The 144,179-nt window shown below is 36.2% G+C and overlaps 5 protein-coding genes and 2 long non-coding RNA genes across 20 annotated transcripts; 3 read left to right on the forward strand and 4 right to left on the reverse strand.

The window, feature by feature from the left end:
- The first annotated feature begins 219 nt into the window (after positions 1 to 219).
- LOC147837195 (uncharacterized) lies at positions 220 to 5,324 on the forward strand. The gene is made up of 2 exons (XR_015478837.1): positions 220 to 3,716; positions 4,233 to 5,324. It is a non-coding gene; the product is annotated as an uncharacterized LOC147837195 (long non-coding RNA).
- On the reverse strand, positions 5,167 to 95,180 carry epha4a (eph receptor A4a). 11 transcript variants are annotated; one of them, XM_087239985.1, is made up of 20 exons: positions 95,033 to 95,180; positions 75,098 to 75,218; positions 71,161 to 71,304; positions 68,606 to 68,673; positions 65,667 to 66,330; positions 37,769 to 37,924; positions 31,879 to 32,214; positions 28,162 to 28,286; positions 26,944 to 27,103; positions 26,416 to 26,527; positions 23,414 to 23,472; positions 23,048 to 23,161; positions 22,700 to 22,885; positions 13,797 to 13,858; positions 12,086 to 12,295; positions 11,674 to 11,850; positions 11,392 to 11,585; positions 9,097 to 9,255; positions 6,575 to 7,426; positions 5,167 to 6,220 (listed from the first exon to the last, which is right to left on the reverse strand). In XM_087239985.1, exons 2-19 carry the CDS (start codon positions 75,150 to 75,152, stop codon positions 7,312 to 7,314), a joined length of 3,096 nt encoding a protein of 1,031 aa, XP_087096111.1. In that variant the 5' UTR covers positions 75,153 to 75,218; positions 95,033 to 95,180; the 3' UTR covers positions 5,167 to 6,220; positions 6,575 to 7,311.
- Positions 81,945 to 90,695, forward strand: LOC147846444 (uncharacterized). Of its 2 annotated transcripts, XR_015478814.1 has the most exons (6): positions 81,945 to 82,357; positions 82,602 to 82,745; positions 83,463 to 83,579; positions 83,672 to 83,713; positions 84,035 to 84,121; positions 89,767 to 90,695. It is a non-coding gene; the product is annotated as an uncharacterized LOC147846444 (long non-coding RNA). The 2 variants fall into 2 exon arrangements; XR_015478813.1 differs by lacking the exons at positions 81,945 to 82,357; positions 84,035 to 84,121; positions 89,767 to 90,695 and having other exon boundaries at positions 82,693 to 82,745; positions 83,672 to 83,735.
- Positions 95,181 to 125,955: 30,775 nt separating the features above from the next.
- Positions 125,956 to 128,196, forward strand: ccl20l (C-C motif chemokine ligand 20-like). The gene is made up of 4 exons (XM_087241233.1): positions 125,956 to 126,096; positions 126,246 to 126,363; positions 127,700 to 127,777; positions 127,961 to 128,196. The coding sequence occupies exons 1-4, from the start codon at positions 126,027 to 126,029 to the stop codon at positions 128,055 to 128,057; spliced, it is 363 nt and encodes a 120-aa protein (XP_087097359.1). The 5' UTR covers positions 125,956 to 126,026; the 3' UTR covers positions 128,058 to 128,196.
- Positions 127,660 to 136,683, reverse strand: si:ch211-122l24.6. Of its 3 annotated transcripts, XM_087239520.1 has the most exons (6): positions 136,221 to 136,683; positions 135,257 to 135,820; positions 134,847 to 134,939; positions 134,463 to 134,604; positions 132,057 to 132,171; positions 127,660 to 128,542 (listed from the first exon to the last, which is right to left on the reverse strand). In XM_087239520.1, exons 2-6 carry the CDS (start codon positions 135,330 to 135,332, stop codon positions 128,405 to 128,407), a joined length of 564 nt encoding a protein of 187 aa, XP_087095646.1. In that variant the 5' UTR covers positions 135,333 to 135,820; positions 136,221 to 136,683; the 3' UTR covers positions 127,660 to 128,404.
- A 2,035-nt stretch (positions 136,684 to 138,718) lies between these two features.
- ccl34a.3 (chemokine (C-C motif) ligand 34a, duplicate 3) lies at positions 138,719 to 140,817 on the reverse strand. The gene is given in 4 exon segments (NM_001115069.1): positions 138,719 to 138,790; positions 140,333 to 140,419; positions 140,526 to 140,640; positions 140,720 to 140,817. Coding segments are annotated over 4 exon segments (336 nt in total). The 5' UTR covers positions 140,796 to 140,817; the 3' UTR covers positions 138,719 to 138,732.
- A 2,440-nt stretch (positions 140,818 to 143,257) lies between these two features.
- ccl34a.4 (chemokine (C-C motif) ligand 34a, duplicate 4) lies at positions 143,258 to 144,036 on the reverse strand. The gene is made up of 4 exons (NM_001130655.1): positions 143,939 to 144,036; positions 143,744 to 143,858; positions 143,585 to 143,665; positions 143,258 to 143,493 (listed from the first exon to the last, which is right to left on the reverse strand). Exons 1-4 carry the CDS (start codon positions 144,012 to 144,014, stop codon positions 143,349 to 143,351), a joined length of 417 nt encoding a protein of 138 aa, NP_001124127.1. The 5' UTR covers positions 144,015 to 144,036; the 3' UTR covers positions 143,258 to 143,348.
- Between the last annotated feature and the right edge of the window lie 143 nt (positions 144,037 to 144,179).

Raw genomic sequence — 144,179 nt, forward strand, 5'->3', positions numbered from 1 at the left:
GACAAAACTCTTCACACACACACACACACACACACACACACAGAGACACAGGCCAGGACGACTGTTTGTACAGGGATTATTAGACCAGAGGTCTCGTACAGCTTAAGGCTGATTATGGAAATGAAGAATGCAGAAGTTCCCACCAAACATTTGTCAAGACCTGAAAGGATCTGTTTTGATCACTTGTTTAATATTCAGGCTGTGCTTTTTTTTTTTTTTAAATCAAAATTTTGGTCAGTTTGGTTTGGCAATGGACTCTTGTCACAAGACTTTTATGATGCCTTTAACATCATAATCTTAAATACTTGAAAGTTTTTAATATTTAGATTTAAAAAACAAAAACATGAACGTTTCTATACATTTATGAATGTATTATATTATCTTTATGTTAAATTACAAAAAACAAACTTCCACTTATGCGAGGTGTTTCTAATGGAGAGTCTATGGTGCGGATAATAAATTTGACATTATTCTCTCCTGGCTGCCATCTTCAGTTTCACATTTTTTTTTTCTTATTTCTGAAAGTCTTGATAACACCATTGTGGAGCTTTTCTTTTATTATTATTTCGGCAAATAGGATTGTGAAAAAATACTTCTTGTTTACCCAAGTTTACCCCACTAAGACAACTTCTGCTGGGAAAAATGTGAAAAATGCGTCTCTAGAAATATGAACTCAGACTAATGAGTCTTTTTATCTGTCTCATAATTCAGAGAACTCAAACATACTGTGAGGAAAAAGTGTCAATCACTTCCAGTCTTGAACACTGACAAAATATTAATTAATACTATTGCCATACTACTATAATATACTGTACTATTACAATCAATAATCAGGTTCACTTCACGAACTGGTCACTCCTGTTTTCACTTTCGAGTTGAGGGCAGCGTGATTGTTGTCTGACTAGAGTGCCAGTTCAGCTTGCTCCGGCCCTATTCATAATACTAATATTAATCAATACATCTTTAAATTTTAGATTTAGTAAAATAAACACTGGATTCTAAAGTTTGACTTATCAAAAATAAAAAGCAACTCTTAGTGACATCCTTGTTAACGGCGACTTCAGTAATTTTCCATTCTCGTCTGGAGCAGTAAACGAAAGTGAAGGTTTGAATTCATTTACTGCTGTCGCTTCAGATTTTCGATTGTTATTCTTTTCCTTCAACTTTTTTTCCTTCTATATATATTTTTTCTAAGTCCATGTGCTGGAAGTCACTGGAAAGAACATATAAAGTGGATACTGAAAAAAATGACTGATACGTAGCAGATAAAAGACGTCAGTCCTGCAACACAAAGATCTGCTCAGAGGACACTCGATTCTTATAAATATAAGACCTGGCTTATTTGTCCTGAAGGTTCAGACCGTGCTGTTCCAGGGCTTACAGATTAAAACATGGATTCGGGGGTTTTATGGCGGTATACCTTCTCAAGCCATTTCTTGGTCCTCAGACACACTCTGTCCTTCAGCACTCTCTTAAAATCCATAAGTCCTGGTCCACACTGTTCCTGTTAAACCTCATCCAGAGCTATCAAAACACTCTAGTTCCTGTTCTCTCTGCTCTCATCCTGCAGGAATGCCGTTTCTCTTCCTCATTACATATCAACCAATTCAGGCTGGTGAGTCTTTCCTGAGCAAAGTAGACATTTTTCTTTTGCGCTCCATCCTTGCTTCTTTTTTTTTTCCAGGGTGACGGGCGTCTAAATACATGCATAATGAATGCATCTCTCATTAGAATGATTGTCAGAGGAAAAACATTGCTTGGCTCACGGCAGGGTTTTCTGGGATTCTAAAATTACGTTTTCTCCTCGTTTTTTCTCTCTCTCCTCCCTCCTTTATTTATCAAAGGCTTTCCACAATCAGCCCTCATCGCGACTGGGACGGCTGTGGGAAACAGATGTTTACTGATTAAGCAGGCGTACCGTGCCAAAGCGGCTGTATTACGGCCCATTCAAAGTGCAGAAAGGACAGGAAAAAAAAAACGTTTAAAGAGAAAAAAAAGCAAGGGGGGGAAAAAAGAAAACCTGACGAAACGCAGGCGCTCACGGGCAGCCCCCTCTTCTGCCGCCGCTTCAACCATAATACGGTTTGATTGTTGAAATTGTTCTTCGGGGGAGAATTTTCTCATTTCTCTCTCTCTTATTTTTGATACGCTTTTAATGTGTTGGTTCACCCTGCCAAGTTTCTTTTACTCACAATCAGCGTTTACACAAACACTCACTTCAAGCTCGGGCTGAAAGAGACGAGGAGTGGAATGATGGGTGAAAAGGAGAGGGGAAAACTCAAAATAATCTGAATGCCACTGGCAAGAGCGACTAACCTGTTTATACCAGCACATTCAACGACTCCGTTTCAACTGCAGCCAAAATGTAATGGAAATATGTGACCAGCATTGGAGCCAACTGTGCTGTTGTACCCTCGGCTGCAGGGTCAGGATTTTACAGGGCACAATGGCCCATAAAATCAAAATAAGGGGCAAAAAATGCCCTTTTACAATTAGCTAAACAAAATTAATAAAACTCACAATTAAAGTATAACACGAAAATGAATTGCTGCTTGGTAATGGGTGCTCAGTGGCTACAATAAATATCATGCTACACATCATAATTTATATACTCAGGAGGAATGGTGTAAATACAAATACAATAAATTCAGAAATTGTAATTTACCAAGTAGTTTTAAAAACATGTACTATTACTTTTGCTTGAGGACTTTTACTCCTCTACTGCCCTTCAACCTGCAGTCACTACTTTATTTTTTCTTGTCTATGAAAATGAGAAAAATCAGTCCTGTGACTCCTGTCCAATCAAATCTCACATAGAAGGTAAATCGCATCATACTGTACTACCTTAAGAAATGGGCGATTTATAATTGTAGCAAACCCTTTGGAAGCATATAAAGTGTTCATAAAGATGTCCAAAATCTTTACACTTATTAACCCAGAGACTGTTTAGATGCATGTCACTGATGAGAAGATGACGGATGTTTATTGCATGATGACCGAAATGGCCTTAAACACAGGACGTCAACATCATGTCAGATTGATGTTGTAGCCCAACGTCGTGGGGATGTCAGTGTCCAACGTCCAACCTAAAATTAACCAAACATCAACGTCTAATGATGTTACAGCTCGACGCTTTGTGGACGTTACCAATATGACATCTATGAGATGTTGGAGTTTGGTTGGAGTTTTGGTCACTTTCTAACACAACCTAAAATCAACCGAATATCAACATCATTTGATGTTGTTGGACATCAAAATGAAGTTGTCCTTAGACGCTGGCTAGACATTGAATTTTGTTCACCACAACCCAAATCTAACATAATATTAACGTTTTATGATGTTGTGTGTCTGCTTGGCAATAACTAAATTAAATTGCACACATCTCTAAATGACATGTACATCAGGGTTTTACTGCGTAATACTTACTACTCTTGAGTACTTTTGAAAGTCTTTTTACTGAATATCAAAATTGATTCAAAAATAGTGGGCCACTTTTACACAAAATGCACAGGCCCCATGTGATTGCAGAAAATCTTGCAAAATGTTCATGGTTTCTGTCTATTCTCAGCAGGCACATGTCATAAGACATTATTATTAGGTTAGATTTAGGTCATGATGTCGAGTGACCAAAATTCAGTGTTGTGTTGGAAAGTGACCAAAATCCAACGTTAAGCAAACATCTTAAATCAACATCAATGCTGACATTTACAGTTGAAGTCAGAATTATTAGCCCCCCTGAATTGTTAGACCCCCGGTTTATTTTACCCCCCATTTTCTGTTTAATGGAGAGAAGATTTTTTTAACACATTTCTAAACATATTAGCTTTAATAACTCATTTCTAATAACTGATTTATTTTATCTTTTTCAAGACACTCCTATACAGATTAAAATAACATTTAAAGGCTAGATTAACTAGATTAACAAGGCAAGTTAGGGTAATTAGGCAAGTTATATGTATAATGATTGTTTGTTCTGTAGACTATCCAAAAGAAAAATAGCTTAAAGAGGTTTAATAATTTTTACCTTAAAATGCTTTTATTATTATTTTTAAAAACTGTTTTTATTGTAGTAGAAATAAAACAAATATTACTTTATCCTGAAGAATAAATGTTATCAGACATACAGTGAAAATTTCCTTACTCTGTTAAACATAATTTGGGAAATATTTAAAAAATAAAAATAAAATCAAAGGGGGGCTTATAATTCTGACTTCAACTGTGTTCAACTAAAGTCTAATAGACGTCATAGTGGTAACGTCCACACAACGTCAAGCTGTAACATCATTAAATGTTGATATTTGGTTGTTTTAGGTTGTGTTGGAAAGTGATTAAAATCCAACTTCTGTCTGATGTAAGACACTGACGTCCGTCTGACGTCACCCTGATTATCGTTTCCACCCAAAATCTGACATCATGTTGATGTCCTGTGCCTGCTGGGTAGGTGAGGCTGTCTTTCTACGGAAATTTACCGTTACTGATTAAAATATTATTGTTAATCACTAATTTAAGTAGTTAGAGACTTTCTAATTGATAAATGAACCCATGAATGAACCCATGTTAAAAAGCTTAAACCCCAGTCACTGCTGCTTGCAGCTAGGCCTATGTCTATTATTGTTTTTTGCTCAAAGCTCAATGTAAGCCATCCTAAAAAAGTTTTTGTGTTAGATTTACACTTTAAACCAACATTCAGTTTGGTCCATGTAGCCAGATTATAATGTGCCATTTCTCCAAACACAAACATGTTTTTATATGCATCTATTATCTGACATTAATAGACATTATTCCAATATAATAAACAGAGATTGTGATTCATATGTAACAATATTGAATTCCTATTTTGATTTCTGACCCTGATCTGCACTATAAAAATATGATCAATAAACCATAACAGCATGGTTTTGAAATCTTACTTTAAATTATTAAAAAAGCTAATCATGTTTTATTTAATTTAATATTTAAGTCAGTGTAATGTAATGTAAATTGAAATGACTTGTAGGTTAATTTGATTCAGCTTGATTTCAGGCAGCAACTTTTTTTTTTTTTTTTTTTACAGCTAATACCTCTTTCTGTGAATATAAACACAGGATCTGTTTTGTTCTCATCAGATGCGTGATCCAAAACCCTATCCAACCATTAGTTTGTACAGAATTATCCACATAAATCATGTTCAACATTAATTACAATGCACTTGGCAATCATTTATTTCTCTCATAGCTCTATTTTACAATTTACAAACTAGATAAAAAATACCATAAATAAATGACATGTTTCATGTACCTAAATTCATCAAATAAAAATGGAAGAGAGGCAAAAAAAAAACATAATTATGCACAACGTTAAGCTTAATAAAAATGCCTAGATCAGCTCGAGGGGTGGGGGGGATGCCATTTGTTAGAGTTCCTCCAGTATAATCTACATTAGGAGACTTGGCACAGTACATTCTACTGAAATTCTCTCCTCTCACATTCATTGCATATTCCAACAGGTCCTAAAACAGGTGAGGAGGGAATACTGAGAGATGAAGCAGGAGGAAAGCAAAGTTAAATATGAGAAGGCGTCACATTAAGTCTCTCAGATGGGACGGATGGATGGATGAACTTGACACAGAGCACACTTGAAATGTTAAAAGTTTGCCCATGTTCTAAACATTCCTGTAATAAGTTTATTTTAGGTACAAATAGCGTGCCTCTTCTTGCAGTCTGCATTCAAATTAGCGTTGAAATCATCCCAGTTCGAGTCAAACGACTCAAAGAAATGTGGTTTGTTTTTTAGCTACAATCTCCAGCCTTGATAAGAAGCAAAAAAAACAGCAGTGGCTTAGCACATATAGCAAACAACTCCAGTACGTTGGTCTCCAGAGAGCAGCCACAAAAGTTCTGCAGTCTTAGCACACATCATGCGCTTTTGTCCTTAGTGTATGCTCCTCAAAACAAACCGTCATCCTTCAAAGGAAACGGCAACACGCTGCAGCGAGTTTTTCCTGTCAAGAGCGAGACCAAATGAAAATGTTCATTATATCTCTCATCAAATCTCAAAGGAGAAAACCAAAGGGCCCTCGACTGCTCCTCGGGTTGTTTGTCATGTTTTCTTTCTCCTGCGCTGGAAGCAGGGAATCATGGGAATCGAAGTCCTTTGTCCTGATGTCAAGTAAATGTAGTTAGTGAAACTGCAGCGGATGCGAGACAGGATATCGCTGCAGAACAGATGTGTGAAGGTGACTCTATGGATCGAAAACAGAGAGAGAGAGAGAGAAAGAGAGAGAAAAGATAATGATTATGATTCTGGGATTCAAAGCGTGTCTTGTAAACAGAGCGGGACACACAAACGCGGCATTAATTGTTGTAATCCATGGAGTATGGAAAATAAAATTGCTCTGTTGTCGGGGAGCATGGGAAAAACACATTTTTTGGCTCTGTTTCCGTTTCGAGCTCGTCCCATCAAACGCAGCCGATATATTTGCCTTGTATTCATCAGAACGGCTTGTAATCCCAACTAATGAGTGGATAAATAACTGCAGGGGATGAAGAGGAAGTAGAGCAGATCCCATAAACACTGGGTCCGACTTTGTGCTTACCTTAGTTCAGCTCTGATGGAACTTCCAGTAAGGGAGACATGTGTTGATTTCACGGCCTGCCGAAGGTCTCCGGAGACACAGAGAGAGAGAGGGAAAACCGTAGAGACTGAGGTGGAGAGAGAAAGATGTAAACTGAGGGCCCATTTTTCTATTCCAGGCCAGGCCGAGTGGAGCGAATTGCGAAGTGGAGACAGATATTCCATTCTGAGGGTGGGGAGACCTGGAGACCTTCCAGAAGTGGTCTTCCATTGTGGCTGCTGGGAAGATGAATGCCTCTCCGAAATCCCCGGAACAAAAGCGTTAAGAGTGCATAAAATCTTTATCTCCGTCGCCTCCAATTCGAGCGTAAAAATTCCACCAGGTGCCGCTCACTCAAGCAACCGTGAAATGGCAAGAGCGGACGGAAAAAAAAGTAAAAATCCAGTACTATTTATACATTTACTTACAGGCACATACATATAAAAAATCAAATAAACAAACTCCTTCGTAGTTTCGGTGAAATGAAAAGCTTCCTACAATCCCATCCAGAGCGTCAGTACAGCGCTAAACGATCCTCTTGACTCGATGGCGTTATTAAAAGAAAAGTGCTGTATCGTTCCTCTGAAATATTTTCCTTTTTTCCCCCACAAAAAAATTGAATTTAAAGTGCATGGATGAGGTAAATGGATTTTCTTAGAACCAAAATAAAAAAAGGAAGTCCAAAGTGTGTGTGAATGTGTTTTCTGATCCCGTGGGGTTCAGACAGGAACCATCCTGTCCTGCATTTGCTGCATCTGGGACAACATTCCCTGCGCGCTGTTGAGGATCTTATCCTGGTGTGCAGCGGTGGAGATCCCTATCCTCGTCATGTCCCTGTTACAAACACAAGATACAATTAAAACAGTATTTTTGCTGGTTGTTCAAACTACTTATTTAAAATGAGCTGCACAATCAACACAATAAAATATTTTTTTGTTTGAGGGGGAGAACTTTATTCATTTATGTTTGATCCACATACTGTAAATTTGCAAAAATAAGTTAAAGTTGCCCTATAATGAACATCTGGGTATACCAAGACATAGTAGAATAATAAAAGCTCAGTATATGAAAATGGGCTGCCTCATTCACCATTGTTACCTTGTTTTTGTGTAAATTCCATAAGTGTGAAGCTGCGATCACACTAGACTTTTCTCCCCATAGACTTCCATTCACGCGAATGTGTCTTTTTGTGCGTCAAGTTAAGCTTGGTGAACTCTGACCTGTGAAATCTTGTCACTTGACTGTGTGAGACTAATCGAGGATCAAAACATGACCTCTCTGGACAGGAATTTAAAATATGGACCAATCGCTCGCTTGTTTAAATGTCTAATCATCTTGTTTAATCCCGCCACTTTTCACAGCACCGTTTGACAGAATTTCACGAGCTTAAACTCTAGTGTGCCTAGGGCATGAAACCTCTGTGGATAACAGGCCAATCAGAAGACAAAACAAACTGTGACAGGACTCACAGGCCATGCCCTCCACATTTGCATGTATGCCTACTTTAGGATATTCATCCAGACCTGACGAACAGCCATGTCATCAAGTTCTGAGATCATAAAAAAGCTCTAAGATAATTAATATGCATGCCTCATGCTGTGTTTGATAAGCAACAACGTTTTCTAGGGAGACAACAACGATAACTGTCCTCCCTTATTTTAGACATATAATTCAACAAACACATGAAGACTGCTTAATTGTGTCAGATTACTCTGTTCATACAGAGGTTGATATTAATTTCTGGCCATGTTTTCTTTCACCATAGCTTCAAAAAACAACACCATACATCCCTATCAATGTCTATAGTCAAGTTCAATTATAGTTTAGCCTTTATCCACAACAGATCCGGTGAGCAAAACAGGTCATCGTTACTGTGATTGGGTTTTTATTTATCCGTGCCCAGTGTACATCGTGCTGTCAGTGTGTGTGTCTGTTAAGAGTGGCAGGTCAGAGCGGAGCTCATTAATATTCATGACCCTAACCATATATGGTCAATCATGGACCTTCTGATTCTGTAGGTATTATGTGTAGTATTAATTGAGCTTAAAAAACTATTTCTTTTATTTTTTTTATTTACCGAAGCCATAATACTACTATGTAGATAATAGAGAACAATTTAACTTATTAAACTAATGCAGTATATGGCACCTTATGGACAACATGCAGGAATTGTGTGGAACCAAGCATTTTTTTTACAGTGTAGAGGTGATGAGAACATGTAGAATTTGCTTTCGCCAAACTCATTTGCTTTTAACATGTAATCTAAGAACTGAACATTTGAATGCCAAAGCAGAATTCTCAACGCTTCACTGGCATCTGCAGGGGTTTTGCACGGAAATGTGACTACTGAAACCATACGTCAGGAACGTGTCTCCCTGAGCGCTGATTTAAGAGCTGCGTTTCGTTCTCTTGCATTAGTCAAACGTTCGCTCCAGGCCAACATACACACATCGCATGTCTAGTAACACCTTAAGAGTGGCCAGATTTTAGGTCACGTGACTTACTCTTGTGTCATATGGACCACAGCTTCTGGAGTGGTATAGCCAGCAGCGGTGAAGTTGTCTCTGTAACGTTCCATGTTGATGGCCTGCAGCCAGTCGGCAACTGATCCCAGGGTAGACGTGAATTCTGGGCTGCTAGGCTCCAGGAGGGTGGTGTTGGGTCTAGAAAAAAAACGAGAAAAGGCTTAGTTAGAAGCCCCAAGAGCTTGGGCTGGCTCTGTGCTGCCCACTTTGAACAACTCTATGTAGGATCTATAAAAGATTTTATAGCTGTGAGCATCACTTTGTTGGAACATGTTTATATAACACTGGCAGTCATGCATGTAACCCGCACTTGTGTGGCACAGCTGAGAACACATTTACTGCAATTTAATCATTGGATCATTAAAAAAAAAAAAAGTTTTTGGGCTGGACTAAAAAAGATAAACCCACTGTAAGCATTGTGAGCCAAGGAGGAAAGTTTTTTTAGCTACGTAGATTTTGAAGTAATGCAACTCCAAAAATGTAATCAATTAATTTAAAATTCTTCAAAACATTTTATGTTCATTGGGAAACATTAATTACACACACACACACACACACACACACACACACACACACACACACACACACACATATATATATATATATATATATATATAGTTCATCGAAAAATTAAACTTCTGTCATCATTTACTCACCCCTTACTTAAAAAATCCATTGCACTTTCTTTCTTTTATTAAAAAACAAACTAATATATTTTGAAGAATGCTGAAAACTGCTGTAACCATTGACTTCAATAGTATTTTTTTTCCCTAGTATATATGTTGACTGCTTCTGGTTTCCATCATTCCTAAAAATTATCTTCTTTCGTGTTCAACAAAGAAAAGAAACTTTTCTTTGAAAAGGTTTGAAACCATCTAATGGTGAGTAAATAGTGAGTAAATGTGCATTTGTGTGATGTCATATATACAGCTGAAGTCAGAATTATTAGCCCCCTTTTAATTTTTTTTTTTTTTTTAATATTTCCCAAATGATGTTTAACAGAGCAAGGAAATTTTCACTGTATGTCTGATAACATTTTTTCTTCTGGAGGAAGTCTTATTTGTTTTATTTCGGCTAGAATAAAAGCAGTTTTAATTTTTTTAAAAACCAATTTTGGGACAAAATTATTATCCCTTTTAAGCTATTTTTTTTCTCGATACTCTACAGAACAAACCATCATTACACAATTACTTGCCTAATTACCCTAACCTGCCTAGTTCACCTTATTAACCTAGTTAAGCCTTTAAATGTCACTTTAAACTGTACAGAAGTGTCTTAAAAAATATCAAGTAAAATATTATTTACTGTCATCATGGCAACGATAAAATAAATCGGTTATTAGAAATAGTTTTCTAAAACTATTATGCTTAGAAATGTGCTGAAACAATCTTCCCTCCATTAAATAGAAATTTGGGGAAAAAATAAACAGTGGCGCTAATAAGTCAGGGGGGCTTATAATTCTGACTTCAACTGTATATAAATATAGGTCAGTGCTTTCAATGAGAGTGTATGGGTGTTTTTTAAGTTATGGGTTGCAACTGGAAGGGCATCTCTTGCGTAAAACATTTGCTGGATAAGTTGGCAGTTCATTCCACTGTGGCAACCCCTGATTAATGGGGACTTAAAGGGACTAAGCCAAAAAAAAAAAAAAATCTTTTCCTGCCCAACACATTTCGTTCTGCTCATTGTATGTGAGCGAGAACTGTCAACAACACTTACTCAGACAGTCTCACATGGTCTGCAGAGACCCAAAGAGATGTGCCTTTTTGCGGCCTAAAATTACGTCTGGCCGGTGTTTCTAAATCTTCTAAAATGTCCGGGGGTCAACTTTTGCTTTCTAAAGTTGTTGGGTTTTTGTATTACTCTTTTATTGAAGACTAATTTCTGCTTGGATTCACAGCCACAGAGACAAAGTAAATAATAGATTCTTTAATCTAAAAAGATTTTAAAAATTTGATTTAAAAAAACATGGAGAGGATGAAATGATATTTTAAATTGGCTGCAAAATGTATGTACATCATTAGAAAGGGTCAATCAACTCATTTGACTTATTTATATAATATACACTTTTTATTCTAATTATTCATAAATATGCATTTTAGATATATTGTCTGCTTTATTAATTTTGTTGTCATTTATTTCTCATTTGCTGTATATTTTACTCATTTGATGATGTTGATATTACATATTTAATACATATCTGAAATGCTTTGGCAATACTGTCCTAAATATCATACTAATAAAGCAACTTGAACTTGAGATTGAATTTATTACCTGGCTATTTCTCCTCCTGTCCTTTTCAGGCTGTTAGGGTTGCGGATGAGTTTGTCCAGCATGTTGACAATTTGACTGAACTTTGGCCTTTCTGCGCGCTCTTTCTGCCAGCAATCCAACATCAACTGGTGCAAAGAAACTGGACAGTCCATGGGAGGAGGCAGCCTGTAGCCTTCCTCAATGGCCTTTATCACCTGAAACAGAAAAACAACCAAACCAAAACATTTAACACAACACTTTAAACACAAATCAACCTTGTCTGTTCCTTAAAAAAACACTTACATCCTGGTTGCTCATGTCCCAATATGGCCGCTCTCCATATGACATCACTTCCCACATGACGATGCCATAGCTCCAGACGTCAGATGCGGAGGTGAACTTCCTGTAAGTAATGGCTTCAGGAGCCGTCCAGCGAATAGGTATCTTGCCTCCCTGTGATTGATAGGTTCCTGTTATTTCCTTTCAAAAGAGATAGCAAACACATGCATGGGGGTTAATCACACACACGCATGCACACACTCGCAAACGCACACTCAGCGTTCCATACTGGGAGTTAGTTTGATTGAAAAATTTTGATTCTAATTGGAAAAGATACTGGCAGTTTCATAAGCACATGCGGGTTAAATGCTGGGAATGATTGGGTTAGAGAGCTTGTGTTATGGTTGCAAACACAAGTACAAAGCGTCAAACTTACTCTGGTGGTATAAGCAGCATCTGGGTCTTCCTCCAAAACTCGAGACATGCCAAAGTCGGACACTTTGCACACCAGGTTGCTGTTGACCAGAATGTTGCGAGCCGCCAAGTCACGATGGACATAGCTCATATCGGAGAGATATTTCATTCCTGAAGCAATGCCTCGCAGGATGCCCACCAGCTGAATCACTGTAAACCGTCCATCATTCTTCTGTGGAGAGGTTAAAAGACATTTAATATAATGAATTAAGTTAATACAGTACAAGAGAGTACCAAAGGCCTCATTTAAAATTGGTATAAAGATGTGTGTTTGTTACAGATCTGTTCACAAGTTGATAGTGGATTTATAGTATTCATAGTAATGGGCTTTTGCTGTTATTGCTTCAAAATGCTTGAATAATGGCCCATTTCCACTGAGTGGTATACAGTACGGTACGATACAGGTCACCTTTATCAGGCTTGCGTTTCCACTGCTAAAAGGGTACCAATGGTACTCTTTTGGTGGGCGTGGTTTATGACAAAAAGTTTCAGTCAATGTCATTCTCGCTTGAGGAAATGTCAAAGTAAAGCTTACTGTAATGTCTGCAATAAAATAAAATAAATAAATAAATGCAACATATATGAACACTCACAGCCCCTTACAGTCTCCAATATGTTACCAATTACAGAAAAACTACACACAGCATACATTTAGTCCTTATTTGGATTCAAAAACAACACGCAACATATAGTCCACGGTCAGTGCAGTCCTCTCATCTGTATCTTTAATCTTCACCAGCACATGTAACCTCTGCTAGAGAGTAATTCCGTCATTCTGAGTTCATAATAGTCTAAAAGGTGATGATAATAGTTAGGAGTCAAGATGATGACAAGATTTGTTTGAGCTCGGGTAGACCATGGCTCGTTATTATCTGTATATATTATTGCGATGTATTGTCTCGGCTGTGCATTTAAAACATGGCGCTTCGATTGTTTTCATTCTAGCTTGTTGCACGAGTAAGTGACATATCTCTGTAAACCAAAAGCGTTCAGCTGCGCATCTTGCTCCGCCTTTTGGTACCCTTTTGTTGTGCTAAGTATCCTTTGCAAAGGGTCCCCAAAAAGTGGAACAGTACGGTTTGCTTTTAGGCACCTTTTGACAGTGGATTCGGCCATAAAAGCATACGGAACTGAACCGTACCATAACGTAACACTCAGTGAAAATGGGCCATGTGATTGGCCATGAAGGTCATCAGTTCATCAAACTCACCGCTGTTTACTGAGTGTAACCACACATACAGGGACACTGGGGCATTTCAAAAGTCACGTCAATCAGCTGGTTTGTCTATGACAGCTGACATACAAGCAATGCGCTGATAAATCATGGATTTAAAACGATCCAGTGTGCCTGTATGTGTAGTAACACGCAGTAAACAAGGGGTGATGAGTTCGATGAACCGATGACTACATTCGATCACAGTCAGTCCTGTTGAGTCCTGTTGAACACAATGGAAAATCAGTGCTGTTTAAGAACACGCTTGAAAGTGCTCAAACGTTAGCGGGAAATTGACGTTTTAAAAATTTTAGTATTGATTGGTACCAAGTTCCAGTATCGTGACAACCCTACTAATATAAAGTATAGAGTATACTTTATAGAGTATAAATGCTCTTAAATGTAAAATACCATATGGTCAAAAGAATATGCATGGAAAAAAATAAAAAATAAAACATACCCTAAGAAAAGCATCAAGTGATCCGTTCTCCATGTACTCTGTGATGATCATAACTGGCTTACCTGTGCAGAGAAATAAAAATGAGAGAATTTGAATACATTTAAGTCAAATGTGACAATTATGTAACATCATTAAATGACATCATTTAATACAATCAATTGACTCTTGTTCTAAATATGCCTGATGGCTTGTAATAGTTTATAAATCACTTTTCAAAATGTATCTTTCTATACTTTCATTGAGCTGAATGCAATATTAAAGCCAGCTGCAAATACATAGTTGCATAATAGTGTCTGATTGGCTGCAGTCTGTCCTTCGAACCAATCAGTGTTTGTAAATCGGTGTACTGAGCCAATTATCTGCTTCAATCATTCGCCTTCAGTAGCAAACATTTGATATGTGTTTTACATCTTCACACATCAGCACATCCGCTTGTTAAGTCTGATGTTGCACATCACACTTTCAGAGTCCAAACAAGCTATCAGATTCTACAAGCGAACAATATATGGTAGTAATAAATGTACTAAAGATCTATTTAAACACTAGAATCGCCAGGGTTGATGTGTTCCTAAAACTGCCAGAGGGTCAAATTTACCCATGACTACGGTTTTGTTATAACTGAAAACCACTGGCTATAGTCACAAAGAAGTGAAGTGAATTTTAGTCATCAACTAGGATGCTGAGTCGACCCATGATGCTTCACTTTCCCATGACATCAACCTACCACCATACTCACCATCACTCATGGTATTTAGTACCTCTTACACCTGTTTGACAACCAAACATCGCTGTCTTTTATTTAATTTAAATAAAACCAATTACCGCTGTTTCAATGGGTTTCAGTCATTGCCTAGCAACTTAGAACGGTAAAACATAAGAGTTGTGAAAATTACTGTGTGGAATTAAAGGCATTACTTTACAGATTTTTGGTAAAATAAAATGACTTAAAGACTTTCGGTGCATCTAAAATCCCACATTTCCCTAATACATAGTCAAAAACAATATCCAGTTCAGTGGCATGTTCGAATTCCTAGTATTCGAGGAAACAGTAGGACGAGAAGTACCCTGATGACCTACTAATTCCAGCTAAATTCTGACAATAAGCATTCGATGAACCGATTATCGATAACCGATGAATTCGATTATCCCATGAGTTTACACATGAGAATTATGAATGAGAGTAAAGCAACACAAATGATGCAAGTAGTAGACGCAAGTAATAATGACAATGAGATAAATTGATTAAACAGTTGTGTTTTACCATTTTTTAAAATATATTCAGCTGATCTTCTGATTCCTTGATTATTATGCCAGAATGGGAGTATAGTTCCTAGCCATATTGGCCTAGATAATTAAAAACATTTCTGTCTGTCTTAGTACACGATGCAACTACATAGGAATCAAGCTTTGAAAAGGAACATTTTTGAAACTCTTTGGTCATTTTTTAGCAAAATGCTAATGGTCTAGTGTGATTCAATGATTTATGCTAAGCTAAGCTAAGCTAAAAGTGCTCCCGCCAGACCAGTAGACCGGCTAAATTTCTTAAAAAAATGGTAAAACACAACTGTTTAACTGTTGGGTAGTTGTAAAATCAATCTATTTTCAAGAAGAATTGCTTTAATGTGTGATATGACTAAACAGTGGTCAAAAATGGCTATTAAGATGGCTGTTTCTCAATTCAAATGAGTAAAGGCTTGAACCCAGAAACATTATTCCATACAGTACGTCACAAATTAACAAGCAGACTTGAATGACACTTCCTAATCAAGGCCTGAAGTGTCCGTCCACAAGCCCCTTCACTTTTCTCACACTCCCCCTTCTCTCTTCCTCTGCGCTCTTGTTTGCGAGTGGGATTTCTGTGTGGGTTTATTTACTGAATGTGGCCATTGCTGGAGGCTATCAGGGCTGGATGCCCACATTACCTGCCAGTCAGTACCGAGACAAGGCGATGCTATGGCAACACAAGCCCCTCTCACGGAGCCCAAAGCAAGGCGCGCAGGGGCTTCACAATAGAGGACAATGGCAAACGCGCACACACACCTACACACTTCACCTCAGAGGAATCATTTCAGTGTTCTAGCGGTGCCTTCATTATGCAAATACAATCTTGCATTTAATGCCAGCGTATAAAAGACTGCGCCCACCAAGCCCGTCTGTGAATGCTTTTCTGCAGAGACGGCTGGCATCCTGTTTCTCTTTCGTTCTCCAAGGCTTAGGGGCATTTCGTCTTTATTTATTTAGGACAATTTCTACATCATTAGTAATTTATTTAACAGGTTTAATTGGCCCGGTTGGAGGCGTAGGCTATGAGAGAGGGCTGCCATTGTGTGTTTGCAAGAACAGTTATCCTGAAGATACTACTTCTGCTGTGCAATGCTGAGGATTATGGGAGAAGGGCTGCTAATAATAAACAGCAGCAGTCTAACGCTTCATACAAAGCTGGTTCAATAGCATTCATGGTATAAAGGGGAAAATAATCATGATCATATTTGGGATCAAGCATTTTTATTGTCACTTACAATAAACAAAATAAAAAATAATAATTTATAAAATAAATTAAATAAAAATTGTACAGTATATGCCACTGCAATAGAATTAAATAAAATAAGTGAAAATAAAAAATAAAATAAAACTACAAAAATCTTAATTATTAATTTTAATGATATTAAGTAAGGATACAATGATATTAAGTAAATAAAGTAAAAGTAAAGTAATAAAGTAAATTAAATTAATATGAAATTGTATTAAATACTGTATTAAAACAACAAATAATAGTCTATGCTTAACAATGAAAAAAAAACATTCCAGATCAAATAAAACAAACTAAACTATACTGATTTAAAATAAAATAAGGTTTTTTTTTTTTTTTTTAATATTGGCATGAAGTGTATGCTAAATAATGTAAAAAAAAAAAAATTCACAATCGTAACCCCTTCGTCTGGAACTAAGCTGAATGAAAGAGAGTAAAAATAATAATAATAATAATAAAATCAGTAAATAAAAATTAATATTATAAAAAAAATAAAAATAATAATATTAAAATAAAATAAAAGACAGTTTGCCACAGCGGCAATCCCTGCAACTCTTTCGGCAGGAACTAAGCCGAAAGAAAGTGAGTAAAAATAAAACAAAATTTAATAAAATAACATAAAATAAAATAAATTAAAATTAAATATATATATAAAATAATTTTCTAAATAAAATAAAAAATAAATAAAAGCCAGTTTATCTCGCAGTGACAACACCTTCGGCAAGAACTAAGCAAAAGGAAAATGATTAAAAATGATAAATTAAATTACAATTTATTTTTATTTTTTTAATTTTAAAAAATAAAAAACAAAGGATTGAATAAAATGTATATTAATAATAATAATAATAATAATAATAATAATAATAATAATAATAATAAAATATAAGATAAAATAAAATAAAAAAGGCATTTTATTTCGCAGTGGCAACCCCTTCGGCAGAAACTAGTTAGTGAGTAAAAACAAAATAAATAACTAAAATAAAATGAAAATAAATAAAAGGTAGTTTATTCTGCAGTGGCAATCCCTACAACCCCTTCGACAGGAACTAAGCCGAAGGAAAGTGAGTAAAAATAAAATAAAATAAGTCAAATGGATGTGTATGTGCAGTAAACAAATTCAATAGCGACCAGCTCCTTCAAATTAAAAGTGTAATTTAATATAGTATTCCAAAAGTCACCAAAGTAAGTGTAACTGTTCCTCTTATTTCTTTTTCCATAAGTCATCTCTTTCTCTCTTGCTCTTTATGTCTCTGTCTTTGCTCTCTGTTTTACTCCTGTTCCCTTTCTTTCTCTGTAACCCATCTGTTGGCATTGTCTTCACTAATGCATCAGAGAGGATGGGGGGATTTGCCAGGGCTGTCTGGAGAAAAGATGTGACTCAGTGGGATTGTGGGATTGTAACATGTCTGCAGAAGCCCCTGCATATGAATGCAGATCTCTCCCATGCAGTCTACCAAAACAAACTAAAACACACACACACACACACACACACACACACACACACACACACACACACACACACACACACACACACATCTTCATCTTTGTGTTTCTGCAGAGCTCCAGAGCTGCCAGACAGTACAAGAGCCATCAGCGTGAGAAGACACTAAGGGTGTTCTTCAGTCCAGCTGTCAAATGCAAAGTCATCTAATGCAAATCACACACACACACACACACACACACACACACACACACACACACACACACACACACACACACACACACACACACACACACACACACACACACACACACACACACACACACACACACACACACACACACACACACACACACACACACACACCAGGTATCCTGCATATTTGTTATGCATGGCGAGGGACCGCCACAACTACACTCTGGAGGTTTTTTGAAACACACACGAGGGAGAGTCAACTTTCAATCAATAGCGAGTTATTAAAAGGTTTGATTTCACGTCTGCCAGCCAGCCAAGATTCCATTCTGGTACAGGGAAGGGTGCGTTATAAAAGACAGGGTTGATTTTCATCAAATTAGGGAACAAGGAGTGCGTCATTTTTTTCAGAGAGATCCAAAAGATTTTTTGAGACGCAAACAGAAGGGAGGGTTCGACAGTAAAAATGTCAACCAAAGAATTATTAGGCTTATTATGGATAAAAGGTAAAGAAATGAAAGCCATCAGCTCTACAGCAGAGCTTCAATGGGTGGCAAAATAAGCAGAGCAAACAACAATTTTCCTAATAAGTATTTTATGTTCAAGTCAACTATGTAGACATGTTTTTTGGTGATTGTCAAAAATAAATAAATAAATAAAGTTATGTTAGAAGATGTTTACACTTTATTTTACACTTTATTATAGTTTTTTTTAAACTCTTTCCTTGCTTTTCTTTTTTTTTTTTTTTAAAGTTTCCAGTCATTGTATGCAATTTAGAGCTTTTTTTTTAACCTAAATCTGACAGTCCTAAGTATATTTGGCCATGCTCGGATTGTATGACTATATAATGAGTCAAAATGAAAGACCATGCCTCTCTTTTTAAACAAAAATAAAGAATTTTCATTTATCCAAAGTAGAGTTGTTCAATTCTTCATTTTTAAATACAATCTGACCTACACCTACATTTACATCATCTTATCTTTTGCACCCAGGAGACCCAGATGTCCAGTAACTCAGTGGTCCCCAACCACCAGTGTGCGGACCGATACTGGTCTATGGATCAATTGGTAGCAGGCTGCACAAGAAATCATTAATTATTTGCATTTTATTATTTATCTGAGTCTGAACGATCTTTAATTTTGAAAAAATGATTGTATTCTCTCAGCTCCATCTCGGTCGCTTGAGTACCAAAATGTAACTCACAAGCAAAATGAGTAAAAAAAAAAAAACAAATGTCTTTGGAAAGTTTCTTTGCGAAGAGGAAAACACAATGTGAAAGACCCATGAACTGCCAAGGAATGTATCCGCAACCTGCTTGTCAACAAATCAGGTGAATCCAGCATGTCTGTGCAAGAAGATCAACTGCTGGAGATCGCAAATGACGGCAACTGTTAACATATCACGTCTTTTCTATGCAAGTTATTCCAATGGAGGCACCTAGTTGAGGCACAGCAAGTCATGTGACAAGAGGAATCATACTTGTCAAACCTCCTGTTTTCCCGGGATTCTCCCATGTTTTATAATTCTATCCCGCTATCATCTCCTAAAGGTATTTCTCTTGTATTTTCAACCAAAGGGTGGCAATAAACATTAAAGAGCCAATCCCACCTATGCATAACCCATACCTCCAAACCACCTAGGGATGCCCCTTGCTTTCATTTTATTTAGGCTTAAAGGGTCACGAAACACCAAAACACATTTTTTGAGCTGTTGACAGTCGTATATGTGTCCCACACTGCTAAAAACACTATTAGGACACCTATATTTCACTAAAAAGTGTAAATTGGTTGTTTTTGCGTTATTTCAAGCAAATTCGTACTTCCTGTTTGAAACAGATTTTTGAAGCTGCGTCACGGTCATGACATAATAGCGTGTATTCCAGCGTGCAGACTGGGCGTCTGTGCCAGAGTGAGTCTTATTACGTCTTACAGTGTGTTGCATTAATGCATGAGTAAGGCTTGGTTCAAACCAATCAGCGCGCTCTATTGTGCAACTTCATTAATATTCATTACTGTCACAGTGTAGACGGCAAAGACGCCATGTTGTGTTGGCAAAACAAGCGTGAAGTGTTGCTTTTATAGTTTGCTGCAGTTAAGTTTCGTTTTCATTTTCTCTCTGTGAGAGGGCAGACTCACGCGTGGATTAACAGTGTACGCGACGCGCGACAACAATAACTTACGTGTCTAAGGAGGATTATTGTTTACCTGAGAGCTGTTCTTATCTGCAAACGCTGAGATCCAGTTTGTAGTCTCCTCTAAATAAAGACGCGGCTCTAGTTGCTGGTGATTGTCCTGTCTCTACAGATTTGGTAAGTGAGCGACCAGTGCTCTTTGTTTATTCAGTTCGTATCAAACAAACTATTGAACCGAGTGCAATAGTTAGCACTAACAGTTACAACCAAACAATAACCTCGTGTTGGATTTTGTGACCGGAATAACACACGCGGCTTTCTGACACAACCTGCCGTGTGTATCTAAGTTTCCGGGAAATGCTGAGTTTTTTTTTTCTCTCATTCGCCGTGCGGTATCAAACATTGCATGAAAAATACACGCTTAGAGCAGCGCCTCGTTTGTCGGGAGGGACATTAATGAATTTTCTGAATGAAAGAGCCAAACTGCAGTTAAAGTCCACCATTTAATAATTTGGCAAATAATTCGACTACAGATGTCCATGTAAACACAGTCACATTGTCCGCTGTGGGTGTGTGTTTTGACTCTGAAATTCAGCGCGCCCAAATAGACACTCCCATACCAAGCCGCTTTTCTTCCTCCGACACTCCCCCCTAAACAGAGCTGGACACGCCCACTTTTCTGACTTTTTTCAAAGTAGAGGTGTGAAAACACCCTGCTGAAACGAGGGGGTTTCATGGCCCTTTAAGAACAATTTGAAATAAATATAATAATGGCAGGATTCCCTTCCTTTCCATTACAAGCACCGCTCCTATGCAATCCTCAAAACAGTTTTTGTAAGCAGTGATTGGCTGTCGGACATATTAATGGGTTTTCTTTTAAACACAACAAATTTAGTCTAAAATGAGCATAAACAGTTAGAAAAGCAACTGAATGATTTAATTATAGAACTGTGCATTTTTTACGTGACACCTCTCTTATTTCATGTAATTAAATGAAAAATCTAAATGAGAGATTTGTTCGGTGCTCTTTAATCATTCATTCATTTTCCTTTCGGCTTAGTCCCTTTATTAATCCGGGGTCGCCCACAGCGGAATGAACCGCCAACTTATCCGGCACTTGTTTTACGTAGCGGATGCCCTTCCAGCTGCAACCCATCTCTGGGAAACATCCATCCACACTCATACACTAAGAACAATTTAACTAACCCAATTCACCTGTACCGCAAGTCTTTGGACTGTGGGAGAAACCGGAGCACCCGGAGGAAACCCATGTGAACGCGGGGAGAACATGCAAACTCCACACAGAAACGCCAACTGACCCAGCCGAGGCTTGAACCAGCGACCTTCTTGCTGTAAGGCAACAGCACTACCTATTGCGTAACTGCATCACCGCTCTTTAATCAGAATGTTTAAATTATACAGTGAAGAAAAGATTAATGAGATTTGATAACTTGATTCAATTTCTTTACAATAGCTATTAATTTTAATAGGATAAATTGTTTAATTTATTTGCAGCTTTTTCTAATGTATACTATTTATTATATCCTTTGTTGATAAAAATAATACAATATATTACTGATCGTTTCAACTATTCATTTACAATGAAACGGCTCCAGATGAGCATATTTAGTAATTTGGGGATTCTTGGGGGGAGGGGGGCAGAGGGTGGTGGCGATTATCCCTTATTTTCATATCCCAATGTTGACAGGTATGACAAGAACTGATCAGTCAGCTTCATATTTTAAATGGAATATATACATTTCAGTAGACCAGTGGTCACCAAACTTGTTCCTGGAGAGCCGGTGTCCAGCAGATTTTAGCTCTAACCCTAATCAAACACACCTGAACAAGCTAATCAAGGTCTAACTAGGTATACTTGAAACATCCAGGCAGGTATGTTGAGGCAAGATGGAGCTAAACCCTGCAGGGACACCGGCCCTCCAGGACCAGGATTGTTGACCCCTGCAGTAGACTAATTATCTCAGACAAACACAGAACACACAAACACTGCACTGCATTTTTTAATTTTGTCCATAAGTAAAAGTTGTCTCAAAGTATTGTCAGCTTTCATACTCTGAAAAAAAATAAAAATAAATCGATGGTCGCCTAGCGAGTCACGGTAAAATAATATGCAAGCGCTGACCGCTCCACAGTGATAAAAAGTTTAGGGGCCACTGCCGTAACTCACTTAGGACATGTGCTAGGGATTCCATTACCATAATATACCTAAAACATGGACTTACTTAAAAACTCAATGGCAATGTATATGTTGTCTCTTAATTGACCAGTTATTTTGTCACTGCAAAAGAGTTAATTTTCAACAATAAATATAACAAATTCAAAAATCATTGAGGGCACATAAAGAAAAAAAAAAGATTAGTTATAACCAATAAAGCTTAGAATTTACTTTTAAAACAGGTTCAGATATTTCAATTGAACAAGTGGAAGTGATTTTTCATGATAGATGGCTGGAGCACACAGCTTGAACTGTAAGACTGACAAGGTCACATTTTGCAAAAGATATGCAAAACCAGAACAAATCAGTTTGAGGGGATGTAGTTAGAGTAAAGGAGTAGCTCGCTCACATTCAACACACTCGAAGGACTCACATTTAGTGACAACTCCCTCCAATCGGATGATGTTAGGGTGGTCAAACTGGCCCATGATGCTGGCCTCGCTCAGAAAATCCCGCCTTTGCTTGTCGGTGTATCCTGCCTTTAGGGTTTTTATGGCCACACAGATCTCACGCTTTCCAGGCATCTTGAGACGGCCACTGCACACCTCTCCGAATTCTCCTTTAAACGGAAAAACCAGGCTCAAATCAGAAATGTCTGTGGTACATAATGACCCGTGAGATATCGCTGGAACGGTGGGCTAACATTTCACCGCTACAGATGTGGTCGAGCAACACTCAGTCTGAGACCCACGGAAAGGAAAACAGCAGGTCGTTTGCTCACCAATGCCGATGACCTTTTCGATCTTGATGCAGGAGGCGTCGATTTCTTTAGCGAATTCACGGACTGCTTGGTTGGGGTCCTCGTATGTGAAGGGGTCCACATAGATCCGGACTCCTGCGGAGAGATGGAGAGAGGTGCCCACATGTTAGAAGGTTGAGAGAAGAGGAGGGGTGTATAGCTGGCAGACAGACAACATGATGAATATACAACATCTGTTTTCCATTCTCCACCCTCGCTTTTTGGCTTCTGTCTGTCCTCCACCACACTCAGAACATAAACTTCTCTTCTCTTTTACAACTTTTTCTTTGATTTCTTTGATACATATGTATGAAATGTATGTGTGTGAGTGTGTGGTCATTGAATTACCTGGGTGTAAATGCCTCTCCTCATCAGAATCCTGCTTGGCTTTGCTGTATTTGCTTCTCCTATTAACACAGAGATAACAGAAGATTTTAATTTAATCAAAGATACTAATACAATATTTGATGTTTTGTTTGTATCAATTATATCTGAATATACTTATACAGTTTTATGCAAAGGTTTGGTCACCCCTGATATTTTTATAATTGTAAGCCATAGCCTGTTGACCTTTCAAACCAGCGATTTCATTTGGATATATTTTATACCCTAGGGATTTATTAAATCAACAGATGCAATGCAATACAAGTCATAACAAAAACAAACAAGTGCAAAAATTTGGGCACCCCAACAGAACATCTTTTGTACAGCCACCTTTTGCTGAAATGACAGCCTGTAGATGCTTCTTATAGCCAGGGATACTGTATGTCCCTGAGTTCATGCTGAAGGCATTTTGGACCATTCTTTCTTGCAAAATTTCTCCAGTTCAGTCAGGTTTGATAGTTGCACAGTGTGAAAGGTCCTTTTCTGGGGGACTGGGGACTGGGATGGCCATTCTAGAACATTGTATTGTGTCTGAGCATGAATTATTTGGTAGATCTGGGACTGTACTTTGGGTCATTGTCCTGCTGAAACATCCAACCCTGACTGATTTGACTGATTCCTGTGCATTATTTTTTAGAATATGCTGATACTGGGTGGAATCCATGCAACCTTTAACTCTTCCAGTACCTGTACTTGCCACATATCCGCTCTGCATGATTCACCCTCCACCATATTTTTCAGTAGGGAGCATGATCTTATTCCAGAATTTTTTTTTGGAAATCCACACAAAAGAGAGGATATCCAAACTTTTGCAAAGCCTATTTTTCAATTTCAGTTTCACACATCTCAATACTGCTACACTACGTATTTCGGTCTGAAAAACAGAGCATTATCTAGCTTTCTCTGAATGGTATTTCACTGTGATTTTCTCTTATAAAGAAAGAGCACATAATTATGCAGCCACAGTGGGGTGCCCAAACTTTTGCATAAAACTGTATATGTATGCATATCTGAAAATGATGGTTAGAAACATGAATGAACACACCAATTAATCTCCTGAGATTTTAAAGTCACTTTTGAAAAACTAAAGAAAAATACTCAAGCAAATCAGATTTCTACAAAACATACTGTACATGTACTAACTAGCACATTTGAAAAGCATGGTGGGCCAGCTCAGTCATTGTTGCAGATGAAAAAATGAATAACCCTTTAACTTTCTATATGAAAATAGGCCCTTAAAAGTCTGTTCTGTAAAGTTAATAAAGCTGCAGAGAGCAAGAACACCATCAAAGCAGAAAGAAGGACAGTTCATGAACCAAATCCCTTGGCCTTTTGTTTAAAATCATTTAGAGATTGACAGATAAAGAACAAACAGGAATAAGGAAAGGGCATGACAGATGAGTAAACACAAACTCATCAAGTGACCAAAACGGCAACAAAAACCCATTTGAAGCCACCCCACCTCTACCCCTCCCTTAAAAAACATCACTCTCCGCCTGTTCACAATGACACAGAGGAACTAGTATGCACTGCTCTCATAGTTCCCATTTTACCCAATCCCCTGCTGACCCCTTAGGGCCCAACCACTGACCTTTCGGTGTGGGGGCAGGTGACAGAGGAGAAGCAATGGAATGGATAACAACACCACAGAGGACATTGCCTTAACCCAAGACTCCCTGCTGAGGATGGGGTCACCTGCCTGCATATAGAGAAGGGGGCTCCGTCAGGAATGCACAACTGTTGTTATTGTTTTTCTAGTGCGTTCTGGTGTTGACAAAGGCCTTAAAGGTTCGGGGCTAGTGAAGGAAGATAGGGCAAGAAGGAGGGAGAGGGGCATATCCACAGGTAGAACAGGAGGAAAGGGCCAGGCTTTAACGCCTGAATGCTCTCTAGAAGCTGGAAATAGCTCTGCCTGCAGGGGGCCATGCCTCCGTGGGAGGAGGCCTTGCCATCAGCCTGAGCGGCCGGTGCACGTTTATTTTTAGGAACAAGAAGATTATCAGGTGTGCTATCCAAGTACCAAAGCATGGAACCCACAGCTTTGTGCAGGACTGTAGCCCCCCTGCTTGTCTCCACAATTGAGAGGTTGGTGTCCCCTCAGGGTAGAGAGGAGCGGACCAAAGGTGAGAGCTACTCAGAGGTATAGTCTTGTCTTCCATTAAAGGACTCTACTGAGGAAGTACTTAATGGTTCCCTGGCCAAAACAAAAGCCCTATTCATTAGCCTGGGTTGTTATTTGCAGTCTGGAAGAGGGTGATGCCTCTATTCGGGAACTTTGAGGATGCAGAGATGATTATCTTTGTTGATAATGATACAATGTCAACCACAGCAGGAATAGACACTCTCACCTAAGTCTTGGGAAACTATGATGGGACACAAAAGAGGGCCTTCAGAAAGGGAAACATAGCTAATGACAACCGTGGTAGAATAAAAGTGCAGTTGGTTGAGAGTTTGGCAAGAAAAGTTGTTTGATTAAGGTAAAGGAACCATGACATCTTGCCCGTGGGAGTATGACAGCTGCTCTGATTAAGTACGGTACACAGACGTACATGTATGCGTACATATGGTGTCCTGCCGTGTATCTTGCCTCCCCGGGGAACATTACGTGCTCCTTGCGGATTTCGACACACACGGCACAGAGACCCATAGCAGCACAGCGGAGACTAATCAGGCAGAGCTGCCAACGGTCTGTCACAATACCACTAGCTACACCACAGGAAAAAAAAGAGAGTGAGAGAGTGGGAAAGAAAAGGAGGAAGAGCCGTGAGAACCAGACTGATGGACAGGTAGAGAGAGAGGAAGACAGCAGGAGCACAACAGATAGACAGACTGATACAGGATGACAGACGGGGTGAGGGAGAGGTGACGGAGACACCCACAGGGACAGAGGGAGAGATGGAGGAATTCTTCCTATTTCAGACAGTATCTGTGAGACGACTGACACCCAGTTGGGCCAGGTGGCTTACCTGCGGCTGATGATGAAGACGCCGATGAAGATGAGCAACAAAATCACACTGCCGATCACAGACACCAAGAGCACGGTGGAGTTAGCTCCGTCCCCGATGATGGGAGAAGGAACTGAGAGAAAAAACAACATTAAAGTTCAGATCAAATGTATAATTTTCATGTAAAGTGTCAGATCAAACTTGTCAGCCATTTTAAATTCTTATTGAAGAGCTTAGCTTCATCAGTCAGGAACAAATTCTGTTTCTTTCAAGGTTCTGAACCAACTTAGAATCAAAGCTCTAAAACATTCCACTCTTTACAGAGTTTGCTTTAAACTGCTTTTTAAAAATACCAGCGACTTTGTAGTGAGCAAACAAAGAAACTATCGTAAAGAAAAAGAAAACATACACAAAAGCTATAATTATGTTACTTTAGAGAAATAGTTTCCGGATGAATGGGTGATCCACCCTAAAACTCAACACAGGTCTCTAATTGTGGGAACAAAGACCTGCCATTGTTGGTTCTGTAACACGCACAAGGAAACCTACCTGAGTTGGTCATGAACTCAAAAGGGGCACTGAATTCTCCGTAGCCAGCAGCGGTGCGGGCACGCACATGAAACACGTAGGAGGTGAGTGGGCTCAGGCCTTTGATCTCAGCGCTTCGGGACGAAGTCTTCATTATGCGATAACTGCGCTCGTTTTGATCCTGATTGGATAAGCAAAACAGGAAATGTTGAACCAGTGTGTTAGATTTGTTATTAGGATTGTTTTATTTGGAAACAACCTCTCATAAAATAAAAGGCAAAAGAATTTGTTTAGCATCTGACACTGAAAACTCAGCCAGGCTTTTGTAGGGAAAACCGCAGCCTTGTTGTACAAAAACAAGTATGCCATCTTTGTTTTCACTTGCTCCCTAGAGTGTAACCTGAATTTGCTTGTTCAAAATTCCCGTTTCATCACTACATCCAAACCACTTAAATGATGTTGAGTTTGAACCAAAACAAGCAAAGGAACGAAAGTTTAATTGTTTTTTCGATATCCCCTAATGTTTGGCTTGTAATTGTTGGATCACAAAAGAGGAACCTTTGTGACTTTTGTGTGTGTGTCAGAATGTGTTTGCAATGGAAAACCTCAGTGTGTAAGGGATAGGAATCCGACCACGGCTGCAATCTGTAATCAGTCAGCCAGAGGAAGACACAGCAGGAGCAGAGAGAGGAGAACGCTGTTATCCTCTCTCTATCCCAACGGCCTACATGCTCCACCCCAGATCTGTCCATCCACCCCATGCTGTTCTGACCCGCCAGTTCACCAGACTCCTACTGCGAGTGTGAGTGAGTCTGGTCTGCCTATGAACTAAAATGCAGTTCTCTGGTTTTGATGTGCCTGACATCATACAGCCCATGTTAAGGACTTAAGTGAAGGCTTTACGTTGATTGCAACAACTTAAAATGTTCAAAGAATATCTCTCCCATTTCTTAGGCCTGACAAAAAAAGTCATGTCACTATGTCTGAATTACATTAACCAAAAGTAAATCCTTATCCTCAGGCTGTGAGAATGAGGAACCTGTCTAAAAGAGTTCTTAAACAGGACAGATTGCCTAACTAAATAGCTCAAGTATCACAATCTTTCTGGTGAAGATGGTTGACCACGTTTCTGGTTAAGAAGCCTCATGGGGCTTTAGGCCAACATCAAAGACACAACATATGCCGGCCTATTCCTCAAAGCAGAAGTTTTGCACACTTCTTTCCCATGAATCATCTCACCTTCTCATAGTATTTGACCTCGTACTCAAGAATGACTCCATTGGGTCTCTCGGGCTGTTGCCATGCCAAAGACACAGCATGTCTTGTGATGTCCTTGGCCTGGATGGTGGTAACTGGAGAGGGAGCTGGAACCGGAGAAAAACACAAAGAGAAAACTCTTAGTGTTGCTAAGAGAACATCAACCACCAGCTGTTTCAGAGAAACACAAATATGCTATTGCAATAAAGCAATGATGAGGTATGAGATATATATGTTGTCAAACTGAGAAAACTTAAAACAACAACAACTACTACAAAACGCTGGAAGCAATGCACGTCTGAAAATATAGTAACTACAGTTTTATAACTTCCAGAAAAAAAGCAGAATCGTCAAAGTGCACATATTATATCATCCACTATAAGAATCAGACAAAAGCTTCTGATTCTTTCCCTCCTCTCATAATTCCACTTTGCTACTACAGAAGGTCCATTGATGCAGTCATCTAGGGTGCACATGCTTATCTGTAATCTTTAGGGTTTTATCAGTGACACTCTACAGTTGCCAAGGGGAATTTAAGCCAGACCCTGGGATGATTCTGGCTCAACTCTTCAGCACAGATAAAAAAATATATATATAATTAGAAACAGATCAGTGTTTAATACTTATCCCATATTAACTTGATTTGAACATTTCCTGGTGAAAATAAGAAAAACATGTCGCTATGCAGCTGCAAAGCTTTTCTGAGTGTCGGCAACAGCAATGATTGCTGGTTACTAGACTGCTTAGAACAAGTTGCTATACAGTTTAAGGGGTATTTTGAGTGTGTGGAGATTACTGTTAGGCGGTAGCTAACAATACAAACAATAGTGTAGATTAAGCTCAGTTGCTATGGTAGTAGTAGTTGCTAGAGCAATGTGAAGTGGTAACCACTCAAACTTACATAGTTCCTAGAGAAATGTTGGGTATTTACAACAGTGTTAAAACCATGTTGCTATGCAGTTGCTAAGAAATTCTGAGTGGCTGTAAGGGGTGTTTTACTGAATGAGCACTGCGCTATGTCTGACAGATCACACGATTATGTCTTTCTGTTTTATTTATTCTTTTAAAGCACATTTTAATACTTTTTAATCTGTTTTAAAATAATTTTTATTCTTTGTTTTTTATTTCTTATACTTTTAATTTCTTAGCACTTTTAATAATAATAATAATAATAATTTGTTACATTTATATAGCGCTTTTCTGGGCACTCAAAGCACTTTACACAATGGGGGGGGGGGGGGGGATCTCCTCATCCACCACCACTTTTAATTACCATTGTGTACGAAATGTGCTATATATACAAACTTGTCTTGCCTATTTGGCTACTAGTATATTACAGATTTTTACAGAAATTCTCAAAAACGACTCAAGCAAAGCAATGCAAGAAAACCTTAGTTTTACTACCATATTACCAACATCATACCTGAATCCAATAGCTATCCTACCTAATTAGCCAATCAACAATGTGAGAATTAGGGCTGGGCCGATAAACAATATAGTATCGAATCGCAATAAACTTTATGACAATAACAATGACAAACTCTGCACTTTTTTACTCTATACAAATCTAAGAGCCAATCACACAGCAGAAATTTGCAACAATGGCAATCTAATCTCATTGTTGGGATACTTTTTTTAAATCTGGAAGCATTTACAGCTAATATCGAAATATACAGCTGAAGTCAGAATTATTAGCCCCCCTTTGAATTTATTTTTTCTTTTTAAAATAATTCCCAAATGATGTTTAACAGAGCAAGAAAATTTTCACAATATGTCTGATAATATTTTTTTCTTCTGGAGAAAGTCTTTTTTTTTATTACGGCTAAAATAAAAGCAGTTTTTAATAAAAAAATAAAAATTAAGGTCAAAATTATTAGCCCCTTTAAGCTATTTTTTTCCGATTGTCTACAGAACAAACCATCATTATACAATTAGTTGCCTAATTACCCTAACCTGCCTAGTCTGTTATCTTTTTTCCGTTAAACAGAAAATGGGGGTAAAATAAACAGGTGGACTAATAATTCAGGGGGGCTAACAATTCTGACTTCAAATGTATATCGTTATTGTTCAATATGGAAAAGAATTAATCAAGATAGCAGTTGTTGCCATATCGCCCACCCCTAGTGAGAAAAACACAATGTGTACACAAAAAGAAAGAAAAACAAAATTTAAAAAGTCTATAAATTAGGCCCTAACCTAAAACAAGTTATCTAAGTTATTGAGAGGTGATCAATGTTCAGAGCATTTAAATAATCCCTTTTCAGGCACACTATAGATGTCAGATTTTTAGTCACCCTTACTTAAAGTAAAAGTTTAAAATTTAAGACATTTCTGAATTATTTCTTGTAACACTAAAATGTAACCAATATTATCAAATGTTCTTGTGGTTTGGCATGTATTGGTAAAACAGAGTGGTGTTTAAAATGTGTATTGATTACAGAAATAGCATACTGTATGATTGAATGACCAACAGACTCATATTGCTGTTCATTTTAATCAGCTTATACATAACTTAAATACTTTACGTTCTTATACTTTATCTCAGCTCTGAACAAGTGAAAGTATCTAGAAGTGAGTAGTGATATTGGTCAAATTTTATTACAGAATGAAGCATTTTTTATTTACACTTTAAATACTTTGTCACCTAAAGATTTAAGTTCTTGTAAAGTTTTTTTTATTTATTTTTATTTTTTTGTATATATTCTTTTTCTAACATTATTTATTAATTGTTGATCGGCTGAACATGATAGCTATTGGTTTCGGGTGTGATGTGGTTAAAATGATAAAGCTTTTTTGTATTTCTTTCTTGGTTCTCTTGTATTGCTTGTTTGAGCTGATGAAGACCAAGTAGGTCAAAACATTTTCTTAACTAACATTTTTTTTTTCTGAGAGCAATAGTGGCAGTGTGGCAATTTCTGTTTAGTACTAGGATATTCCAACCACTGAATACATGTTCTTACAAAGTTGTTATGGTCTTTGCGCTTGCAAAGTGTTACTACAGCATGTAGATTCTGGGATGTTCTGGCTAGAAACAGAAAAAAATACTGATATGAAAGCACAAGTAGAGGATTGCATATTTGGCTTGAATGCTGTAGAGCAATACCTGCTCAAAGCCCCAATATAGGGGGCCATAAATGCTAGGAACAGACAGTGAGGAGTGAAGGTCTGTTTGAAGAGTGTAGCGACAGGTGTGATGGCTATTACAACCAGCGCACACCAAAACGACGATGGTGAGAAAGACTCTTGGAAGACCCCGCTCCTAGAGGCCCTACACACACAGTCCCCAAAGCCAGACAAAAAGGCACTTCCTGTCTCACGCTTTCTCAAGAACCCGAAATTAAACACCTTGTAAAAGTTAACAGTCCACCCAGCGCAAACAAATGCGAACGGCCAACAAATGTACGTATGCGCAATTTGACCCGACACGCGGTTTAATGTCATAAAAATCCATTCTGACAGACACAGACGAGAAGTAATTAGAAATTTCTCTGTGGTGATATAAGACAGAGAACTTTCACAGAAGGGAAAGCTGATTGCTGAGTTGATGACTATGTTCGGGATCGGAGTGTGGTGAGAAATTCAACACATCACCACCCTACGACCAGATCACATGATGATATTACTCTGGTATTTAATGAAGTCATGACAGAGGAAATATCATGTTCAACAATAATTTGTGAACATAAGCCACACACTTACCCGCTTGGTTGGTGGTAACAGTCACAGAGACTGCTTGTTCGGGTCCAGGACTCTGTTTGGACACCCCGTTGACTGCCCAGATCTCGAAGGTGTAGTTGGTGTGAGCCTGCAGGTCATTTATGGACACCCGGGTAGTGCGTAGACCCAGCTGCTGAGGGGAAAAATGGATGCCATTGCCGCAGGGCTGACAGCGTTGACCGTCCGAGCTGCACCGCTTGCATATAACGTTATAGGCAAGGTCCTGTCTGCCACCAGAGGATGCTGGAGCCGTCCACTCCAGATTTACCGAAGTCTCGTTCACATTGGAAATGAGGTGCTGAGGAGCAGATGGGGGCTCTGCGAAAAGACAATTTTGGAAAAAAATGCACACTGTCAGAGAAACTAAGCCAAAATAGGCGCATGATTTATGCTTCATTTCCGTTACAGTGATGTCTGAAAGTTCTGGAACAAACAAAACAGGATTATGACTGTGGCAGAGATTGATCTCAAAATACACCCTTGGCAAGGGAATCTTCAATGGCAAACAAATACACACCCCTTTTATTGCCACTGCAGGCAGATGATGTTAGAGGCTATGACAGATAGGAGTCTGTTTGTGTGCTTTTGTGTATTTGTGTATATTTGCGTTGTTTTTCTCTGCGGTGTATTCGTTAACCAGGCGCTGCTGAATTTAAAGATAATTACATTTATGACAAACCAGCACCACAGGCGACGCAGTGCTAGCTGTGCAAAAAGGAAATACACTCAGAGAGGGAAAGAGAGAGAGAGAGAGAGAGAAAGAAAGAGAGAGAGAATGATTACATCTCCATAATTGAGCAACTTGCTGATAGGGATCTCATAAATGCTAATTTGGTCGCCCTCGCTTGCCATCTTTGGTGTAGCAATGACGTTCTCATCATGAATATGGTTTTCTAAATCAGCAGTCCCAGGTTGATTTTCTCACAAAGTCTACCCAAGGAACTTTTTATTGCTCAGTGGCTGCACTTTTATTGCTCAGGAGACTTAATTGAGTTCACACTTATGTTATACTCCAGTATAAACTTCGATTAAGAAGTTTCTCCTAAAGTTTTTGAAGATAAACTCTGGCTGTTATAGATCAGATCATTCATTTAAGAGAAACCTACACTGTAAAAAAAATATATATATATATATTGTATTTGCAACCTATATATTAACTTAACTTGTATATTGTCATTGCAACTTTTAAACTAAGTTTATTATGTTTTAACTTCATTTTTCATAAGTTGCACAAGTTGTTTTAAGCCAAATGAACTCATATGATTCATTTGATTCAGCTTAATTTAAGCCAACCAGGATTTTTTTTTACAGTGTAGATGTGTTTGAGTTTGGCATTTAAACGACTTCTTTTTTAAATCCTTAGAATATAAACATCTCTAGCACCATTTTTAATTAATAATAATTCCTTACATTTATATAGCGATTTTCTAGACACTTAAAGCACTATTGACAATAGGGGAATCTCCTCATCCACCACCAGTGTGCATAATCCACTTGGATGATGTGATAGCAGCCATATTGCGTCAGACCGCACACCACACACCAGTTGATTGGTGGAGAAGAGACAGAGTTATGAAGCCGATTATAATATAGGGATGGTTAGGAGGCCATGATGGACAGAGGCCAGTGAGCAAATTTGCCCACGATGCTGGGGTTAAACCCCCTACTCTCTTTCGAAAGACATCCTAGAATTTTTAACGACCACAGAGAGTCGAGACCTCAGTTAACATCTCATCTGAAAGACTGCGTTCACTGAGCAGTATAGAGTCCTCGTCACTATACTAAGGCGTTAGGACCCACACAGACTGCAGGTTGAGCGCCCCCTGTTGGCCTCACTAACACCACTTCTGGCAGCAACCTAGTTTTTCCATTGGGTCTCCAATCATGGTACTGACCGGGTGCAGCCCTGTTAGCTTCAGTGGGGGACCATGTGGGAGTTGCAGAGAGCTATCTGCTAGCTTTCTCAGACAAACGAGTAGTCCCGCATCCAAAATTGCACCAATGGTTAATATTGGCACATTACTGGACAAACAAATTTGTTGATGGTTTTAATGGCCACACATCCAACACCAAACCAAAAGAAGCGTGCAAAGAGGACAAACATTCAAACAGGATGCGTCTCATTATCCCTCCTCCAAATCTCCCCATATGGCAAAGCCGTTTTGAAATATCTCCATATCCTCTGAATCATTTAAACACTTCAAACACATATCTGACCCAGGTCTGGATTAGATTGAATTCCTCCTGACTGAGCCTTAAGTGTAAATGGTCTTTAAACTCTGTTTAACCTGTATTAAGTATGTGGCTGCCATCCCCACCCAGAAGACTGAGGTGAAGTGAGCATGCTCCCACGGTGGCTTGGTGCCACACGCTCTGTGATTGACAGGAGCTGATTAAGTCGACTGGCTTCACTGCAATTTAATACGATAAGGTGAGAGAGAGAGACTCGACTCAGCAAGCGTAATGGGGTCGTTCCTCTCGTGCCTCTTTGCTGTCTGTCTCCCCGCTTTCTCGCATTTCGCTTTTTCCTTCCCTTGCTACCTAGCGCCTTTTTATCTCATTCGTTGCGTGAGCCTTTAGCGCATTGACTGTTGAGTATGTGACGGGTGCTTCTAGGTGAACGACAGACGGCATTATGAAAGAGAGCTCCAATTAAAGAGGCTGGAGAAAGCTGGAAAGACAATCTGATACGTAAAATGGACGCCCGATAGGTGGATGAGAGCCCTTCCCCTGCCCAACCTGTCACCCCTGATCATTCAGATCTAGAAAAGCCCAATACATCTGACACCATGAACACATCTGTCCTGAATGCCAGTGCCACCCATTTCACAGAAATCTTTAATAGATTTATCAAGTAACACTTTTTTAAATCCGCCCTAGGCTTGAGTCTGCAAACTTCTGAGTGTGAGAAAGCGTGCGTCATGAATGACTGAACGTGTGTGTTCGGTTTTTACGATTAACCCTGTCGTCTCGGCTCAGAGCTGTGGCGCGCCGGCAGTCGAAGCTCTGGTGCAGGTCTCTATTTAACAAGCAGAACACTGTTATCAAGTCTATGACTCACCTCAGGGTCTGACACACATATCTATCTTTACTCATCATGACAGGACTCCTCCCAACTCAATACTACACGCACACACATTTTCAACCAGTCATGAAACTTTTTGATTAGGCAATGCAGAAATAAAAGGCACAAAATAACATCCGCTGCAATTAAACAACCAATAATTTGTCACTGTCAAGCACATTTGAATTATTTTGGTCCCCAAGTTTGATAAGTAGCCTTTAGGAAAACAGCTTCACTGGTGTGTGAAGTAAACAGCTGCGGTTTGATACAAGTCCAGGCGCTGCTGGTTTTCCAGATTGATACGTGCTTCCTCGGTTCAAAATCCCTGACCTGTTCTAATGATTACTCATGTTTGTTTACGTCTGTGTTTTTAGTCTCACCAAAGCCAGACGTTTGACTTCAAGCATAATCTAGTCCACATTTTAACTTCAGCTAGCCAAGAACGTCACACTTAGATAGGAGGAATTGATAAGGCTGACATTTAAAATCAACTTAACTTTGAAACTGAGTGTAGTTATTTAAAACTTCCCCTAGACATTTTGCATTAGGCATCTTTAATTACTATGTACTTTGGTCAAAAACATGTAATTGCTGGGTATGGTGCACTTACTGCGTTAATGTTGTGCTGCAAAATACTTTTGTTGCTATTAAGGTGGGATATGGTTGATGGATTGTTCCCAAAAATAAAATGTTTATGATATTATTTCTTCTGTTGAACACAAAACAATTCATTATGAAGAATGTAGTAGTAGTAGTAGTAGTAGTAGTGTGGAAGTCATTGGCTGGTTGTTTCTAACATTCCTCAGTATATTAGTCCTAAGTATATTCCTCATTCCTTCGTTTGTGTTTAACAGAAGAAAGAAACTAAAACAGGTTTAGAAAAAAAGGGGAGGATGAGTACATAAGTTTAAGTTTAGGGACATGTTTAGTGGCATGTGTAGGTTTAAAGTCAACAGTAGCGATGTTTCTATCCAAAAATGTGAATTAACATTATGTGCAAAACTGGATGAGAAAGACATGCAAATAAAACTGCGTTTCCATCCAACGAGTCAAAGAGAACAAAATTGTCATTTCCTGATTATCTGGCACCAAATATCAACAGTAAAAACAGAATTTGCTGTGGTAGGAGAAGCTGCGTGAATCTTTTCTTTCTTTTATAATAAATATCTTGCACCTCAGATGGCAATTCTGACACGTAGTGAATACGGGGTGGCATTTAAAGGCATAAGACACAAAGCACAGATGCTCTTGATTCTGTAGGTCATTAATAATGTAATAACACTAGATGGTTAGCCATTTTAGATTGACTAAAACAACATTTCAGATATTTTACAAGGTGCTCAGCCTGCTGGTTTGTCCATTCACACACATTTTTTCATCACAAGATCTAATTTAACAACATCACATGACTTTTTTAAATGCACATACTGGAATTTGTGCTGTAAAAATGTTTCAATCGCAATTTATGTTCATCTTTTCTTATCGAATAAAAAGTTTACTCTACTCAGTTATGTGTATTTGTTTTTTATGCACATTTTCAAAACTCATCCACATCTTGACATATCCATTAACCAATTTTTTATGCGCATATTCCAAAATATAGTATGTATACCTGAATAAGTACATTCAGGTATTTTTATATAGTAATACAATGCTAAAATATTAATTATTAAAAATATTAATAAATAAGAGTATTATTAATATAAAGTAAGTCTATTTTTTATCCGGACACTTTTATTTGGGTATACAAATTTTTGCACCACTATCTTACATGAGTTTGTTAGAACAGTTCCAGTTTTGCCTTTGGTGTGGACTGATCTAATGCAAAACCAATAAAACAAATTTGCACTTATCCTCGCATAGAAAGCATCAATTCAAAAGTGAGATGGATGTTTTTCTTATGCACCAAATCAGCATATTCGATTGATTTATAAATGATTATGAGACACTAAATAGTGCTGTAATTATGCTAAAGATTCTCCACTGCCATCACAGGAACAAATTACATTCTAAAATACTTTAATATAGAACTGCTATTTTAAATCGTAATAATGCTACAATATACATTTTTTATTATATTTTGTATACAAATTCAGCCACAGTGAACATTTTCAAACTCTAGTTCAAATTCAAATTGCATTACTGACTAGGCATGGGGCAATAACCAGATTCAAGGTTTAGCGCAGTTTTGAAAAGTTAGGGTTTTAAAACCGCTATAATTTTCTGTTACACAGTTCCTACGATATATGTACGTTTTTAATGTGTTTTTTTTTTACAACTATTTTATTTATTTTATTTATTATTATTTTTTTTTTTCGGAAAAGACCCTACATATCAAAATCTACTGGTCAGCACAAAATTCAGCAAATATTAAAAAACAAATCATGCTTATACACGAACATCCAAGCATGCTCTGGACCCGTACAGGGCAGTGGCTTCCTATATAACCAAAGATGCCTTTTCAAGTTGTCAAGAAATCTGTGTTTTTAAAACTAATAAAGAGAGAAAAAGTCAATGATTTGTTTTTTATAAATTAGCCTGAGATGTTTACAATTTAAAAAATATTTTAAATGTTTCTTAAAATAAAATATTGGTGTTAAATGGGGGGAAAAAGTGTTTTTTTACCCTGATATATATACAAAAAAACATTTTTTAGAGCAGTAATCACAACACAGTGATAATTATATCCAAGGTTATCATACCCTCAGTATCTTATACCAGCCCATGCCAACTCCTGATACAAAAAAAAAGGTTATGTGATGCACAAAGTGTATTCTAATCCATGAAGATACTGTGAAATCCACTTACGTGTGCAGGGCATAGATGCAGGGTCCGTCTCAGACCTGAAGAAGCCTTTATCACAGGCACAGGAAGTAGATCCCTCTCTCACAGAGTAGCTGTGCAGGGGACACTTAGAGCAGCTGCCGTCTGTGGCTAGAGCTCTGTAGTTACCGATCTTACAGGCTGCACAGAGAAAGAAACAGAGAAAGTGGAGACATTACAGATCATGAAACATAGTATACTGCTAAAATATATTATGACCTGGAGATAAAAGTTTTCGTCGTTCAAGTCCAGCGAACATAAGCCACTCAGTTTGTGAATGTTCATGTGAAACACTGTGCAAATAACATTTTGAAATCTGCTAATGGTTGCATTTAACGGTGCTATTAAATGATTAGTGTTTTTATAAATTAACATTACAGGAATTGTTCACCCAATTTACTCATCCTCAGGTTCTTTCAAACCTTTATGAGTCTCTTTTTTGTTGAACCCAAAAGGAGATAATTTGAAACATGCTGGAAATCGGTAGCCATTGACATCCACAGTAAAAAAAAAAAAAAAAAGAGACCTTTTAAGATATTTTTATGCCACTGATTATATAATGATTTTATAACAGCCTAATAATGCAAATAGCCATAAACGCTTTAAAATACGTATCATTCTTAAGGTATAATTTGATGTTAAAAAGGTAAAAGTTCTATTATATATATACTATTAAATATCATATTAGGTAAATGTCCAATTGCAAACTTTGACACCGTTGAGGTAGAATGTAAATGTCATTGTAAAATGGCTTTGACGTCATTTGTGTATTTGTAAATATATATTGCAATGGCAAAAATTACTGAGGTCATCTCCAAGTGTTGCACGATAAGTCAACAAATAGACCTACTGTACTAATATTATAGAAGTCAATGGCTACAGTTTTTCAAGATTCTTCAGTTGCTCTATATAAAATAAATTAACCCCCCCCCCCAAAAAAAAAAATATATAAAAAATAAATAAAATAAATAAAACCCTGATCTATTATAGTAGATTGTAAAAAGTAGCTGATACAGATAAAATAAAGTAAAATAAAAAAATTAACTGAAGTATCCATGTAAATAGTAAATTATAAAAAGTAGCTGATACAGATAAAATAAAGTAAAATAAAAAACAGAACTATCCATTTAAATATTAAATTTAAATAAAGTACCTGATTCAGATTAAATAAAATTTTATAAAATTAAAAATAAATTAAACTGAACCATCCATTTAAATAGTAGATTATAAAAAGTAGCTGATGCTGATAAAAAAAAGAAACCTGAACTATCCACTTGAATAGTAGATTTAAAAAGTAGCTGATAGGGATGAAAAAAAAAAAAAAAACTAAACTGGTCCTAACAAATGTATACCATGTAAAACTAATTAAAAAGATCATAATCGAATATAAACAAACAAACAAACAAATAATTAATTAAATAAATAAATAAATAAATAAATAAATAAATAAATAAATAAATAAATAAATAAATAAATAAATAAATAAATAAAAGCTGCAAAGAAAGACAATCGAGACGTTAATGGTCCTGAACTATGTAACATACTGCCACAGTATGTCATAATTTGCTGATAAAAATCTTTGTCTTTCACCTCCAGCTATCATAAGCCACTCAGTGTGTGAATGTTTATGTGTAACACACTGTAAGGGAGTGGTGTGGAATTTCTGAATGACAGACAGCAGTGCACAGCTTTCTGACACTCTAATGAAGAGAGGAAGTGATACCAGAGGAATGCACTGTCATTAATCCTAACACCCAAACCCAGCCCTCTCTCTCTTTCTCTCTCACTCACGTTTTCCAGCTCTGTTCTCTCTCTCAGTCTATCTTTTCAAGTTTGTCCACTTTCTTTTATTTCTCATCCATTTTTTGTCCTCCCTCCAGCATTATTCTTTTCATCCTTTGTTTGTTTGTCTTTCCACTTCCTCCTTTCTGTTTTTTTTTTTCTTCTGTTGCTCCCTCTAAATATGCCACACACAAACACAGAGGCATAATTTCCTATTTATGGTGACAGAGACAAAGGAATGCTTTGAGGTCTTTTATTGACTTTTTTTTTTCTCTCTACAAAGCCATCGATGCCCCGCACAAGTACAGATAGCATTTGAACAAGAATAAAACCGCGCTACTTACGACATTTATCTAAGAGTATATCGATTTGCAGATAGTTTACAGATGTGTTTGCCTAAAAGGCCCCATCGATATAAACGCTCAGCAGAAAATATCACAAATCATAATAATGCTCTTAGCGATAATCATACATGCTCTTAGCAAAGCATTATGGGAAAGAAACACAAGGCTTTTATATGACAAATAGGACAAACAAGCTTTCGTGTGTCGGGACAACGGGCCTTAAAGGGCAGTCTCTCTCAGGGCTTTGTGTGCCATTCAATTACATTCATATGAATGAGAACAAATGTGGAGAATATTTGTCTTTCACTGCGCACAAAAGTTTTGGTCTGGTGAACTCTGACCTGCAAGTTCACAAAGCAATAGAAGTAGTAAACGTCACAGATTGGCCTACTGGGTGAAAATTAAACGTGGGAAACTACACTGTAAAATATCCTTTAATTATTAGTTTGCATATTTTGCATGCATTTATGGATATTCATTTCATTATGGAAACTTGATATGTTGATTTTGAAAGTTAAAAAGTTCTGCAGTTGAACAAAGTGAGTTTTTTTTTTTTTACCTTTTAGCAGCCTAAAACAATATATTGTACATATATTGTAAGAAATCATATATACCAATATATTGTAAGAGATAATACGGAAATACGTGTAAAAAACTACAGAAAAAATACTGGAAGTTTATTACCAGATTTTTGTACTGTAATTTACTGCACCAGTCCAGGTGAAATAACACTTCAAGCTAAAGCCGCACGATATTGGAAAATTTCGATATTGCAATATTTTATTTTTCTCTGATATATATTATGATACAGTTTCACAAGATGGTTTGAATAGCTAAATTTGCCAGTTTTCAGGGGAATCTAACAGTATTCAGGTACATAAATAGACTAATCACATTAAAAAAATGCTTTTTTTACTTTGTTTTGATTAGTTTCTAGCCCAAGTATCTGCAAATTCTTAGATCAAGTAAAAATATTGTTTTGTTTTCACCTTCAGAAGTCAAAATTAAGAGTTTCTCCTTAAAACAAGCAGAATTAACTGCCAATAGGGTAAATAAAATTATCATGACCTAAATATTAGAAACAAGACAAAATTATAAAAAAAGTTTGTGTTTTTGCATAAACAGTATAAATGATTAAATAAAAATGCCCAAATGTTTTAAACTCTCTTGAAATGCTCACTGTCATGGGCTTTAACACATGCAAATGATAAACTTTCACTCTATTTTGGTTGAATACAAATCTACAAATCACATGTGTTCTGTGGCTCCTGGTCAACTATGATTCCAACTCAACATTGCATAACTTGAGATGTGACTATTGCAGATGTGCACATTGTGATATCAATGCTGCTATATATTGTGCAGCCCTACCTCAAGCTATTAAAAATGTAAATAAAAGCCAACTTTTCAACAACAACAACAACAACAACAACAAAAAACAGTCCCATGTTGCAATTCAAAATCAAAAATAAACAAAAAATAAAATCACAAAATGCAGAAAACTGCTCATTTGTGTATATTTTACATCTTTATAATGTTTTTAAGTAAATGAAAGTATAAAAGAAAGAAAAGCTTAATGAGTAACTAAGATTTTGTTTTTGAAAAAATATATATTTTATACTATTTTGCTTTAAAAAAGTAAAAAATAAAAACAAAACATAAAGCTAAAATCAAAAGTGTATTATCTGAATTTAACCATCTACCCCCATGTTCAACACTATCATTAATATCATTAATCACTATCACTATCATTAATATAAAAACTACAGTGACACACTGGGGAAGGCATTGAGCTAAAACTCTTCTATTTTATATCTCAGAAGAAAGTGAAATAAATATTGTAAGAAATGAAGAAATAAAGAAAATAAAGAAATAAATAAAGTAATTATTTAACAAGTGCGGATCATGACCTTATAAATTAGTATATTATAGAAGACCAACACACCAAAATTTAAATACGGCTAGGTGCAGTGCATACTTCACTATGAAAACTACAATTAAATGAAAATATTCCTATATTTTTAAGATTCTAAACAATCTCATACTTAAAATTCACTTTCCAGGCTGCTACTGTACACTGATCCTGTTATGTAATCCAAAATAAAATATCACTACTCCCAAATATAGCAGCATATTAAACGTAAAACAAATTTTGATTGCTTGTGAAATATATTATATATACACATACTTTCATTTCAAGTGAGAATAAGTTCTCTGTCTTAACAAACCAAGAAGAGCAGACAAGATGCAGGAGGTCAAGAGAGACAGTACTTCAAACAAGTATCCCTCATCACTCTCTGCCTCATTCTCTCCTATTTTCTCTCCAATTCTTTTAATCTCACATAAGTGTCAGAAACCCCGGGGTCGCATTAGTGCTCGCCCTCGGGAATCGCCACCTTCCAATCTCCTCCATTTCTCCATTTCATCCCTCCCTCCATCAAAGTCTGCCCAGGGGCCAATCACTCGCAATCAGCCGCAACAGGCACGCTTGATCAGAGGACAGAGCTGGCGTACATCTTCAGAGAGCAGATTAACGCAGTTTTGTCATCTTCTAAACTGGATCCATAAAACAACGGTAGGAGGGTTGAGGGGATGGAAAGATGGGACAAGCTCAAATGCTGCCTTGGGTCGTGACCTCAGCTGGACGAGCCTGCTTTGTAGCCGTGCGTTGGAGGAGAAGGATGTGGGAATTAGAGACTGATCAGCTTTGGTTCATCTTAACTCCAGCTGGGGGACAGAATTAATTGAAGAAGATTCTTGGGAAGCTTAAAGCCCCCAGTTAAGTTTTTAAAGGTGTTATATTTAAGGACATGTATAAGCCAGTGGGCTCCAAAACAGTGACAAATGTCACATTTAGAAGATATAAACAACCAAAGCTTGCAGTTTGTTGCTTCCACCTAAATAAATCAATGATTTTTTTAAACAACGCTTCATACTTCCGTTTCCTATTAAATCTGACCAGTCAAATGTTCTATAGTATCTGACATGACCCACCCCCCAAATTTGCTTTTCAGTTTATGAGGTTGAGCTCAATTACTGTTACTTACAGAGCTGTGGTAAAACAAAATGCTATTAACTGTTCTTTATTAAGGGGAGCAACTACTTTATGTCCCACCCTGCCTGTATGTTTCAATGGGATATTCAGCTCTTCTACCTTGCGGAGTAGAAAGCAATGGGATAAACACGTTTTCAGCCAATGACAAACTTCTGATGAAAGGTTTATGCAACTATTTTTAATGTCATAAAGTTCTTTTTTATGACATTGATGTTGTGATGTAATTAAAACACAACAGGAGGACAACAGGTGACTGTTTTAAGGTCCAAGCGCCATAGAAAGCATATTTTAGTTTTGGTGTCTCCTGAAAAAGACCATGCAGTGGATGGTGGGATGAAATCGCTGACATATTTAGCATTCATTTAGTTCAATTCAACTCATGCTTATTTCTATAGCGCTTTTACAATATTGTGCCAAAGCAGCTTAACATAGAAGTTGTAGTAAATTGAAACTGTGTCAGTCCAGGTTTCAGAGTTGAAATTCAGTTTAGTTCAGTTCAGTGTGGTGTAATTTTCACTGCTGAAAGTTCAAGCATTGAAGAGCAAATCCATCGATGCGCAGCTCCACAAGTCCCAAACCGAGCAAGCCAGTGGTGACTTATGCCGAGTTCAGACTGCATGATTTTTTAAAGTAGTCACGTCACAGACGTTTTCACGCTGCATGACTATCTGGGGTGGCGTTCCGTCTCTGCTGTGTTTATACTGCAAGGTAGATTGGTGACAGGGCGTTTCACACTGCATGACTTTAAAATAGGAAGAATCGCTGACAACTTGTCTTGGTCCACAAACTACATCTCATAACCAAACATGCGAAAAGTGACATGGAAACAACGTGAGGTCACGTATTAAATCTTTTGTTATAAACTACATAATGAGAAAGAAGCCTTTAGTGGGGTAGAAAATGTACTTATTTTGCTCACCTATACCTTTGCTCACCAGGGAATAAGCAGTTTTTCCTCAACTTGGTTTCTTTTTTAAGGCGGTTGTGATATTGCTTAGATGATAAGTCACGCAGAATCGGGTGCGCCTGCCAAATTTACACTATTTTTTCCTTCATTTCTTGGGTCCAGATAAACTGAAAATGTGTGGTTCTAACTTCTCCAATCTCCCGCTGGCCTGCAGATACCCATACTAGTGGATGCTGCCTTCTCATTGGCTGTAGGTAATCGCTGATGTTATTTTCAATCAGAACACATTTCACACAGCATGATGACCGGCGACAGCTCCAGATATTTAGCATGCCATATAACTCACTTATTGACGATTCTCTCAGATCACATCTTTGAGACTTGATAATGTGTGATTGATACTTATGGGAACAGGCACCTATTTGCCTGTAATTTCAGGCATCTGTTTGGGATTTCTCTGCGAGTCAAAATCGGGGCTAAAATCATGCAGTCTGAACTCGCCATTAGTTGTTTAAGCTCAAAACGAGATGAAAGACTGTAACGCAAGCGCAGTAAATAGCAGCAGGATTGCACAGAAACTCCATTGAAAAAACTACTGCAAAAAACCCAACTGAGACCTACTTTATTTTGTATCAGGCAGTGAAGATCATAGATTTTTAAAGAAATCAGTTCTTAAACGTGCTGATTTTTTAATGCCGTGGAAGCGATTGGGCTGACTGACTGAAAATTAAAAGTCCATGTGCATACACCCCATTGAAATGACATCACACATCAAACAAAAACACACATTTAAAAGCACTTTCCGGGACCTTTAAAAGCCACACTAGGAAACCGAAGAAGGTGCGTTCGAGAGCAGACCTCAAGTGCAGGAGCTTGGGTCTTGTTTACGAGCGAATGCACTCGTTGACTTGCAGCACTTTTCTCAAGCACTTAGGACATCTAACACCCTCCACCTGCTTAAGAGTCGAGTGTTTTCTCAGTCCCAGACCCTTACGGAAGACGACCAGCTGTCTCGTCCTTCCATCCCAGGTCCCTCATGAGACTCCTAACAGCTCCTGGTTTCCATTCCACACACGGCTCTCATCTCCCCCTGCAGATCTGACCTTTCCTCCCTCTCTCCATGAAGCCTCTGACCACTGGCTTGGACAATAGGAGAACAATCATGCTCTCATTGTCCATTCTGGTAGACGATTGAAGAGATGAGCTTACTGCCTGTGACATAATAGGGCTGTAATTACGAGCCCATGCCCCAATATTCAGGGTCAGCGATTTCGTCCCGGCGTTCACCGCATGGACAATGTCTTTTTCAATAGACACCATCGCAAACTGAGATATGAATGCTTTCTATGGGGTTTGGACCTTAAAACAGTCACCTGTTGTCCTCCATAGAAAGACAAAATGCAGGGTGGAGTTGAGGACAAAAGATGGATCAAGTCATTGTGTTGGGAAGAGAATGAATTATGGAATTCTGCAAGGTATTTGTGGCGGTTTATGCGTATTGAAAGATGTTCCAGGCGGGACAAAAGGAGTTCAATTAGATGCATGTAATCTGAGGACGTTCGGCTGGACACGTAAAAGAGGTCTGATGATAAAGACATCGGTGGATCCTATTGAGAGGATCGCAAATAAATAAATAGTGAACAAAGAGATAAGACTGCAGGAAAAATAAATAGAAATGTGAGGAGAAGTGGAAAGAAAAGAACGAGAGAGGGGGACAGGAAAATGAGAGGGAATGGAGCTTCAGCACTGGGTGGTCTTTAGAGTGTGTATGTGTGTGTGTGTCCTCTTGGAAATTCAACACTGACTTAACTTTGCCAGGTTATATTTCTCTCCTCACACACATACACACACAAGTGAAGTGAGACTCTTTCCTTCTCGATCTCTCACAATTTCTGCTCATTTCCTTTCTCAGCTACATCCTCTACCTGGCTAATTAAACGTGTTAAAAGTAGTAACGTTTGTAAACAGAAGTTCCAATAATAGTTACTTTTGAAGTACACGTGTTTAGTAAACATGTAGGTCTTACATATTTCTGCACATTTTGGTTTATGTATCATAAAATCATGGAAATGTAAATGAAAGCCTAGCTAGTACAGCTAGTTTTACAAGTTGGGAAATGTGATTGAGAAACTGATAAGAAATTGAGCATACTTGGCTGCTCCTCCTGCATGGTCTTTCACAAACAAACACATACACCACCCACATTCACACACACACACGCACGCGTACTTGCCGATGGCAGAGAAAGTGAAGTCAAGACCTGTGGGTTTGCATGAGCTAATGGCTAACATATTTATGACACTTTTATGATACCGGCTTATCTCTGATGCCGCCGCTCAGGAGGATCAGCAGTGGCTAATCCACCTCCCATACACAGACTCGCATTATCTCACAAGTTATCAGGTTCAGGCTGGAATATCAGGGACTTTTCATGACATTTACTGCCTTTTATGCTGTTTCTTGTATCTCCATGTCAACTTTGTGTCACAGGCTTGTTATTTTACTTTTAACACTGTTAAACACTGTATAAATGATTAGTTGACATTACTTAAAAATATGTAATTAAACTGTTGCCTTAAAAACTTTAAGCAAATGAACTATGTATGTAATTACAAGTGTTGAGTAAATCAACTTAACAGTTCCAAGTTACAGTGGGTGTACTCGCTTATTTAAGTAAAGTCAACTTGTCACATTTAAGGCAACGGGTTTACTTTTTTTTTAAAAAGTAAAATGAATAATCACTTTTTAAAGTGCATGTACATTTAGTCTAAATTGGTTGATGAAAACAAGTTTGTCAAACATTAAAATGATAAAACTGTTATATAGCCTTTTATGTTTTCATATCTAAGTCAATATTTACCATAGACACCCACTAAAATGTCATTTAGTAATAATTAAGTAGAATTTTTTAACTTTATGCTAGATTTCTCAAATTTCTAGGTTTCACTTATTTGTCAGCAAATTTTAATGATTTAAAATACAATAATGTTTAGTATGATTCTTTTACATGTTTGAATAAACACAGATTATAATAAGCAAGCTTTTTTAATACTTTTTTTACATAACAATTTATATTATTTTGAATGACAACAGAACTGTTTTTTCACAAAAGTTACTTGAAATAGGACTAAACAATATTGGAAAAAAACCATGTTGCAATATTGTTGTTTTCTGCAATATATATTGCAATATAAATATAATTTCGCTTAGAATACTTTGAATTAAGTAACTCTATTTGATAAGAATTCATAACTTTACATTGATTGGACTGATGTTGTAGGGAAGTGGATCTGCATAAAATATACAAACTTATCCCAAAATATTCAAAATAAAAAAAACTAATTAAAGCAAAGAAGAAAAAAAATTATACAAATGAAATTGCACTTGATGGTTTTAATGGAGTCTAACAGTATTGAAGTATATAAATTCAATAAAGAAATGTAAAATAACACTGCACTGTATGTAGTCTTCATTGTATAATTAAGCCAGCCTGATCTCATTTTACGTTTTGTCAGTTTAGTGGCTAAATCCTACGAGTTCAGTTGTACAAAATTGTACGATTTAAAAAAAAAATATAGGTGTCACCTAACTCCACCCCTAAGCCCAATCGTCATTGGGTGATGAGCAAATCATACTAAATTTACCAAAATAGATTTTATGAATTCAGACGAATTAGCCAATAAATCAAAAAGTTGCCGTGAGATTACATTGAATTAAACACAACAAATCTTCACTAAAGTGACAAACTTATTAATTGCACAGTTAAGTCACAGTTCTTTAAAACAGATTCAAATAAAAAATCGAATCACACTAGATTATTCTGCAGTGGTTAATTATAATGTCAATTATCATTCCAGATCTTGTAATGTGACTATGGACCCTTTTTACAAGACTGTTATGACGCGTTTAACAGTCATTATAATCTTAAATCCTTGAAAGTTTTTCATATTTTAATTTTGAAAAAATAAACAAACAAAAAAAAAAAACCTAACATTTATATGTTTGAATGTATTATATCATCTTTGCGTCAAATTCCAAAAAAACAATACGAATTACCGCCTATGTGAAGTGTTTCTAATGCAGAGTCTATGGGGCTGAGAGTAAGTTTAACATTATTCTCGCCTCGACAGTTTTACACATTTTTTTTTCTTTTTTCTGAAAGTCTTAATAACTCCATCAGAAAGATTTTCTTTTATTATTTCAGCAAATAGAATTGTAAAAAAATAAATAAATAAAAAATTGTCGTCCCATTCACTAAGTTTGCCAAACTATGACGACTTCACTGCTGAGAAACCTGGAAATGTGAAAAAGGGTCCATTGGAGGTTTGCACATTGCGATATTTTTGATTAAAAGGTATAGTATGCAGCCCTAACTTGAACCATTAGTAGGTAGACACTTTTCTTGCATTAATTAGTTTGTGTATATATAAAATCCATTTTGCACATGTTATTTGACTCAGACCCCAAAACACACCCAAATACCTATTTCTGATGTGTTATAGTAAAGATATTGCCACACACCAGTCGCTCTACACGGTTGACCACTACTTTACACGTCCATGAAATTCCTTGAGTTAGATCTTTTTGAACCTTTCAAATACTGCTTATCTGATCCCAAGGCTGAATGAGCATAGAAAGAAGTACAGCGGGGAAAAAAAAAAAAAAAAAACAGAACAGAACAGCAAAAAAGAGAAACGATTATCATCTCTGCCCTCTAGCACGAACGCACCAATTCCCCCATTGATCGGTTCCCGCCCTCTTCCTTATTAATTACATCTGCATTGACTGATATACCTTGATCCACTCACTGCATGCAAACATTCCTCACCGCCGCAGTGTGTGTGTGCATGTGTGATGATGCTGTGATTGATGTGGCTCTAACCCTTGAAAAGCTCATTCGTCAGCGAGAGGCCAAAGCTTACCGACTTTAATTTCCATATTTGCGCCTAGGCTTTATTTATCGCTCTTCTGTCTGTCTCTGTCTCTGTTTCCCCTTCTCCTGTCCTCTCTGATCACCTCAGAATCTGTCGAAAGTCTACAGAAACTTTTCTGAAAGCAGTCCCAAGGTCTTGGCAAAGTAAGGTACGTAGGTACAGCTAGAGGCGAACTCAAACACAAAGGACGTGCGTTAACCTTTATGTACAAGATCTCCGTTCTGAAGTAATTATTACTTGGCCATCTGCTATAGAAAAGTGTGTGCGTGTGTTTTTTTTTATAAGGAGCTGCTTTGAAGGAAAGGCAGAAGGGGGAGCAAAGCGGCATGGACAACAACTCCAGGGTAGGTCTTTCTGTATCATATCAAGATCCCAGCCGGAGTTTTGGATCTGATAGACAGGAACTCCACCTACACACACATTTCAGGAAGTTCTTTATGAAGACTTGGCCTAGGCACGTCTTTATGAAGACTTGGCCAAGGCAGGTGACAAGAAGACAGTCTTTTCTGCTGTCGGTCTGCTCTGGGGGCCGGGACACTGAAGCAGCAGCAGGGATGTGGAGGTGATGGCTCTCTGAAATGCAGCTCATTGTCTTGTCTACTGTCCTCTGAGGGGACTGGGCAGCTGAGAGACTGTAGGGGGCCAAACGTCTCACATTCCTAACAATTCCGGCATAGCAAACAAGAAGGGGCTGCTGCCAATGTATGTGTATTCGAAGGGAAAGTTCAGCTGATGAATGCAAATTCAGTCTCATGTTGCTAAAATCGTGTGAATTAGGTATTGACAAAAACAAAGAGTTATCTTGTAAAATATGGTATAAATGTCTATATCATTTGGTTCTCTCCTTACTAAGCTAGTTTATTTTTCATTGATCATTGACTTTTTAAGATTATTTTTGACTAATAGAAATGGTCGGAGGGGTTTGCGGTTTGGAAGAACTTCTGAGTTTGTAATTGTACTGAGGGCTGCACAAATTTATCCTCAAAAATGTGGACTAAGAGCGATGCATGTGTTGGATGATTGTTTTCTTTTTTGGCCGCGATCAATTGCTGATCCTTTGCATAATGTTTTTAATGAAAAGGCACATAATTACTTTCAATGTGCCAAAATATTTGTTAAACAAATTTTATTTAAAAAAGGGCAAATATACATATTAAAACTGTAAAACAGAGTAAAGTTCATGGTCTAATCAGTAATAAAGGTAATTAGTTATCTAATTCATTATTTAATGCATACAATAGATTAGACTTTTTATAAAGTGAGTTTAATTGATCTGAAACTTTTAATAAAATTTTTTTCTTGTAAATAATAAAAGTTGTTTTAGATTGATGAAAACAAAACTGAATTCCTGTGTGAACAGGGCCAATTTTTATTATTATTATTATTATTTTATTTTATTTTTTTTACATTGAAACAGTTGGATACTGTGTCATCTGTCTGCATGACTGGCAAATGTGTTTCGGGAAAAAACTGCCGAATCTCAACGAATATTTGTTTAATTTAGAAAACAATGTTGTCTGTTTTGATAATGTTAGTAATACATAGACAAATGCAAAGCAAAATTCTCCTGAGCTCATTAAGCCACTGATTAACCCACTTTATGATGGCTTTTAATGTGGTTAATGAGGTTTGTTGTTTTACTTTGGGAAGTTTAGACTGAATAGGACCAAGGGCTACCTGATCAACATTACATTCCGGGAAAAAAAGGCTTGCAATCTACACCAGTCACGTTATGCTTGCGACGTAGTACAATCCCTAAACTCCACCAATTAAAATAACGGCTTGATCATTAGAAAACTTATTCTGTAAAATCGCAACAATATTTATTTATTGATCGTGGGCCACAAATATTGTTATTGTGATAATAATACGATTAATTGTGCAGCCCTAATTGTAATTTTAATTTTTAATCTTTGTTTTGCTTTTGTCGTGTCTGACTGGGACCCCCTGAAAAATGGGGGATTATCCTTTGAAAACACTAAAATTGAAATATGGTAAACAAGAATTTAAGCCATTTAATTGGTATAATGAAATTTGAACATTCAAAAGGACATTGGTATTTAGGAATGATAGTGGGATGATTGATTTTTTTTTCATTAAGCGGAACTATGAAACAACTTCAAAAGGCTTGCAATACAACCAGCGGAATAAACTACTTTATGCAAATTGTTTTCTTTAACACTTTAAAGTATTTTGTAACTTGGCATACATTTTAAATTCTTTGGAACTGACATTTATGGCCATGCAATGCTATTTTTGCAACATTTATACAGGATTATACCATTACTAATTAATATTTTGAGTGTATTTTAATTTAAACTTTTAGATTTTTCACTGTGTTTATTTATTTTATTCTATTTATGTTTATGCTCAATCAATACAAAATCAATACAATTTAAAATATATTATTACAGTTTGAACGGTGCTAAAAATTTGTAAAAAAATAAACTGTAAACTAAAAATACTACTGTTGTGGTAGCTTTTTGCATTAAATCTATATCAGATGGTACTACTATGGTACATTATAATATACATTTTATAAATATAAACTTGAGACGCATAATATTGGAAAAAAAACTGACATTGCAATATTTTCATTCACTGCGATTTATATTGTGATTTAAATACAATTTCACTAGATGACTTGAATAGCTCGTAAAGAGTTCATGATTTTAGATCAATTGGGATGATTGTGTAGGGGAGGGTATCTGCACAATATAATTAAAAATATGACAAGCATAGTTAAAAACAACAGACAAAAGATGCAAACAAACATTGATAAATGATTTTCTGGAGAGTCAAACTGAAAAAATAAAGAATCACTGTATAATAGTTATAATAACATTATATTATTTTAATTGAGTACAAATCAATGCTGAAGCGATATATTGTGCAGCCCTATTATAAACTGATATAAATTACAATTTGGTTTCTCCACAGTGCTGCAACTATGGTAAAATCCCCAACACTATGGTAGCAACAACATACACAATGCCTTCATAGGCAACAACAATACCTGACAAAAGTCTCATCATCTATCCAAGTTTTAGGAACAACAAATGATAACAAAAATAATGTACAGTATAGAATATAAAGTCATGGTGCGGTGGAAAAATAATCAATATTGTGTATGACTCCCATGAGCTTGGAGGACTGCATCCATACATATCTGCAATGACTCAAATAACTTATTAATAAAGTCATCTGGAATGGCTAAGAAAGCATTCTTGCAAGACTTCCTGAACGTAACCCCAAACCTTGATTTGTCCTTCACCAAACTTGACTGATTTCTATGAGAATCTTGGGTCCATGTGGGTTCCAATAGGTCTTCTGCAGTATTTGTGATAATTGGGATGCAGTTCAACAGATGATTCATCAGAAAAATCCACCTTCTGCCATTTTTCAATTTGATCAACTAGAAGTCAAGTTATTATTTGTTGCTCTTACAACTGGGATCAACGACAAGACTTTTGTCAGGTAGTGTCCTGTATCCACGGTACTTTCTTTCTTTTTTGTTCTCTTTTCATCACTTTTTCACACTTTTTTTTCTCTCTGTTTGTGTCTTTTTCCTCTCCTCACTCGTGGTCATAATTGCGTCGCTGCAGAGGGTGCAGAATGATTGTCCCCTCATTGCAAAGCCAACATTTTTCCCCTCACTGTGAATGCTCCGGCCTGCAATTGCTTTTCTGGCACTCCATAAAGCACCCCCTCAGCCCTGTCTCTCTCTTTCAACACATCTCACAGGCAGGATTACTCTTACAATCATTAGCAAATAGCACTCGCTTCAAGCAGGGTTGGCAGTGGGCTCGCTCTGGACCGCTATATTAAATTCTGCAGAAGGGTCGGGGTGGTGCGTTCGGCGCGAACCCTGACTAAGTGGTGCTCTCTTGAAGAGCCGATGCTGTCGAGAACAGGTCATGTCCCGTCCACTTGTTTTGTTCAGCCGCCAGACTGTAGAGACTGTAAAGGGCTACTCTGGACTGGGTCACAGCCATTGGCGATGGGACGTGCTATAACAGCTCATGATGAGGAAAGAGATTTTATAAAATTAACCCTTTAAGAATTTTATATTTGAAAGTTAATAGGTTTCAATCTACCAGCTATGGTGCTCATATGGGAAATACAAGTTTGAGTTCTGCTCCTGATACTCCTTTGCTGACTCTTGCTCTGAACTTTTTTTATTTTATATTTCAAATTACGTTGACACTTCATTGTGATGGTCCATTTGAGTATTAGTAGACTGTCTGCTTAATATCTGTTGATACCACTCCTTCAACAGACATTTAACTGACTATAAGAAACTTTGCAAACTACATGTTAACTTACACTAACCCTAACCCCAACCTAACAGTCTACTTATAATCTAAAGAGAAGTACTTGACATGTAGATGCAATGTAACTTAAATTCAACAAACGGACCATCAAAATAAAGTGTGACCCAAATTACTCTTTAGTCTGTGCAATTACCTGGTGGGCAATGTGGGAAATGTAACTCCGCTTTGGGCATCCCCAGTTCGAGTCCCAACTAACGGACCATTCCTGATCCCACCCCCCCTATACAACTTTGCTTCCTATCTAGTAACTTCCTACTTTAGCTTCTGTCTACTATCTCGATGCAATAAAGTTATAATGACTATATATAAAACCCTTGCCAACAAAACCAGTTATAAGTCATAAGATTTAGCTAAGATACAATTATTTGAAAGATACAATTATTTGAAAATCTGAAGCGTTAAAAAATGAAAATACTGACAAAATCCCCTTTAAAAGTCATCTAAAAAAAGTTAGTATGGGGGTTTAGTGGTTAGCACTGTTGCCTCACAGCAAAAATGTCACTTGTTCAAGTCCCGGCTGGGCCAGTTTCTTCCACAGTCCAAAGAGATGCAGTATAGGTGAATTGAATAAACTAAATTGGCAGTAGTGTATGAGTGAGTGTAAATGTGAAAAGTGTATGGGTGTTTCTCAACACTGCATTGTGACTGGAAGGGCCTCCGCTGCGTAAAATATATGCTGGAATAGGTGGTGGTTTATTCCGCTGTGGCGACCTCTAAAATTATAACTAAAGGCTGAGTGTCGAGTTTCTTAGCGGGTGTTTTGTATTTATCTGAACGCTACAAGTAGCTAAAACTCGCTCATTCGGAGGCGGGAACCAGCAGATGTGCAAAACAAATGTCTTCATCTGGAGCTCCTTCACGGAACTCGACACTTGTAAACAATCGCTCGATCAAGCTTGTGGCACTCAGTACTGCCCATGCTCATCATCGCTACCAAGTCGACCAATCACAGAGTTACATTTTTTGAGAGATGCAAGTCAGCATCGCTGTTAGCCTGCGACGGACCATATGCGTGAGCTTGATGCAGAAGTATAAATCAGCCTTGAGCCAAAGGAAAATGAATGAATGAATAATCACAGATACCATCTTGGCATATTATGGAAGGTAAATGTACAAAATGCCTTCATGGAAAATGTTCTTTACATTCTAATGATATTTGGCATAATGGAAAAATTCTGTAATTAGGCTATTGCCACAAATATACCCATGCAACATAAGACTGGTTTGATGATCCAGGCTTACACCAGATACTTTTATCCAAACTAGGAAAATACCAAGCGATGGGTTTTTGGGTGTTCCAGATGGTATTGGGAAGATCATTCTACCAGCTTGGAACAGTGAAAGTAAATGTTCTGGAAAATTATTTTATTTACTAAAACCTAAAGATGGGAGCTTAAAGTCACCAACAATGCATATCGCTCCTTCTCGTGTTTATTGATTGTAAGTTATAGCATTTTTTTTTTTACCTACTTTGAGGGCCACAGTGAACATGGACAAATGAAGGAAAGGTCTGTATGGTGCTGGTTGATGCCAGGGAGGGTCGTGGCCTCAGGGTAGAGATATTGCAAGAGAGAGCTAGATAGAGAATGAGAGGGAAAAAGAGAGACAGAAAAAAGCCCTTATTGATTCTAGGAGCTTTTGACATGCTAATGTTCACGCTGTCGGCTTGGGTCCCCCACCTCCTCTTAGCCAACGGCCTTCAAAGGAAGCCTGCCACATAAAAAAACAGGGAGAATGCACTGTGCTGCCGCTGAATGGACACTCTCGCTTGCCGAGCAATCTGTGCCTTAAAAAAAACACCATGAACGGCTCGTGACATGGAGAACATTGCGCTGGAGAAACAGGCACACTCTTTAAATCTCAAATGGATCGGATAAAATCTAACAGTTTGATTACATGCATCAAATCAGAGCCAAGGAAAGCAGTAACAACTTACAGAGAAAATAAGCAACATAAAGACTCAAACATTTTCCTTTCTCGAATGAGCCAAAATTGGACACAGTGCAAGAATTCCTTAGACATACTGAATGCACATGCAAAGGGTTATGGGTTGTGGGTTGCAGCCACAAGCTCGTGCCTCAAAGCAGAGGTGTGTGCGGATGAGGTGGTGAGCGAGCAGAAAGAGTTTCTGGCTTCTCAGATTAATGTCCAGCAAAGGATATGAAAGGGTAAATGTGTCAACACCAAGGCACCGATAAGTGAATAACACTTCGCAACAGTTTTTTTTTTTTTTTTTTTTTTTTTTTTCAAATGACTGCTTTGCTTTGGGTCAGCTTTGGTGTGTTCGTTTTTAAGGTTGAGGAGTGCAAATATAAATGAAAAAATCCATGTGTGGTTAGATTGTAAAAGTATGCATGTAAGCGCACATAAATGCACTGGGAGTCTGTTAAGAGAAACATACTTGGCTTATTTAAGTAAGCCACATGTGTTAGAGGGGCACACAACAGTGTAATCCTGTTAAGGGTCGTTCACATGCCAAGAGGAATGTGTGTGTGTGTGTGTGTGTGTGTGTGTGCGCTAATTATAATATGCTTGCATTTGGTTTCGTACTCACTGATTGTTTAAAACATTGTGGTTAAAAAACTTTGTGAAGAAATCTTCTACATTGGATGTTGTGTTATTATAGACTGTTCTAAAGAGTCCCTTTATCTGCATAAAAAAGGGATTTCTTACGCTTAGTCTTTGTCCCAGCGAACACTTGGCAAAATACAGCTTTCTTTCTAATATCACCTGCTCTGAACATGCCAGAACAGTAGTCATCCTTACTGTGTGTTGCTAGGGAAGGTATTTGAAATTTTATCTTACCAAGTTACAAGTTACACATGATTTACAAAAGGTTAAATTACAGTCAAGCCTTCAATAAAACAAGAGGAAAAAGTAGTTCACTTCTAACGAAAAGCAGCTAACAACATTGACACTATCGGATACAAATATCCTTAAATATCTAGTCTTATAAAAAACAAATCCTGTATTTATTATATGATTTTTAGGGATGCACCATATATGCTGGCCATATCGTTATCGGCTGATAAATGCTATTTTTGTTATCATTATAATGTTATCATTATCAGTTCGATATCCAAATTAGGCTGATAGATTATGTAATTGTACAGAACTGCCTGCCTCACGCGTGTGTGGGAACTTGTTCAGACTTGTTCGGTGCTCTATAACGGAGCTTTCCTAACAATGTTTATTCTTTCAAAGTTTGTCATTGCTTTGTGTGGTATTGCTTGTGCATCGATAACTCAGTAAGTAACCATTTTCCTCCTCATTGCAGATTTGTTTGATAGAGTGACCTTGAGTATTTTGGTTTAAATCACCTCAGGAAAATTATTACATGTGTAAACATAATAGCAGCGAAACACACATGCTAAACAACTTGTTGGGTTGTTTGTAATCTAATGTGATAACTCATAGCGGTTTATCATAAACCTTTCATCTATATTGTTTTTCTGCAGTTGAGACCAAGAAGGAACTTAGAAACATTCACAAGTAACAACTGCATGTGTTTAAAAGAATCTATGCCAAATGGAAGGAATTTATGTCACACTGTATTTAGCTTTTCGCTTGTACGGTGGGGTCAAAACCCCTCTTAAAAAGGTTTTTTCAGACTTTACATATTTGTTTATATGTACGTTACTTTTCAAAAACATTTAAGCTGTTTTCAGTTCTCAGTTCTTTCATTTTTAATTTTCTTAAAATATATTTGTTTAACTTGTTTGTTAATTAAATCTCATTTTGTCATTTAACCTATTATTTCTGTGTAACAGTCAAGTTGTATGCTAACTTGCTATGTTAAGAAAAGGAAATCATTTATTTTTGGTTTGCTGATTTATGTGAAATCGTAGGCTATTCAGTTCATAAGATCTTTTAAGTTTTTAAAATAAAATACATTTTTACTGTATAAAATATAACAAATTAAAATATTGATATTTATCAAAATATATTGGTTATCAGCCTCCCAATCTCAAGAGTTATTGATAATTGATATCGTCCAAAAATCCATATCATTGCATCTCTAATGATTTACAGTTGAAGTCAGAACTATTAGCCCCCTTTGATTATTATTATTTTTTTACATATTACCCAAATTATGTTTAACAGAGCAAGGAAACGTTTTACAATAGATATGATAATTTTTTCTAATGATTTTTTTCTGGAGAAAGTCTTTTTTCTTTCATTTCGGCTAGAATAAAAGCAGTTTTAAATAATAAAAAAACATTTTATGTCAAAATTATTAGCCCCTAAGCTATAAGCCTTTAAATTTCACTTTAAGCTGAATAGAAGTGTCTTGAAAAATATCGATTAGAGTATTATTTACTGTCAATTCTGACTTCAACTGTATGTAAAATTATGTAAATGACATTTATCTTTTTTTATTTAGATTTTTTATAGGTTTGACAATTGCTTTAGATGTGGTCAGTAAAGATAAGACTTTTTGTCAGACTAAACTGTAACTTTATAGCAACCTAAGATAAAATATGGCTAAGCAACAGTAGTAGCTTAGCAACATTTGCTACCTTTTACTCCTCAGCATTAAGGACACTGATTTATTCTGTGATTTCTCAGCTATTTTTGAGTGACAAAAACTGCCAAGCAACAACATATAGCAACATTTCAGTGCTTCTATATAAGGCACTCATTTGAAATTCCTTTGTGAGATTTACATCGACAGAAGTGCTCCGGCAAAGGTTCTTCATCTTCCCCTCCCACCTTTCCATGTCTTTCTCTCAGCGCTAACAAAGACATAAAGTCAAAACTAATTGCGTTCAGTGACAAACCGATTGGCTTTTTCCACAGCAGCTGGTCTGAGAGAGACCAATCCACTCTAACGAAAACCCCAGGAATGAAATAAACCCTCAAGTCTAATAGCGAGCATTAGATCCAGCCATGCTTCAACCCCTCCAAATAATTACCAGTATTAATGCGCATTGTGAAGTCGCCGCTGTGACCCCTTCGGGCTAATCACTAGTGTTGCCTTGCATTGTGGAAACAGGTCTGCCGACCCCCGAAATAATCCCATTACTAAGTCTGTCCTTATTCCAGCTTCTGTTCTTGTAGACACACTCAGCTAATTGACATCTGCTAACTGACGTCCTATCTAGAAATGCCGCGAGAGAGTTCTGTGAAGAGCACTTCAGTCAGGAATCCCTGAGTATGTTGCAGGGTATGCATGTTTGCGCAACGCCGAGTTCAAAAAGTGCTTTTGTGCACTTCTATGAATAACAATTCTTTCATTCCCATTCCCATATTTACCTACGTGAAATAACAGAGTCACTTTAGTTCCTGTCATTCATACAGCAGAGAAAAGGTTTGTCATTTAGATCAAATTGCTGGCACTAAGATTAATTCGTGACATCAATCATCATGAATTGAAGCATTCATATTAGGCCTTCATAAACACTTCATTAGTAAAAAAGAACAACTGCATTCATGAGCTCCATCTGGTGCGTTTGTACAGAGAAAATTTTGGCAGCGTCCTAATCAAACCCGAGGACAAAGCAGCGCAGCAGCCATGCTGACTGTAAAGTTAACCGTGCCCCACTCACATAAAACAGGTCAGCAGCTTCAGCGACTCATTCAGTATAGAAGATGATGGCTCGGGCCTTCCTTCCTTCAACACAGGCCCACGTCGACCTATGACCTCCTCTGGAGGGAAGCCAACTTAAGGGTTCCATCTATGGAGTGGGAAAAGAAAGGAACCAAAGGAACTGACAGGGAGGATCGCATAAAGTAGCTGGGTTGGGCGCATACGTCCACCGTTGATGGACATCTTGTCAAATGAACACGAACCCTTTGGCATGAAGCATGTGTGGAGAGCAGCGACTAAATGGATGCTGGGTTAATCAGCGAGAATGGGAGGACAGACCCTCGAGCAGTGAGTCAATAAGGCTCAACTACACCAATAGATATTTACCCTGGCATGTGGATGCTGAGACAGCGCTGTCCACACCACTGTACCGGTGATGCTAAAGGAGATCTGTGCTCAACTCAGCTCTTCTGATCTAACGCATCCAGACTTTCGGTAATGAATGTGTGCCAGACGGCGTAATTAAAATATAATTAAACACCAGAGAGATGAGACTAGCTCTATCGGAATTTCTCAAAAGGGAACGCAGACTAGTTCGCATTAGTAAAAAATTGCTTAGCGTGTAATTTCGACAGACTTTCTTGGGAAATTCATCAAGGATATTAGATGGTTTCTACTTAATATGGGTATTTGAGGCATTTTGCCTTACTGCGATAGTGGTAAACCTTTTGAACACAGTAAAACATATTTAAAATCATCATTTGAACATATAGATTGTTTTCAATCACGTGGTTCTGGTGATGTGCGAAATACAGATGGAGGGCAGGGAGTTAAAAAAAAACTAAATTAGAGATATAGAGGAAAATCTTTATTTTTGCGATTTATACCATATTTCAAGAGATATAAACAGAAAATAACCACATATGTTGGGCATGATCCTTATATCATGAAGAGGGCCGAGTTTTTTACTGAGCTAAAAATATTTGCCTGTTATCAAGGCAGTTGATACTGTATAAGCTATTACGTTACATGAAAAAAATAGTATAGTAAATATTATAGCACACTATAGATAATTGAATAAACTGTGGTAGTAATTATATTATTGCTGTGGTACAACACAACTGTAGAAAAAAAAAATATTCAATAGGCTTCAGTTTTCTATGCTTTAATTATAAAGTACATCATCACAATGCACCACAGTTTACACTATGGTTAAAGTATTTATTACAGTATCAGTATACAATGCTTCAGCATTCATTAACAAAGAGTTGTACACATTATACACTACTATGTGGCTCAAAAACATGTTTTTTTTTATAAATTACTGTTGTCCACATGTGAATATCTTGCAGACATCACAAAATAACAGATGAAAGCATGCAAAAGCATGAACGCATAGTCTACATTATTATTTGTCAATTTTTGTAAGGGCGAAAAAAGTGTTCCACAATATTAACCGTCTAGTTTTGTCGCAAGGGTTGCATTTCTTTTTTGTTCAGTCGATAAACTTACATTCAACAAACATTCTCTGCTGCTGTGCATCTTGATGTTCACGTTATGATTGTTCATTCCACCAAAATGCCTGTGAAGACTTGGATTATTGGAAGACAAGACGGATAATTTATTACAGCGGTTACATGGTAGTTACATTATTTATATTCTCATTAATTTTGTGGTTGTGTTTGTATCTGAATTTTATTTAACACATTAACATGTTTATATACATATCTAGGCCTGTATATAATCTTTATTGGTGCTGTCAAGCTAATTATCACATTCAAAAAAGTTTGTACACATGGATGTATTAAATAAATATTACATGCCATGTTTCTTGAACTTTCCCCACTTTATGAGCAAAAAAGTCCATAAAAGCTGTTCAACATTTCTTATTTTGGCCAATGTAAACAATTATAAACAACATAAAACAGAAACATTTTGATGTTCTGATAGCGATTCATATGTAGAAGTATCACTTTCTGCCCTCGATCTGAATTTCGCATGTCATCAATGACGCCATGTGAAAAAAAACTACAGTATAGTAAAGCATACTTCAGTGCATCTTTTGAATACAAAGTAAACGCTTTGGATTTTGGTAAGCAATGTACATCTGGTCCCTTTAATTTACAAGGTAAAGAACATCATGGTATCACCACTGTACATGACTAAACATAATAATACTGTAATTTATAAGTACCTACAAAACAAGGGAATCTGGCCTTTATAAGTTGTAACCAAAGGAGTATCATGCTGCACTTTCATATAACTCCGTATTCCTTCACCTTCTGTATATTTGTCACCTCACCCCATTTGTATTCTCACTCCTAAGCTAGCCTTAGGATATGTGCAACAGTTCACAAGCACAAAGTATCCTGTTACACAAATGACTGTGAAGGTAGAAAGGTGCAGAGATTGCGTTAGGGGTTAGTTTCTTTGAAAGCGGGGGCATCAAGCAAAGTTGCTAAAACTGAATTCTATCACTTCACTGTCTGAAACTCTCATTAGCATGGATGCTAACAATTCGGTCAGAGAGGGACAGTCACCTCAATCCTGCAGCCTTCCCACCAGTTCTGTCCTTCAGGCCGTTTTCCGCCCCCGGTGCATCCATCACAACATGACAACCGAAGAGCTGTGAGCTGTCAGGGGAGCTTCCGTATGGAAGCACCGGATGATGATAGACAGGAAGAGGTCAAGGAGAACAACACACACATGAGCAAGCAATTGCACACATACAGACAGAGAGAGAGAGAGAGATGCAGACAGACCAGAGCGTCTGAACTCTGCATACGAAGTGCAAACGTCAGACTCGGCCAATTCAAAAGATGTGGGTTTAATCATGCGAATCGTATTATCCAAATGATTTCAAACATATACAGCACATCGCCATGATCACAGAGCGAAGAGGATGGACCCAACCTTCGCCCGCTCCCGCTGAAAGGACGAGCCGCCCATTGTCTTTGAGAGACAAGTTTGCTGGCTTTGCATTTCACGGACAAAATATGCAAATGACGTATTTGTTTGATATCAAAGGGCACCTCTCTCCATCTCTCTCTCTGTCTCTCTTCCCCGGGACAGCTGACAGTCCATTCAGGGGCCGATGGAGGGGCTCAGAGTAGAGAACTGAGGAGGATCGTGACAGGAATCAACATATGTGCTTGCCATCAAAAGCAAAAAGGAAGTGTTGAATATTCATAGGTGGGAGCATTTTGGCAGACGCCGACTATTGTCTAACAAAGAAAAGAGCAAAAACGACTCACAGCTGAGGATGATGAGTCTCATACACCTGCTCATAATTATGACAGCAATGAGATACACGAGCAAGCTTTTCCTAATTAGGCAAGCACACACACACAGCAGTACACAGGTGCAAAGTTTACACAAGGAAAAAAAAAGCTGTACCTCAACAATAACACTGGATCAATACCTATCCTCAAGTACACCAATTTGCTTAATGTGTGATTAAAGCTAAAATGTACTTTTGCACAGTGAAGTCAATACAAACGCTGTTCTCCAGAGAGTCTATCTCAGCTTACATACATAAATAATGCCTTGTCAAGCAACGTTTTTCCTTCCAGTTACACAAGCCGCTGTCTGTTCTGATTCAAAGAGCAGTGTTTCATATTATCACACCTTCCCATCATGCTCTAGTTTTTCAAACCCTTTATCCTTTCTAATTACTTAAATATGCATGAGCTGTTTTACATTAGCGCCCATTACAAAAATAATGTGGCGGCACCACAGCTGAGTGATGCATCAGATGGTGCTTTGATTAGCCTATGGTTCTTGTATTACAAGGTATATCCAAAAATACCACAGCATCACTAAAAAAATAAAAATAATTCTGATATTTTCTTTTTGTTGAATGCCCTAAGATAGTTCTATGTTTATGGACCATTCCTATGATGGTGACACTATGGTACATTGTAGTTATTAGATTGTAATACTAAATGGCCTAACAAAACTACATGTGCAAACTAAGTTTTATTATAAAATCACAAAAAGAAGAATGGTATTTTATATAATATTTTATAACTATGTTTTCTGAATGTACTAGTATCACCATACTTTATGTTTGGTCATATCCTATGCTAACACCATGGTTTCATTTTATACATTAATCATACGGATTAAAAAGTAATGTATTGTGGCACTTACAAGAATACCACTTGGTACATCGCTAAAATGTTTGTAACCTTGCTTGTTTGGAAATGACTTGATGGTACTTTCAAGATTCTATAATGAATGTAAATTGCAGTTCTGCAATAATATCATAGTTTTATTCAAGAGAGCTGAAAACTCACTCTTGTTTGTTGGAGTTTTACTAAAGTATGTGTCGTCTACAGTGTAGTGAAACACTAAAAGTGGGCTGTCATTCTCCATTGCAGCCTAGCACCTCAGCGGGCTTTTACACGTCTCCAGCTCGCTGGACGCCCACTAGCAAGCGGAGATTTCCTCTCTGTCCTCACCTCCTACTCAACACAGCAGATGAGCAGTGAGAAAACAACAAACTCTTATAAAGAAGAAAAGATACCAAATCCTCTGGCCAAGTCTCCTCTCCATTCACCAATGAAACGGCGGCTGTTTTGTGGCCTTCTCTCGCTCCTCTGTTCTTGGACCTGTCCGTCTAGGCTGCAGCTGTCAAAATTTTGACGTCTTAATCAATCTCGGCCATGACCCCCGTCTCTCGGGGAGGAGATGCGGATAAAGCCAGGGGTCACCCCTGACCCTGTCTAGTGTTCCACCACTCGCGCCCCCATCCCTGATCACGACGTCCCAACAATTGGGGAATGGCTTCCATTGAGGCCTTCTGGGGTATTGGGGCTTGTATACCTTATCCTCAATAGGCTTTTTTCACAAGATCCTAGGGACGCCCCATTGAGAAAGTTCTTGCCCTCTCCTACACCCTCACATTGAAGGTGAACCTCTGCATCCCTCCCTTGGCCTGAGCTGCACGCACAGACTTATTAAAAAGACAGTGACTCGCATCTGCATGCTGGGAGAGAAAGCCACCTTTTGAACCCGCTTCAATGAGGAAACAACTGCCTGTTGCCAGGCTGAAGACAGCATGTGATGGCTTAATCAGCCACTGATGATAGGTTCATGCTTAAATAAAGCAGATATAAAAAGATGGCATAAGAATATATAGCCTGAAGTAGTTTTAACTTACATACTTTCCCTGCCAACAGCTTTACTGGCTCCGCCACAAAAGAATGTTACATTTTAATGTATCCTACATTTATTTTTTTTACCAAATGCAACATTTTTGTAAAAAAAAGGAACTAAATTACTATTATAGTTTCCTTTTTATATGAAAAAATATGCAACAGACAAGAAATTATACAGCTCTACAGTAATTCACCTTGAGAAACTCATTATACTTTTGAAGACAATGATGATAAAACAGCCAAAAAATATTTCAATTCTTTGCGATGGTTTGGACCTCATATATGTTAGCCAACAACTCTTTTGATTTTGCTCGCAAAACAAAAAATAAGTGCAATACAAATGCGCAATAAAGGTTTGTGAGCTATATGAATGCAATACAGCTCAATGAAAAACTGGTGTTGCAGCACTATAAGTTTATTCCATGGATCTGAAAGTCTGAACCAGCAGTCTTGTGCAGAAACCTGCCCAAAAATTAAACTAATTATCCTTTAATTGCCAGCTTTTTAGACTAGAAACTTTTTTTCAATTTTAATTGATGTGTGAGTTGGGAAATTAAATCTGAAAACTTCTGCTGATGCAAAACAACAGACATTTTAAAAACGCCCTTTTCCAAACAACACAGTATAATGAAATCATCATCGTGAGCCCTGAAGTAAAAACTTTCCACCAAATGTCTTTGTGGAAACGGCGTTCTGCTCTTAGTAAATTACAACCTATTTCCTTCATCTCAATATTTCTACATGGTAAAAAACAGCAGAGAGAAAAAGACAGAAAGCAAGAAGCAAGCCACTAGCAATGTGGTCTACTAATAAAAGTATCCAAGAAAAACTTTCAGAACCCTGAGAATGGCCTTTCTCAGTGTACCCCTTCAACCACCCACACAAGCTCATCCACTAAAAGAGATCGTCCGCGGTGAATGCTGACCGCCCCCCTTGAGCTCACAGGAGCCCTAAATTACAGCCCGTATTTGTCATGCAATTAGCCCGCTGAGATAGCGCTCATAAATAAAGGCCGTTAGACTGGCCAGTCGGCCGTTTATCACCCCGCTCAAGCGATGACCCTCTTCTGGACCAGACGGAAAAGAAAGAAAGGGCGTGCTCAAACTGTCTACATGTCCTCTGGCTCTTCCTTTTTGCCTGCGCTGACCTCAGCATTACCCCAAACAGTATATCACAGCTTCTTCAGTGCCGTATGGCCTGACTACGGACACTGGGAATCAAAGCCAGAATGGAGAAAGAGAAAGGGCCCTCTGGTGACAGAAGCAATCTATCTGATCCTCTCCTTTTCTTCTTTTATCTCTCCTGCGCTTTCAGTGTTTTGCCAATCGCATCTTTTGGCTTTAATGTGAACTGAAAACCACCGCACATGCTCCTGAGAGATAGCAAAGAAGAACGAGAGTGAAAAGGCTATGCGGGCCTTCGCCCATGATCTAATTAAGCGGATTCTGCACATAAACCACACGGCTGTTGCTCCAACAAAATAATTAGCACCAACGTTTCTCATGCACAAACCCGCAGGGAGGTGTTTTAATATCAAACAGGGCAATTCATAATCATAACCAGACCTCTTGAATAGCAACACTCTCTTAATCCACAGTGATCCGTCGAGTACCCAGCTGTCTACATCTGAGTAAACTCTCACATCCCTAAAGTGGGAAAGGGCATCCAGGTCAGCTTCACTTACAATGATCTCATCTTAAATTCTAGAATATAGCGCTGCTGGGCTGTATAGGGGCTTTTTTTTTTTGCTTTCTGTTTGAGAGGTGGATAAGTCTCAAATCATAACAGAACCTGGTGTGGAAAAACTTGAGCAAAGGAGGTATCCGAGGTCTTACCTTGACATGTCCCTTCATGTTCTTCATAGCCAGGGTTACACAAACAGTTTCCAATAGGCACCAGCCATTCTCCATCTGCTCCGCAGTACATTTTAGGGACCTCACGTTCCTCCGAATTGTCCACACAGGATCCGCGTACCTCCACTAGCGATGAGGTGTCTGCCCCGGTGGTGGTGTCTGGAAATTGGGCCAGGTTGCGTACAGTAAGCGGGCATTTCTTGTAGAAGATCCGTACTGATACCAAGGCAATGCAAGCCCCAACGTCCTGGAAGGCCAGGTAGAAGCCCTTCCTTGTCAAAATCCCCACATCCCTCACCTCCGTGTTCAGCTTCATGATGCGGTCTCCTATGTCCACCTGCGTGAAGCTTTCATCAGCCGCAATGGTGTCGATTTTGGTGAACTGGTTTTCTCGGATGTATCGCTCTTTGTCATTGTTGGACTCATAATAGTAAAGATTAAAGGTCTCCTTGCAGGTTCCCATGACTCCTGGCAGGCTGTTGCAGTCACGCAGGGTGAATTTGATCTCGATGTAGACCCGCTGAGCTCCGCCACGGGGGATCCAGTCCGTTCGGAGCCAGTTGTTCTGGCTGGGTTCCATTACGTTGCACACCTGGTACGTCCTGATTGGCGTATTCTTCTCATCCATGATGCTCACCTCTTCCCACTGTGAGAGGAAAGACAGAAAGGTAAGTAAGCCTGTAATGCCTTCTACTAGTTCTCACAGCAGGTGCACACTATTCCAGGCCCATTGCTGGAGATGTTCCACAGACCAACAGCTGCAATGATGCAACGATTTCAATGATTGGGATATGATAATGAGAATGTAATCATACATCTGCCAGATTCTATGCACTTACTATGTGCATGTGTTGCTCCAAACCTTAAAGAGATAACAAAACATCCTGTAATCATTTACCAAACCTGTTTGACTTCTTCTTCTCTCTGAGTGAAATAAGAAGATATTTAAAGACTATTGCTGCAGCTTTTTATATACAACTGCACTTAAACCCAATAGTACATTTTCATTTGGAATTAAAAATTTCCCCATTTTAATATATTCTAATTTGTTAGAACAAACAAACTCTTTCACCACCGAAAAACGTCATAGTATGTTTTTTTTTTCACTATATCAAGACTACTTTTAAATAAACAAAACCTCATTAGGCTCCATTTCTGTACATCAGAACTGAGAAAAGAGTTCAATTGTATGGTTGTAGTGACTGGAAAAATAGACGTTTAAGAGTTCCAATAATAATACAACATTACCAACACCCTTGCGCATTCACCAAACAAACACAGTGCCCATAATTCTTTACAAAAACGCCCTGATTTCCTGGTCGCCATTAATCCCATATTAGGCCATTGTAATACTTTGAGGCCTAGAGTTTGACGCTTCCTGCTGGTGAGAGTTTCAAATGAGATGTATGCAATGAAGGAGAGTTTTGAAAAGGCCTGTCACGATCTATGACGGTGTCTTTTCTTCTCGCCTTTTTACTCTTTGTAAGTCGTAAGTGTAGAAATCCCAGCTGTCACACTGATAAAGCTGTACATTTGGCCCACTTGCGTGCGAGAGGGGGCTCTGTCGGGACCCTGTCAATCAAATGGTTTTGATGAGATAAAGCAGCAGAGAGTGGGGGGGGACCACATTTCTCCAAATGCCAAGTTCACTATTAGACCTGAAACTAACCAAAGTGTGTAGAGAGAAAACAAAGAAGCCTAATTGTGGCATATTCAATTAAATCGCTGATAAATAACTACACGCAGCTTTGAAAAGACTGATTTACATATTTTAAACGAAACAATTTTTTTTTAAATTACATAAAAGCATGCATAAAGTACTGATGCCATTTTAGACTAAATAAATAATATATATTATAAAAGAATATAGCAATTTTAAAGGATTCTTTTATATGTAAATAATTATTGTTAGTGTGTTTTTATGTATAAGTGTAAAATGGCATTGTAATAATTATATATATATATATATATATATATATATATATATATATATATATATATATATATATATATATATATATATATATTAAATGCTGATTACAATGCCCATTTTACACTAATACATAAAAACACACTAACAATAATCATTTACATATAAAAGAATCCTTTAAAATTGCTATATTTGTATTTTTTTACAGCATAATAAGTGAATTCAAGTATGAATATCATGAAGTAAACTGACCAAACAGGTAAACATTCTATATAATTACAGAACGTGTTTAATTTTAGGTAAACAGCAATGATTTTTAAAGGAAACAAATAGCAATAAAATCTCATAATGTTTAAACATCAGCACATTCATACTGTACTGTACTTGTGTAAGCCCTAATCATACCCATTTTAGTCAAAACATAATTTCTTTGTCATATATGCTTAGTACACTGCACCAAGTACCAGAAAGTTACCAAATATAAGACGCTAACCTACAGATAAGGTAAAAAAAAACATTAACATTATAATTACAAAGCACAGCATCTCTAAATGAATTATCATGAGCGCAAACACTTAAACTTAAGCCGTTTCTCAGTCTGTATGAAACATCAAATTATAAGAACAAAGCCATTTCATCTCTCAGATTTTATAATTATGGATGTGTGTGCAGATTTCATTAACTGTCTGCGCTCATCTATGCACTAATGCAGAAAATACTGATTTAATACAGTGTGATGCCTGTTTAATCGATTTCCATCACTTTTTTGGTATGCTTTTGGCACAACACCAGGCCTTGGTTAGACCTTGTACCTGTTAGTTTTATTAGAACAGCAATTCTACTGTGCAAAATGGGTTATTCTAATTCCTGTAATTTCAAATGTATAAAAATAGCTCTCAAAAACAATCAACACCTTCAAGAGTTGTTAAGAGGAATTTTTCCACACAAAAACTGAAGAAAAAGCAACATTGTTTGTCCTCTGTAGACTCACCCCTCCTTCCGTCGGGCTTGCAACCCATTTCAATTCTCCTTGCACAGTTCTCGAGTCCAGCAGTGTCACTGTGGAAAGACAAAATGCTATGAGTCACTGAAAATGGATCATCAACCTCTTTATGACTAGATCAAACTACCTTGTAAGTCATCAAAACTTGTTTCTGCCGCTACGCTTTTGTTCCTAACTGCACAGTTATTAAACTCTCCATTTTCTCAAAGCACACTGATTAAGGGTCACAAAGACTATATCTATTGGTTATGGTTAAATAATACAGAACATTTGGCTTAAGTATGCATTTTAAAGATTCTGATTATGGCATGATTGTGTATTGTTTAAATCAGCATCCTAAGTTGGCTATTGTCCAAGCTAAATTAGGTCTTTTGAGACAGTAAAATAATAAGTGTGATGAATGTAAAGATTATATTAAAATTACTGTTCATTTGAGCTTTTAAATTAGTGATATATATATATATATATATATATATATATATATATATATATATATATATATATATATATATATATATATATAGCAAATTCCAAAACAAAGCCTTACGATTGAAGTATTTAAAGCATGCGAGTTTAACTGAGACTTTAGGTTTTTACAAATTGTATTGGAACGCTGAAATCATTTGTCCGTCCGCGTTTTTTGTAGATTTGCGCATTTAATGTAAATAAATGTAATAATTGACAGGAGAATTGTGGACTATTTTCAATTCTGGTAATCCCTGCATATATCACAAAACAAAAATAAATTAATAAATAAATAAAAAGAAACTTCCAACAAAATTGGAAATCGGTCGAAGCACAAGCAGTGTTTCCTCCCAATTAGTGTCCGAGTTTAAACTTCTTTTGAAGAAGAAGAAGAAGTAGAAGAAGAAGAAGAAACGGCTCAGCTTTCCATTTGATCTGCGGGTTTTGGGAACCGCAGACACTTGGAGATACCCAAAGGGACTTTCGGAGAAAAAAAAAACGTTATATAATTCCTTTTCGCTGGTGAGATAAAGTGTCGAAATGAATAAAACAAATGGCAGTCATAGCGCTGTGCCACTCTCGGTCCCAAGTGGCATACCAAACAACAACAAAACATAACTCTTGTTGAAATTTCCTTGGGTTTTGGTAAATCCTTACCTTCATTAGGAGGGTAGACCCGTGCGGTTAATACGAAAGTCGGTATCCAGATTATTAGCGCAAAAGTCGCTGTGAACACAAGCGCAGCCATTGGTGTCATTTCGTGTGCGTCTCCTCCGCTCCGCGCGCGGACCGAAGTTGCGTCTGTCCCGGTGGAATTAGCGTTTGAGAGTGATGCACGGAGCGCTGCTGAACACCGCCGAGGGGCGGATCTTTACTGCCTGACGTGCCTGTCACAGCGAGACACCAAAAGTCAACAGTCCATCCATTCGGGTAAATAGCCAGCCCATTTTTCAGGTATATGATAATTGAAAGAATTGTATAAAAATAAAAAGTCCTTCTTTCAATCTATTGCGCAATCATAAAACAACTCAGCTCGCCTGTGTGTGAGAATGCAGAGCGTGCGCGCGTTAAGGAGAACGCGCCAGAAAATACATAAAGGAAGAGAAAGGGGCTGCTTTTACCAGCCGATCATGGTTCATAATATATGGGTAATACCATGGTCAAAATTATTATAGCGGTACACGTCATGCAAAAACTGTATGAAGCGCGCAAGTCATTAAAGTTGAGTCGAACAGCTTTATAACGGGAAGAGCAAGTGCGCCGTCTAGTGTTTGCTATTTATCCATCTAATTCACGGCGCTCAATAAAAAAATCAGTTTCTAAACTTTCTAGGTCGTGCTTAAATACTTTTATCACAGTGCTAATAGGCAGGTCATTAGGAGGAAACTGTACACATTTAAACATTTAATGAATAATTAAACACTTACATAACAGAGTGGAATTATGTTTGAAAACGCATGACTGTTTGCTTATTCTGATATAATTATTTGACTATTCCTATACTGCAGTGTTTTTGTGCTACAGTTTGAGACAAAAGTCTGACTCGTCATCGCAAATCTGATCATTTCAAAATGATTCAAAACTTTCATATCATTCAGCATTGCTGTGCGGCACAACAATAAAACCTAACGTGGACGCATATTTTATCACCTTATTGATATGGATCATGTAGCATATTTTTTGATATTTTTTTTCCGATTACGTTGTATTGATACGTTTGTTGTGTGAATAAGCATCAGTCAGGCCGACTGAGCCCTCAACGACTTTTTCAAAACCGGTATTATGAACTGCGTCAACTTCTTAAAAAGCATCAAAAGAGAGATTCATCCGTGCATCGAGCACTGCTGTTACTACAAAGCCTAAAAGTTATTAAATGTTTGGATGAGACCCTTTATGCCTTTATCAACTGGACGCCTACACTCCACGACCTCATCCTGCCCCTGTCAATCAAGCGTTTCTAGACGCCCACAGAGTTAGAGTTGCGCACCAAATGCGTCTTTTCCATCTTAGAATTCCATCAATAGTAGCAGATGCGTCGATTTCGCTTCCCGCTTTGTACCGTACTTGCTTGCGCCCACCTGACGAGCCAATCCACATCCTGTAAAGGGTGTCGGGTTGACTGTGTGCTGACAACTTTGACAACAGCGTGTTTGCATATGGATGGGTCGCAAGGGAGAGCAACTGACTTGAGCTATTGGGATCCGCCCTCGAGGCTGATGGATCTGTAAGAGACAAGGCAAAGTTTATACTTTAACATTAACAGTTGTGGCAGCACTTCATTGTTGTGTCACTAGAAGATAAATGTTCATGCTGGAATAAAGTGAACTGTTTTTGCTTACATAAATTATTATGTAAAGCATAAGCTGCAAACGAAACGGTGTAGTTCCATACTATTATATAGGGAAAAACAATATACATGACAACATACATATTTTTGAATTCAAGAAGCAAACCAAAAACACAACATGGTGAATGTAGTGGAGATTACATTTATACTTCACATATTTTTATTCAGAATGTAATGTGTGCACAAAGTATTTATTTATTTGAAATGCTTCATTGGTTATATCCACAGTATGCAAGACTGTATGTATGGCATTATGACCATTTTTGAAAGTAAATATTTAAATAAATCCCAATATAAAAATCCCATATGCTTGTCTTTTGTGTAGTCTTGATAAATTAAAATATCATTAATCATTAAAGCCTCAAACACAATTTTTGGACTAATTACCATCTTTCCATTTCTTATGTACATACCTTTAAATAAAAGTTGACAACAATTTAAACTAAAAACAAAAGTTTTTATTAGTTTCGGCCAAACTACTTGCAGAATATTTTGGTTTTAAGTTTTCACAATGCTAAATTTGAAAACATTTATAGTCTCTATGTGAAGTACAAAACACGAAGTGTGTCCTGAATCTCATTGTAATGCACTGCTCTATGCCATTTTGTAATATAACTAGGTAGTGCGTTCATACTGAAAACTCTAAAAGAAACAAGTGCACTAAATATGGATGATGTGTAGGTGCTATAGTGCATAAGTGCATAGTGTGTCTTTGGAATGCAACGACATGATTTTGTGAAAATTGTGCGTAAGTGCATATCACCAAAAGTTCATATTTTATGCTTAGTCAAAAATCTTGTGCGAGATGTAAGTACTTGGCAACCTTTATGAGACAGTTTTTTCTGTTCATTGATGTTACCAAATACTGGTCTGGCATGTGTAAGGCAGTGTTTTTCGTTAATCTGTTTTTTTTTTTTTTTTTGAAGTTTTTATGAGAATAGTGTTCATTTTTGAAAATTTGTTTACTTGTAACAATTCAAAAATGCAAATGAAATCTTTTACATTTTTAGCACATCATTATGTAAACATACTCTGAGTTCTGGAATTGAGCATTTCATTGCATTTAAATTAGCTCAGTGGTTAAGAATAATAACTATCAGCTTGGGATCATCTCCATACTTTCCTCTCAAGATCTGGAAAAAGTCATAGATGCTCTTATTACATCTCACCTAGACTACTGTAATTCCTTTGGTCTCCCTCAATCTTCATTGGCACGTTGCAGTTGGTTCAAAATGCGGAAGCGAGACTTTTAACAGGTACCAAAAAGCATGCTCATATTTCACCAGTTTTAGCAGCCCTCCATTGGCTTCCTGTTAATTTTAGAATTCAGTTCAAGATTTTACTTTTGGTTATTAAAGCACTGAATGGGCAAGCACCTTCTTATATTTCTGAACTTATTAGCTTAGAGTCAACTCATTGGTCCCTTAGGTTGTCAAATAGGGTCTTACTACAATTATACCACGACATAACCTTAAAGGAGATAGAGCCTTTGCAGTCGCTGCTGCACGTTTGTGGAACCAGCTGCCACCGGACATTACAAGTTCTTCTTCTCCCTCTATTTTTAAGCCCAGACTTAAGACACATTTTATTCTATCACCTTCCTGGCTTGTAATCTTTATTGTACATTGTTGTTGTCATATCATTATTATTATTAATATTACGTTCATTGTTATTTCACTGTTTTAGATTGTGTGTTATGGTTTTGTTCAGCACTTTGGTCAGTGCCAAACTAAAGTTAAATGTGCTTTATAAACAAATTTTATTTACTACATAATTACACTCAGAAAAGAAATGGGAAAAACAGCTTGTTAAATATTTTGTGATTTTGCACATTTTCTGAAGACTTTCTGAACATCTGCTAAACAATAAACAAAACTTATCAGTTTCAAAATCCATTTTCTACTATGCTAATGAAAAGTTCAAGTTTCTAAAATGTGTTTATTATTATTTACCCAAGTGTAGGGTAAAATATGTGACTTTAGTTTTAGTTTGTTTGTCTTTTGGTTTCTTTTGATTAGTTGACGTCTTGAAAACCGTTCCACCGCCTTCTCCAACTTTAACATTCAAGATTCGTCTGACCACAGCAACAGTTTCCTGTTTACGTATAGTAAGAGCTATGTTTTTGTTCTTTTCCATATGCGTGTTTGGGGGCCTCTCTGGGATCTCTCGTTTTTTAATAGCATTAGGCTGAGGAGCAGGTGACGTCCGGGACTTAGTCTCTAGGGCCACGATCGAAGCGCTTTGTGCCGAGGCCGTTGCTCAGGCGAAACCATCTCGCCTGACATAATGAAGTCGGGCGGAGCATCTGGCGTTTCGAAATGGGCGCCCAACATCGATTGTCACTCAGCTTGAACAAAAGAATGGCGTTTTATTTTCTCGATCTACACGAGAGACTGCGCAATCATAAAGGCGCAATTAGTTGGGGAAGGGGCGGTGCACGTTGAGTGCTCTCCACCAATCGCTTTTGCTTATATCAGGCGAAGGCCTATTGATTGCGTTTTGCCCGGTGGGCGGAGAATCGCCACAGCCAGGGGTGTGTTTGTGCAAGGCTTTGCTCTGGGCCCTTGTGTTTGGTCATTTGTGTCACCGTTTTTTTTGATTGATTACCGTCAGATCATTTTCCATTCTCTTGCTGGATTCTCAGGTCTCCTGACTGAATTCCCTGAACGGCGCCCCCACACTTGGTTTTGTTCTCCGAGCCCCAGATGGCATCTGCCCACACATCTGTATTGTGCGACGCTAACAGAGGCCTCCAGACAGAGTGCACCAGGGACCCCCAAGGGACACGGTGCAGTCTGTAATTGCCAACTTCGAGGAAGACAAGGCTCTTCTACTTTCTGTACGCTCACATTCTGGCTTCTTTCTTTCCAAATAACGTACATTAACCTCTAACGGAACTCCGCTTTAATGCGTACATCCTGTGCACATACAAACACTGAACCCGTGATGGATTAGTTAAAACGTAGTAGAGGAGATGAATGCAAGCTGGCCGAATTAAAAGAACAGGCTCAGCAGTCTGAAGAAGCGTGTGGGTGTTTGTGATAGAGAAACAAAGGAGAGCTTTTGGCTGTTCAGTTTTTTTCTTCTTTAAAACACAGCACAGACTGTGTTATTTCACCCTCAGCTCGATTGAGATGTGACCGAATCCAATAAAATAGGAGATTGATTGGTTTTCAGTCCTAGATAAAGATGTACGCTTACTAGATGTTTCTATAGCCTTTCAAAGGAACCAAATGAGGAGAGAAGTTCCTTTGTTAGGACGCGTCTGTCTTTCAGCAAATCCAAAAAGACCTTGCTGAGGTTTTTGCATGAAATCCTCTTTCTCCTTCTGATAAAGATGAGGAATGACTCATGGTCTCCCTTTCTCCGTCTCTATACATGAAGACCTTTTTTTGTGTGTGTGTTTGAGATAGAGTCCCGTTCCCCCTCGAGTGTGTGAATGGATTCCAGACTCTGCAAATCAAACACAAAGCTATCAGACCAGCTCTGTGTTCTCAAGCACTCATCCCCATCTAGAGGAGAAATCAATGGATAGCGTAAGAGCTCCTAATCATGGGCAGAGGAGAGTCCCTGATGTTTTCCAACGAGTACAGCATCAGATACCTAACAATCAATGTATCAGACACTCAGATTGGAGTTCGGACAGTTTTTATGTAAATGTTACTTACGTAGGAAATGGCATTGGTATTCTCTGGAATCTGTTTTCAAGATTAGGTTCCACATGTCCACTTATTTTCCCTGCATGGGTTCAGTTGAGGGATCTGGGTTTCCAATGGCCAATACTGATATCTAGAAAGCAGAAGCAGATATTTCACAGGTAATGCCTAGCAGGAAAATTAATGTTGTTTCAACTTTGTCAAATATGTATCGAGTCATGTGGCGACCCCATATTAATAAAGGGACTAAGCCGAAAAGAAAATGAATGAATGAATCAAACGTATGAGCTAAATTCATCCATCTTTAAAACCTACAAAGAAAGCTTTGTCTTGACAAAATGTGTAAATTGTTTTCTCATTTTAACAATGAAATATTATCTAATATTATTCATTCTGCTTTCTACCACAATTAAAATGACTGAATTTTATACAAACACAGTTTGGACTAAAAAACTGAAATCATGTAAGGCATGCTGGCCATTCATTTACACAAGAACATTTTGAGGGCCTGAAAATGAAAACGTCTTTTAAAAAAATGGTAAAAAAGCTAAATAAAAACTCAATTAGCCATTTTATACAAACTTCAGAAAATAAAATAAATTAATCTGAATAAGGCAAAAATAAATGTACAGTACAATTTGACAAATTAATAAAAATAATAAGTTAAATTTAATAGATAAATAAAACAAAAACAAACAAAAATAAAATAAACTAGCAAATACAATAAAACCAAAGTCAAATCACATCTACACTGTAAACCCTGCTGTTGTCATTACTAAAGATATTAAGTTAGTATAACTTGACATTACTTAAAATACCAAGTTTTGGCTTCAAAACTTAAACAGGTATGTTTATCTTATCCATTACTCTGTAAAAGGTGTTTAGTTACTAAAAGTAAGTAAACCAATTGCCTTAAAAGCAACAAGTTGAGTTTACAAAAATAATGTAAGTAAACCAGTTGTAACTTGGAACTGTTAAGTTAACTTAAATTGTATAGTCTATAAAACACGTCTATAAAAATCTACAACTATAGCTTATATTGAATTTAGAAGACATACTGGAGTCTGGAAGAGCAGATTTATTTTACTGTATGTCATTTTGCTAGATAGAGAAAAGCTGAAAAAACCCAAATATAATAAAGGTGAATAGTTTAATTGCATTTGAAAAAAAAGTAAACCCGTGCGCAGAATTCTGCAGATTTCTGCAGATTTTTAGCCCATCATTAATTCAGTTTATTTATTTGAGTAAATGTGTAAATCTGAATTTATTCAATTTTTATTCAGTAAATTATTACTTTTTATTTTATATATTAAAGTTTTAGTTATGATACTCCGCTGGATACTCCCAAAATAATTCCGCAGAAATCCGCAGATTTTTACCAAAATTCTCGAAAAAACATCCGCAGATTCCGTCTGGACCTGGTTATCTGTACTTAAAACAGTTAAGTAAATTCAATGAAGAGACCAAATTAGGTCAACTCAATTAATTGAGTTTTCGATTTCCTTTTACTCAAGCAAACTGAGGGAATCACTTTCCTGAAATCATTCGAGTAGTCTTAACTTATTAAGGTTTACAGTCCGTCCATCCATCCATCCATCCATCAAATTCATTGACAAAAGCTGCCCATAGACCTCAAAGTAAATGTGATTTGTTGTCTAAACTGATAACCTGAAAATAGCCATAGATAAACAGATACATTCTTCTAATGCTAGTTTGAGGAATTAAACAGCTGCAAAACCCCACTGGCGCAAACATGCCACAAAACTCAACAATCCTAAAGTACAAGCAAAGATAACGGTTCCAGACCTCCACTTGCAAACATCCCACAGTGGTGCAGATTGAGTGGCACACGGCCTCAAGGTTTGCTGTAGCGTGGCTTCTATTTGCTAATTCTACTTCTCTTAAGAGTTTTAAATAACAGCCTAGTGGCAGCGCAACCCCACAGCAGTAAAGCAGGCTTCAGATGTGGTCTAGTGGCTGTTTGCTGAAGACGGATAGGCTGTGTAATGGGATGGGGTGTCCACACTTCAAAATATAAGTCCAGTCATTAGGATGATGAAGGCATTGCTGTCTCATCACACTAGCCATCTGTCACAACTATCCACTTTTTTCCCCAACATTCCATGATGCTTGGTACAATGTGGTGTCATTATTCTCCTCACAGTCAATAGATCAAATATTAAAAGACAACTTATTAGACATAACAACTTATTTTAAAACTTGCAGAGCCGTAAACAGCCCTAAAACTTAAAATAAAGAATATTAGACATGTTACTAAATGCAGAAAATTACTGTACTCAATGTTGAATGCAATTAGCAGCAAAGTAACTAGTTAGTGTAATTAGATTACTTTTCATTTTTAGACAATTTAGTTACAGTTACTTATAATATGCAGTGGGGGAAATAAGTATTCAACACGTCACCATTTCTCTTAGAAAACATACAGTTGAAGTCAGAATTATTAGCAAAATAATTAAAAACAGGATGATATCCTAACTAGAACTAATTACTTATTTTGCTAATAAAAAAAAATCATCCAATAAACAGAAAAAAAAATTATTGACTCAATAGCAGAAACTGTTGCTTCAGTTTTCTTAATAATTAATTTTTTTTACAGTGTAAGGAATTTTATTTATCCATTCACCATCAACTATTCCAGCATATGTTTTACCAGCGGATGCCCTTCCAGCCGCAATCCAGGACTGGAAAACACCCATACAAACTCATTCACACTCACACACACACAGACTCATACAGTATACATTCAATTTAGTTTATTCAATTCTTATACCGCATGTCTTTAAACTGTGGTGGAAATCAGAGCACCCGGAGGAAACCCATGCCAACACAGGAAGAACATGCAAACTACATACAGAAATGCCAACTGGCCAGGCCATGACTCGAACCAGTGACCTTTTTGCTGTGAGGTAACAGTGCTAACCACTGTGACGACCCATTTTTTTCAATTTCCACTATTTACAAGCCATTAACTAACAATATAAGCTCAATAAACTACTAATTAACTGCTTATTAATAGTTAGTAAGGTAGTAGTTGGGTTAAGGTATTAGGTAGGATTAGGTATGTAGAATAAGATCATACTTAATAATTCTGAATAAACAGTTAATATCTTAATGCACAGGTAATAAGCCAGTTAATAGTGTGCATTGTTACTTAAACTAAAGTTTTACCACACAAACATATTATCTCAAATGATCTGATTCAATTATTTTGAATGAAAGTACAACCGCTAATTTGAAACACAGAAGCCACTAGCCAAAAAATGTTCAAATGGAGTGAAAACCCACGATGAATGAGAAACGAAAAGGGAAAGAGAGAGTCATCCGTGACTGTAAAACGCATTACAATATTCCAATACTCCAGAAAGCCCCATAACCTCCACCTCTGTGACTTATGTATACCATTGCTCAAAGAGTGAGACGTCTGATCCGTCATGCAAGACTGCGCTCTGCCTTCTGTCATGTGACTAAGCGAGCTGCCACGACTGTTTGTAAGTCTAACCTTGAATTATTTCACTGCAGCCTTATATTGCTTTGTTTAAACATCCTCTGCCATTTGTTTTAGAGTCAGTTCTACGCTCAGTGGAGCTGAGAGGTAAAGACTGACATGCAAACAGAGACTCTCAGTGGCAGCAGGTGCTGGCAGGGAGACAGGAAGAGAGGCAGACATTTTGTCATTTCAAACCGGCTGCTGTGCCAATTGCACACACCGTCCCGGCACACAAAGTCGAGTTTAGTCAAATATATTCAGTTACAAGCACTAAACCGAGACTAGAAATCATTGAGATTCGCATCACTTTTGAAAAACGTGATGTCTGTTTATTGTGTCCTGATGAAATTCAAGTTATAAAGGTAATTTTTAAAAGCAAATTAAAGGATGGTTCACATAAAAATGGAAATTCACCCTTGAATGGTTACAAATAGGGCTGCACGATATAAAAAAAAAATCTGACAATGCCATATTTTGTTTTTGTTTTTGCCGCGATGTATGATATGAATATAATGTTACCAAATGACTTGAATAACTATTTGGAAAGGTTTTATTCATTTAGATAGACTGGGATGATCAAGTCTTTTTCTATGCAGATCGTCTGCAAAAATTATTAAAAATTACAAGTAAAAATAAATAAATATACTTCATTTTCTTTACTGTCCACAAGTGTAAATTTATCTTTGGCTTCACCACACAACCACATCAGCATTCACATTACACATATCACAGAAAAAAACAACAACAGGCAAAACAAATACATGCAATCTCATCACATAAATAACATTTAAGGGGAAATGAAGCAGTCAAGCTTACATTATTTTGTAAACAGATTTCCACTTTAAGGAAAATATGTTAAACTCAATTAATGTAACCATTTAGCAGAAAACGGCATGTTTTACTATAGATTTTAGACCTAGGGCCCCTCCATCTTGGAATGTTGCTGTGTCTGGGGTCATGGGCTTGGTTCCATTCCCTCAGCTGAACAGATACAGTGCAAGTAAAGGACAGAACATGGACACTGCAAAGCCTAATTTAACTCAATACGTGAAGTTGTGGAAGTGGAGCTGCTGCAAATACAAGCATCAGAAGTGTGTCTGAAACAAACATATATATTTATTCTATTTTTATCTTTTATTTGCTAATGAAGAATGATCTACTCACAGCCTCATTTTCCTCCCAAATCTCGCTCTTTTGAGTTTGTAAAAGAAGGGTTTAAATTTCTTTCTAAAATGATTTGTGTTAAGTTTATCCATCAATTAAAACGAGAATTTCTTCATGAATGAGTTCTTCTCCCTGCTTTTTCTTTCATGTGTAGGATTTATATGTATATACAACTTTATGTGTATTTTGCGTACATTCACGGTTCGCGATGCAGGCATGTGCATCATTTGTTATAGTGACAGACTGTAATGTACTATGAAAATGTATCATTTCATTTCATTTCCATAAGACAGTTATATATAGATGCATTACTTGCAGAATGTTAAAGCAGCTTAACATTTTAAATGTTTTTTTATTGGATATTATGTCATTCAATGCAACTACGCATGACTTTACAGAGAGCTTACGACCTACTAACTACAGTTTGCTTAAAGATCTTAGAAAAAAATAGATACAAATTAGCTAGTAGAACTAAGCCGCTAGTGTGGACTTTACGTTCCAGTTTAAGAACAGATGATGCAACCCTACCCATAAGAAAGAAACTGAAACGGGTATGGAACAAATGAGGGATGATTTTTGTGTGAACTATCCCTTTTATGCAGGTAATGTATCTGTGTTAATGTTTCAAATAACTTTTGTAAAAAAAAAAAAAAATGAAAATAATGTTCAATAATCAGAAAGGCCCATTTTAAAAGACAAAGTTTTGTATATATGAAGTCCACATGAAAGTAATAAAAGTCAAGTTGCTTCTGTTTATGTGGTTTGAATTAATTATAATGAAATCCCAAGAGGAATGAAATATAAGCAAAGGGCTGTCAAATACACTGTAACTTTAACGTACTGCACTCATTAAGCTGTTTTACTCATTAACTGGCATGTGTGTCCTGTCAGAATTGTTCCAACTAGTCTTTAAAAATCACACCGAACTGAATGAAATGCAATAAAGTCAAATTAAGGGAAATACATTACTGTTATAATAAATATGGTCACATTAAGCATATTCAAACAGAATAATTTATTACAAATATCAAATTTATGCACTCAATACACTGTTCTATTATCAAAATATGTAATTATCTGTGTGATTTATTTATTTATTCACGTTAGTTGTGATGTATATAAATAGTTTACATTCTTGTTACAATAACAATAGCTAAATATTTAAAATAAAAAAAATTATCCACAACAGCATTATTATACAATTATAAATACTCTGTGTATTTAAGTATTTAAATAAATAATTTCACAATATATTCAGTATGTCCCTTATATTACAACAGCTTCAACAAATTAAATGGATAACAATAAAAGTTTTTGTCAAATAAGTTTTATATCAATTACATTGTCTGTGAAATATTTTAGAAGATTCGATGTAATTTTTTCTTTGTAAAAATGTAACCTATGAATTATATCAAACTGAATAAGACAATGTCTAGAATTAATAGAGTGTTTATTAAAATCCTCCAAACCTGATTGCCATATTTCTTCAGTAATTTCCTCTCACAATTCTTTCTGCCACTCTTTCTTTATGGAGAGGGAATTAACAGATTATAGCTGTTTATAAAATAATGCTAATGCTTTTTTACTAAAATAATCAAGGCATATGTCAATGATTGAAGGAGATGTACTATCCAATAAAAATGTATGGGCATGTATGTAGTTCTTAATCTGTAAAAATCTGAAAAAAAATATTCAGAGGGAATTTAAATTTCTGTTGTAATTGGTTAAATTTCCATTAGCGAAAATGTCCCTCACATTATGTGCACCCGTTTAACAAGAACAGTTTGTAATATAGAGTTGAAATCAGATTTATTAGCCCCCTTTTGCGTTTTTTTTTTTTTTTTTCCCAATATTTCCCAAATAATGTTTAACAGAGCTAGGGAATTTTCACAGTATGATATATATATATATATATATATATATATATATATATATATATATATATATATATATATATATATATATATATATATATATATATATGTGCAATATCACACTCGTAGCAGTGCGATATGGCTGTATATCAGCACTGGTGGGAGGTGTGCGTTGGAGTGTGATATTGCGTTTATACAACAGTTTGACGGCATAATTGTGTATATAAAAACTAAATCAAACATGGAGAAAAGACCCTTTTGTATGAGGAACTACTTCAAAATTTTCAAATCATAAGCTGACAGTTAAACTATTGAGCGTGCATCTTTTAAACTTTAGAGCTTTAGTGTCTGCTTTTTGCTGGCTGTATGTGTGCGGAGTAATACACAAAGGGTAAAGAGGCTGTACACTGTTAGACATTTCTGTAAATTACACAGTTATTTACTGTATTTCACCCAGTGTAATACTGCAAATTCCTTTTACGGTAAATAACTGTATTTACCGTTGCATTATGGGAATTTAGTGTGACGTCGAACAACATATACAGCGATGTACTGTATTTGTAAAAATTCGTGTATTATACTGTATTTTCCACAACTGCTTCAACGCCACCTTGCGGCGATTCGACTACTCTGCATCACATTTTGCCTGAGGACCCTGGAGCAATTCTGGAGGACAATTTATTAGTGTGCCTGAAGAACATACTGGATTTAACAAACTTTACTCTGGTAAGCTGAGGCAGTGTTTCATTTTACAGAATGTTTTGTGGACGAGAATAAAACAAAGTAAAGTATAAAGTTGGCTATTATTATTTTCTCTGGCTTGGCGTTATTTCGCCCATTTGAGAAATATATCATCTATTAAGATGTTACCTTTATTTAATTTATTACATTAACACTACTATTACTTTAAATAAGACTGTTTATGACTATAGCCATTGTTCTCGTCATATCTTTTTATTTATTTACATAGAAACCGGTGTTGCAGCGGGTTTTGGTTTAGGAGAGAACCAAAGGTATGCAGACAGTTTTGGAGGACACTTAGCACGAGACAACGGTCCGGCAGAGAGTGTTTTCCCCCAGAAGAATATGAATGAAAGACCATCAAATAATCCAGGTAAAAGCGCGTCTGTCTGTGCTGACAACAGTCGACATTGATTTGAGCACCTCTATTAGCATTTGTTTGCTCGGCAACATTGGCTGAAGCGATCTTAAAATGGTAATGTTAACTGTTAGCTAAACTGAGCTAAGTTTATACTGAATTGGACTCAAACTCATTTTAACGTGCAACGTTTAACTTATATTGATTTATACTATATATATTAGATGTTGTGAACTTATTTTTCTCTGGTTTAGAGTAACTTATAACGTTAGCTTGAGAAAATAACATCGCGACGTAACCTATAAGAACGTTAACGTAAATCTATACAATATGCATAGAGGTAAAGTTGGTTTTATATTCGCACATTCGTTCATTTAGAAGACTCTAACGTTATACTGTTTACCATGTTACTTTGAATATTCGATCAGAATTAGCATGCCAGCATGACTTGAAATCAACATTAACACTGTTTATTTGACCGTGAGCATGTTGTACTTTGATAGTCATTAGCTGCTAAAATGATTTCGCTATTTAGAGTTTGCAAATAATACTTTTATGAAATTAAATTATTAAGGGGGAAGTCTGAATCTGCTAATATAAAACCAATTTTACCTCTATGCATTATGCTAATAACCACCTTTTTGCTATTTATTGTTTGCTAATTATTTTTTTATCACAACTCTTGACATTTGGTTTAACATAATTGTTACCATTATATTTTTTTCTGTTTAGATATGGCACTGGCACAGCAGCAGGTTTTGTCTGAAGAAACAAACAGCATTTCGGAGGAACATCTTGATCAGCACAGCCTTATGCTTAAAAAATAAGCAAGACCAGTAAGCAACCAAGGTAAACAAATAAAAAAAAAGTTGTGTGGAGGTTGTGGATTGTAGCATGGTATTCTTATCTGTATTTTTGGCTTTTTTATGGTCTCAATATAGAATACTGGGAGCCTGCCTGTGCAAACTGGACCTCATACAACAGTAAGTACTGTACATCTATTTGTTTCTCAATATAGTAACGTTACTTTTAATACAAAATGTGTCACATGTTTAGTTGCTAGCTAAATAAAAAAATCGTTTTCCCTTTTTTATTAAACCATTTAGTAGGTTTTTTTTTCATCTTTGTTTATAATATTTTTGAGCAGATTGAGGTCTGTCATGGGTCAGACATTTCAAAATACAATAATTAGTATTGGGATACATGCATTTGTCTATGTATTAAATGTCTTTTTCCCCATTTCATGTTGCCTAAATATTTTGCAATAAATAAAATAATAAATTTTTTTGTATAAATAATTCCAGAAGATGAAACAAAATGCACAGCAACAACCAGAGTGAGCCAGAAGAAGGCAGGAGAAGTAGTGAAGAGAATGACAACCATGAACAACAGTGAGTTATCCTTCTTTCACCAGCTAACTGAGAACTTGGATTAGGTGAGACACTCTCAATAGTTTTATCAGTATTCAGTCAGTTTTAGTTTATTAGGAATACATAAAACAAATAGTCTAATCTGTCCTGCAGTGAATCAACCCATCACAAATGCTACAATGTTTTTGTAAAACCTTGTTAGGGAAAAAAATAAACAGGACATTCTGGTTAGTTATCTTTTAAACATGGTAGTGAGCAGGTTATGAGCAGGAGCCAGTTGCTCAGTACCAGCTGAAAACTACCCCAACCTAGCTGCCATGCTTCAAAATAATTAACCAGTATATGATTTATTTTTTTTAAACAAGCTTCTTCTATGCTTATTGTGATGAGCCCAAGGCTCGAACCCGGGTCGCTGGTGTAGTAGACCAGTGGTTTAACGATGAGCCACAGGGAGAGTTGGTGAACCCAATTGCTAAGGCACAAAGTCTAGTTCAAACAAAGGTGTTTATTAAGGAAATCCAAAATCATCAAGAAAAAGCCGCCAGGCAAAAACATAGGAACTCCAAAAGCTAAGCAGTTAACAAACATAAAGTTCTCCGTAGAGCAACTGGTACTATAGCCAAAAAAATACAAAAGGTAATAACAAGAGGACTTACGGCAACAGCGGTAGCACATCAAACTCAAAAACCAAGTGACAAGTGAAGACAAGAGGGTAGAATATATAGGCTAGTCTTAACAAGACACAGCTGAACCAAATTAACACAAATGAACCACAAACAGAAACACTGGGGAAAATGGCGACATCTTGTGGAGAAAACAAATAATAGCTCAGAATATGACAGGACCCCCCCCTCTAGGAACGGCTCCTGACGTTCCCACCAAGACCACCCGAACTGCGAGCTTGAAAATCCCGGATCAACTTGGGGTCAAGGATGTCCTTAGCGGGAATCCAGGAGCGCTCCTCGGGACCATACCCCTCCCAGTCCACAAGATACTGTCGAGACCGTTGCACCCTCCGAACATCCAGTATCCTGCGGACTGTGTAGGCAGGCTTACCCCCAATGTTGCGAGGAGGAGGAGGGGATCTGTCAGAGGGAACAAAAGAAGAGCACAACACAGGTTTTAGGAGAGATACATGAAAGGTGGGATTAATCTTAAATGACCTAGGTATTTCTAGCCGATAAGAAACTGGGTTTACTCTCCTGATAATTTTAAATGGTCTGATGTAGCGTTGGTTAAGCTTGGGGGACTCTATCCGAAGGGGAAGGTTCCGAGTGGAGAGCCAAACCCGTTGACCAACTCGAAGGGAGGGAGCAGATCTGCGTCTAAGGTTGGCCTGCCTCTGGTACTGGTTAGAGGTTTGGATGAGTTTTCGGCGGACTACTCTCCAGGTCCGACGGCATCGATTAATATGCTGCTGTACAGAGGGAACAGCCACTTGAATCTCTTGCTCAGGGAAGAGGGCAGGGGAGAATCCAAACTGGCACTCAAAGGGGGATAACCCAGTGGAGGATGAGCGCAGAGTGTTGTGAGCATATTCAGCCCATAGGAGGTATGAGGACCATGATGAAGGGTTGTGACCCACCATGCACCTTAACGTGGTCTCGAGACTCTGATTAATCCTTTCTGTCTGTCCATTAGACTCGGGATGAAAACCAGAAGACAAACTAATGGATGCACCCAATGACTGACAAAAAGATCTCCAGAACCGGGATGAGAACTGGGGTCCCCGGTCCGACACAATGTCCTGTGGAATTCCAAAGACTCGGAAAACATGGGAAGTAATGAGGTCTGCTGTCTCCTTAGCAGATGGGAGTTTTGGTAAAGGAATGAATCGGGCAGCCTTGGAGAACCGGTCGACAATGACCAGAATAACGGTGTTTCCATGGGAGGGTGGGAGGCCAGTAATGAAGTCCATTGAGAGGTGGGACCATGGTCGGTGAGGAATAGGCAGAGGGTGCAGAAGACCTTGGGGGGGAAGATGTGAGGTTTTTCCCCGGTTGCAAACAGGGCAGGCCCTAACCAATGATATTACGTCCTTTTTAGCTGTAGGCCACCAGAAGCGTCTTTGCAAAAAGTCCAAGGTGCGGGAAATACCTGGATGGCAGGTCAGCCGGGAAGAGTGTGCCCATTGAAGAACTTGAGAACGAACAGCCTTTGGAACATACAATCGGTTAGTAGGGCCGCCACCTGGGTCTGGATCTTGAATCTGGGCTTTACGGATGGCTGACTCAAACCCCCATCTGAGGGGTGCAAGAATCTTGGATTGGGGAATGATAGCTTCTGGGTTCCTCTCCCGGGGAGTGTTACTGTATATTCGGGACAGAGCATCTGGTTTTAGGTTCTTGGATCCAGAGCGGTAGGATAGAACAAAGTCAAACCGGTTAAAGAAGAGGGACCATCTGGCTTGACGGGGAGTAAGGCGTTTAGCCTGCTGGATATACTCCAAGTTCTTGTGGTCAGTCAGGACTTGAAACGGATGCTTGGCACCCTCCAGCCAGTGCCTCCATTCCTCCAATGCCAACTTTACAGCCAGTAGTTCTCGGTCTCCAACGTGATAGTTACGTTCACAGGAACTGAGACGATGGGAAAGAAATGCACATGGATGAAGACAGTTATCTTTCCCCCTCTGGGATAGCACAGCTCCCACTCCCACATCTGAGGCATCAACTTCGACCACAAAGGGTAATTCTGGATTCGGGATAGTAAGGATGGGTGCAGAGGTAAATCTGCGTTTGAGTTCCCTGAAAGCCGCCTCAGCCTCTGGATTCCAGGAAATTCTGGCTGAACCCACTTTTGTAAGGGCTGTCAGGGGAGCCACCACGGAGCTGAAATTCTGAACAAATTTCCTATAGAAATTGGCAAATCCTATGAACCTCTGAACCTCCTTTACAGAGGTAGGAGCTGGCCAGTCCAACACTGCCTGGACCTTCTTGGGATCCATCTGTACCTGCCCTGGTTTAATGATGAAGCCCAAGAACAAGACCTCAGTGGTGTGAAACTCACATTTCTCGGGTTTAACAAATAGATGGTTCTCCTGAAGACGTCTTAATACCTTTCTGACGTGACTCTCATGCTCTTGGAGAGAACTCGAGAAGATCAGGATGTCATCTAAGTAGACAAAAACAAACTTGTTCAGCATCTCCCTTAGGACATCATTTATGAGAGCCTGAAAAACTGCAGGAGCGTTAGTAAGGCCGAAGGGCATGACCAAATACTCATAGTGGCCTGTAGGGGTATTAAATGCCGTCTTCCACTCATCGCCCTGCTTGATCCGTACCAAGTGGTAGGCATTGCGCAGGTCCAGTTTAGAAAATATGGTGGCTTTCTGGAGTAACTCGAAGGCAGTGGCCATAAGGGGAAGGGGATAACGATTCCGGATTGTTACCTTATTGAGAGCTCTGTAATCTATGCAGGGCCGGAGACCTCCATCCTTCTTCCCCACAAAGAAAAAACCTGCACCTGCCGGAGATGTGGAAGAACGGATGATCCCTGCTTTAAGGCCCTCCATGATATATGTCTCCATAGCCGTTTGCTCAGGAGGAGACAATGAAAACACCCGACCACGAGGGGGGCACTGGCCGGGCATTAGCTCTATGGCACAATCATATGGTCTATGTGGGGGTAAGACAGAAGCTTTCTGTTTGCTGAAGACCGAGTGAAAGGAGTGATACTGGGGTGGGACTCGAGAAAGGTCAACAGGGTCTTGAGACTCGGGATTATTACTAGGTGGGTCTAAGCAAACTTTGTGACACAGGGGGCCCCAGTGGAGAATTTCGCCATTAGACCAATCAATGTGGGGGTTATGAAGAGTAAGCCAGGGATAGCCAAAGATCAAGGGCAGGTCAGGGGACTCAATCAAATAAAAGGATATCTCCTCCTTGTGGTGGAACACAGAGACATGCAGAGGAACAGTAAGATGGGTAACAGCTCCGGGAGCTATCGGTCTCCTATCCAAAGCGGTCACCTCCAGAGGGTTATCTAACAGTTTAAGGGGAATCTTGAGATTAGTTGCTAGTGTCTGATCCATGAAGTTCCCCGCTGCTCCAGAATCAACAAGTGCTTGAAGTTGATGTTCCTTAGACTCAAATGTTAAAGTGATGGGTAAGAGCAGACTGGAATTGCTAGGAGAGATGAATTGGGTCACTCCCGAGACAGCTCTCTCCTTACTGCCTGGGATGGTGAGTTTTCCTTCAACTCAGGACAATCAGAACGGAAATGACCAGACCCACCACAATAGAGGCAGAGACGGCTCTTCATACGGCGAGTGCGTTCCTGAAGAGTTAGCCGGGCACGGCCTAGTTGCATAGGCTCTGGGGAATCTGGTTCTGAAAACTGAGGTGACTCAGTAGCATATGGGGTATTGGGGAGGTTGGGAGAACGTGAAGGAACATAGCAGGGGGTTAGTCTTCTTTCTCTCAGGCGGTTGTCCAGGAGGATAGCTTGGTCTATTAAGGACTCAAGGGTTTTAGCTGGATCTCGGGTAGCCAACTCATCTTTGAGGGCCTCAGACAACCCATTCTGGAAACAAACGATGAGGGCCTCATCATTCCAGCCTGCTCCTGCAGCAATTGTTCGGAATTGAATGGCATATTCTGCGGCACTTTTACCTCCTTGACACAAGGTGAGTAGGTGCTTGGAAGCCTCTCGTCCTGAAAGGGGATGGTTAAATACACGCCGTAATTCTTTCACAAAAGCTGAGTAATTAGTACAGCAGGGAGACTTAGCATTCCAGATTGCTGTTGCCCAAGCAAGTGCTTTGCCAGATAATAGGGTGAGTATATAAGCGATCTTAGCCTGATCTGAAGGGAATGTGGAGGGTTGAAGCTTGAAAGTGAGGTCACACTGAGTTATAAACCCCTCACAGGTTTCCGGGTCCCCTGAAAAGCGTTGCGGAGGGGGAAGACGTGGTTCAAACTGAGGTTGAGGGGTATGAATGACAGGTGTTGGGGTTGAAGCTTCTTCTGGGGATGTAGTTGGACGTTGACGCAGACTGTCAGAGAGTTGTCGCATGGAAGTCATGAGTTCTGATAGTAACTGGGAATGCTTCTCCATAAGTGCTTCTTGCTGAATCAAGGCCGCCTCATGGCGCTTGACTGTAGCGTCATGCTGAGCAACAATAGAGACCATTTCTTGGGCAGAGGCCTCAGCAGGGTTCATGTTAGACTTGGTTTTTCTGTGATGAGCCCAAGGCTCGAACCCGGGTCGCTGGTGTAGTAGACCAGTGGTTTAACGATGAGCCACAGGGAGAGTTGGTGAACCCAATTGCTAAGGCACAAAGTCTAGTTCAAACAAAGGTGTTTATTAAGGAAATCCAAAATCATCAAGAAAAAGCCGCCAGGCAAAAACATAGGAACTCCAAAAGCTAAGCAGTTAACAAACATAAAGTTCTCCGTAGAGCAACTGGTACTATAGCCAAAAAAATACAAAAGGTAATAACAAGAGGACTTACGGCAACAGCGGTAGCACATCAAACTCAAAAACCAAGTGACAAGTGAAGACAAGAGGGTAGAATATATAGGCTAGTCTTAACAAGACACAGCTGAACCAAATTAACACAAATGAACCACAAACAGAAACACTGGGGAAAATGGCGACATCTTGTGGAGAAAACAAATAATAGCTCAGAATATGACACTTATGTTAGTCTGTTTGTCCTTATCCAGAGTTCTTCATAATCCTGGACTGGGCCAAATCCTGACCAGATGCTGTGGTGGTCATGGAGGAGTGAATCCTAAAAGACACACGTGATCAATGAGTTTCCGCATTGATCCAATGGGGCAGCCTGACCACCCGCTGGTGAACTTTCAAGCCTCCGGTGCCTAGACTGCAGCCTTGCACAAGTTTGGCTAGAGGAGAACTGGTCGTGCCCAACTGAGCCTGGTATCTCTCAAGGGATTTTATTCTACACTTTCGTCAGTTGGTGAAGTTTGTTCCATGCCACTGTTGCCACTGGATCGCTTGGCTACGATTGATGGATCGGTGGATTTGCTCTTCAGTGTTTGGACTTTTTTAGCAGTGACATTTACTGCTTCAATTCTGAAAACTGGACTGAAGCAGCTTCAATTTACAAGAACTTCTATGTTAAGCTGCTTTGACATCATTGATCTACATTGTAAAAGTGCAATAGAAATAAAGATGAATTGCATTTGAACATGTGAATTCAGACCTTGTTGAGCATTTGACACCAGAACTAGTAATATTTTAAAGTTGGGTTGTTTCTGAGTCGGCTAATAGTTACAAACATTTATTTTTCCAACAATATGCAATTCAGAAGTTTAAATTTTTATTGTACATGTATGTTCTAGTGCTTTGTGTGATTTATTTATTTTTAATGTGTTGATTTTATTGCTTAATGTAATTTTCACACATTTTCCTTAAATGCTTTAAGCATTATTAATGTTTTAAAGAATGGAATATTTTGTAATTGTGTCTGGTTTAATGTCAGTAGTACTTAGTACAATTGGTTTTTTTTTTTCTCAACAATATGCAGGTCAGACACTTAAATTAGTTTTGTACATGTATGTTAATGTGCTTTGTCATTTTCAATGTTTTTTTTTCTTAAAATAAAATATTTTGAATGATTGAAATGTAATGTTTTTACACATTTTTAAGCTTGTTTTAAGCATCTCCAATGTTTTAAATAAAGTGTTTATTTTGTTAATATTTTGTAATTGTGTCTTTTTTAGGTCTATAGTATTAAAATAATATTAATAAAATTATGTTATAAAATATTTAGGACAAAATTAAAAGGTTTACAGTAGCTAACTGTTAACTTAGGTTTTTACAGTAGTTAACCATTTTCAGACACTACGGTAACATGCTGTAAACGGATTTACAGTTGTATACTGTAAATCTAAAATACAGTAACTTACTGGCAACAGTGTTGCCAGTAAGTTACTGTAAAAACCCTTTGAAATGTCTAACAGTGTAGGAGTTCTGATATTGCAGAATATCGCACGGCTATCTGCCAATAAGATTTGAGAACCAGACAGAACTGTTGTATAAATATATTTATATATATATATATATATATATATATATATATATATATATATATATATATATATATATATATATATATATATATATATATATATATATATATACATACCCTGCTGAAAAATCCAGCTTAAACCAGCCTAGGCTGGTTGGCTGGTTTTAGCTGGTCGACCAGCCTGGTTTTAGAGGGGTTTTGGCCATTTCCAGCCTGGTCTTAGTTGGTCAGGCTGGAAAAAGACCAGCCAAATCCAGCTAAAACCAGCTTGACCAGCCTGGTTTAAGTTGGATATAGCTGGTTTTGGCTGGACTCCCAGCTTGGCTTGGCTGGTCAAGCTGGTTTTAGCTGGTCATCTCCCAACCTGACCAGCTAAGACCAGGCTGGAAATGGCTGGAAACCAGCCTGGAAGTGGCCAAAACCCCGCTAAAACCAGGCTGGTTGACCAGCTAAAACCAGCCAACCAGGTTAGGCTGGTTTAAGCTGGATTTTTCAGCAGGGTATATATATTCTATTGTCTACAGAACAAACTATCATTATACAATAGCTTGCTCAATTACCCTAACCTGCCTAATTAACCTAGTTAAGCCTAGTTAAATGTCACTTTAAGCTGTATAGAAGTGTCTTGAAAAATATGTAGTAAAATATTATTTATGACAACGATAAAATAAATAAGTTATTAAAAATGAATCATTGAAACTATTATGTTTAGAAATGTGTTAAAAAAAATATTTTCTCTGTTAATGAAAAATTGGGGGAAAAATGAACGGGGGCTAATAATTCTGACTTAAACTATATAAAATAACAATAATATTTTTGTACTTGAAAATCATACATTGACATTGTGCATGTGTATATATGCAGTGTCATCGTGTATACATGGTAGACCCACGCCTATAAAAACTACAAAAACATACATGGACATATGCGATAACACACAGGAAGCCAGACAAGCAAACACAGACATATGGAAATGAACACAAATTCAGACCCACATGCCAAAAACTGACACACATACACACACACACACACACACACAAAGAGAGAAGAGCGGAAAGCAGCCAGGTAGTGAGTTTCAGCAGCGCCAGAAGCCTAATAAATCATCAGACGTGAGGCTTGAGGTCTTGAGACAGCAGTTGACTGGATCTTGGAGCGTCAGTTGCCTAGTTAGATATGTAAATATTGCGTGAAGAATTCCATCCACAATGCCTTCTCCCATCTGCTCCTGTTGGCATATTGATTTTTAAAGCAGCGCTTGGAAACTGACGAAGCCTCGGCTTTCCAAGTCACTGCTTTAATTTGCCAGAAATTACAATAGCTACACTGTGCAAACCCTTCATATATCATTCTATCGTTACATGGAGTCTTATATCCTCCTTTACTGCTACAAGCTGAACGCAGCACTATTACCAACATGCAGCTTCAGTTTTAGCAGCTTAAATCAACGTTTTAGAAAAAACAGGGACACAGAAAAAGAGATGTTTTCCCCTCTCTGTGTTGTATTTAGTATTATCATGGTTCAGTAGCAGTGGAGGTGAGCGGCCTGTGTCTGGTCTGCAGAGATGAATGGGAAATCTATGATCTGTCTGAGCGATTTCATTAGGAAAGGAAGAGATGGGGCGGCAGTGTTAATTACTGACAGTACGCCAGTGCTAAGCTGCCACTGATACACGCGATCAGAGCCGATTTTAATTACTGCTGTCGTAAAGTGAGCCACGTTTACAGTAATAACATGATTATGGTATGAATATTGCAGTGTGAGAGGAGGCATTGCCTCACACTTGGTAATATTTTACGCGCTGACTGCAGTAATTAGTGCGGTAATTGTGTTGGCATGCTTACTGATAAACAAGCAAATTATTTTGGGTATTACTGTGAGCTTCAGAAAGCCTTATGATACATTTATCCAATGTGACACTGAAAATATATGCATTTTCTGTGAGAAGTTTGGACAAGTTTGTTTGGTTCACAGTCAGAAAGGAGATAAATTCACACTCAAAATGAAAATTCAGGTTTTTTTTTTTTTTGGTTTTTTTTACACACATTCAACTTGATGCTCAAAAAACCTTATTGTTTCTTGCAATGCACTTAATTACAAGAACAGAATTCATACCTCTTGCGTGAGACAAAAAATTAACCTGATAGTTGTTTTTTTTTAAAAAAATTAAATATGACTGGGTGACAAAAGTCTTGAAATTTGTACATTTTTTGAGAAATTTTATTGCATCAATACAAAGTTTGACCACTTCACAGCATCAACAACCAAATCCTCCAATGAAATGCCTATATTTGAGACAATAAATGCATAGGGAACGCATCTAACATTAGATGTACATTTTTGAAAATTAAATATGACTTGGCTGCAAAAGCTTATTGGTAACAAAAGTCTTGAAATTTGTGAAAGTTTTGTGACCATTTATAGCATCAATACAAAGTTTGACCACTGCACAGCATCAACAACCAAATTCTCCAATGAAATGCCTGTATTTGAGACTATATTTGCATATGGAACGCATCTAACAAAAGATGTATATTTTTGAAAATTACATGACTTGGCTGTGAAAACCTGGTGACAAAAGTCCTGAAATTTGTGATTTTTTTTTTGTGAAATTATTGCATCAATAAAAAGTTTGACCACTTCACAGCATCAACAACCAAATCCCCAATGTAATCGATTTATTTGAAACTATATTTGCATATGGAATGCATCTTACATTAGATGTATATTTTTGAAAATTAAACATTACTTGGCTGCGAAAGCCTATTGGCGACAAAGGTGTTGAAATTTGTAAAATTGTATTGCATCAATGCAAAGTTTGACCTAATCACAGCATCAACAACCATATCCTCCAATGAAATACCTGTAATTGAGACTATATTTGCATCTGGAACACATCTAACATTAGATGTTCATTTCTAAAAATTAAATATGGCTTGGCTGCAAAAGCATATTGGCGACAATTGTTGAAATTTGTGAAATTTTTGAGAAATATTATAACATAAATACAAAGTTTGATCACGTCACAGCATCAAAAACCAAATCCTCCAATGAAATGCCTATTTGAGACAATATATGCATATGGCATCTAACATTAGATATACATTTTTGAAAATTAAATATGACTTGGCTGCAAAAGCTTGTTGGTGATAAAAGTCTTGAAATTTGTGATTTTTTGTGACATTTTATAGCATCAACACAAAGTTTGACCACTTCACAGCATCAACAACCAAATTCTCCCGAAGAAATGCCTATATTTAAGACTATATCTGCATATGGAACGCATCTAACATCAGACATTCCATCAACTTAAATTGCTGCCTCAACACAACAAACATGTTTAAAATGATTGCCTTTACATTATCAAACTATTCAAGTTGAAAGTTAATTTCATTTAAAGACTTTAGTCGCTGATTGCCTTCCATATTTGACACATAAAAAAAACTTCATACATAAGCTCTTGTAGAAGCTCAAATATGCAATGTGACACAAAAACAAACCTCATTGGTTATCCTGCATCAAGCAAGCGCACTAAAGCTTTCAAGACCAAATTCACATTAGAACAAATGCTATAAACATTGTTAATTGATAAATTCCTAAAATAAATGACTAAAATATTCACAAAAGAAAGTTGCTTCTAAAGACTTGGCTTGACCTGTTTAATTCATATGCATTTTTCAAAATCTTTATAAACATTTTGGAGCATTTAAATGTTGGATAAACACAAACAAAAACCTCTCAGCTTGAAAAATATTGTAATTTGTGTCTTGATTACGAGTAAAAATTGTGTATGTTTGGAATGACTAATGATAGGATGGTAAACGATGACACAAGTGTCATTCTGCAGAGTAAACTAAACCCCTAAGATGATGACAGTGTGTGTTCATAGCTTTTAATTGTAAATCTGTTCTTAAGAGTGTGTGACAGTGATAGGTACCGGTGAAAATAGACTTGATGGTGGTCTTGGTCTTGTCTGACTGTCAGCGGGCCGCCCAGCCGCACCGTCAGGTCACACATCGACCCCTCTGGCTCCAGCACTCGTTCCGTTCCCATGATGCCCGCTGATTCCCCTTTCAGCGCCTGACCTGGCAAGGTGAAGGACTGAGTTTCAGGCCCCCGGGAGTTCAGATAAGACCCGCCTCTAAAAATACCTCTCAACAGCCCTGGAGAGCCCTTCTGTCCCATGTGCCCCCTGCAACAAGGAAAAATCATTCATTTGGTAAACCAGGTGAAACGTAGCTAGATCAAGTCATGTTTGCCATCCTAACTGATGCGCAAATACTGCACAAACTGACAGCCAATCAGAACATATTTATAGAGTAATTTCGCCTAATCAGGACAAGTGCGAATAATACTATATTGGTGCCATACTGTCCATAAATTAATATTTAATAAGATTTCTTAATTTGTATGCTCATTTCACTATATGTTTTATTGACATTGAATGTTTTGACAGCCAATCAGAACATATTTGAAGAGTAATTTTGCCTTATTTTTACAAAAAACAAATAAGACTTTACAGATATAAATATATATTGGTGCCATATTTGGTTATAAATCAACATTTAATTAGATTCCTTTAATGTATGTTTATTTTATTATATGTTTCATTGATAGTCAATGTTTTGACAGCCAATTAGTAAATATTTAAAGAGTAAATCTGCCTAATTATGACAAAAACGAATAATACTTTACATATATAAACTAATTTGGTGCCATGTTTGGTTGTAAATTAATATTTAATTAGATTTCTTAATTGTGTATGCTTATTTCACTATGTTTTATTGAGAGTAAATGTTTTGACAGCCAATCAGAATGTTATATGTTTTATTGACGGTGAATTTTTTTACAGCCAATCAGAGCATATTTAAAGAGTAATTTTGCCTAATTAGGACAAAAAAAGAATAACACTTTACATAAATTAACTACACTACCTCAAGTCATCTGGAAAGGCAAAGAAAGCGTTCTTGCAGAACTCCCAGAGTTTATTAAGATTTTTTGCATTGACCTTTAATGCCTCCATCTTACCCCAATAATGTTCATGTCTGGTGACTGGACTGGCCAATCCTGGAGCACCTTGACCTTCTTTGCTATCAGGAACTTTGATGTGGAGGGTGAAGTATGAGGAGCAGTGCTATCCTGCTGATGTATTTGCCCTTCCTGTGGTTTGTCATGTAATTGGAAGCACAAATGTCTAGATATATATAGATATACATATATACGTATAGATAGGCTGTTGATGTTGCCATCCACTCTGCAGATGTCTCGCATGCCCCATACTGAACGTAACCCTAAACCATGATATTTCCTTGACCAAACCTGACTGTTTTTGTAAGATTCTTGGGTCCATGCACGTTTCAATAGGTCTTCTGCAGTATTTGTGATGATTGGGATGCAGTTCAACAGATGAATTACCGACCAAAAATCTACTTTCTGCCACTTTTCCAAATTATCAACAAGAAGTCAAGTTATTATTTTTCTCTTACAACTGGGATCAACGACAAGACTTTTGTCAGGTAGTGTATAAGGGCCCCATATTTGGTTATAGATTCATATTTCATTAGATTTCTTAATTGCGTATGCTCATTTCACTATATGTTTTATTGACAGTGAATGTTTTGAGATTAAGTTTAATAGATTAATTATTTATATTGTGGTAAAACTAAATTATCAGATTCATTACTCTAGTCTAATACTACTACTAATAAAAATAAAATGTTTATATTTATTTATATTCAAGTTTATAATTAATGTAATAAAAGTGCTGTTTAATATTTTTTGTGGAAGCCATGATGCATATTTTTTAAGATTTAATAGTGGACAGAATGTTCAAAAGCACAGTGTTTACAATAAGTAAAACAAGCTGCAGAGGAAATGAGAAAAGGAATGGCCCACAACAGGCAGCTCTGCTATGACAACACTTTAAGATGATTATATATAGATCACAAGCTTAAAAGTTCTAGAATAAAACAGCAGCGGATTTAGTTTCATTTAAAGCATCTTGCACTACAAAGTCTGACTGACGTTTCATGCCTTGTCGTCTGTATTCCCCACCAGCAATTTTCATGAGGAATGCTGTTCCCTCTGCTTGGACTTCAAATTTCACATACGCTCTTTCCCTTTGGCTCTCTTAAAGTTCCCTTTCCATTTAATTGCTATAGTGTCTATCCTTCTCAGCGTGGCTCTGAAACACGACTCCTTCTGCAGTCCATTTGTTTCCCTCCACCTATCCTTACCTCGACTTTGCTCCAATTAGCTCCCATTTGCCGGAATCCATTAAAATTCTTTAGTCCAATTTTGGGTGAACGGTCCACAGTGAAAGACTGTCTTTGCTTGCTCCAGGTACTCGGACACACTCCTGTAGAGACATTGGTTTGGCAGGATTTCATTAGCATGTCTGTCCTTACAGTATTCCAGTACACTTACAAAGAAGTGACATTTTTGTGGTTTAGTTACTATCATGATTGTAATTCGCAAGTGATTCCATAAAGAACAACAAGAATTTTCACATTACAAAAGGTTCAGTGAAAATGTTCTTTTAGATTTCTAAAATGTTCTTCACACTAAGACACAAACAGTTACTTTAAGAAATGTATAGTGCAATTTATTTTAAATGGCACCTACTGTATTTTACCCCTTTTACACAATGTAAGATAGCAATTTGGTGTCTCTAGAATGTGTCTATAAAGTTTTAGCTCAAAATACCCATCAGGTCATTTATTATAGCCTCCAGAGCCTCCAGTTGCCTCGAACCGGGCCAAAGCACGCTTGTCCCCCCTCCCGTCTCCCCCGACGGCCCGCGCTCACACCACAAACGGGCTTCAGCACGCTTACGTCATCGCTGCTGGGCTGTTCAGTGAGAAGCGCTCTCTCACTCAGCAGCACAGTGGAGATTTCTCTAGTTATATCGTTTCAGTCGTTTGATATGCCGTCAAATATTTCGCCAAACAGTCCTTAGGGATGCGGGGACACACAGTCAGATATTTCGCCGAACAGATCTGCCACTTTTGGCGCTCATAAACAATCATAAAGCTCTTGTGCTTCAGAAATGAGGAGGTCTGCTGAAGGCGCGCAGCTGTCATGAAGTGAGGAGTTTGCGTCTTTAATAAACGACGGCAGTTTGCGTTCACTGAACAGTAAGAATGATTAATAAATCCATATGAAACAGTCCCATAAAAGTCACGTCTCGCTTTCAGTTTCGGGCTTTGGCGCGTTTTGCACTCACACACAAGCGTACCGCGCCAAAGCCCAAGTGAACCGCGCTCAGGCATACCTCTTCCAACCGGGCCAGGGCCGGCCAAGTGAACCGTGCTTGAGCCCGATTCAGCGCGCTCACACTTCTCAAACGATCCGGGAAACGGGCCTGGGCACGGTACGGATGGCATAGTGTGAGTAGGCCATAAATCAAAACTAGCTGCTTCTCCTGGCCCACCACTCCCATGTGCATGTCTGCTTCTCCTGTGTTACAACAGATAAACAGCCATCAGTAACAGAGACAGTATCAGATGAAGCTGGAATACAGCTCATTGGTCAAGCATACAAAGTAAGTTTACTTCATGTATTTGAAGTTTATTCAAGCCTTTCTAAAAATCGCACTCCTACGTCACGCTGCGGTGGGCCTCAAAATCACTGGGGATTTGGGTCCTATCAGGAAATTCATCAGGAAATTCAAAAAAAAAAAAGACTTCTGTCTTTATATCACTCCGATATGACTGTGGACGCACTACACATACACACAGACAAAATTTGACATATACATACAAAAGTTGATTTTCATCATAGGCGCCCTTTAATGAGAGTTTTTTTTTTAAGAAAAATAATTTTTATAAGGGCGTCTTGGTGGCACAGTGGGTAGCACAATCTCCTCATAGCAAGAAGGAAGCACAATCTCCTCACAGCAAGAAGGTCGCTGGTTCGAGCCCTGACTGGGCCAGTTGGCATTTCTGGAGGAGTTTGTATATTCTCCCTGTTGGCTCCAGTTCCCCCCACAGTACAAAGACTGGTGGTACAGGTGAATTGAATGAGCTGAATTGGCCGTAGTGTATGACTGTGAATGCAAGAGTGTATGGGTGTTTCCCAGTGTTGGGTTGTGGCTGGAAGAGCATCCACTGCGTAAAACATGTGCTGGATAAGTTGGCAGTTCATTCCGCTGAGGCGACCCCTGATAAATAAAGGGACACAGCCAAAAATAAAGAATAAATTTTGCATAGTCTCATTTTACAAATTCCCTTAATTTAGCTTAGCATAGATCATTGAATCGGACTAAACCATTAGCATTTCTTTCAAAAATGCCTGAAGAGTTGCTATTTTCTAGGTTGACATGGCAAGCCCTACAGTATTATTTTCATTCTGGTGTCCTGCAGCAGGTGCAATATTACGCAGTGCTTGAAAATGTTACAACCATGCAGACATTTTGGAGAAATGATTCAGAACTATTTCCAGGTCCTGCATAATAACATTCCATGCGAATGGGAGTATAGTTCCTAGCCATACCAGTTTAGAAAATGGGAATGTTTCATTTTCTGTCTTTAAATAGGCTTTAAATAGGAAAATTATTTAAATTCATTTTTGTTTTGTTTTTTGAATGGCATGCAAATGGTCTAATCCAATTCAATAATCTACGCTAAGCTAAGCTAAATTTGGAGTTTAGTTGAACGTATTCAAAAACTTAACTGTTAAATTCAGGGAACTTGTAAAATGAGGCTATTTAAAATAATAAAAATATATATATTTTTTATTTTGTTTTAATTGAAAACTAGCAAATCTCAACATTTTTTTTCTAGGGGAGTTTTCAAAAAACTTTTAGCTCATCATATAATTTAAACGGAATAGAGAGTAGCATACTGTACACAAATTTGGCATAAGCATATTTAGCTTAGCTTAGCATAGATCACTGAATCGAATTAGACTATTAGCAACTCGCTCAAAAATTACCATGAGTAGCTATTTTCTATGTTGACACAGCTAGCCCAACAGTATATTTTCATTCTGGGGTCCTGCAGCAAGTGCAATATTACACAGTGGCTTAAAATCTTAAAAATAAAATGAAATGAATGAAAATTATTTAAATTAATTTTAGATTTTTTTTTAAATGGCATGCTATAAGTGTCTAATCCGATTCAATGACCCATGCTAAGCTAAGCTTAATATGCTCCTGCCAGAACTGGAGATTGGCTGAGAGCATTTAAAAATGTTTAAGCTCAACTGTTAACTTTAGGGAACTTGTAAAATGAGCCTATTAAAAAAAATTATATATATATATATATATATATATATATATATATATATATATATATATATATATATATATATATATATATATATACATATATATATATACACATATATATATATATATATATATACACACATATATATATATATATATATATATATATATATATATATATATATATATATATATATATACACACATATATATATATACACACACATATATATATATATATATATATATATATATATATATATATATATATATATATATATATATATATATATATATATATATATTTAATTAATTAATTATTTGTTTTATTTATTAATAGTAAAACTCAACTGTTTAACTCTAGGGTAGTTTTCATAATATATTTAGCCCATCATATTCCATAAATGGATGAGACAGTAGCATCTCGCTCAAAAAACTAAAAATATATATATACATATATATATATATATATATTTTCATAATTTTACTCTATTTAATTAAGTTACTTATTTAATTCAGTTTTAAAATCATAAATATTGCACTCTATGCCACTTTAACACTTAATAATAGCTCTTTTAAGCAACTTTATAAAGATATACATACATGTAAGATGACATGAGGCGAAGTATTAACAAGGTAATAAAAAAAAAAACTTTCATTTTAAAATTAAATACAAAGGTGTAAATGCAATACACATTGCTGAGCATTTTCTAGATGTGCGCAGAAATACAACTGCACAAACTTTAAAGAATAAATCAAAGTTTAAATGAAGACAAAGTTTTTATAGACCTCTAGTGTTCTTGAGTGGCGAATAAACCAGGTAGTGATAGGCTATTTGTAATATATATGGCTAAATCCAATGTTAAATTTTCTCCTCCAGAGCGATGTGTTTGCACAGTTCGTACTCTTGAAGTCAAACATTTCACTTTTCCTCTCCCGACACACACACACACACACACACACACACACACGCACACACACACACACACACACACACGCACACACACACGCACACACACACACACACACACACACTGTGCATTCATCCCCACTGGCTAAAAGAATGTACTTTAATACTCATCTGTCTAGCTTGTTTGAATTGTGCTGGTGATGAATGATATTTATTCTGCTCAGGACCTTGAGGTAGCCACATTTTAGCAGCCATTAATAATGTCCATGGCACGGCCTGGCCACAGAGGGGCTTGTAATCTGCGGATGGGTGTGGGGAGTTGCGGTCTAGGGGTCAGTGTGTGTTTTTCAGCGCGTACTTCCAATCCAATCCGCACCCTAGTCTGATACCTTGATCTGCCATTGAATGCAGGCTCCAACAGAGTCAGAAAGAGTGAAAGAGGCAGAGAGAGAGAGAGAGAGAGAGAGAGAGAGAGAGAGAGAGAGAGAGAGATCACGGCAGGGTTGTTTTGTTCCGGATGGAGTGTTTAAAGCTTTACCCTCCACCAAAAGAGGGGTTTTACAGCTGTCCTCCCACTCCCTGTCCTTATCCCAACAGGGGGGTAAATACTCTTAATCAGTAGTGTTTTTGTCCAGTAAAATTGTATTTAAAATAGATTAAATTTACCTGAGATGTAATTTTCGGCAATTTTACTTTTAGAGAATTTATCTTGAATTTCATTTCAATCATTCATTCATTTTCTTTTCGGCTTAGTCCCTTTATTAATCTGGGGTCGCTGAATTCATTTTCTTTTTACGCAAATATTAAAGAGGTTTTTGTAGGTTTTGCTTTTCATTTTAATTACTTTTGTTTTATATTATTGCCTTATATAAGGTCTTTTAATAATCTAGTTCTATTAAGCAATGTAAATAATTAAGAAAATAAATTAAAAAAATTAAAAAGCCAAAATAAGTGTAGGTTTTATACAATTTTGTTTTGTGGTTTCAAGAATAAAAGAAACTGATATTTTCTGGATGGAGTTTTACCCTCCACCAAAAGTTTTTTTTTTTATATATATATGTACATACATACAGTTGAAGCATTAGTCCACCTGAATTATTATTGTACCTGTTTTTTTTTTCTCAATTCCTGTTTAACAGAGAGATTTTTTTCAACACATTTCTAAACATATTAGTTTTAATTACTCATTTCTAATAACTGATTTAGTTAATATTTGCCATGATGAAAGTAAATAATATTTTACTAGATATTTTCAAAGATGGCTTAAAGTGACATTTAAAGGTTTAACTAGGTTAATTAACTAGGCAGGTTAGGGTAATTAGGCAAATTATTGTATAACGATGGTTTGTTCTGTAGACTATGGAAAATAAATACAGCTTAAAAGGCTAATAATTTTGACCTTAAAATAATAATAAAAAAAAAATACAAAACTGCTTTTATTCTAGCCGAAATAAAACAAATAAGACTTTATTTAGAAGAAAAAAAAATATTATCAGACATACTGTGAAAATTTCCTTGCTCTGTTAAATATCATTTGGGAAATATTTAAAAAAATCTAATAATTCTGACTTCAACTCTATATATATATATATATATATATATATATATATATATATATATGTTTGTTGATTTGGCTTTTCACACACATACATACACACACACACACACACACACACACACACACACGTGTGTGTGTGTGTGTGTGCTTTGGATAATTTTAGTTTTATGGTTTTAACTGTGAAAGAGGCAGATAGAAGAATAATGCTGGGTGTTTGTTTTGTTCTGGCAGTAGTGTTTAAAGCTTTACCATCCACCAAAAGAGTTTTTATTTCTATTATTTTGTCCTCCCACTGCCTGTCCTGGTTCTTACTAAAAGGAAAACATACTCTTAAATCAGTAGTATTTTTGTAGTAAAACCCTATTTACAATTAATCTTCTTGATTATCTTCACTATCTAAGGACATATAAGAGAACTCAGTGTGCATTCGAGAAGGGTTATTTAAATAGAACTATAGTTTTTGTTTGTGGATTTCACTTTTTATTTTAATTCATATTTTTCATGTGATATTTATTCAATCATATAGTTATTTTACACAATGTATACTGTAGCAGCATATGTATTTTTGATCATTTTAGTTTTATAGTTCCAACAGTGAAAGAGGCAGATAGAAGAATAGCACTTTGCTGGGTTTGTTTTGTTCTAGGTGGAGTGTTCAAAGCTTTACCATCCACCTACCATTTGTTTTGTCTTCCCACTCCCTGTCCTGGTTCTTACTAGAGGGAACAATACTTGTAAATCAGTAGTTTTTTTAAGTAAACCCTATTTACAATTAAATAAATGTTTTTGGAGCATATATCTTGAATGTCTTTACTTTTTAAGAACATATAAGAAAACTCAGTGTCCATTTGAGAAGGATTATATAAATATAACTTTAATATATATTAATATTTTAAGTTATATTTGCTTGTAGATTTGATTTGATTTTAATTAACAATTTTTAAATATTTTTTTATTTAATAATTGAAATATTTAGATTTTTATACAAGGCAACAAGCTGAAATAAAATATGTTTATTATACATTTCATAATTTAGTTTTTATATTTTTAACAGGCAGATAGAGTGCTCACGGCAAGGTTGTATTTTCTCTGGACAGCGAGTTTAAAGCTTTACCCTCGACCAAAAGAGGGGTTTTTCAGCTGTCCTCCCACTCCCTGTCTCAACTCTTCCTGAAGGGAAGGGGGTAACAAAGAACGGCTTCCCCCCTGCGGTTCTCTTGGCGGGACGTGGGAGTACCTGTGCTTGGCTCAGCACCGATCTGCGCTTTCAGATCCACAGAGCCATTTTCATGACATCTGAGTAAATATCTCCATATGGAGAGGCAAACAATGTCACGCACACACACACACACACTCTACACAAACACAACAGCAATGGCCTGGCTCAATTAGAAGCATGACGTTTGTACACTGGTCAAACTAGATGTTTGTGTGCTCGGCCAAAATATATACACACATGCATACAAACACAAGGCCAGTCTGTAGCCCACAGCTCGACTTCCAAGACCGAGAACCACTTCCATCTCGACTGGAGCTGGCAAGCACTGGAAAAGCTGGAATGTGGTCTGAGGAGAACACACAAACCACAGCAGCGCCCGTCCAAAATAAACTCAAATGTGTTACACACACACACACACACACACACACACACACATACACGCGGACATAAAAACACAGAGACATTATGAATGCACTTTCAAAAACCCTGTACTGCAAAATAAATACTGTTAATCAGCAGTAATTTGGTCTGGGTTTCCAGTAAAAGCCTATTAAAAATGAAATAAATTTATTTGAGAAGTAATTATTCCTAATTTTGACAATTATGTTTCTTAAAACAATATGTCTTCTTGAATAGCTTTGCTTTTTAAGGAAAGATTTCAGCACTCAGATCTGAACGGGTATTTTAATAATACAATTACTACTACTACTACTACTATTACTACTACTACTACTATTACTACTACTACTACTACTACTACTAATAATAATAATAATAATAATAATAACAACAACATTTTATTTATGACACACTTTTTTAATTCAAAGTGCTATAAACATATGCAAACAATATAATAATGAAAAAACAAAACAAAATTACAAACTTGCATAATAAAATCACAGTAAAATAATACACACTGTTATACTCAATAAAAAAACAACAATGAAGAAGGTAAATTACAAAATGCAAGTCACAAATCACAAACATTAAATATTAATCAATAATAAACACTGAGTTGTTATTGTAGTTCTCCTTAATATTTGAAATAGTTCAATTGTGTTGAATTTGTGCTTATTTGTTTTAAAATAATATACTTTAGTTTTTAATTTAGCAATTTAGTTTGACTTTAAAGTGGCAACAAGCTGAAATGAAAAAAAATAAATAAATAAATAATTCATCAACTATATCATTTATAAATTGGGTTTTTACTTTTAGAAAACTATAATAACATTGATATTGACTATACTTGACATAATGTGTTAAACAGAAAATAGGGAAAATATAAAAGAATGACAATTTAACCGAAGGGCTTAAAATTCTTCATGTATGCACTGAAAAAAAAACAAAAAAACAAAAAACAAAAGATTTACTTTAAAAACAATCTGCACAAACTTATATTAGGCACAATTGACTTTTTAATATCATGTAAATTTTACTTAATTCATTTAGAACAGTTAAGTTAAACATTAAGTAAATGTTAATTGATTATCTTTAATTTTGAGTCTGTTTATTCGAATTAATCAAGTAATGTCAAGTTCTTGTTTTAGCAGAAGAAATATTGATTTTATCAATTTAAATAAATTGTATAAGTTACAAATTAGGGTGTAACTTATTTTAATTAAGATGCACATTTCCACTGACTTGCTATTTCACTTTAATTTAAGCAAAACGAACCCAAGACCAAATTTACTTTACACTAGCTCAGAGATGACTAAGCAGTTTTATAGCACAGCGATGACTCGTTTAAGAGTCGTATCAAACAATAATGCTGATAATAAAAATGCCAAAACCCAAAGCATGAGTGTTAGTCTTTTGCAAGCTCAAAACTAAAAAAATAAATAAATTTATTTTTTAAAAACTTGCTAATGAAGATTAAACTCTAACACTTTCTCTCATATGTAAACATAAGATTGCTTTTATTTTCAAAAGATTTCTCTCTTAATTCAATCCCGTATGGAACTACACATCCCACTGTGCCACCGTGCAGCCCCCATTACGACATATCCATTATTAAAATTTACTAAATATTACTAGGTTTATGATGATTTAAAAATACTTAACTTTTACAAGTAAATGAATATTAATAATTAACTCTTTTCACTCATTTCCTTTATTACATTAAGGAAATGTGTAAATATCAAATATTTACTAAGAAAAGTCTAGTTATCCTTGACACTTTGTTGCAATAAAAAAAAAATATGAGAGTAAATTTATTAGATAGATAGATTATTATATATATAATTTATTATTTTAAGCATTATTTTACATATTTACATATATATTACATGGAGTGTTTTGGCCTGAAAATATTGGAAAGACCAAGTGGAAATATTGTAAGTATATAATAATATATATATATATATATATATATATATATATATATATATATATATATATATATATATATATATATATATATATATATATATATATATATATATATATATATATATAAACATGCATAATTATAAATAATATTAGAATATCATCTATATTTCATTTAGTTATAAATGCAACAACTGTGACAGACATACTGATCCACACCCACACATTAGTAAATATACTACTTTGTTTACTGTTAACTGAAAATTTTGGCACATTTCACCTACAGTAGTAACACAATTACAGTTAATATGATATTAATTCAGCCCTTCTTGGCCTGAAATGTGTGTCTGTGCACTCACTCATGCCATCAATGAGGGAAAATGTAGTCTCTCATTTGCACGTTTCTCAGACAATTAATCCACTGTAATCTGTCATTTGATTTGGGATGATTGTCATGCGCTCTTGAGCACAGGGTGGTCCATCATTCATGACAATAGCAGCACATCTGCGCCGAGCAAACAGGAGTTACGAGCAGATTACGAGCCCTATTGAAAGCCTGTGTAATCAGCATCAGAACTCCTGCACATTCATCCACGCGGCCTGAACCATCTCACGGAGGTTTAGGGTTTGTGGTGCAGTGTTTGCTCAGAGAATGACCTATTGACAAACAGACAGATTGCACAGAGACTGCAGCACCTCAATGTCACTTCCTGAGTCTGCCTGCGTGTGCTGAAGAGCTTTACAGTATTGCGGTCTAGCAGCGCTGTGATTTGTTAGGAAGACAAACATAGACATGTCTGGGTGATCTATAATAAAACATAAAATAAATGTATTAAATTAGTATTATTTTGTTTGGAAAAAATGAAGCATGTCTTGACGACCATTACTTTAGACAAAACAAAGTAAAAAAATGCTGATTTTAAAGTGTACAGTATTGTTTGGTTTTATTTTTTATTAAACTTGACAAAACAATCCAAAAAAATTAAAATGATACAATAAATAAATGAATGAAATGTATCTAGTTACTTATTTTATTGGATTACTGCAATTATTTTATTTATATTTGATGACATTTTAATGACAATTAAGTGCATTTATTGTGCTGGTCTTAGTAGTCTCATAAACAAAACAAAACAAACAAATTCATTTTGGTGATATTTTTATGACTAGGGCTGTGATAAGACGCTTACTTCATAAGACAAGATGAGACACAAGATTGGGTTCACGAGAACGAGTAGAGATTTTTACAAAAATTTTAAGAAATCTTTTTGGGGGGAAAATAAAGGAAGTAATAAAGAAAGAAAGAAAAACCTTCTATCTATCTATCTATCTATCTATCTATCTATCTATCTATCTATCTATCTATCTATCTATCTATCTATCTATCTATCTATCTATCTATCTATCTATCATCTATCTATCTATCTATCTATCTATCTATCTATCTATCTATCTATCTATCTATCTATCTATCTATCTATCTATATTTAAATATATGCATCTATACATATTTAAAAATATGCATATTTAAATATAAGGTCGTTGGTTCAAGCCTCGGCTGGGTCAGTTGGCATTTCTGTGTGGTGTTTGCATGTTCTCCCTGCGTTCGCGTGGGTTTCCACCGGGTACTTAGGTTTCCCACACAAGTCCAAAGACATGCGGTACAGGTAAATTGGGTAAGCGAAATTGTCTGTAGTTTATGTGTGTGAATTAGTATGACTGGATGTTTCCCAGTAATGAGTTGCGGCTGGAAGGTCATCAGCTGAGTAAAAACGTGCTGGATAAGTTAGCGGTTCATTCCACTGTGGTGATCCTGGATTAATAAAAGGACTAAGCCGAAAATAAAATAAATAAATGAATATTAATCATATAAAAACACAAATATATATTAAAATATATGTAATGAAATAGTTTGTATAGTTTTGTTTCTCTCTGTGTGTGTATCACATATACATAATAAATAAATAACACACAAACACACACACACATATTATGTCAAAACCAACTTTTATTTTGGATGTGATTCTTTAATTAAGCAATTTTTTTAATTGATTAATCTTTGTCCAGCACTACATGTAGCCAGATATTCATTCATTCATTCATTTTCTTTCAGCTTAGTCACATTATTAATTTGGGGTCGACACAGCGGAATGAACCTCCAACTTATCCAGCATATGTTTTACGCAGCGGATGACCTTCCAGCTGCAACCCATCATTGGGGAAACACCCATACACTCATTCACACTCATACACTACGGACAGTTTAGCTTACCCAATTCACCTGTACCGCATGTCTTTGGACTTGTGAGGGAAACCCACGTGAACGCGGGGAGAACATGCAAACTAGACAAAAATGGCAATTGACCCAGCCGAGGCTCGAACCAGCAACCTTCTTGCTGTGAGGCGACAGCACTACCTACTACGACACCATTTCACCATAGTCAAATATAATAAAATTTATATACAATAATACATTTAAATAAAATGACAAGTATGTGTAGATTTCTTATTAAAATGTGTATTTTCTCCCTCTTTTTCTTTGATTTGACACGTAAATACAAAACTGAATGTGTTTTTATGACCAGACACGGCCAGCTAATGCACTGCCTTTCATAGAGCTGATAAACACACTTGAACACAACAGAGAGAGAGAGAGAGAGAGAGAAACTGGCCCACTCTCACTGACAAACACCATCAAACTATATACATTCTGTCATGGTCCTTCATACACACACACACACTGGGATCAGACGGGGGAGGAAGTGACAGTGAGCTGTTGAATTCCTGCTGTGAGTCTCTGGCTTTGCATGCACTTTTTTGTTTCTTTGCTCACACACACACACACGCACATGCACAGACTCAGACAGTGACAAGATCCTCTGAAGTTTTCTGGAGGAGGAGAAACTGAGTGTAATGTGCTGTCCACTTCCTATGGGCAGCACGCCTTCACAAACTCAACCACCTGTCATTCATAAAGCTGTACATACCGTGATCATTTATCAAACATTGAGGCTGCTAAACAGCATACATGATCGCTGACTGCAGTCTTTACAGCCAGAGCATTTTTCTACTCTACAGTATCATTCAAGGTCTTTTTTGCTGGTCACATAATGTAACACCATAAATTAAACACAAATCAACATACTTATGTAAAAATAGACATGTGAAGAGTACAGATGCAAAAACATCTAAGTGCTGTCTGAAATTTCCATCGAAAATTAGAAATTAGAAAATTATTTTTTTCAGACTTCTATGTTTATGTCGAGATATTTCATTTTAAAGACCTTTAAAAGAATGTATTCTTTGCCACAAACAACTGAAATTCCACTCAAGAGCCTGATGAAAATGCTCATTTTTGAAGGAAATTTCAAACGGCTTTTAGAGGTTTTTGCATCTGAACTCTTCATGTAATAAGATGAATAACATGGTCAGTTTCAAGTAACATTCTTGGGAATAGGGTTGGGTCGATAGACGATGCCATCGTACATCGCCGAGGCCAATAGACAACCCGATGCTGAGCCGGCATCGCCGATGCTCCGCCCCGCCCCAGTCACAAACCCACACACGAAAAATACACACTCAGGCCCCGTTTACACTAATATGTCTTGGTGTTAAAATCGCATTTTAGAACGAAAATGATCCACATCCACACCGTGTTTTACCTAGCATTTCTGAACAGCCCTCCGTCCGCTGAAAGCGCACATCACATGACCACACGCACACACACAGAGACACAAGTGGTGCTCACCGCAGAGCCACACAACCACACAGATTTAAGTCATGTCCTAAATAAAAGCAACGGCACATGATAAAAGGAATATTTTCCATATTAAAAGAAGCTTTTGTTCAAACCAACACCTGAAATTTACAATTTACAAATGCCTTTTATTTCTTGCAGCTGAACAACATGACAAACCGTGATCACCTTGGGTACACCTCATGTGCTTTATTCAGTGTTAAATGCTAATAATGCGAGTTTGAATGCCAATTTACATCAAATTTATTGCCATACTACTGAAAGCAGCAGCAGAGTGCACCTCAGGTCTTGAAAATAAACCATATGAAATTGATCTACAGAACTGTGACTCAATGCATGCCAACACATGCATTCGGCATGTACATTGCACTATGCTGTGCTTCTGAATGGCTCTATTTTAATTTCTGCTGTGTTTCGTCTGGTGCAAACAGCCAAATTGCTCATCACTGCAAATTTCCTTAATCCCCTTACAGGGTTAAAATGTAACTTGCTCATCTAATGTTTACGTTCATAATATTTATATTATTTGCTATTTAATAACCACTTCTTGTGTAACTCTGAATCTGTGTCTCATTTTAAAGTCTGCTACTGTCCACCGGAGGTTGCATTTCGGTCACGGACACACACTCTGACAGCCTTTCTGACTGAATAAAGGAAATATGCTATTTTCCACAAAGGCAACCCAGGGTGGTGCTGATATATAAGTGGCAGCATAAAGGAACCAAAACAAAGACATTTTTAAAGCAGAATATCTGACTTCAGCATTGTTTGTCAGATAAACAAAAATGATCACCTAGCATGTTTCTTAAATAACTGCAAACATATTTTGGTATTTTTATGCTTTAGAAATGTCAAAAACTTACATACAGCACCTTTGAGATACACTTCTTAAACACCTTTTTTATCATCATCATCATTTTCCACAATCACTGCAAATGTTTGACTAGTTGTGTATGTACTATACAAAGAAAATGTTGCAGTGCCTAATATTTACAATAACTCATATTCATTAAACATTTTCTGGGATTTAAGACAAGTGTGAGTCAAGCCTAACTTCTGGCCAAGCTCTAATCACTCTTTCTGGCTTTATTTTGTGATAATAACTGTTTGACATTATCCCTCATTATATTAATTATGCTTTTAGGTCCCAGACACAGCCTAGCACTGCATCTAACACAATTTCTAAATCCATCCCAGCTAAATTTTGCACATTCTTTTTCTTAAAGAGATAGTTCAAACTAAACTAAAACTGTATGTTGTCATTTCCTCATCTTTTAATTTGTCCAAACATGTTTGACTTTCTTTCTTCTGTTAAACATAAAAGAAGATACTTTGAAAAATGTTGGAAATCTGTAACCAGTGACTTCCTTAGTGTTTTTTTTTCTATTATGGAAGTCAAGTTTCCTCAAAAATCTTCTTGTGTATTAAACTAAAGAAAAAAGGGTGAATAAACAGTGAGTAAATTTTCATTTCTGGATTAAATATCCCTTAAAAACATGGTAAAACAGAAAAGAAAAAGACAGGCCTGTCCATGGGAAAGGTCTCTGCAACTTTAAGTAAATCAGACATAAATTCACTCCAACAAAAGTCACACACAGGCTGAGAGCTTTAAGCAATAAAACACAATGATAGCCAAAGAAAAATGTAAACGACCTCTCGCCATTTATCTAATTTATGCATTTCATAATTGCCCACAAAGACATACCAGTGATGTGAAAATGAAGGGCATTAACTTCAACACGCACGTTTGGAGGAGAATAATATACAATCGTGTAATAGCTTGGCCTCCTTGACCATCTACCAAAAGCACAGCTCATTTCTCCAGCTGGAGACAAGATGCCCCGTTCATCAGACCCACACCGTCTTCCCCATCTGTCACTCCTCCTAACACTTAAAACAAAGCGCAAATGTTACTGTAAGTGTGTAAATTTAAAGCTTTGAGCGATACAATTTACTGCAGTAATTTGGCATCGAAATGCAAAAACAAACAGCATAGTTGTTGTCATAATGAGCCCTGTTCATAGAGATCCTCAAACACAACCAATAAAGCTTTATTATTCATGTCAGGCCAATAATGTGCCCTAGTAATGTATTTGACATTGTCAAAAATCTATAGGTTGGCTTCTAGTGGATTTGTGAAAATTAAAACATGGTACAGGGCACATATTTCCAATGAGCCTGGCAGTGTGGGGAAAGTTAATTTAGAAAGTTATTCATTACAATATTAAGTTACTCCCCAAAGAAGTAGCTAGTTGAGTTACTTAGTTACTTTTTATGGTAAGTAATGTGTTACATTACTTTTGAGTTATTTTATCTGAGTTGGCTGAGGTTTGATCTCTTTTAGAACTTGCAAGGTTCTTTTTCCTTCTTTTTTTAAATAGAGGATCTCTGCTAACTAAGACTATAACTTTAATTTGCTTATAAAAAAAAGAAAACAAAAAATTAATATAGGATATTATCTTCTGAGAACTTCCTGACCCCATAGTAATACATGTATGAATAAATGAACATTTAAAGCAATGCATTTGCTACTTTTGCACTTTTTGTCCTAATAAGTAAACTCACTATCCATTCAGACAATCCTCTTTTCCTTTTCTTCCATGTGTTCAAAAAAATGAGAATATTTTCATTGCACAAATGTTGCTCTGCCATCTTCATTTCTGTCCTGCATTCTCTCATTGCGTGCAGGATTCAATGTGACTACAATCATTTTAATTCTGCAATTTATTTTTTGAAAGTGAACTAAACTAAAAAGTACTTGCATTAATTAAAAAAAAAGAAAAGTAACTAATTTTTTTTACTTTTTAGGTCTCTTAATTTCTAAAGTAATACTTTACTCGTTACTTAAAGTCATATTACGTAACTCACATTACTTGTAATGTGTAAGCCCCAACACCGGAGCCTGGGTTGCACATTTGGCCCTGTAATTCGCCATTGTTGCTTTAGCATTTTCAGTTCCACATGTTGTTGTCATATAACAAAACACCCAATAAATACATAAAAAATCAGTCTGAGTGTAATTTTTGTATTTATCGGCACCCTAAAATGGACCAATTTCTTTAGGCTTATCTCAAAATGAATGCTTAATTTTTTTTGTTTGTTTTGCTGTGAAAATACAAAATCTTACAATACAAAAAAAATTATCTTTTTTATCTCAATAAACATTACACTCTCAATATACTGAAGGTACTAGCTTATTATCTGAAAACATGGAGTTTTGAAGGGATTGTTCAGTTAATTACAAATCTAACAATCTAATTTATTCACTCTTGTGTGACACAAAAAAAAAACATGAATGTTTTCACAGACGATATTTAATTTTTTTATGTTTTTGTTTTATACCTTAAATTAAATAAATTACATCTTCAAAAAACTTCTCTCCTCTAAATAATGTAAATAATCTCAATTTCTTAGTTGAGTGAATGTCAATGTAAACTTTGGAAATAATGTTTGTTGTAGTTTCCTGTTACCACTAAACAAATTTACCCAACTATAAGTACAATTACATGGTAATGAATGACATACTAATACACATCCAAATGTTTTTAAAGGGATAGTTTTACTCAAAACTGAAAATCCTGTCATCATTTGCAGTGTGGGACACTTTCGTTTAATTAGTTACAGTAGCTAGTTCTGTGAGTTACAGGATTATAAAAGTAAAGCTGGTCACATGATTCTCAAGTAACACACATTTTATTGTCAGCAATGGCGTTGTAATGGGGAAAAGGTAACTCATTTGATTACTCGTTACTGAAAAAAGTATCACTGTCAGTAACGCCTTTATTTATAGTGTCATTATTGCCAACACTGCCATTTACTCATCGTTTAATTGTTCAAAACAATTTTACTTTCTGTAAACACAAAACACAAAATAATTTATTTTCAAGAAATATGTAACCATTGACTCCCATACTCAAAGGGGACAGGTTCCCTGCAATCTACAAAGTATCTGCTTTAGTGTTTAACAGAATAAAGAAGCACAAACGTTTGAATCACTCGATGCAGGCTGACTCAAACTGATTTATTTTATTTTAGAGTAGCAAAACAACGACTAAAAATCCATGTTTATGCTGTATTAGCTCAAGCATCAATAGCAAGCACTGCATTTCCCCCTGTCTTTGTCTAACCCTCCCCATGCCGCTTCAGTTTCGTTCTCTCTGGCGGTCTTCTCAGAAGCGAATGTCTGTGATAAAGCTAAAGGTGACATGATAAGCTGTGCAATCATCTAGGTCTGAGGTGCCGTAATCCCTGCCTAAGCCCTGTCATAAATCCATCTGTTATCTGTGTTACTCCTCTGCTCCCGACACCAAAACACAAAGCACCCGCGTGGAGAAGGCTCTTGTCAAGATGCATTTTGCCTACAGATCCCGCATGTGTGTCTGTATGTGTGTGTGTCAGAGCTGGCACTTTGATTTATTGTGGCACTCTGGCCCATGCTCCTCTGGGCCTGCAGTGTGTTTGTGTTTGTTTTCTGTTGCACAGGAGGACAGTGTTGAGCAAATGTTAGCATGCGGCAAGTGTTTGCTTCAGCAATTCTACAGTAGCAGTAATGCATAAACAAAGTGTGTATGTGTGTGTTTGTGTATGGACAGGTGTCCTTCATTGGAACTCCCAGAGATTCATTATTATCTGTGATGTAAGGAATTTTAAAGTGATAGTTCACCTAAAATTATGCTATATCATTCACTCACCATTGAGCCTTTCCAAATCCTTTCCCTACTGTATAAAGAAATATAAACTACTGTATAAAGAAACTTAAAGAAATACTCCACTCCTTTTTTTGGGCTCCTTTTACAAGACACCTAGAGTTAAGCAGTTGAATTTTATCATTTCTGAATCCATTCAGCCAATATTTGGGTCTGGCGGGAAAACTTTTAGTTTGGCTTAGCTTAAATCATTGAATTAGATTAGACCATTAGCATCTCGCTGAAAAATTTCATGAGCTTGAATGTTTTTCCTATTTAAAGTTTGACTGTCATCGTGTAGTTAAATTGTATACTAAGATCAATGAAACATTTAAAGTTGCTATTTTCATTTTTGAGTGAGATGCTAATGGTCTAATCCGATTCAAGAACTTATGCTAAGCTAAAAGTGCTCCTGCTAGACCTCAATTTCTGCTTTTAAATGGTAAAACTCAAATAGTGTTCCTTTAAGTGATGCAAGTTGAAATGACTTAAATTGATTAAATGTAAAAATGTAAGATATCAAAAAAATGTTTACAGTGTACACTCGCATTGTGCTGATTATGAAATGTTCAGTACATGAAATGTATGCCTGCTCAAGCATGAACATAAAAAAAATAAATAAATAAAAAGTATACTGTGTTCGTGAAACCAAGAATGACAAATGGGACTTCCCTTTGGTCTCATATAGTCAGCATGTTTCAGACCATTTGGGACAAACTCTACTAGTTCTGCTCTCCAGATTCACTCATACTTAAGTCTGGATCTCCTAGTCATTGCAAATGCGGTACTGCAAAGCACTCAGAAACTTTTATCCTGACACTTTTATAGAGTTCGAACTGCGCTGTCTCTGGCACTGGGCCCTCTTTGCAGGAAGTGGGGCCTTAAATGATCTTTCATTCTTTTTGGTGTCCTTTACATCAGTCATAGCTGTCATCCTGCCAGCTTTATTGAACAAAATTTATCGCAAACTACAAAAATCACCCCTAGAATGAGAAATATTTGATTACTTAAAAGTTGGAGCATGGCCCAAATATGAGAGAGAGAGAGAGAGAGAGAGAGAGAGAGAGAGAGAGAGAGAGAGAGAAAGAGTAGGATGTATATGTTGTGTTTCTGACATTAACGTTGTGTCAGCTGTGATATTCATTCTCAGATTTATGTCTGTGTGTCCACTCTGTCTGTCCTCTGTGACAAATTTCCTACTTAAGCAGACAGTTTTCTGGCCAAGGCCTTTGAGGTGATTTTAATGTTCAAAGCATTTTCATTTTTTCATGAGACGACAAAGTTGAACAAATGCCACCAGGAAATGACTTAAACAGTTTCATCTCAGCCGGGTAACAAATGAATTGCAAGTAGGAAGAGTTTTTTTTTTTTTCATGAAAACAACAACATTCATTTTAGCTTTATCCTCATTCTTAACTGAAAGATGGACCACATAAAAAATAAAGAACAAAATCTCCATATCCTCTGGCGCCCCCTAAAGGGAAAGAATGACATTTCAAATGACTTTATTACAGTGAATGTACAGTATCTGGACCTCAGAGTCAGAAGAAGAAAAAACTTCCTTTAGATTGATCCTTTATGCTTTACGTATTGTAAATGGCTAGTTGTTCAACTATTGAACATTTGTCCATATGATCAATGGTTGATGCTATGGCAAAAATTATACTGTAACTGGTGAATTACACATAAGTGAAAAAGATTCTCATGTTTTTGTTGTAGTGTCATTATTATTGATTTTAAATAATTATTTATCGATTAATAATATGTAAGAAATGATTATAATAACTTCAACAAATTTGTGTGACCGGTCAAATATTTGAATACCAAAACAAACCTTCATTTTTCTTTGGCTTAGTCTGTATTTCAGAGGTCACCACAGTGGAATGAACAGCCAACAATTCTAGCATATATGTTTTACACAGCGCATGCCCTTCCAGCCGCAACCCAGTACTTGGAAACACCCATACACATTCATACACACACAACAGCCAATTTTGTTTTTTTCAATTCACCTATTGACCTTATTCTGCGATGCGGAAGTGCGCTTGTTTTTGCAATTGTTTTAGAACTTCCGATTCAGCTCCCTATAAGAGAAATGACTAGGAAAAGTAAATTGTAGAAAACGGTCAAACTACTTGCTCTTCAAACAAGTGTTTTAATGATTATACAGACAAAGCAAACTCATATAATAGGAAAAAATCAGTTTGCAACATTAAACCGAAGAAGGAGCTGTTTTTAACGTCTAAAAATGAATGGAAGTGAATGTGACTGGAAGTCTCCGGCCAAAAAATTTCAAATGGCTGCGCAGAGAATAAGGTAAACACCACATGTATTTGGACTTTTGGGGAAACCGGAAGAAACCCATGTGAACACAGAAATGCTAACTGGCGGCCCAGCCAGGACTTAAACCAGCAACATTCTTCCTGTGAGCTGTGACAGTGCTAACCACTGAGCTATAGTGGAGACCCAAACCATTTCATTTTTGTGATAATTACTAAGCAGCCTATAGGGGACTAATATAGTATTTCTACACTGTAAAATATAAATAAATAGATAATAATAATAATCTCTCTCTCTCATTATATATATATATATATATATATATATATATATATATATATATATATATATATATATATATATATATATATATATATATATATATATATATACACACATATATATATATATATATATATATATATATATACATATATATATATATATATATATATATATATATATATATATATATATATATATATATATATATAATGTCTAAACATAATAAACATAAATAATATAAATATAATTTCTAAACATAGTAGTTTAAATAACTCATTTCTAATAACTGATTTATTTTATCTTTGTCATGATGACAGTAAATAATATTTGACTAGATATTTTTCAAGAAACTTCTATAGAGTTTAAAGTATTTATAATATATTAAATACACACACACACACACACACACACACACACACACACACATATATATATATATATATATATATATATATATATATATATATATATATATCAATATATGTATATATATATCAATCACGATAAAACGCAAGTATTTCACAATTTTGTCAGTTTAATGGCTAAATCAGGCGAAATCGTACAAGTTCGGTCGTATGAAAATGTATGATTTTGTATGATTTTAAAAAAAGGAAGCTTTGCATCCAATCTCGCCCCTAAACCCAACCGTCCAACTACATTTTACAAATGAGAACATACAAAATCATACGAATTAGCCACTAAATCAAAACGTAACAAATTGCTATGAGATAGCGTTGACATAGTATAAATCAACATACAGTTTCATTAACAGTTCAATTATATTAACTGTTGGCTGGTAGTGAATTGACATTATTGACATGTCTAGTAGTTTAAAATAATATATAGCTTGGGCTGGTTATGTAAAATATATAAAAAGAAATCCACTTATCAAAGAGGTGTAATACTTTTGAAAATCACAATCGCAATATATACATCTATGCCTAATATCCGATGACCAGAAAGTGATACATTTTTTATAAATTGTTAAAATATTGGTGTCTGTGATGCAGCAGGTCCAGAGCCTCTTGTGTACACCATGATATTATATAAAATTCACTTTAATGTGTGATATGACGAAAAAGGGGTCATGAACAAATATTTTCCTCAAATAAAATGAGTAATGGCTTGGACCCGGAAACAGCATTCCATGTCATGACTTATCAAGAGCATAATGATTACTCTGTATTTTTTTTTTCTGTTATTTAACATAATCAAAAAAAACCCCAAAAAAACAAATAACCTACATTTCAGCTAAGAACATCCCCTCTGTACATGAGAGAAAAAAAAATTTGAGCATGTGGGATGTGGCATTTTTTTAATTCAACCAATTTTCTAAACAAACAGCTAAGATTTATGACCGTCTCACCTCTAACCTCAAGGTCAAACTGTAGGTCAGATAAGTACGAGTGATTTCAGACATTTCAAATCAATATACACGTTGGCTCACGTTGATGGGTGATCTATGAGTCTGTCTTCAGGCTTCACAGGACCCAGGTGTAACATTTACCCCATGAATTTTAATCCCAAAATCAAATATTTATCAACTGAGACCAATGAATGATATGGTGACCTCACATGTCTTCACTGTTTTCTCTCTCTCTCTCTCTCTCTCTCTCTCCCCGTCTCTCCAGATTCATCATTTGAGGTATTAATTTGTTAACCTCCCACTGGGTCATTATAAAAGAATCAGAATGAGAGCTTACATCCACCCACATACAGTAATTATTCAGACTGAGAGCAAACATGTGAAAAGATTGAAGTGCACGAGCAGAAAGTCCCACTCGCTCTGGCGCAGACGAGAGGAGGCGTACAATATGATGCACGTGTGCTGCAGAGAAAAATGCGGGGGAGAGCCGAGACAGAAAGAAAGGTTTCAATAAAAAGAGAAAAGTGGAGAGATATTGAGGTGTCGCAGGCGGCGATGATGAATTCAACTGTGCTCTGCGTACAGATGGAGCCACGCTGCTGTTTTGACAGAGGGGATTGAATGCGTTTACTCAGTGTCAGTATACACACCTCAGCATTCGGTGGACATCAACATCATCTTTGCACACTCTCATCCCAAGTCGGTTCCCTTGCTGTGAATGTTTGTCTAGTCATGTTAAGTGTTATTAATCTAACTTGTCACATTTGTATGATCACACAATGAGTCAACGGCAAATATCTACTTGCAAATACTTGCACTGAAAAAAAAAAGATTAAAAAATGATTCAATGGATTTACTCATTTTTTTAAGCTAAGTGTTTGCAAACAATTTATTTGGGCTGAATTTAAACAAACAAATTAAGTTAAACATTACTAAATTTAACTTGTTTGTTTAAGGGAGACATGGTGGTTCAGTGGTTACCACTGTCGCCTCACAGCAAGAAGGCTGCTGGTTCGAGTCCCTGCTGCTCACACATTTCTGTGTGAAGTTTGCATGTTCTCCTCTTTGGCGTGGGTTTTCTTCAGGTTCTCTGGTTTTGAATATCAATTGAAAAAACTAAATTAGCCGTAGTGTATAAGTGTGTAATGATATTTCCCAGTACTGGGTTGCAGCTAGAAGGGCATACGCTGTGTAAAACATATGATGGGTAAGTTGGCGGTTCATTCCACTGTGGCGACTCCTGATGAATAAATTGACTAAGTTGAAAGAAAATGAATGAACCTGTATAAATACAGCCCATATACATTGTCTGCAACAGTTTTGTAGCAATCTTTTTTTTAGTGTGTCTCCTTCCCATTTTCTGTATGTCTACACTCAATCTATCTACACTCAAAAATGTATTTTTTCTGCTCGTTCAAACTATTTGTTTATTTTTTTTACAATCACTTTGCCACCAATTTCAGTAACCTGATGTCATTCAACAAAAATCTAGACACAAAACCCTAAACCCTAAACCAAGTCAGGGGTGTCAAACTCAATTCCTGGAGGGCCGAAGCCCTGCACAGTTTAGTTTCAACCCTGCTCCAACACACGTACCTGTAGGTTTCAAACAAGCCTGAAGGACTCAATTAGTTTGATCAGGTGTGATAATTAGGGTTGGAACTAAACTGTGCAGAGCTGCAGCCCTTTTGGAACTGAGTTTGACACCTGTGCCCAAAATGCTCAAAACGTCGCATGTTGCATATATTTCTCAAAAGAAGTCTGGCATGTGCAGGATCATTGGTTCACATAACCTATTTATCATACAAATACTACAGGAGCATTCATTTACTTCACCCACACACAAAATAAACATTGTTTCATTAAACAGTCATGCAATATTGATGCCTAAAATATATGAGTTTTAGACATTTTATATATGATTTAAAATTCAAAATGTGTAAAATGTATAAAAATGTATACATTTCAATATATGAAATTTGTACATACGTGTAGAGGAATTAGTTTAGACAATTCATTCATTCTATTTTCTTCGGGATAGTCCTTTATTGGGTTCACCACAGCTGAATGAACGGCTAACTATTCCAGCATATGTTTTACACAGCGGATGCTCTTCTTGCCGCAACCCAGTACTGGGAAATACCCATACACTCATTCTCTCTCTCTCTCTCTCTCTCTCTCTCTCTCACACACACACACACACACACACACACACACACACACACACACACACACACACACACACCAATTTAGTTCATTCAAGTCTCCTATAGCGCATGTCTTTGGACTGTGGGGGAAGCTATGGAAACCCACGCAAACACAGGGAGAACATACAAACTCCACACAGAAATGCCAACTGGCCCAGCCATGACTTGAACTAACTTGAACCTATAGACAATTTAAATGTATACATTTTAATATATGATATTTAAGTGGAATAGTACAGACACTGAACTCTGCAGGGAGTAATACTTACAGTAAAAAAAAAAAAAAAAAAAAAAAAAAAAAAAAAAAAAATATATATATATATATATATATATATATATATATATATATATATATATATATATATATATATATATATATATCTATATATATATATATATATATATATATTTATTTTAAACAATTTGATGTAAACTACACAGTGAAGTAAATTGATAAAAACGATTTATCACCCAGCCTTATTTAAAACTATATGAAAATCTGGAATTTGAGGGTTCAGAATAATAGTATTGAGAAATTTGCCATTAATGACCAAATTAAGTTCTATACATATTACAAAAAGGGTCACTTTTGTCCTATGTGACTTATTAAAGGGGTATCTTTGCCTACCTACCAATCTACCTTTGTCTATTTACTCATCCTATTTCTTTGTCCTATCTACCTGTCCATTCAACCATTCACCTATATTTTTTACATTTCCAATCCTATCTACACATCCATTTGGTCATCACTTTGTGTTTGTGAAGTTTAGTGATGTTTAGGAACATTTTGTGAGGCCATAGACAAATTCCCAAGTGTGGACAATAAAGACTTCTATTCTATTCTATTCTATTCTATTCTATTCTATTCTATTCTATTCTATTCTATTCTATTCAACCTGTTTATGTAACAATCCAACCATTTTTACATGCATATATAAACAACTCACTAAGCATATTATTAACAAAGAAAAAAATACTGAAAGTTTGTCATGCTGTTGAGAGTGGAGTTAGGAAATGATGCATGATATAATGAAAAAAAAAATAAAAAATCTTGACAGCCACAGGGTTGCTAAGATATTAAGCCTGGTTGCAATCTCCTGGAAATACAGTATAAATGATTTATCAGTCGACAGAAATAGAACATGCTCACAACAGACAGCTTGCACCTTGCCAGAGATGTTTTCTAAATATATACAATTCATGTGTCATGGTTTTATCAATTGTATGCAGGATTTAAACAGAAATGCATCTTTAGACAGCCTCCCATGACAAAAACATTACCTGTTTGACAATTAATAGTGTGCAGATGCAAAGGTAAACATAGAAAAACAACTAAATATATGATATTTACATTAACTCTTCCCATAAATGGTTACATTTTTATATTGAGACGTTTTCTAGGTCACGGAAGCTGTGCATGTTAATTTGTTCTTTTGCTCAGAGGGGAAAATTGCCGTTCTCACCACTAAATGGGTCATGGTAAAGAAGAAGCGTAGCTAATCCTCGCATTGCATAATAAACAACTTTCCCTGTAAACGTATTTGGTAGTGCGAGATGCTTCAAGACACCGTATGGTCTAAAGGATGTAGTGACGTAGCAGCATCAGATAAAAATCAATAAATCTCAAAGAGCTAAACAAATTATTCAAAATACATGACAAGAGATGGCGTAAGAGTTTCGATGTTAGTCATAAAGAGGACAAACTAGATAGTACTGGTGCACTTTGAACAAACTTTGGCTTAAAACCCTAGCCTGAATGATTCACGCAGATTTTAATGCTAAATTCATACAAAAGAAAGAAAGAAAAAAAGAATCACATTGTCGTTTTTCTCAGTCACTTTGATCCATTTCTCAGATCTGAATTGAAACTCTCAAAATTACCTGTTCAATCTTCAGATCATTGCCACTTGTGCACATCAAAAAGGCAGTTTCTCATTGCTTTTTGTTGCAAATGCTTTTGTACATCTGTGCAATGATTATGTGCAATTGTCTGCTGTTTCCTACATTGTCAATTGCCTGTCATGTTGATCAAAATGTATTATTTTGCTCTCTGTAAAATAGTCTAACCCCCTCATAAAAGTTTATCTTTTGTTCATGGCATAAGTCTTTACATGCAAAATGGCTGCACAATTTGTCCTAATATTTTGTCGTAATGCATTTTCCTACACATTTCTATAAGACTTTTTTTCTAAATTTTTTTTTTCTAAATTTATCCCAGGTAGTGTTGCACGATATACCGATACAAAAAAAAGTATTGCGATACCCCAGCTCTCAAAACAATGCAATTCCGCATGTTTGTAGTACTGGTATTTTTGAGTGACAGCTGTAGTTGCGAGTTTTTATCAATAGGGGTCACACACTTCAATTTAGGGCTCACTGTAGTATCGATTTAGTATCGGTGTTATGATATTTAATTTTAGCATCGTATCGAAAATTTTGGTATTGTGCATCCTATAGAAGATTTTCATTTGTTCACATTGCTACTTTTGTTTTGTTTTGTTTCTTCATGCTATGAAGTGCTGTATTTTCTTTTCTGTGTCACAATGACAAGATCTGTTAAAAAAAACACTACAAACAGCAAAAAATAAAATAAGATAAAAAAGCCAGTTTACATGAAAACTCCCCTTCATAGTACTGTTATATTGACAACATGACTAAGTTCATTGAGACAGAAATTTAGTTTTAAGAGATGAACTAAGGATTTTGAGCAAGACACTTTTGTTTTGAGAAATGAACTTGCTGTTAAGTAAATTTCAATTCTGATCTAAGAAATTTAAATTGACTGAGAAAAACACAGAGCTGACACAATTTAACATGCTACTAACATAAATTAACATGCTGCTTACTGTACATGTTTTAGCACATGACTACCATGTTTTGACATTCTGCTAACATCATGTTGGTAGCACACATTTTTTTTTTACGTTATAACAAATGCTAACATGCTTTAGCTGCATAGCATAGGGCTAAGATGTGTTGCTAGCATATTGAAACATGATGCTAGAAAAAAATGTAGAGTTGTTGGATTTACATGTTGCGAAAATTTGTATAGCATGTAAGTATTCTTACCTCTACATTGGAATAAACTAGCAAGTTGCTAATATTTTGAACACAACCAACTTGTTGTATTCAAAATTAACCTTTGTTACAAGTGGACTAAAAAAAACATGGTTATTGTAGGTAAACCTATAAAAAATCCCACAAAATCAACATGATTTTTGGTGTTGTTTTAACCATGGTATTTGGTATTGCATTCATTAGTACTAAAAACTATGGTTACTATGCTTTTACTAATAAAACCATTGATAATTTGCAAGAAATTAGAATAGCATAGATACAATTAACATGAAGCTAACACTTTTAGTATTTTGCTAGCCTAAATTATCAAGTTACTTGCATTAAAGCATTACTAACCTGTTTCTAGTATTTCTGCATGTCCTGTGCTAGACAGACACAGAGTTATTTTCTAGGAGATGTAGTTAATAATAATAATAATAATAATTCCTTACATGTATATATTGCTTTTCTAAATACTCAAAGATCTCAAAAAATGACATGATGGCAGCCATATTGCACCAGACTGCACACCACACACCAGCTGATTAATGGAGAGGAGAAAGAGTGATGAAGCCAAATATTATATGGGGATGGTAAGGAGGCCATGATGGAAAGAGGCTAGTGGGGAAATTTGGCCAGGATGCCGGGGTTAAACCCCTACTCTTTTTCGAAGGGCATCCTAAAAATACAGCCTCAGAATAGGAATAAAAAGAAAAAAACAAAAACTATGAATGTTGTCTTCCAAGTTGATATACCCTCCTGAGACCCCTGCCCATTGACTTGTGTCCTCTGTAGTAGACATTGCATTTTCATGAATTTTCTTTGAGCTACACTGTTAAGTCCTGTTGTACTGTTCAGAGGACATCCTGGGCTTTCTAGTGATATGTCATTTGATTGGCTGGCACGCTAGGAATCACTTCTTGCACTGTATCCAAAATGGCCGACATACAAAAAAGCACATTTTATGGGAAAGAGAGAGGTATGTAAAATTTAGCTTTTTAAATGTTTTTCTTTTTTTACTGTTATTATTACATATACATATTTGTTTATTAAAGTGTCAGGAACAATACATTTAGCTTTCAAAGCTGTTAACTTGTTTGTGTTTTAAAATATCATCCTTTTTTAAATGTCCACTATAGTTGACACCAGGACCATCTTAATGTAATTAATGACTGCATGTTGTAGGGGGCAGAACTGAAGCAGAGGATTCTTTATAAAATAGTTGAGGGAGACTCTTATTTAGAGTCTGACAATTAGACAATTAGAGAATGACAATCAGTCTTAAATCGGTTTTATGTTAAATACTGTATGTTTTGGATTGACATCACTTCTTTTTTTTAACTCGGCTCTCTTTTAGACTAAGCTGTTTCAGGATTTTTAACACAAAAAAATGGCTTTTGTTTTGTTTTTGTTACATTAATATTGGATTAATATCCCTATACAGCCATATCCTGTACAGTTTTGTTGTCTGAGTGGCGGTCGTTTCAAACTAAAAGTGTCCTGTGGTCCACTACAGTGGACATGCTGTAAATTAAAAAAAATAAAAACAAACATGTAAAAACTTTAAATTGTACAATTTTTTTTAACCCAAAGGATGTAGGAAAGCACAGAAAAACAAAAGAAGAAGAAGAAAAAGGGGTCTCAGGAAAACAGAATTAAACAGAATTTCAAGTTTTTTTTTTCAGTAATTATTTTTCATTATTCAGTTACATCAATTACAACATCAATCAGTCAGACATGGCACAAAATGTAAACAAAAATAAATACTAAAACTAGCGTAACATCTTATATGGGATGTGTGTATTTGCTCGAGATACTAAGATCGAAGTCTTTTATAACTCTGCACCACGTCTGTGGTTGGAGTCTTGTAACATCGTCAATATTGGCTTTCCTGTCCTCTGTTTTTCCCGTGGTTGCTGTCCTCATTTTGAAAACTGCATCTGATTTGACATTCTATTGAACGTGTGCAACTGATCTTATCGCTCACTAGTACATATATAAGACCCTGCACAGCCTCAACACGCATCTCTGTGTATCTGAAACACGCTCCATAATGTCTCTGGTTTCAATCACTCTCATCAGCATCGTTTTTCTAAGCCTACTTCCTCATACTCCAAAAGCATGTAAGTTTCTAATAGATATAAATATGTTGTGATTGTGATTGCTGTTACCTTTCTGTTAATATTTGAACATATACTGTAGTAGAGTAACATACTAAGTTTATGGATCTATCAGTATATGACTTTAAAAAAAATGTTGTGTTTGATGTCAGATGGGCCGCTGAACTATGCCTGCTGTGTGAAATACACTCGGACTCCTTTGCCCTTCGGTGTGATCGCAGGCTTCATTGAGCAGAGCTCCCTTGAGGTGTGCCGTATAGATGCCATCATGTGAGTCACCATTATCTGACCGCAAGAAAGAATCAAGGTTCACCCACTCACCCACACTTGTACCAAAATAGGCACATTTAACCATGCATTTAAATATGAGGGTGAACAGCGGATGCAAAAAAAAAAGTTCCCGTGGTATTAACACCGAGTACACTGTAAAGTGATGCTATAAAAAATAGATGACATTATTTAATAAAAAATAAAACAACTATTGTTTAAACATTAAAGTTGTAAAAATATCCATAATTTGTAGATTATATATTTTTAAAAAGGACAAATTAGAGGCTCTCAGTTAAAATTATGACAATTAGTCAAGACAACAAATGTGAGTGTGTTGCTTTAACTTACTTTAATAAGCTAACCAGGTTTAAATTTTTTATAGTATATAATTTATTATATATATATATATAATATATATATAATTATTTTTTTGTCATTTTGATTACTGTAAGTTGCGATGACTGAAAAAAGTTAATTTGATTCAACAAAAAATGTAAGGAAGCAAGAATTTTTCTAGTGTATCATTCTGAAATCATGCGTAGAGCATCATTTTCATGCAGATAGAAGCTGAGCTAACTACTGACATTAAAATAAAATGGGCAAAATACAGAAGAAGTCAAATGAATGTTCATGTTTCAATTTTCAAGTGTTGTGTTAATGTAACAATTTGCATAGAAATCTAAAAAAAAGAATGATTAAAGCAATTTAACATAACATATAAATATAACATGCTTTATATTGGTTAGTGAACAAAAGACACTTTTTCAAAAACATAAAATAAATAAATCATAGCTCCCCTTTACTTTTAAATAGAAGTGTATTTTGTAATATTACATATAAATATAAAACATTAAATACATAAAAGACGTTTGCTGCTTGTTTTTACTCATTTTAAATAAGTAGTTTAAAGAGACAATTCTTATTTTTTTGCGAGGACTTAATTGTTTATGTTTAATCCACTTAAAAACTGTTGTAAACTACTTGTAAAAACTATTAAATTCACTTAATTGATTTGTGTTTGGACAACATGGAGAGATTGCGTGAAACTGAGCATTTTTACAGTGTGATACAATTAGGGGAGCTATGAATATTTATTCATTGTTTTAAAAAAAAGTACTACTGTATCACGCACACACATACTTTTTAAATATATTTTCGAATACTAGTGTATGTCAAGGAATATTTTCAAACCGACCTAAACTTACTGGTTTCAGACTTTTGATGTCACTTTAAAAGGCAGTTGACCTTAATAAAAAAAAGTACTTTCAGCCACTTTTAGAAGAAAATAAAACAAACTACTGTCTCCAAAAACATTTATTTTTATCTTTCTCTTCAGTTTTATCACCCAGAAAAATAAGAAGATATGTGCGAGCATTGAGGATCAGTGGGTGAGAGCTGCACTCGCACGTCTGAGGTAAGCAGCCAAAGTGTGTGACATTTTAAAAACAAACGACCTAAATTGTGTGGCAAATGTACCATAGAAACATTCTAGGTAACATTTATCATCACTGACTGGTGAATAGTGTGACCAACTGAAACATTTATTGATTTTCTATTTATGACGGCCTGACCTGAATTTATACCTTTTTTTGTATAGGTCTAAAATTGCTAATCTGGAGAACAAGGCATCTTTACGTCTCACCACTGCTGGACCGAATAGTGTGATTCAAACAAATACCACCAACAGCCCATGAAGCTATTACAGATAAATGTGGCTTTGAACAAAGCATATAATTGACTGAATTAATCACTGATTATTTTTATCATGCATTAAATATATTCTGACTATTCATCTTTAATAATAAATCTCCATTTTGTTTTTTTTTCACAGAATTATATATATATTTTTTCTAATATATTTAGTTTGAGATGCAGTACAGATTTGTCTTAAACAGCAATACTGAAAAAAACTAAATACAATAAAAACAAAACAAATCTTTGTATGCTACTTAAAAGTTAAAACCCAGTTGGGAGAGTAAACAAAACTAAGGATTAAAAGAACTGCAGCTGAGCTTCATTATCGAAAGGATCAGCCTGAAATTTAGAATACTTTATAGACCATCTGGGTACTCATGTGACATTGTAATAAATCATCAATTAAGACCATAATCTCATCTCTGTCTTCATCAACTCCTGGAGGCCTAGGTACTGGTGTTTCAATGCCTATTTTATCCATTATCTAAAAGAAAAGGAGATATAAAGATTAAAAAAAAAAAAACATTTGAAAAATATTTTTACATCTGATCTGTGCTTAGTAGTTTATAACAAGACAACATTAGGGGTGTGATGATACACCAAGCGGCAACATCCCGCTCTCCCTCGTAAAGCTAATACTGAAGTAACTGAAACTGCAATTCATTGAAATTCCGCTAGGCCTGGCTGCAAATTAGAGCACATTTCTAATGACCCCAATGTTAATATGGCCAACTTTACAGCAGAAAAAAAAGTGTTTACAGCCTGGTACAAACAATGATTTTGGTGTATAACTAATATTACACTTCATGACAACTGTAAGAGGGTGGATTTTTATTTTTTATAACTCATCCGTTTCATTTATATTAAGTAAGGGCGTGGCCACTTGAGTGACAGCTAGGCCTTGCTGGTGGCCATGACTTCACCTCAGCTGATTCTAGCTGATTATCTGCTGAACTCAGCATAGACAACATATTTTTGTTAGGGCTTTATACAGTCAATTGCCTTTTGGAATTATTTCTTACAGTTATCAGATAATATGGCATGCTGTGTGCATTTATTTGTGCTCACAAACCAATATGGTGGCCTCCATTTCCAAGGTGAGTTAAATTATTTCATACTTGTATACCATATCTATAAATGTATTTGTTTTATTTAATATAATCAATAATTTATCATTTTCTTCATAACTTGAATGCACTCCACAATCTGACAGATTGATTAGCTGTAGGCAGTGTTGGGGGTAACACATTACAAGTAACGCAAGTAACAAAATAATATAAGTACCGAATAAAGTAATGCATTACTTTTAAATATTAAGTAATAATATTTGAGTTACTTTAAAAAAAAGGTATAGTTCCGGGGTCAAGAAGTTCTCAGCTAACATTGTCCTAAAATATATTTATGTGTTTTTAAATGTAGGTGTAGGTTATACAATGCACTGTTAATTGCACAACTACATTATTTAAAAAAAAAACAAGTTCTGAAAAAGATCATGCCTCAGCCATTAACGCAAAAGTAACTGAAAAATAACGTAACCCTACCATAAAAAAAAGTATTTAAGTAACACAACTAGTTACTTTTTTTTAGGAGTAAGTCAATATTGTAATGCATTACTTTCAAAAGTAACTTTCCCTAAAACTGGCTGTAGGCTAGAACAGTCATCTGAAACGTTGTCATGCAGTGTTATGCCTGCTTTTCATAAATAGCCTTACATTTACTAACACCAACTATATTAGTATTTGGAAGTAATTATGGTTTTCCTCCAGTAGAAAAATATCATAAGAACAATGCTTAGTGGCTCAATGTATTGTTTTAAAAGTCTAAACACTTTATTGATATAGTATACAACCACATGTAGTCAGAACACAAGTGAATTACAGGTAATGAAGTATTAAGCATTTCCCCCAAAGAAAACCCAATCTGAGCAGAATGCTTGCAGGCACTGTAGCTCTGCTCACGCTCCACCTCTTTGTCCTTTTTTGGTTACTCACGGTCGGCGGCAAACAAAATGGTGACGGTTGGCCACGCCCACTTGTAGCTTAATTTATGCTCTTCAGAAACCTATGTGTGACAACTGATACTATGTGCATATATTTTTTTACAGTCTATGTTATACACCAATAACAAGGCTATAGACTGTGAGCAAATGGCACCATTTTATGACAATTTATATGCAATTTAATTTTTTTATATTTAGTATATAAATAAATAATTAAATCTATCATCCTCTCAGATAAATACTCAAAAAGCATGGGAAACGTATGGCATATGTATTCTGATATGACGTTTACACGTGCCAGTACTTTCAGTCGGTGTGCTTGTGTTTTATTCATAAGTTTCATTATTTCTTATTTGCACTATATTTTTGGTATCAAGCTTGTAATAGGCATTCACATGCTGCTGGAATATATGAGGACAAGACAGTTTTTTTTAAGCACTTTAGTGACTGCATGATCATCTCAATATTATTACAGAAAAGAGGCCTGTGGGTTGTATTGCTGGAGTTTAGTGAATGAAAACTAAACTTTTGTGTGATTTGCATCCATATCACAAGTTTTATGGACTGGTGGAGGGATGGTGTGCCAATTTGTGGTACTACTCCTTTAAGTACTATTAAGACACGCATTTTTAAAATATTTCTACTTATTATTAGAAACTGACTTCGGCAATTTTACCAGTGCAGAAAGTCTATTATTATTCATATGTTTAATATGTATTTAAAATTAACATCTTTTTGATTTCACTTTAACATACATTTTAGAAGTGAAGATAGGCCTATTTGTCAATGAGACTCACTCTCTGAATAAATTACACAGGGTTTCTGCAGTTTCTACCAAGATAAATTTAAGACTTTAAGACATTTTTATGACCATTATGAATGAAATGTTAGACTTATAAAGGGCTAAACGCTAAGAAATTTTTCAAATGGCCCAGATGGAAAAGATTTTTGTTCACCCTATCAAAAATTATAATTTAATGCATGTAATGATACAATAATAAATTATTCGAAAATAGATATTATAGATATTTATTAGCAAAATATTTTAAATATTGTATAAAACCAAGCAAGCTTAACTTGTATTCATACACTTTTTTTTTCCAACAAACATTATTAAAATAAAAAAAATTAACCAATGTTTTAAAAGTTTTAAAAGTTATAATAAACTATGCACAACAATATGTCCAGGTCGGTGTCCTCGGCAATTTAAAACAAATGTAATTTTAAGATAATTAAACCATTATGATACAGTTAAAGATTATCTTTTTAAATAAACAGTTTAAAGTTTTATTATGATGGACTGTTGGAGATTGAATGGGTTGTGGAAAGATTGGGCAACAATACATGAACAAAGGAAAATTAAGACTTGTTTGAAAAAAGATTTAAGACCTACAAGACAATATTTCAGTAAATTTAAGACTTTAAGGCTTAATATTTTGATTTTGGGATTTAAGACATTAAGACTTTTTAAGACCCTGCGGAAACCGTTACAACCTAATTGCTACATAAACTGACTCAGCAATTATACTGTAAATCAAGTTAGAATAAAGGGTGACAAAATACTTAAAAATCATGCAGATTAATGCTGACAGCACTGTATAAGTGAATGGCGCCATCTAGTGGAGCTCCTGAGCTAATTTTAAACTAGCAAAGTGAACCCATGGTTTTAATCATATTAACATTAGTACAAGTCAGTTAATTTTATTAACTGTTGTTTATTGAATTAAACACCACTTAAACACTAAAATTATACTTTTAACTTCACATAAAACTAAAATGGCAAGTTAGAATTAAATAATGCTAAAACTTTGTATTTTGTTTTTTGTATTTTGTTTTGTATCTTCTTAGTCACTGTGCGTCCCTTATCAATCCTGTCTCTTATGTCTATCACTCAGAATTTTAGTCTCAGAACTTAAACTATGAAACAATTTTATTTGATTTTTGGCCAATTTAATATCATTACACCCCTAGACAACATAAGTATTGTTGTAATTATAACCTGAAGATATTCCTTGAAGTTGAGTGCGTAGAAGTGATGGGTGTCTACACTGCTAAACATCTCTCTGCGCTGCTCAGGAGAAGACTCATCAGAAATGGAGTCAAGCAGCTCATTGCTGTGCCATAAGGTCAAGGTTGAGAAATAGCAATAGAAAAAATAAAGAATAGTCACATCAAATGCTAAAATAAGGAGTGTTAGACAGTGTACAAGCTGGTTGAACAGTAACTTTTTTTTTTCTTCCTGAGAACAGTAGTCTATCTTAGGCCTGGGTTAAACTACCTAAAATCAAAACCCTATTTAATTAAACACTTTACCATGATTAAAATTATTAAACAATTATTTTATTTTGTTTGTTTAGAATTTAATGCAACCTATAGCTGAAATAGTCAACACAGGTTTGTTGTAAATATGTGCTTTACCCTACATTTTTGTGAAACTGCAAAAACATTCATAAACATAGGTTTAAATACCGTTTTAGGCAAAAGGAATGCTACGAGGCAGTATGAAATCAACAACTTTTGTTCCTTTTTACACTAGTGATATTAACAAAGACATATTATTGACAAATAAAGGATTGTTTTTGTGCAGTTCTTTCCACAACACTAAATAAGTAGGACAAATCTTAACGGTGTCAATGATTTGTAATGAAATATGTTTGCTTCATTTAGTATGGTGTTCTACTAGTGCAGATGTACTACTGATGCAGTGTTCAGGTTGTGAGAGCTTCCGGTGAAGCAGATCCACAAAATAGATAACAGCAATGTAAAATCAAAGTGAAACTATGTGGTTTCAGAACACTTTTCTCTCATGTTCGCTTTTAAAAACACTATTAGTTGGTTGTAGAGAAGGTTTGGGTCAGTACTGTAGGTAATCGAGGTGATCAAGTTCCCATCGACTGTTTGAGGTCAGTAGGTGCTAGGTGCTTGACTTCTCACGGATGCATACAAAAAGGATGTGTATCTAAATTGTACAACAAAACTACCTTAAATAATAGATTTCAAAATTGCAATAATGCAACAGAATCTCTAATGAATTTGTCATCTGAAAAGTGCAACAAAACATCCCCAGAGCAGTGTATTTTATTTTTGCAAAAATGTAGTCTCTTATTTCTAATGAGCCTGGGCTGGAAATAGTTGCGGTTACAATTCAAATCCTGAAACATACATCAGATACTTTATCTATGCGACCTCAAAATATATTTGGGAGCATTTGTGCGAGTGCAAAAAATTGTTGCTGTGCGACCAGTTTTCACAGCAAAATGTTCACGGATGCGTGGATTTAGAAGACATTCACGCAAAATGCATCTTCACCTGAAACCTGGCCGAAACAGTTGTCATATCAACTTGCAGCAGTAAACAAAGCCTGCAATCCATTCCCTGCCTTCAAGCTCTTCTGATTGGCCACTGCTCTAGAACTGAATGCGAATGGATTGGTTTATATCAGCTGTCAATCACTTAGTTAATGCCTTAGTCAAAAGAGTGCTGAAGATTTTGTTTTAAAAACCTGATTAGCAATCATTTGGGAAACGTTAATCCACCATTTACACTTTTCCAAGAGTGCATAAAACACTTTCATTGGGTTAAAGTCCGACATGAAAATGACTATAGCATTCACTGTAAAGCCTGTAGGACGGAGTCTGCAAGTAACAGTGTTTGCCACATCTAAACACTTAAAGCAAGATTCTGTTCTCTTTATTTAATTTTCAGGATACTGTCAACTGTACATTAACTAACATTTTACATTTACACTTTACATGCGAAAAGGTTCATTTTGAGCCCTGTACATACATACATACATACAGTTAAAGTCAGAATTATTAGCCCCCTTTGAATTTAGTTTCACTTTTTAAAATATTTCCCAAATGCTGCTTAACAGAGCAAGAAACTTTTCATAATATGTCTGATAATATTTGTTCTTCTGGAGAAAGTTTTATTTCGGCTAGAATAAAAGCAGTAATAAAAAAAAATAATAATAAAAAATAAATAAAAAATAAACATTTTAAGGTCAAAATTATTAGCCCCTAAGCTATATTTTTTTCCGATCAACAACACTTTTTTACGAGAAAAAATCATCGTTATAGAATAACTTGCCTAATTACCCTAATAGTTAACCTAGTTCAGCCTTTAAATGTCACTTTAAGCGGTATAGAAGTGTCGTGACAAATATCTAGTAAAATATTATTTACTGTTATCATGACAAAGATAAAATAAATCAGTTATTAGAGATGAGTTATTAAAACTACTATGTTTAGAAATGTGTTAAGAAAAATCTTCTCTCCATTAAACAGAAATTGGGAAAAAATAAAAATAAATAAACAGTGAGACTGATAATTCAGGGGGTTTAATAATTCTGTGTTTAATAATCTGTGTCTGAGTTTACCTGTGTTCAATGCAAGTGTATACTTACAAATTACAGAAGTGAAGAAGATAGCCATAACGTTTGGCCACAATCTCATATCGATATCTAAGGTTCAAGATGTCTTCAGAAGACCACTTGGGGTATTTTTTCATTAGTTTTTCAACCACTGAACTCCAGTTACGTCTATATGCTAAAAAAAAAAAAAAAAAAAAAAAAGTTTTTTGAGAGAGAGAAAAAATAGTCATCAGCACCTGAAGATTATGCCAGTGCCTATGAACGCTGATAATGAATGTTCTAGATATTTACTGAAAAAAACTAAGCAATATTGCGCCTTATTTTCAAAACGATAAAAGAGTTGCTTTTAGAAAGCTGTAGACAAACTTCCAGGCCTAACGTACTGTAACGTTACATGTTTTAGAAAATGTGACTTACCATTCAAGAGGTTCAGTTCCTGTCTGGAGCGCAAATTCTGGCGACGCATGGTTTTACAAATGTTCTCATTGAATTCTTGAAATATCTCATCATCTGTGACACAAAGATAAACAACTTAAACATCACATAAGCCGTCAACATTAACGTAAATAATGTGTCATACTCCCTAGACTGACCCACCTAACGTTAACTGTAAACTAACAGTTAAATTAACAAACGTTGCGTTGAATATATTTTATTTTACTTTTGATTTATTTACAAACTGGAAAATAACACATTGCTGAACACATAGGAGAAAATAAACAAAGCAATTGTTTACATTACAACATTAAACAGTTAAATATAACAAACACTCCACACCTCTGAACTGTATCAACGGTTAATGTTAATCAAATAACGCTGTCACTAACCGTCTCTTTGCACCTGACTCGGAAGCTCATATATTTCAGGCTTTTGCGTAACTGGGATCGAAAGAAATGATCCCATTTTCCACTGTTTGTGGATAATTTGTCAAAATACTGCGTTGTTCGTTTGATTAGGCAAAATCACAGCAAATGAAGGCTTAAGGTAATGTGCCTCGTCTCGAAACAGCTTCAAGTTCAAATAAGTTTACTAAGCGCCGCTCGTGCACGTGAATGTAACCACGTGACGATATTGACGTCTTTTCTTTTCTCTATTTATATAAAAATAAATGCTAAATCATAGCAGCAAACTGTCTCCTTACTTTAGAAAAGATTACTAAAATATAACTAATAATAATAATAAATCAAAAATTCAAAGCTCATATGAGCTATTTATTATTCAGAATCGGATAAAATCTGATAACAGTAGCATGCATGTCGCCCTCCTAAAACTGCTTACAGAGACTTATTTCCTTTAATTTATAACCATTTTAAGCACATACTGTTGGCTACACAACCAGGTGAATTTACAGGTGCGTGCTAGCTGTTACTGTGGATTATATAAATAAAACCCTGCTGAAAAATCCAGCTTAAACCAGCCTAGGCAGGTTGGCTGGTTTTAGCTGGTCGACCAGGCTGGTTTTAGAGGGGTTTTGGCCACTTCCAGGCTGGTTTCCAGCCATTTCCAGCCTGGTCTTAGCTGGTCAGGCTGGGAGATGACCAGCTAAAACCAGCTTGACCAGCCTAGCCAAGCTGGGAGTCCAGCCAAAACCAGCTTTATCCAGCTTAAACCAGGCTGGTCAAGCTGGTTTTAGCTGGATTTGGCTGGTAATTTTCCAGCCTAAGACCAAGCTGGAAATGGCTGGAAACCAGCCTGGAAATGGCCAAAACCCCTCTAAAACCAGGCTGGTCAACCAGCTAAAACCAGCCAACCAGCCTAGGCTGGTTTAAGCTGGATTTTTCAGCAGGGAACGTATTTCAAACAACATTTGCATACTGTATGTAGCCTACTTTACACAAAGGCAAAGAGCATAAAATAGTGATTCTAAGCCCTTTGACAAAGGTCATTCTTAAAGGTATAGTTCACCCAAAAATATAAATGTACACTCTTTCACCCTTAAGTGGCTTCAATTCTTGAAGACTAGACACTAAACATTGCTTTATATTGAATAATACAGCATTTTTAAATAGTATAATGAACTTATTACAGCAAAATCTAATTAACAGAATTACACTGATTTTTGCCTTGATTTGCTTGCTGTTGTCTTCTGCATATACCTTTATCCGTTGAGAGCCAGTATTTACATTTTAAAAAATCAAATTTGGGTGTTTCTCAGTGATGGGTTGCAGCTGGCAGGGCATCCGCTGTGTAAAACATATGCTGGATAAGTTGGCAGTTCATTGCGCTGTGGCGACCCCTGATTAATAAAGGGACTAAGCCGGAAATTCTACGAATGTATGAATGAATGAATGAATGAATGAATGAATGAATGAATGAAAATCAGATTTATTTACATTTAATTGAAACATTTAATTTCGGTTTGCTTTTTTGTAGCTCAGCAATAAAACAAACAAACAAACAGAAAAAGGTAACGTCAAAGAAATTTGCCCCAATCCTCTCCACCATACTAACTCTCCTCTCAAATAGCATGGTGGGCCAAATCAAAGGTTACAATGGTCCAACTTTGGCCCACAGGCCCTACTTTGGCCATCTCTGCTTTATGAGTTTCTTTACTATGCTGAACACTAAAGATCTTTTAAGAAAACTGAAAACTTGTAACCATTGACTTCCATTGTAAGAAAAAAATATTTATAATTAAGTCAATGGTTACAGGTTTTCTGTTTTCTTAAAAATCTTCTTTTGTGTTTAAGAAGAAACAAAATCAAACAAGTTTGGAATAGGTATGGGGTGAGAAAATCCTGACATGATTTCAGTTTTGTGTGAACAATCCCTTTAAGATTAGTATTATGGTTCTTAACAGTGACCTAATGTGCAACAAAAGCATTTTCATTTAGCCATTGAGAAAAAACACTGGTTTAAAATTAAGTAAAATATCCCAGACAATCACGTGTACCTTAAATGTTTATTTTATCACTTAGGGTCATAAAATGTCCTTGTGTTCCCTTTCAATACTGTTGCTTATGTCCCTGAAGCAATTTAACAATTGCTGGTAATGACCTTAGTGATTCCATGTTAACATGATGACATTACAGTTGGAGACTGTGTTCATGCTGCATGTTTCTTTTTTTTTTTTTTTAAATGACTACAAAAGCCAATCAAATTGAGGAAGCTGAAAATCAACGAGAGCCTAATTTCATAATGGTGGTAATGCAGTGGCTTTTTTAGTATTTCAATGTCAGAAATGAATTATTTAGTACAGGGGTGACCAAACTTTTTTGTATGAATGGCCAAAACCAATATGATTGAGAGCTCTGGGCTAAACCAAGCTATATTAAATTAAAGTTGCCAAGGATAATTTTCCAATTTATTTAATAATATTTCAAAATAAACAGAAAATATTAAATCTTATTAACTAATGCAGTATAATGTTTTTAATTTATATTTCAATACAATAAAAACATCAACAATCACATTTATAACACAGTGGAGTTCAATACTGAATACACTAGTCGAGCAGAATGTGACTTTGACTTGCTCACTAAAGTCATTGTCTCGTGACATTTAGAGAAAATTAATTAATGTCATTTAAATGAAACATTTCATTTCAGTTAGCTTTTAACAATAAAACATTAAAACATCTCCATTATTCTTCCTTTCTTCTCGGATGAGATGCGGGTCAAATCAAAGGTTACCATGGGCCAACTTTGGCCCTTGAGCCCTAGTTTGGGCATCACTTATAAGGTTCAGTTCTAAGGTGTCTAATATGAATTAGACAGCCTGATCTCACGAGGAAACATAAGTATTTTATGTTTTGTCAGTTTAATGGCTAATTCTAACAAATACGTACGAGTTCAGTCGTACGGAAATGTAAGATTTTAAAAAGGAGGCGTGGCACCCAACCCCACCCCTAACCCCAACCATCATTGGGGGATGAGCAAATCATACTAAATAGTATGAATTAGATTGTAGGAATTCATACGAATTAGCCACTAAATCAAAAAGTTACAAATTGCCGTAAGATAGCTTTGGAATTAGAAGAAAAAGTTTCCCGATTTTAAAATTCTTTAGGTTTTCTTCTTTAATATAGCACAATATGTCTTTCAATTCATCCATGTTGTCCCAACAAAAAAACGCTTAAGTTAACTTTACAAATTTAAGTGGATTGAACTTAAAAAGTGAGTTGTTTTAGCTCATTTTAAATATTTAAAACAACAACAAAATCATGCAAAAAATCATAAAGTAGATGCCCAGTGAATGGATGATAAATAAATATAAATTAATTACATTGCAATAAAACTTAGCTATACTTAAAATAACTTAAATATTTTGCCAACTATAAGCTATAAGCATAGGTAAAGTGTTTTTAAAGAGTGGTTGTTGATAGAGGTATGGAGTCAGTGCTGTTCATCTTCTCTTCCCATCTAAAAAAAAGAGAGAAATAGGCATAAATGTTGAAAAAAAAATTCATTTTCTTTTTCTGTTGTTATTTGCATGTCAGTAATACTTTTGCATCAGTGTACAGCACCCTGTACCACAAAACCGTTTATACCTTGTATATTTTTTGGCAATTGCCAACAATACATTGTATAGGTCTGTTTTTCCTTTATGTAAAAAAAATATATATTAGAAAAGAAAGATCATATTTCATTGAGATCGTTTGGTAAAAATCATTCTAAGCAATTCATTTAGACAATTTTAAAGGTGACTTTGTATATGTTTAGATTTTTGAACCCTCAGTTTGGGAATATTCAAATAGTTCTCTGCAAAAACAGTTCCTATGTAAAACTTATTCAGCTTTCAGATATGTATTAATCTCAGTTTTGAAAATTTGACACTTAGATTATGTCTGTCTTGTGGTTCAGGGTCACATTTCAATGTTCCCACTCTCCCTGACTTCTCACTAAATTTGCCTGACTAAAAAGCTGAATTTTCATTACCTACCCATAAGCTATAAGGAGGGCCACAAAAAATCTGTATCCACAGAAATCTGCAGATTTCCCAAGATTTTTTGCCTATCATTAAATCTATTTATTTAATTGTGAAAATGTGCTTACATTTATATTTATTCCGTTTTTAAATTGATTTCAGTAATATTACTAACTAATATAAAAACGTTCATATGATGTATGAACATAATAATCATTTGCAATACACTTTCTAAAGTAATCTTTTAGTGTACATTATATACAGTAAGAGACTTGCTTTGTTTACACATTAAGTGAATCTATTTGGATTTACATTGTTAACATTAAATAAAAGTTTAAAAGCTAATATTTTTTCATTTATTTTAAGTTTACGATACTTCCAAAAATCATTTCACATAAATCCACAGATTTTTTTGTTTTACAAAACTCTCTGCAGACAGCAAAAAAATAAATAAAATGTCTGCAGATTCTGCCTGGCCCTATAAGGAATGGGAACAGGCTGCTGTTGTGCTTTGTATACTATTAAAAAGATTTTAGATTTAATATTATTTTGCTTGACTTCAATAATCAAGATGAGTATAATAATTGATATAGTTAGATTTTTGGGACGAAAAAAAAAAAACTCCTGATGTAATTATTGTTTGCTTTGGTTGTGTGTTTCCTCTCCCATATTAGATAGCATGATAGTAATTTTACAAATGTTACATTTATTCTACAGCTGCCTATACTGTTTAACACACAGTTTAAAGTGGTCCTTTTGAAGCCGAAGCTCCTGAAAATGATTTTATCCTACAATGTTTGCTTTAATTATTAATCCGTTGACTGCATTTAATTAAAGTGTTGGCCAGTTGATTAGCGAGAAATAACTTAAATAGAGCTGAAAAATAGAACAACCTTAACAATATGAAACAGAACAATTTAAAAAATACTAATTCACTGATATTCCCTGACTTGGACAACAACAAAAAAAACTATAAACTTTCCAGGAATAGACTTTTTAAAATCCCATGATAGGAAACCCGTTCATCAGTGACTTACACTTGAAATGTTTTGAGCTCCTGGATTTTTTCCTTCACCCAGCCTTCCTTCCAGTGGCTGCATCTCGGACCCTCAGTTGTGAAAAAACTGTTACCCAAGAAAGTTAAAGAGATTTAGTAAGAACAATTGAGTCATAAAGATAAAAAAACAGATGTTCCTCATAAATAAAAATTAATAAATAAAAAATGCTTACATGACTGCTTTGACGCAAGGAGGATTTCTGATCTGTAATTTGAATCCGGTTATAGGCAATATGATTTTCTGCGTGGAGACGCTTGTGCAGCATTGAACAAACCTGTTTTGCCCATCTAATGGATAGAGGAAATTGAGTAGATGTGTCAGAGAGCACACAGATGAATTTCGAAGTAAAATATTGCAGATACTCACTCGTCTCCATGATCATCACTGACAAAATGACAGCTATGGCAGCAAGTCTCATCATCATCTTCTGGTTGTGCGGCATTTTGTGTTTATTGATTCAATCAATGCAAAGATGTAGAGATGCTCACTGACATCTCAATCACATCGGCTCTGTTTATGTATCATCAGGAAAAGGAACTAAAGGTCAGGCTCTCCACAGGAATTGCACACTTCTTCATGATTGTTTCTGGAGAAACACCCTCCCTCCGTTTTGCTTACTCTGTGATTTTATTCCGGATATTTGATGGTGCAATCATTTGCTCAACTAGATGAAAAGAAAAATGCAGTGATGCAGCGATGTTTCGGAGAAAGTTTGAGGATGTACTTTGGTCATGTGAAAAGCCTGACATCATTGAGGACAATGAATCATGGATATTGCAAGTTGTTTGGTCACCAGATGACATCAAATGAAAGGGGTTGTAAACAATTGATTTGGGGATGAATTTAAACAAACGGATTAAGTTGAAAAACTCTATGATGAAAATAAAAGCTATGAATCTTTCTAGCAGTGACTTTTAGTCATTTATTGGTTAAAAAACTAGATTTTATTGTCATTTAAGGTTTTAAAATCAAATATTTCCACTGCATTGTAGCTTTTAAAAGCTGTTCGAATAAACTGTAAATTTGAAATCACACTACAAAGCTTTGGACAACAATAAATATAAATAAATATAAATAAATAAATAAATAAATTGAATATAAATGATTGCTGATGATTATCCAACAACCATGCATTTAAATCTGGTGCTTTTTGTCACTGGGTGTGATTGTGCTTCATTAAGTGCTAATTATATTATTTATTTAACATAAATATTGTGAAACAGAAATCTTTTTATGTCTTTGAATAATTAAGTTTTGCATTGCATTGTTAGGATATGGCAATATTTAGTTGAGATAAACTGACTTTAAAGCTTCCCAAATTAAGTTAGAAAAGGCGACACAGCTGCGCAGTCACAGCAAGAAGGTCGCTGGTTCGAGCCTCGGCTGGGTGAGTTGGCGTTTCTGTGAGAAGTTTACATCTTTTCCCTGCGTTTGCGTGGGTGCTCCGGTTTCCCCCACAGTCCAAAGACATGTGGTACAGGTTAATTGGGTAGACTAAATTGTTTGGAGTGAATGAGTGTGAATGAGTGTGTATGGATGTTTCCCAGAGATGGGTTGCAGCTGCAAGGGCATCTGTTGCGTAAAACAAATGCTGGATAAGTTGGCGGTTTATTCCGCTGTGGCGACCCCTGATTAATAAAGGGACTAAGTCGAAAAGAAATTGAATGAATAAAGTTAGAAAAGCAAATTGATTTTAGAGTAGGAAATATATCAAATATATTCATATAATATTCTAATAATTGTTGGCATGAAAAAGAAACCTTTTTTTTCACCCATGTAATGTATTATTAGATACAGTCTAATATACGACACAAATCACAAATAAACATACCCAACCGTTATGTTAAAGTTGGTATAAAAATGTACTTGAAAAATGTAACCTATTGAATGAGATTGTCTTTATTTAACCAAATGTCCAGTCTAAAAAAATGCTTCTCAAAATGAATATTGTACCAATAAGGGTCCACTGTCAGACACATCTGGTTTAAACACCTTAGCTGCTTTCCAAAATCAGAATTTAAAAAAAGATGACTATTTAAATGTAATGTATCAAGTCACTTCATGAGACTAACTAATATTAGAGAGTGCTGCCACCTAGAAAAAAAACAACACATGTGAAAAATTCACTTCATGTTTTTTTTATATAGCATCTTTCACCATGTAGATTGTGTCAAAGCAGCTTAACATAGTTCTAGTAAATTCCAGATTTCAGAGTTGAAGTTCAGTTTAGTTTAGTTTAGTTTAGTTTAGTTTAGTTTAGTTTAGTTTAGTTTAGTGTGGTTTAACACTGGCTTCACAGCTCCATATAATCTGCGATCGGTAAATGTAGATTGCTTAACATAATAGCTTCAATCCTGAAAAGCTATTTGATTTAAAAAGTAGTGACGCTACCGCCATGCTACTGAGAAATGTAGTCAAGCTAGTCGCGTCACTCCAACACTGTTTATTTATTTATTTATTTATTCGTTTATTCATTCATTCATTCATTCATTCATTCATTCATTCATTCATTCATTCATTTATTTATTTCATATAACCAAAACCTGTTTAGCTTAATGTTCTTCCAAAGTTATAATTATACATCTGTAATGCAAAATAAATAAATAAATAAATAAATAAAAATCGCATTATTTACAGTAATACTATACCAATAACTATTAAACTGTCATGTTATGAAGCATTATTATACAGCGATTAATATGAAATGACAAACACTGCTTTAAGATTTACTGACTACTTTATTTAAACACGATTCGTCTTTGTACAGGTTCATCATTTTAACATAACTTATGGATGACAAGCATACAGTTCAAGTACATACAGTACAGTACAACATAGCTTTTAGTCAAATTGTTAGAATACCAAATAAATACAATTTCTCAATACAATAAGTTACAATAAATAGCATGAAGCATTCACCGCATTTTTAAAACAAGCTGACTTATTTCAGCAGAACCCATTTTGATCAGTTTAAATATCTTTAGTGTTTTTATTATTAAGAAGAGGAGGTGGAGAGAGGAGTAGAGAGAGTGCTGTTCATCTGCAGAGCTGTGGAAATAGTGCTGTTGATCCTCAGAAGTGTAGACAGAGTGCTGTTCATCTTCAGCGGTGTAGAAACAGTGCTGTTCATTTTCTCCATTCTGAATAAAGCACAACACATAAGCATTATTACACACAATCTTTAGGTCGAGACACTTAATACTTCTGCCAAACTCTACTATTCAGTCTTACGAGATTATGAGCTCCTGGATCTTCTCCCGAACCCAGCTCTGGTTCCAGTGAATGCATTGTTCACCCTCTTTTGTGAAGAAACTGGCGAAGAATAAACATATTTAGATATATTGTATACTTTAATCAGTCAAAAGAGATGTTCTTTATCTAAATGCTTACATGACTGCTTTGACGCATGGAGGATTTCTCTTCTGATATTTGAATCCGGTTATAGGCAACGTGATTTCCTTGGTGGAGACGCTTGTGCAGCATTGAACAAACCGGTTTTGTCCATCTAACGAAGAGATGAGTTTGATTAGATGTCTCAGACAACACATAGATCATTTTTTGGAATAAAATAGTGCAGATACTCACTCGTCTTCATGATCATCACTGACATAATGACAGCAATGGCAGCAAGTCTCATCATCATCTTCTGGTTGAGCTGCATGTTGCGTTTCCGTGGATGTTCTGGAGTCTTCAGTCAATGCAGAGGTAGAGAAGCTCACTGAAATCTCACTCACGCTGACCCTCTTTTATATGTTAAAAATGAGGAACTAGGTATTTTGTGCTTTACGACATTTGCCATTTTTTATGATTTTTTCATGTAGAGTTT

Source organism: Danio rerio, chromosome 2 (genome assembly GCF_052040795.2).
Source record: "Danio rerio strain M-AB ecotype USA chromosome 2, GRCz13ab, whole genome shotgun sequence".
Classification (NCBI taxonomy): Eukaryota; Metazoa; Chordata; class Actinopteri; order Cypriniformes; family Danionidae; genus Danio; species Danio rerio.

Bases quoted from the DNA above. Each gene is read 5' to 3' on its own strand.
- epha4a (XM_087239984.1), bottom strand. From the start codon at position 75,152: ATGTGGAACCTAATCTTGAAAACAGATTCCAGAGAATACCAATGCCAT. The intron at 71,305-75,097 runs GTAAGTAACATT...TGTCTCTTACAG, and splicing joins ATACCAATGCCATTTCCTAC to ATCCATCAGCCTCGAGGGCG. The intron at 11,851-12,085 runs GTAAGTTTGACG...CTCTTTTGAAAG, and splicing joins ATGCTGCTTATACCACCAGA to GAAATAACAGGAACCTATCA.
- ccl20l (XM_087241233.1), top strand. From the start codon at position 126,027: ATGTCTCTGGTTTCAATCACTCTCATCAGCATCGTTTTTCTAAGCCTA. The intron at 126,097-126,245 runs GTAAGTTTCTAA...GTTTGATGTCAG, and splicing joins TCCTCATACTCCAAAAGCAT to ATGGGCCGCTGAACTATGCC. The intron at 126,364-127,699 runs GTGAGTCACCAT...CTTTCTCTTCAG, and splicing joins TGCCGTATAGATGCCATCAT to TTTTATCACCCAGAAAAATA.
- si:ch211-122l24.6 (XM_087239520.1), bottom strand. From the start codon at position 135,332: ATGGGATCATTTCTTTCGATCCCAGTTACGCAAAAGCCTGAAATATAT. The intron at 134,605-134,846 runs GTAAGTCACATT...TTTTTTTTTTAG, and splicing joins GGAACTGAACCTCTTGAATG to CATATAGACGTAACTGGAGT. The intron at 132,172-134,462 runs GTAAGTATACAC...CTTATGGCACAG, and splicing joins CTTCTTCACTTCTGTAATTT to CAATGAGCTGCTTGACTCCA.
- ccl34a.4 (NM_001130655.1), bottom strand. From the start codon at position 144,014: ATGCAGCTCAACCAGAAGATGATGATGAGACTTGCTGCCATTGCTGTC. The intron at 143,859-143,938 runs GTGAGTATCTGC...TCTCTTCGTTAG, and splicing joins AGTGATGATCATGAAGACGA to ATGGACAAAACCGGTTTGTT. The intron at 143,494-143,584 runs GTAAGACTGAAT...TGCTTTATTCAG, and splicing joins ATCCAGGAGCTCATAATCTC to AATGGAGAAAATGAACAGCA.